The 140,201-nt window shown below is 43.4% G+C and overlaps 1 protein-coding gene and 1 pseudogene across 1 annotated transcript; one reads left to right on the top strand and one right to left on the bottom strand.

Moving 5' to 3' along the window:
- The window catches only part of LOC129331996 (atrial natriuretic peptide receptor 3-like), a 5,929-nt pseudogene extending 5,491 nt beyond the window's left edge, over positions 1-438 (top strand).
- Positions 439-20,477: 20,039 nt separating this feature from the next.
- Positions 20,478-86,858, bottom strand: LOC129332206 (cytochrome P450 2J2-like). The gene is made up of 9 exons (XM_054983143.1): positions 86,688-86,858; positions 66,528-66,690; positions 60,423-60,572; positions 55,018-55,178; positions 32,119-32,295; positions 29,585-29,726; positions 23,644-23,831; positions 22,130-22,271; positions 20,478-20,934 (listed from the first exon to the last, which is right to left on the bottom strand). Exons 1-9 carry the CDS (start codon positions 86,856-86,858, stop codon positions 20,744-20,746), a joined length of 1,485 nt encoding a protein of 494 aa, XP_054839118.1. The 3' UTR covers positions 20,478-20,743.
- Positions 86,859-140,201: the final 53,343 nt, after the last annotated feature.

Genomic DNA, 140,201 nt, shown 5'->3' with positions numbered 1-140,201 from the left:
TTCTAGCCATGGTGTGGCTCTGGGCTGCAGCGGCTGCGTCCTCTCTGCTTGGGCTCTGCTTGGGCTGCTGCTGCTGCTGCTGCTGGAACCACCTTCCCCCTGCTGTGGCCCTTTCCCTCCGGCCTGCTTAGCCCCCTCTCCTCCCCCTGGGAGGTGGGGCTGGCTGGTCTCTCCTTGCCCCCTCCACCCCTCTGAGGTCCTGGCCCTTTTGCCCCTTCCCCTTGGAGTAGGTAGGTTCTGGCCCTGGTTGCCGGCTTGGGGGGTGGAGTTGCTGCCACCCTTTTGTCCCCTGATGTTCCCTCTTGTCAAGTCTGGGGGCTGGGTCTCAGACCCCGGACAATAACTATTGAGGGGCGAAGTCAACTGGAAGAATACAATATCGGCAAGCACCAGCAATTACGAGAAGACTCTATCAGATCTCACTTTTCTGCTGTATGAACTGGCAAGAAAGAAATTGTGGGGAAAATCTGTCGAAAAATGGATCCTACCAAAGATGGCAACAGAAAAGAAGAGGCTCATTAAGGACTCGAATTTTTCAAAGTAGAGTAATTTTGTCTTAATTTCTTTCAGAAACTCAGGAATTGTTTACTAGCCACGTTATGTCGCATGGCCTTTTTCTCTTGTGGAAAGGAGAATTACAAAAACAAAGTGCAGGTTTTTTCACTGTGCATGATACTCTCTTTGTATATTCCAAATCAGGTTGCTTTGGCCAGCCATTTGTTTCTTGGAGACATGAATGGTTCTTCCTGACGCCTTTTTTTGAACTTCAGGTGGTCCTCCTTTAGCTGTATCTCACACCAGAGTAATTGTAAAAGAAATGGGATCTCGGAGATAAAACTGCTACTTTCATAGAAGGAGCAGAAATATGTTTAGTTATTGGTGGCAGCGGTGTAAGGAAGGGAATGTATTAGTAGTACAATACACACACTGTAATTTATGGAAAGAAAATAGACAAAGATTGGTTTTGAAGATCCTTGAAGATTTTGTTTTATTAGTGTTGATAAGACAACTGTATGCCAGTGTTTCTGGAGAAGAAGAAAAAATTGGGTTTAAGCAAATTACCATTTATTTCTAGAAAGTTCTCACATGTGCAACATATCCATAATATAAATAGGGATTATATTTTAAAGATCCCTGCAAAATACCAAACTGACTGGCACTGCTTTCCTATTTTATAACCGTTTTTTTTGCAAATGGTTGCCAAAAAAAAAAAACCCCAGCAGAGAGGGTGGAAATACAAACTCCCTGAAAGTAAACCATTAAAACATTGGAGGAAAAGGTTCTAGGGAGTCCTGTCATTGCTAGGCTTCCAATTGAAGTAGTAGATAGGGTAGTACCACAGTCTATTCTGTCACCTCAAGACCTTATTCCCATCTCAATCTGTTGCATGTGGCCTAACTGCCACCAGTTACTGTAATTAAGGTTCCTGAGGGTGAAGCTACAAGTGACGAATGACTCTTGAACGGCAAGTGTATTTCTCCTTGTTCACTTGTGCTCCACTCAATCCACTTGCCGTTCAAGTGTCATTCGTCACTTGTAGCTTGGCCCTGACATTGCCAAAGTTTTTTATGGTAATTTCTCTACAGAGGCACATGCACAAACAGCTGGACATTCAGTTCTGATTCTTCATCTGTTCTTCTCCTTACCTACCAGCTTACCCATCTCCTTCTGCCCTTGGTTGCCAGCACAGGCTTTAAATACAATAAAGGAGGTGAGAATGTTGATCTGTACAGGAAAACTATGGCAATGGGGGAATCTGTGTTCCTGCATAATGCATCTGTTTTTGAAAACCAGGCTGTTACTCAGCAGTATGTTCCATTGAAACCTGTGGTACTTACTTCCGAGTAAATGAATATTGTATTAGGATGTGATATAGCAATCCCACTCTGGAATGCTTCAGTAGGAAGCCAAAGCCCCACTTGTCACCTTTGAGACCCGAGTGTGGCCCAAACTATGTAAATATTACTTATTTGAATTTTGTATAGTAAAGATAAGACAAACAAGTGATAGTACAAAGATTGAAAAAAATAATACCAAATTACATCAATATAGACCAAACTGGGATTATTCCAAAGAAAAATATGACTGACAACGTCAGACATGTTCTAAATGTGATAAATTATGGTAGACACCAGCCAGACCCCTCAATGCTGCTTTCAATTTATATAGAAAAGGCTTTGGTTCCATAGAAATTCCATATTAAAAAGCCTTGCTGAATAAAATGGGGTTTGGGGAAAGATTCCTTAGGCAGATATCAAGTATATATGAAGCTCCAACAGCAAAGGTGCTGGCAGATCAGCTTTCAGCCTATTTGCTGTGCATCGTAAGTATTTTGCTTCAGTGCCTCTGAGTACATGCAGAGTATATCTATAGTTGTATGGGCTTGTTATCTTCCAGGCAAGGTGTTTTGGTTATGAGTTCCTGCAGAAGCCTGTGAATGTGATCCTGGACTTATTATGAAGACTGGATTGAACTCCTCTCCCGGCTTCCTCATTCCCATGCGATGCACGTCAAAATCCTAAATGACTTTCCTTTCCAAACAGGGGGGAGCAGACACTGGCCTATAATTAATCCTGCTTTACTTCGATGGCTGTTGTGGGTTTTCCGGGCTGTATTGCCATGGTCTTGGCATTGTAGTTCCTGATGTTTCGCCAGCAGCTGTGACTGGCATCTTCAGAGGTGTAGCACTAAAAGACAGAGATCTCTCAGTGTCACAGTGTGGAAAAGATGTTGGCAGGTAATTTATATCTACTCAGGAAGGTGGGGGTGAGTTTCCACGGCTATACAGCCCAGAAAATCCACAACAACCATTGTTCTCTGGCGTGAAAGCCTTCGACAATACATCTGCTTTACTTCCTTTAGGCATTCCAGTCAATTCCCTCGTTGCAGCATCTTGATGCTGGTATTTACTCTAATGAACATTTTTTAACTCATACACTGTAGTGATGCAGTAAAGTGTTTGGGAGAAGTACCTGGCAAGACCTGACAGCTGTGAGCAAATGGATTAATGTCAAATTCTTTTCCTACCGCTAGAGGGACACAGCAAGGCTACCCTCTGTCCCCCGCTGCTCTGGGGACAGAGCCCCTAGCTGAAGCAATACGAGCCAATAAAAAGATCAAAGGGATACATGTAGGAGGCCAAGAACATCAAATAAGCTTGTTTGCTGATAATCTGGTGCTCTATATATCACATCCAATACAATCGTTACCAGAAATGAGCAAAACACTAGCAGGTTTCAGCAGAGTTTCTGGTCTTAGTGTGAATCAAGAAAAATCAGAACTCTTCCCTATAAAACTTTTTGAGGAGGAAAAAAAGATTTTAAAAACGACTTTTACATTCAGCTGGGATACCTCTAGCTGGAGACATTTTGGTATACAAATCGATCTAGAACTAAAACACCTTTTCAAATTCAATTATACTAAATTAACTACTGATATTGCAAACCAGCTGAGAAAACGGCATAAACAAACCCTAACCTGGCCTGACAGAATAGATCTAATAAAGAGTTTTGTGTTCCCGAGATTCTTATTTCTTTTTTGCTCCATCCCAATAGAGGTATCTGATACACAACTAAACAAATGGCAAACAACGTTAAATAATTTCCTCTGGTCTTATAAAAGACAAAGAGTCAACTTTAAAGTATTACGTAATCATTCCAAGAAGGGAGGGTTAAGGATACCAGATCTGAAACTATATTACCATGCAGCTAAATTGGTCAATGTAGTTCAAATGCTAAACAAACAAGCAATGGAGGGCTGGATACATGTAGAAGGAACTTATATTCATCCCAGAACCTTAAATGAAGTATTTTGGAATTGTCCCTCCATCTGTCCCATTCAGGCACTGAAAAATGAATTCCTACATAAAGACTTGGGATAGGTGGAGAAAGAAATTATCCCTATTTCTCTCCATTGCAGGCATTTACTAACCAACGCTGGTTTCCTCCAGGTAAGGAATTCCAGCCTCATTGGAAACAAGCAGGCACGTTAACACTAGCTGACATTACTCACAAAGGTACTCTCAGAGGAAAGGCAGATTTAGAACAATTTTTAGATATGAATATACCATGGTACAGCTATCTCCAGTTACAACATTTAATGAGAGACCTAAATATACAGAAGGCACTAAAGAGACCTAAAACTGACTTTGAAAAAATACTTAATACAAATGAGGGTGCTACGAGAGGTTTACTCTCAATTATATATAAAATTTTACTTGGAGAGGATGCAGTTAAGGCTCCAAAATATCAAAAGACCTAGCAGACTATGTGTTCAATAGATTTGACAGAGGAACATTGGAATCACATCTGGAAATCATTTTAAATGAGAGCCTTCCCTATTCAATTGCAAGCATTCAAAATTTTGATGAACTGGTATCTTACTCCCCCAAAATTACACTATATGGATAGCTCTAGATCTCCCTTATGCTGGAAGAATTGTAGGAATCCTGGCACTTATGCTCATTGCTGGTGGGCTTGCCGAAAAGTGAACAAATTTTGGAAGGACATCATAAAAAATATTCATGAAATAATTCACCAGAATCATTGCTGTTAAATGTTTGGGAAAACAGGTCTGAATTGTCATCAAGGAGAGAAATAGCCATTCTAGTAGGAGCAGCAAAAATGGCTATTGCAGCCAAATGGAAAGACAACCACTCTCCCACCATTCAAGCATGGTATAAAAAACTATGGGAGTTTTTCGTTTACGAGAAAATACCACATTGTCTAAAACAATCTGATACTGAAGATTCCCAAGACAAATTCACACAAACCTGGTTTCCGCTGCTGACTTACCTCAGTAAACATGGTATTCTACCACCCTCCTTTGTCCCCCAGGTGCTCACTTCCTTTTGAAATATGTTGGAATTTTACATGTAAATGGTAAGCTAAACTCTCTTGATGTCATTCTAATATATTCTATATTCAGTTTTTTAAAAAAGGAAAGAGAGAGAATGCGAGCACCTCATGAGGGACACAAAAATGTGGATAGCATATGGGAGAGAAAGGTATGGAAAAGAAAGAAGGTGTCCCCTGCTAGGCCAAGGAGGGTGGGGAGACTGCGAGGATCGGAAGGATGGGAGGGCCAGCTGGCCAAATGTAGGATGTCATAATTAAGGACACGTGCTGTAAGATAGAACACAACAGGTACATTTAAAGAGGAGGAGTAGAAGGGAGAAGACAGCTCTTACTCTGCCTGTCCTGAAGAAGTCCTTTTGTCTTGGGTTGAAATCCCAGGTTATTGTCCAGCAAACAGCAGTTATTAATCATGGCCTGATTACAAGGGAGACTGGAGGGTCACAGAAATGGGTGTTGATTAATGTGTGCCAGAGTTCTCATGGAAAACAAGCTACTCCCTTTTGAAATCATCCTTGACTGTACGCAACCTGTTTTTGATTCTTTGATATGATATAATATCAAACATGTATTCTCTTTGTGTCTCTAGCTGCACAAGGCCTGAAGATCTGGAAGAGCTCCAAAGAACAGTCCTTGGTGTAGCAGATAACAAATGATAACTTAATTTATGCTCTTGTGTTGGTGTGGAACATCAAATTGTTAGAGCAATTTGTTGTCTTCTCCTCCCATGTAGAAAAACCCAGTATGGAAGTCAAATAGAAAACAACCTATTGCTCACTTACAGATATTTGAGATGGCAATGAGACAGTGACGGCTCATTTTGTCCCTCATCAATTGCAGCAGCTGATCTAGCCCAACTTTTCAAGATCATTTGGGGGCTGCTTACACGTTTACCTGACCCCTGGATGTAGAATAAAGATTATTCATTAGAACACTGTAACACTTTTGCAAGTGAATGATGTATCTGCTCTTGGCCTGTTTATAATTTGTCTCTTGGTCTCACTTGGGGATGTCAAGGGGATTATCTCCATTTACAGATGGAGAAGGGAAAGGCATCTGTGTTGTTCCTTCATGACCAATCCAAGGCCCTCAAACCATTGATCATTTCAGTGCATTAGAATATTTGGAAAAGAGATAATGGAGTTATTGCTCTCTGGTGGCGTCATATTCTGAGTGGATTCAGAGAGTTTTCATTGAGCACGCTGACTTACTTGTAAGCGTCCTGAATTAGGGAATCCCTCAAGGCTGTGTTTTCTCAGCTATGGTCATTCATATCTAACCGAGACCATTAAATGAACCCATCAGTAAGCTTCAGGTTAGTTGACATCAATACGCTGATGATACTATCTTGCAATAATCAGCAGTTCATTCCTATGCACAGTCACTCCAGTCTAAGCAACTGAAAACAATGAGCTCAGGCTATAGTGGAATTGCACAGGATTTCATCACAACATGTTGTTCTGTCCTGACTAGACATGGGCACAAATGGGAAAAAAAGAAGAACAAGCTGTTTGTTGTTCGTTGCCATCCATGAACAATGAACAACAAACAGTAACGGATATGACCCTGTTCACAAACATGTTTGTTGTTCATGGCCCCTTAAAGATCTCTTTAAACTATCAGCTGGCAGGTAGCAGGGGAATTCCCCCCTGCCGCCTGCCAGCTGATAGTTTAAAGGGCCCTTTCCTGCCACATGCAAGTGGCAGGGCCCTTTAAACACCCCACAAACTGACCTTGCCAATGTCCAATACCCACCAAATTTGCAGGGGACATGGTCCTCACTGTCCTCTGAAGACCCCCAAGTTTCAGAGAGATTGCACCCCGGGAAAGGGAAGATCCATAGGGCCTTCGCTTTGTTGTCATTTTCTGTTCACAGTGGCAAAAACGGGACTCTCTGGTGGAAGCTACTTTAAGGGGTTACAAACTGACCTTCCCAATGTCCAATGCCCACCAAATTTGCAGGGGACATAGTCCTCACTGTCCTCCGAAGACCCCCCAAATGGAGTGGATGGGACACATTTTTGGGGAGCCATATAGTGCCCTTTGGGGTATAATCTCCCTAAAACATGGGGGATCTTCATAGGACAGCGAGGAGTAGATCACCTCCAAATATGGTGCATTTTGCTTTCAAAATGCCAATCCACAGCTCCCTCAATAGCTCCCATAGCTTTGCCATTATTTGGGAATAATGAAGATTGGAGGTGGCTGGGGCACTTTACCTGGTGGGGCACAAAATGCCCCCCCAGGGTCCAATCTCCCTGGAATCGGGGGGGGGGAGTCTTGAGAGGACAGGTAGAAGTAGGACCCCTAAGGAAAATAGAGTCCCCTCTACAAAATTAACCAATCAACCAAAAAATATTCAATTTCAAAGTGCATGCAATGCATAAATCACATCTGGTTTACATAAATTCATAAATATATTATTCATAAATAAGTATGCAATATTCATACTGCCTCTGACAGATACAGTAACCAACCACTTTTATCTGCAAGTGTATACAGTCAATGAACAGTCAATAAAGTGCAGAAAGTGCAAAATAGATGGCAGGTGGTGTTGTGTCCTTCATCCGGTGTCTGATCCCAGACGTCCTTGCCCTACGGTCAATCGGCCGTTTCCATTTCACACGTGCTATTTTCACACTGTGCTTCCTCAGGGGCACACAATTTACTAAACGCAGAAGAACATACTTATATGTAACACAATTCTCACAAAACATAGAACTCCAAATATTTCCAAATTAGGCCAATTCAGGTTAAAAACCCAAATCGGAAACCCAAAGTGCATACCCCTAATAGGGAAGCTTATGAATATGGCTTCCAAAAACCAGTGGGAGAACACTTCACTCTACCAGGACATTCCATCAAAGACTTAAAGGTCGCTGTGGTTCAACAGAAACCTTTCAAAAACAAAATCCAACGGGAGGCTGCTGAATTGGAATTCATATGCAAATTTGACTCTGTCAAGCTGGGACTGAATAAAGACTATGAATGGTTATCACATTATCACATGTAACAGATTTCCTTTACAGCAGCGTGGTCTGGGGGAGCCCAGTGGCGCCTGGTATGGGCTTTTGGAGACCACAGTTCTCTTTGTCAGATGCATCTGGCAGGGAGAGCTGTGGTTATTGAAGGCTTATACTACATAGGAATTGGATGCTTATACTGCTACAAACTAACACGGCAAACTGACTCCACACCAAAAGGAGATGTTTACATTTACTAGCAAAGGAATGTTTTGATTGCCTCCCCGCTAATTGCATCTTGTCCCCTTCTGATATATGCCCTTTTCTCTCCCCTCTCCCTCCTCCTCTTCTGTATTTGCCCAGTTTGTATCATGCATCTGACGAAGAGAACTTGATTCTCGAAAGCTTATGCTACAATAAAATTGGTTAGTCTTAAAGGTGCTATTGGACTCTTTTTGATTTTGCTACTAGACTAACATGGCTAACTCCTCTGGATCTTTGACTATGAATATGGCTGTACCATAAGCCTGCCTTCTCATGTGTTTTAAACACAGAAATGCTGCCTGGCGAGGCAGAAAATGCTATGTGTGTTTGTGTGTGTGTGTGGGTGCTTTGGTTGAGCTTCTGGGTGAGTGTGTGGGGACTTTAGTTTGAAGTTGTCTTAGTTATTGTGCATTTTCCTGCTTATTCTGCTGGAGTTTCACCCCGGGATGAACCCAGTGCCTGGCAGCTTTGAATAATACTGGTTCAGTTGGGCTCAGTTGCAAGAGTGTCCTTTGCTTCAGTTTGGCTTGGGGGGAATGGATGAAAGTTGGTCCTCTTACATCAGTTTTGTTATGGGGGTTCCCTTCCCTTGCTTGGGTGTGCCTCCAGTTGTGAGATTGCCTCTCATTGCCTCAGTTTGGTTTGGATCATTCTCTGGTGTGAAGTTGTTCCCCTTGCTCCAGTTAGGTTCTGGGTGGGTTCATTCCCTAGCTTCTAGTTGCAAGACCATGACTTGCTTCATTTGGTTTGGGTGAGGACAGTCAAATCAGCTCTCACATTAACAGGGAAGCTTATGAATATGGCTATATCATGAGCCTGCCTCCTCATGTGTTTTAAACACAGAAATGCTGCCTGGCAAGGCAGGAAATGACTGCCAACCCCCAGCTGCGAGTTGGAAAGTTACTAGCATGTTAGTTACGAGGCGAGACAAGCTTTCAGCCCCACACCCGGAGGATGTGCGACAATCCTAGGACAATAGAAATTCCTGAATTAATCACCTCCACACCCTGCTGATCTTCCCTTATCCATTCTCCCAATCTGGACTATTTAGGAATCTGATAAGACCCACCTGGCCTACCCATCGCAAGTCATCAAGCACTTTTTTACTTGTAGCAACACCAAGGAAGGTTTAATTAAATCTTTTATATTTTATTATCTTAGCCCGGAGAAAGGCATTAAGTTATTGCTTTGAGGCAGAAGATGCCCTTCTGCCCCAGGTACATTCCACAGTATAATTTCCTAATCTCCACCACAGTTGTGTATGGGGGTCCTGGAAACCAACATCCACTTCTGAGCCTCTCTTCATGCTACAAAGCGCTGGTTGCCTCAAAGCCACTTTCCTATCAACACTCTCTGCCTTCTAGATTGGTAAATATCACCCAGCCTCATGGACTTTTATTTCCCACTTTCCTCCCAGTCTTCCAGTTATCTCTGAGTGTGTGCTATGTGTATTTTGGTGCAATTGGTTTCTATTATTTTATAAATAAAATCTCTTTGGTTGAACATATGCTTGCTTTCATTAAAAAGTAGAGATATGATCCCCATATACACAGGTAGAGAATCTCACTCGTTACCCTCTCTCTCTGCCTATCCTTGCATGCTAATTCTCCCAACTTGCAAGGAGACCATCCATTTGAGTAACAGTATGATTTGAATCTATCAATGAGGGAGCTTATCATAACTTTAGTCAGATCATTATCTTGTGAATAACGTAATACTGAGTATTCACAGCTTCTGCATTAAAAAAGGATTGGTTTGGATGATCTGCCACAAAGGCTAAAGGGGCCAGTCAGTTGCCAGAACTTTCCAGAGCTTGCTTGCTTGGTTGCTTGCTTTCCTTCCTGTGGCTAACAATGCAGTCACAAGTTGCAAGAACAGAAAAGATAAGTCTCATTTACTAATTAAAAAGAATGCAGGTTTGGATCCAGGGCTGTCACAAACATTGTGTATGGTCATTCCACCAGAATATAATGATTGACTATATCAAATGCTGCTGATGTATTTATCAATATCAGCAATTATTCTCCTCTGGTCAGAAATCATCCACAACGCTAGAAATGCTGATTCAGTCCTGAATCCTGGCATGAAGTTAGACTGAAATGGATGGAGGGCAGATGTTTCAAACAAAAATGTATGAAGGTGCTATGCTACAATGTTGCCCCAAAAGGAAGGTTGAACCGTGATTGATAACTAACAGCGTCGCTGTGATGGACAGGATTGGATCCTGCTCCATTTCTCCTGAGACACAGCCAATGGGAGTGGGTGGAATGTTGGGCCAATAATAGTTAGCATCCATTGGAGGGAAGGGAGGCTCTTGGGAGCTGCTGAGGGAGAAAAGTTCGAGATACTGCTAAAAGAGGCAGCAGAATGATAGCTAGCTGTTATTCTGTTCTGTTACTATGAAACATTCTCTGTTTATTAGTTAAAATCCATTCATTCTTATGTTCCATTATGTAAAGAAAAATTGTGTTTGTTTTTTGTTTAACCCTGACTTGTTACTGGAATTGATCTACTTGCAAGTTGAGAGAATTAGCAGTGAGGAGAGGGCTATGCAAGAGGGGTAACAAATAAGATCCTCCACCAATTTTTAGAGGGTCCCCTCCCCAAGGAAACTGAGGAGACGGGTGTTCTTCAAAATAAAGAGTAGTTTTTATTTAAAGGGGAAAACTCACACACATGAAAGAGGCAAATAAATGGTTTACACAAGCACACTAGAGTCCTGGGAAATTAGCCAGAGGTTGGAATACAGTGTGGGATTAGAAAGATCATTATCATCAGAGGAGTAGCGTAGTCCATGGAGAAAGAGGGCTTCGAACGCCCTGTGTCTTCGGCTGGTGAGTAAGGCTCAGAGAGATAACTGAGGTAGCAGTGCTAAGATCAAAGTAGGCACCCACCACACTGTTCATTTTGATTGGGACAGAGCCAGGATTCTTTTAAGGCTGAATGTGCCCTGAGGCTGGAGGGTGACTTCAGCTGGTAAGACAAAAACATTAATGGTTGTCTCCTGGGACAGACAAAAGGCTTGAGTACCTTGATTGTTGCTCCCAGGGTGTGACAAAAGAATTAGATTGGTTGCATTCGGACAGCAGTTAATTAAATGTTCCTGGAGCTGGCTGATGAATTTAAAGTTTTAATTAAATGTTCCCAGGAAGCGTTTTAAACTTATCAGAGGTGATTGCCAGGCAAGATCTAATCAATGAGAAGAGACTGGAATGTTCAGGGGGAGATGATGCACGAGTGCCTTTATTGTCAAAGATAGCATATCCACAGTGTGGGGAGAGAGGAGCCAATCACGTCCAGTCACTCGGTGTGTATTTGCATTTAATTTATGTCTCATTCTCCCAGGTGAGAGCTGGCAATGTTTTGCTCAGCTGGGTGGCTTGCTAATGTGACTTGAAGCACATTAGATTCAGTGGCTTATGATTTTATATCATAAGCAGGTATTAAAACAGCAGAGGCTGGACGGACTGCTCACAAGCTGGCTTGAGATCGTTAGCTGAGGGGAAATATCTGACACACACACAAGCACACAAACACACCTGCTCTGATCACATTAAATGGGCCAAGTTATAATGCATATATATAGGAAAAGTAACTTCTGAGTTCTCTTTTCCCCAAGAGCCCTGGGTTGTAGCTGAGTAAGGGGAGGTATATATAGGGAATGAGCTGCCTATCTGGGGGAGCCTCTGGAAGAGGAGAGAGGAAACCCTGTGAAATTTGGGTCAGGGGTCTCTGCCTGCTATAATGGAGGCTAGACTGGTGGTGTGTGGCCTTTACTTGCCTGGGTTGCAAGGAGTGTGAAAGGCTTGTGTGTGAGGGGATCTCACCATCATTATAATTCCTTTTATCAAGGTTGGGATGCTAAAATACCTGCCAATTTGGCCCACATCTTCTTCATTGGTCATCATGAACCAGGAGCTGATTTTCTAATGATTAGGTTGACTGTCCATCACCCCATTTGTGACTGCTCAGAGACTGGTCCATTGTATTCCTTCCTAACTCTGCAATACACCACAGTTAGCTCGAGTTCATCTATTCACTGTCCTTGCTGCATAACTGTTTCTCTCAGCAAGAATTGCTTCAATAGACCATTACATCAGTCACAAATCAGATAACTCAATAGTAAACGGCTGGGTTTTTCTTTGGGATCCTTAAAAGTACTGTCGGCTGATCATCAGATTGAATTGGTGCAACTTTGTGCATGTACCATCCAGCAAAATCCCCAGCCTGTCTGACAACATTCATAGGTATTTGGCATGGACAGAAGTGGTTGGGTGATCAACTCATGTCTGACCTACACCTTACATAATAGGTTTGTTGCCAAACACATTCTTGTAAAATTCAGCAGAGGTTTTATCACAGGGTTCTTTTTCCTGCTGAAAAGGAAATAACCCTGGTATGAGGCAGAAATTAATAATTTGTCACCAAACAAGTATCACTTTATGTTGGCATATTTTTCTTTTTTCCTGGCTGAAATTACATACACATAAAGTAGAAAATGTTGCAAAGAGCTGCATTGGCCTATGCTACATCCAAAACAGGTTACAACATCCATGCAATACCTTTTATTGGGGCCAACTGAAAGGACGCAGCCAGCTTTCTGCACCTATAAAATCTGATTTTCTTTTCTTCCTCCATTTTTTAGTTTTTGTAACATCTGGACTGATGAAAGGTTCTGATGAGCTTGAACGCTTGTGTGTCATTTTGCTTTACACCAATAACAACAACAACAACATTTGATTTATATACCACCCTTCAGGACAACTTAATGCCCACTCAGAGTGGTTTACAAAGTATGCCATTATTATCCCCACAACAAAACACCTGTGAGGTGGGTGGGGCTGAGAGAGCTCCAGAGAGCTGTGACTAGCCCAAGGTCACCCAGCTGGCTTCAAGTGGAGGAGTGGGGAATCAAACCCGGCTCTCCAGATTAGAGTCCCGCGCTCTTAACCACTACACCAAACTGGCTCCCACTACACCAAATTGGCAATGAAAATTCCAAGCCATAAAAATCACAGAAAAAATATTTTTGATCCTTACTTGCAACTCTGGAAAGAAAATGCCGATCTGGGCTGCTTGGTAATCACTGAAAACCCTCTCTCGAACATACTATGATATTTTTTTTATTTTGAGTGCTTTCATCTGTGCCAGTTCATCACAGCAGTGCACAGACAGTTGTCAGTTATTACATTTTTCCTCCTTATTTTGCTCCCCAGGAAACTGATGGCTTTTATTCTTTCTGATCTGAGAAATCAGCACAAAAGCTGTGCCAGCTAATCACCACAGCCTTAGGTGAACATGGGTGGTAAGGCACACCTTATTTTTCTGTTCTGATTTTCTGGGCCGCCAGCCACATTTCCACATTGGATATTGCAGCTCATCACACAAAAGAACTGCCCATAGGAAGTTTTGTTTCTTCCCTCTTAAATGAATCTCAACAACAAGATACTAATGTTTAATTATAAGTTATAATAATATAAATGTTGAGACTTACTGATGTCACAATTACTTAATTCAAACTTAGTATTCACAATTTACAGATTTCCATTGTTTTGTTTAATATAAAAGTAAGGCACAATTATAGAAGTCTAATGTTCCTCCAAAGTTTTTTTTTTAAATTTTAGCTATCACAAAAATAAGCTTTTTAAAATATGTCTGTCTCAAAGAGCCAAGCTACAAGTGACACAGGTTGGACACTTGTCAGCTTCCCTCAAGTTTTGATGGGAAATGTAGGCATCCTGGTCTTGCAGCTTACAGAAGTTTACAGAGCGGCAGTCTATGGGAGGGAGAACATGCAGTCGGGAGGGGAGTGCAGGCGTCAGGCTCTTGCTGGGTGCCCCCCTTCCCCTCCGCTGGGTGTGTGGGGGGGATTCTGTAAATTTTAATTAAATGGAGAGCCAAGCTGCAAGACCAGGATGCCTACATTTCCCATCAAAACTTGAGGGATGCTGACAAGGTTCCAATCTGTGTCAGGCATCACTTGTAGCTTGGCTCTTAGAAGAACAAGTTCTGATAATTTTGATAATTTCGCAATAGCCCAGACTATCTGAATCCAAAATTTAATTCTGAGATGTTTACTAGTTTTCCAGTTTTTTGCTAGTAGCACTTTTTTCAGTTTTTCCAGTTTTTTGCTAGCAGCTGTAAACATGTTGAGGATCATCCTTATACAGACTTTTGTACTGTATGCATTAACTAGTCCAAATAATATTATCTGGGTATCTAAATGGATAATGATCCCTGGAATGTAATAAATTTCTAAGAGTCTTAGAGAAAAATATTTATACCACTGGACACCAGATTCTTCTTCTGTGTCTTTAGGAGAAATTTAATTAAGGGGAAGCCTGAACAGAGCCTCTAACACCCCCCCCCTCATCCACCCCAGTTGTGCCTATGTGCTCTGTTTGCTGCCCCTCCTTAGCAACTGATTGGCTACCGTGAGTGATGGGATGCTGGACTAGGTGGAACACTGGTCTGATGCAGCAGGGTTCTTCTTATGTCCTCTCCACCAAAGAGCTTAATTCCTGGAACAATGGAGAGCAGTACTGAAAATCATGCGCTTGTGCCCTCTTGTAGTGAGCCACAACTGCAAGAGCATGTGCCAGCATGTGGTCTCATACCACTGCAGCCCATGAGAGTCAGCCTGGGGCATAACATTGAAGGTGCTGGCCCTCCTTCCCAGAGTGTCCATGAGCTGGTTGCCCTATGGGGCAAATAGGATTTTTTTTTAAAAAAACCCTTTCCAATTAGATGTTGCTTGTGCTGGGTTTGTTTTCTGCCTACTCCATTCCAAAGTCCTTGAGAAGTGCTATGCCTTGTCCTTAGGAACAGACCTATTGCAGGTAAAGTTGTAAATATGAGGTTTAGTAAGCACTTTGAGGCCTCAGCTGAAGGGTGAATGGGACATTACAGAGAACAGAATCACAAGGCTAATGTGGCTTCAGAGGACTGCCATTATTTACTATTAATATCTGTCATGTACAGGTGTGTTTTGGCCCCATGCACACCTGTCTACCATGTTGTCACTCATAGAACCACCGCCATGACCCTGCCTTTGTCTTCAGAGTCACCTGTTTGGCCCTCATGAGGGATGCATCCCTGTCGTTGGAAGGCTCCCCCTTTTTAAGGCCTCGGACTTGGGGGTCAAAGTGCTGGGGCGAACCACCATTTAATTAGCCTTCCGCCCCCTGAGGAGGCTGCCCTTGACAGCATGAACAGACTTCCACATTCCTCCCTGGCTCGGGTCAGGAGCCTTAGTTACATACCCTCCCCCCGACTACCAACTCCACCCTGGTTCCCACCTCCCAACACTCAGAGTGAAGCCAAGCACCTGGGCCAGTGGTGGCCACAATCCTCTGACTCCACCCTCTCTCTATCCCCCTTGGGACTGGTTGGCCACTCCCTCTAGTGGTCCTGCCCTGCTGAGGAGTGGGGTGTGCTGCCTGGCTGAGGGCTGGCCTGCTGGTCTCGAGGCAAGCTGAGGCTTTGGTCATCTCCTGTGGGTATGGCTGGACTGGCCCACAGCCTCAACTGGGCTGTGCATCTGCAGGCCATCGCCCTGCCCTTGATGGGGCTCAGTGCAGCTGTGCTGGCCCGTGGCTCCTGCGAAGTGTGCATCTTCAGGCTGCTGCCCCACCCCACCCACAGTTGTTCCTGGCCACATCACTGTGCTTGTCATCTATCCGCCAGGGCCATGGTGCCTCTCAGCTGGCTGTTGGGGTTACTGCTGCTGCTCCAGCCGCTGCCATCCCTCCATGGCTCCCGGCAGGTACTATTGGGGCAGGGAGGTGGGGATGATGCCGGTGAGGCAGCGTCAGCTGACTCCAGACATTATTATATTTATTGGTATTGGTATTGCTATGGTTAAGCAAGTTTTCCTTAAACTGAAGAAAAATTGCAAAAAAAGAGACCATCTGAAAGGATATATTTCTGTGTTTGTTGTGGAGTCTCAAAACTCAAATCATGTGTCCATTTATTTAGAAAAACAATATTCAACCAATTCAGCCTGTGAATTATATAATATAACTGAGATTGTTTCTCCCATTTCAATAATAGCTGCTCAAACTCAGTATAATCCCTTCAGTTTGATCCTTTTAAAATATTATTATTGGACAAAGAACTCTTTAAGTTGTAGACACTAATATATACCAACTTGAACATTACTTATTTCTCTTATGCTCTCAAACGGTATCATATCATTATTGACAGCAATCTAAAGGTGTCTAATCCTGTTTTCTCCCATTTAGAAAGAACTCAAAATTGGAAACCCTGAAGTCTATCTAAATCCCTGTGGAAACTGTGGAAAGTTTTTCACGGTATATATCCCAGCACGTTAAGAGATAAGTTACTACAATCTTATCAAAATTATACATTTTTTTCCTTTCTGATATTTTAAGCCATAAGAATGATTTAAAAAGCATCCTTACACATGCCTGCTCAATAGCAATTTCAAATGAATAATTGCTGTTAAAAAACCATCTAATTATTCACATTCACTTTGCTGTATCATGATAAAATTGAATGTGAGGTAACCCTAAACATTCATTTTGCTATTTATTTCGGGCAATTGCCCATCTAACCCCTGGTTTCTTTCCTTCACAGATAAACCAGTTGATCAGATTTTACTGATCTTTCATAATAGCCTCAGGAATTACTGCTGGAAGATTACTTAACCATACGTACGTTTGGGATAATCATTTTTATCAAATTGGTTTGCCCTAATAGAAAAAATTTAAATGTTTTCCACAGCATCAGCTTGCTTTTAATGTATCTCATTAATGTATCAGACATTGTAGAGTTCTCTTGTCCAATTACTACTCCTAAATAAGTGATTAAAAAAAAAGTTAAGCTGATTTTAGCTATTCAACTCTGACAGGAGAGATCTGCTTAATTGACGTTTAATAGAAACACTTCAGTTTTTTAAACATTTATCTTATAGCCTACTATGGTTCAGTATAGATCAATAACAACTTTTAATTCAGCATTATACTACAATGGACCACATCTGTTAGAAATAATACAATATCATCTTCATACATTGAGATTTTATACTGATAATGAGAGATCATCTGAAAAACTTTGATCTTCTTAGTTTCTTTCATCATGGTTGCTAAGGATTCAAGGGAAAATTAAAGAGCAGAACTGAGAGAGGTTGCCCTTGTTTGACTCCTCTGATAAATAAGGTTGGCAAAGGTGGATGGGAATGAATACTTGATTTTTATTTTCTAACAAGAATATATTATAAAAAGAACGGTCTCGCCTCATATTACCTCTCTTGTCTAAATTTAACCCTTTGCAATCCTATTTGGAATTTAGACCAGAAATCTTGCGCAAATTTCTTCTAAAAGATTCTCAGAGCTCAGTAACCTATGCTGTGGCCAAATTCTGCTCTTTAGCTATTAGAAAACGTAAACTTCTTTTAGTGGAAAACACAATATAACTTTTTATTCCCATTACTGTTACTCTATTTTAACTTGTATCTCTTCTATATCCTTGAGCTTTTTGTAATGATAGTATTCGTTTATTATATGGAACTGTATTGCTTTACACTGCTGGCTTTTGCTGTAATAAATAGAATAGAATTGAATATATTATAAAATGCTAATAGATTATTAGATGCTAATCAAGCTACTTTGTATTTTACATCTCCCCCACCCCACCTTTTGGCTGGGATTTAAAGACTCAGAGATCTCCACTCCTACCTGTATCTGAAGAAGGAAGCTCTGACTTTTGAAAACTCATACCCTGAAAATATTGTTGGTCTCTAAGGCACCACTGGAACCAAATCCTGCTGTGCTAATGCAGACCAACACAGTTACTTACCTGAAACTTTATTCATCCAGTTGTGACAGCTCTCTATGTTCTATGTTCATCTGCAACTCCTTCTGCCTAAATGTATGACTTCACAACCAAGACAGAGTTGAGGAATATACTATAAGGAGATAAAATTGCTAAGGGACAAAAGAAATGGATTCCTAATGAAGAACACAAGTCCGCTCCAAGATTGGCAGTCCCCCTGAAGGAGCGGAATGGTTATCATTTCACTCACCCCAATGACAGGTGTGCAATTTGACATGTGACTTATATATACATCGAATGTTATTATACTTATTTTTATTGTTAAAATCTATTTCCTATTTGCCTGATAAAGTGGGAAGTAGCACTGTGTTTCTAATGTGACTCTCATGACATCTAGAATATAAATTTCATTAAAGGCTAGGACATTTGAATTTCCCACAATTATGGCAACTGTGTCATAATTGGTTGTCTTTTGTACCTTTGTGAGCTTCCAGTCTGCTTTCAACGGGGCTTGCTGGAAAATGAAGACGCCTGCTCAAGGGTCCTCAATATTTGAGGAGTCACCTCAGGCAAAAACTTCATAGTATATTTATTGGACGCCTTATTGGATTTCATTTTGCTTCCTTATTTATGGTCTTTGGAAAAAAAGATTGAAGGATGTGGGCAATTTTATGTTAATATTATTAGAATTAGGTGGGAAGCCATGTCCGTCTGTAGAGAAGAGAAAGATTCAGGTCCAGTAGCACTTTAGAGATCAACTAGATTTCCAGGGTATGAGCTTTCAGCAGCTATTTTCCTGATTTTTGTTTAATAAGTGCTATGTAAATGTGATGAGATTATTACACATGGTCTGAGTTTTACAGTTGTTATCTAAAGCATGGAATGAAACATAAATCCCTTTAGACTCAGAGGAGTTAGCCGTGTTAGTCTGTAGTAGCAAAATCAAAAAGAGTCTGGTAGCACCTTTAAGACTAACCAATTTTATTGTAGCATAAGCTTTCGAGAATCACAGTTCTCTTCGTCAGATGCATGGAGGGCCAAAAGAAACTGGTCAGATATAGAGGAGGAGAGGGGAGGGCGGAGTAGATGCAAACAACTCCTTCTGATATGGAGATGCAAACAGCTCCTTCTGATATGGAGATCAGTTTGCTTCTGTAAAGGTTCAGAGGAGTTAGCTGTGTTAGTCTGTAGTAGCAAAATCAAAAAGAGTCCAGTAGCACCTCCAAGACCAACCAATTCCACTGCAGCACAAGCCTTCAAGAATCACAGCTCTCCCCGCCAGATGTTTCTGATGAAGTGAACTGTGATCCTCGAAAGCCCACGCCAGGTGCCACTGGACTCCCCTTGATCCTGCTTCTGTAAAGGAAATCAGTTACCTGTGATAATGAGATAACCATTCATAGTCACTATTCAGTCCCAGCTTGACAGAGTCAAATTTACATATGAATTCCAATTCAGCAGCTTCCCTTTTGTTTTTGAAAGGTTTCTGTTGAACTACAGTGACCTTTAAGTCTTTGATGGAATGTCCTGGTAGATTGAAGTGTTCTCCCACTGGTTTCTGGATGTTGCTATTTCTAATGTCAGATTTGTGTCCATTCATTCTTTTGTGTAGAGGTTGGCTGGTTTGTCCAATGTACAGAGCAGAAGGACATTGTTGGCACATGAGGGCATATATCACATTGGAGGAAGAGCAGCTGTAAGAGCCAGAGACAGTGTAGTTGATGCCATTGGGTCATGCAATTGTATTCCCTGGGTAGATATAAGGGCAGAGCTGGCATCTGGGTCTGTTGCAGGGCCTGGGGTACTGTCTTGCTCTGAAAAACCTGCAGAGCACAGGAAATATAAACTCCTTATTTAGAACGAAAAAATCACAGCATTGCTAAGGGCATCTTTGGGGCAGATTCTGTAATCTGGGAAAGGTGAGCAGTCTATGACCCTCAAGAATGAAATGCAATTATCTAATATTGAAACACTTTGACTTGTTTCTTCTATTTGCTACCTGTGCATTGTGGATCTTTTAGCAAAAATAAGTGAAAAAATAAGTGATATTTATTGCTAGATGTTCCTCTTGCAATGTCTAAAATGCTTGGAAGCTTAGCTCTACCTCAGTGCATGACAGAATAACTGTGTCATCTGGATATAAAAGTATAGGAATAGGCCTATTCACAATGGTTGAGGGAGTAGAAATGCAGATTACATAGGGACTGTATCATGGCATTTTTGTAGAAATTAAATAATAAAGGAGCAAGTATGCAGCCTTGTTTCACACCCTTCCAATACACACTCTTCTAAGACTCTTTTCATGCATGAGATTTAAATATCTCTTTCCTTCATTTGCTTTCTAAAAAAAATGCAGGACCACAATTGTTCAGAGTGCTCATACACAGTAGAAATGCCTCCCCTGTAATCCCCTTATCAGTTAACAATTAAAATATCAGCATGTGTAAAGACCACAGTAAATATAAGGCTTGAATGTAATTTTTTTTCATGTATAAACTTGCTCTTTAACTCAGTTCTTACACATCTCTTTTACACAAAACATGACTTCTTTGAAAAGTATTTGAAAAGAATGAGAAGTGTCGGGTTTTACATACCACCAGAATTCTGCGTTGAGCATTTATTTGAAGACATCAAACTAAAAATAAGATAATTTGTGAAGCAATAGAACAAGTTTAGCAATCAACAGCATTGCAGATCTGCCAGAATTCCTTTTGAGGCGGCATCAGTCAAAATGCCTCCTCAAGGAAAGATCCTCAAGGAAAAATCAAGGAAAGAATGAACTGAGGAGGTCAGAGCAGGATTAGGATGACGTGAATGAAATGAAGAAGAAATTGACAGTAACAAGTGGATCATTCCAATTGGTATACTTTATGAAGTGCCGCAGCGGGGAACAGCACGGAGCTTATAAGGTTGGGGAGGCAATGATGCTCCAACTACAGGTTCTTCGCTGAGCTGTTTTACTCCTTCTGGCAGCTGGAAAGTGAACGACCTCAGTAGGTTGATGAAGAAGATGAAGAGCTCAATCTTTGCCAGTTGTTCTCCCAGGCACTCACGGGCCCCTACAAAGAAAATACGGGAAAGCAGCAAGTGAGTACGTAGTACCTTTCTATGTGTTCCCCAGGATGTACCTCACTCCCCAGATATGCATCTAGTTTGGACTTTGTTAAGGTCACTTGAGTGGATGGGCCAACATTTCCCTCCACCTCCTAAAGTAGCTCAATGGCAAGTTCAGTTGTGACTTTTGTCTTCCTCATCTCCCTCGCTTGCATACACGCTCTCTCTCCATATTGTCACCACGGAGCACTCAGGGCTCAGTCCCTCCATCCACAGGCATCCTTGCTTAAATAAATGAAACGAGATTCTGACTGTCTTCTTTTCTGCCCTGAGTGGAGTTCCTAAATAAAATGACTTTTATTTTCCTTACTAAAGGAAGCAGACTCTGTGTGAGTTTCTTGTCTCATCACTATGCATGGAGACACCTGGTTCCACTCACTAAACTGCTCTGCTTTACTAATCCTGTATTTATTTTATGACAAAATCTTCCAAGTCACTATTTCCCCTGCCACCAAACTGTAATGTTTGCAATGCTCTACTGCCATAGAAAGAGGCTAAAATGGAGGAGTCATCGCTCCATGGAAAACTACATTTTGTGAGCAGAAATGCCCACATTCTATTTCTGCTTGCATTACATAAGAAGCTCAAGGTTGGGCTTCTGTCTCAGATTCTCCTGGATGCTATGTATTGTGATGGAATCATAGCAGGAACTACAGGTAGGGTTGTCAACTCCAGGATGGGGAATTCCTGGAGATTTGGGACTGCAACCTGAGCAAGGGAGATACCTCAGTCTGGTATAATGCCATAAAGTTCACTGTCCAAAGCTTCCATTTCCTCCAGTGGAACTGTTTCCTACAGTACGGAGATAAGTTAAGATTCTGGGAGAACTCTAGGCCCCAACAGGAGCTTGGCAACCATAACTACATGGCCAAAATTCTTGCTGAATATAAGAGCTAAAATGTTATTTTTAAAAGGAAATAAGTTACTCATTATGTCCAAGCTGCATTTAATAGAATTTTACCTTTCATTACTTTCCTTTACAAAATCATATCTAAAGATTACATAATATTCGATATAAGGATTTTACAAAGTGATTTGTAAGAATGTTCTTTATAAGGAGCAAATATTCCTGAGTTTAGTGCTTCAGATAGCCCTATGTACAACTATCAACCACAAATTAATTCAAAAATTTGCATGTACCTGCACCAAATATAAGAAATGCTTCTCTTTCCACAAAATTTCCATCCTTGTCCAAAAAATGATTTGGGTTGAATGCCTCAGGTGTCTCCCAGTGTTCAGGATCCAGAAGAACGGAACGAAGGTCCGGAACAACAATGACCCCCTGCAAAGAAGAAACTGTTGGCTCAGGATGCATTCAGACAAGGACATTAAATTTTTCAGTCACTTACTTAATGCTAATTTTTGTTGTTTCCGAAAGGTGACAGCCAGTGGCCAGCACCCAGAAGAAGACTGGGGGACAGGGACATTGCATTGACAGCATGACATAATTTCTGGATTGAATGTGGAAGTGGTCACTCCATTCTAGGATTCAATGGAAACTCTATGGTTTTACCGTAGTGCTTCTGATGAAGTCATATGACATCACTTCTGGGTTCACTACAGAAATGATGTCACACCATCAACGTGGCAGTGGTTTTCTCCTTAATTTGTCCCTGTCAGCCTAGTAAGTGGCAGCAGGAATCAGGGGGCTGCTGACAGGAGCTTTCCCACTATAGTTCAAGAATGGCAATTCTTCTGTTTTCAGACCCCCTCAAAGGTCCAGAAAGTCCCAGGCCACTTCTATCTTTTGAGATCTAAAGCTCTTATAATAAAACGATGAAGAATGAAGACAAAATAAGGTACCAACAAGACAGTGATCCATAATGTGAATCTTTTTGTATACTTTGGAGGTTCCATTTGAGCTCCAGGCCCAGGCCAAATGACCCTCCTGGATCCCCAGGTTGGCCCTGGTGTTCTCCCAAATATACATGCTTCATTCTCTTGGAACTCAGGAATGTAGGCTGGATTTGTGAGCATGGGGTTAGGGGGCAAAATTGAGATGAAACTAGAGCAGTTATATGTACTCCTGGATAATTGGTTGGCTACAGTAAACTAAAAACACATTACACCCTGTTTTACTTCTAAAATTTGCTCGAGTTTGATAGGTAACTTCTGCTCAGTTAGGAAACTAGAAGGTCTCAGTGTGAGAAGAGCTTTCCAAAGTGCTACTACTATTTGAGTACTTCAGCATTTATGCTGGAAAAGCTTCATAAGAAACAAATGTTGAATACATGAACACTTTGGGTACTGATATGGATGGGGAGAGTTATATTGAGGGTTGACACAATAATCCTTGTATTATTTGATAGCATTTCTGGAAAAAAGGTCTCGTTTTTAGCCTTCAGAATTTAACTATAGAACTACATAATCCTAGGAAGCTCCTATACATATGAAGTGCAAACTCTTATAGAGCCAGTTTGGTGTAGTGGTTAAGAGCGGCTGGGTGACCTTGGGTTAGTCACAGCTCTCTCAGAGCCCTCAGCCCCACCCACCCCACAGGGTGATTGTCGTTAGAATAATAATAACAAACTTTGTAAACCGCTTTGAGTGGGTGTTAAGTTGTCCCGAAGGGCAGTATATAAGCCAAATGTTGTTGTTGTTGTTGTTATATTGCTTTTAGGATCCAGGAGTGCAACTGTAAGAATTTCCTGTACCTTTGGAATGACAAAACCCAGCATGTTCACTTCATTTGCAGTTTCTCTGGGGACCCCAAATATTAAGATATATTTAAAACGCTGGATTTCATGAATCACAGCATTGGTATAGGGCAACTTCTTCCGATCTTGATAGTTGAATGATTGAGAGGAACCCAAAACCTCTTCCATCTCCTTGTAGACTTTCTCTGAGGAAAACAGTAATAAAAATGAATCTTTATTCTGGACACTGCATTTGCTTCTACTAAGTTAGTGAATCCATGAAACTGTTCTGTCTCCTATATTCAAGAAAATGGAATAAACATTGAGCTAAAGGCTTGCTTAACCTGAGCCTGCTTGCAGGGAGGGCAGAATATAAATACGATAAAATAAAAAATAAAAAATTGGGTCAGCATCCTAAAATATTAAGAGGGACTTACCTGGTCCATACCACAGCATGTATTAAATATGAAAAGAAATAAAGAAATAAAGGAAGTGGAGCCCTTGTTATTCAAATCAGTCCCTGTGTCAGGGAAGACATATGAAGAGCATGAAGATGTGTAGAACTAGAACATGAGTTTTGGAGTACAAGTAACTTCATTACTCTATAGAAAGAGGGAGACTGAAACAGCAGTAGTCAGGACAGAGAAACAGAAACGTTCAAATGGCAGGAATACAAAGCAACTTTTTAGTGACAATCCAAGAAAACAATCATATTTGCACAATCCTAGTGCCTAATTGTAGTGGCTTGCAAAACAGAACAAATGAACCAAATGTACACACAAAAATTACCAGTTCAGTTCATTAAAGCAGTTTCTGGAACAGAAGAAGCAAACTGAGAGACAAAGTTGTAACACACTTCTCCTCCAGACATATGGAGAGCATGTAGATGTGTAGAACATGAGTTCAGGAGTAAAGGAATCATTTGACTTTATTGAATAGATAGTTCATAGTTTGCAGAAATAATTCTCTCAGGGAAAAGTGAAAGGATGGAAGGGAGACAGATGCTTAACCAAGAAGTAACTTCATTACCCTCTCCACAATAGAAAGAAGTGAAACAGTAGTAGTCAAGACAGTGAAACAGAACAATTCAAATGGAAACAAGAAAGAGCAATTCAATAATAACTGGACCTAATACCTGATTCAAATTACTTTCACCCTGAACTGTGTTCCTCTGACATGCCTTGTCCAGAGAACTCAACCCAGAGAGAAAAGATAGGCGAGGGAGAAAAAAAGTGGGGAGGACCCAGTAGGGAAGGATTGTCAGGACAGAAGAGCAGGAGTCTCTAGTCAGGAGTAGACATGGGCATGAACAGAAAAAAACCTGGACATGGTGTTTGTTGTTCGTTGCCATCCACTAACAACAAACATTGACGAACATGACCTGTTCACGAACATGTTTGTTGTTCGTTGTTCATGGGGGCCAGCAGGCTGTCCTCCAGCCATCAAAATACCTACCGCACCACTCCCAGAAACCCTACCTGAGCAGGCAGCAGGATATGTACCATTAATAAATAATAGCTTGGCCCCAGAGCCTGGCAGCAGCTGCGAACCTGAAGGGGTAGATCCCTACCGCACCATTCCCAGAAACATTACCTGAGCAGGCAGCAGGAAAGGTACCAGTAATAAATAATAGCTTGGCCCACAGCCTGGCAGCAGCCCTGGAACTTGAAGAGGTAGATCCCTATCCCACCACGCACAAAGAAAATTCAAGCTCCAATGCACTCTCCCTGTCTCTCTCTCAAAGTGCCAACAGCAACTGTCTCTCCTTCACTGTCTGCAAAACCAGAGCTGGGAGTCCCCCTCCCTCCTGCTCTTTGCTCCCTTGTAACAAATTTGGAGCTCCACACTTGAAAGGAAGACCTGCCTATCAAGCTAAATTGGGCTTAGATTAGGGTTTCCAGGGCAACAGCAGGAGTTCAGACAGGGTTCAGGCAGTCCCTGCCTCCAGTTGCCAAGGGAATTGATTGCAGATGCCAGACTGTTTGGCTTGATGAACAGCAACAAAGGAGGCTTGCAACGACCACCTGTTCATTTAGAATGGGGCCTCATGAACAGCTTGTTGCGAACAGCTGATTGAGCTGTTCATGGCTTTTTAAAGTTCGTATTGCTGTTCATGCCCATCTCTAGTCAGGAGGTGAGGAAGCTTTGATGGAAGAACTGCAAGGCTGTCCAGCCAAGACTGTGGAATAGAGAACCTAAGAGATGGGGTAGCAAACAGGAAGCTGTGGAGGGTCTTCACAGTGGGGAGGCAGGTGGAATCTTTGTCCAAAGTTCCCTGGAAGCTGCCGAGAGCTTCCAGGGACCTTTGGACAAAGATTCCACCTGCCTCCCTTTCATATGATTCTGATCCAAGCCAAATATCATAACAAAAGAAGTCACTTGATTCAGTCAACTTCGACTGCTTCTGACCTTCCAGGCTCAGCTTCAATTACAGATTTTTCAGTTACTGATTATCTGATACGTGTGTCCGGCGGCCAGGCCGGACTTGGGAACCCTCCCAGAGCCACATCCCAAACCCAGACTGGCAGCCCCACCATCCACCCTTGCCACTCACCTGACAAGGAGGAAACAAGCAGCAGCAAGGAGGAGACAGGCAGCAAAGGCACCAACAGAGAACTGGAACACCAAAGAAGGCCCAGGTATTGACAAGCCCTCATCAGCAGGAGACAGGCTAGATGGCCCAGGTGCTGACAAGCTCTCGTCGGCAGGAAGCAGGCTAGATGGCAGCTCCCGGGTCCTAGCCACTGCCCGCTTCCCAGCCAGGCCCTTAGAGCAGCCCAGCCTAGCTGGAGGACGAGGGCACAGGGGGCAGAGACAGTCAGCCCATGCCACCACAGGCAGCAGATCATAGGCAGCACCAGTGACACAGGGCTGCACCCCAACCCAGTGGCAGGCACAGGAAGAACTACAGCCCAACAGCCCAGCAAACAGGCTAGAGGTGATGGAAAGGGGCCAGGAGAAGCTGGGGGCAAAACAGGCACAGCTGTGGCTACCTAAGGCAGCCAGGGCAGCAGCTAAGCTGTTGGGGGTGGGGCTAGGAGGTGGTTCCTGGGAATGATGAGGGGATAAAAGGGACAAGTGGAGGAGTGCAGAAGGTTTGTTTGCTTGTTCCTGGAGTGGAGGTCAGTCTACTCAGGGTTGTAGAGGGGCCCCTGGGAAGTACCCAGGGCCCAATCACCCTGCTTCTGAGACCTTCAGGAGACAATATCCCTGCAGCTAAGAGGGGCTAGTGGGCCAACAGTGGTGGAGTAGACCCAAAGGCCAAGAAGTAGAAGTCAGGCAGGCGGTGAGTGAGCACCACCATGGCAGAAAGAGACATGTGAGGGGTGGGGCGCACCTGAGCCTGACCATGTGCAGTAGCATATGTGTTTATTTATTGGACAGGTTCACATCCTTGTGTATGGTCTCTGGGTAGCAGCTTGTTGCCACAGATAAAAATCAGCCCTGCATGTCTCCACTGTTTCTGGTTATGTATTTGGAGGGAATCTAATCTGCTCATTTTGCTATCACAGAATAGTTTGCTAATGAAACAGGTCTCCTCAGAATGGTATACTGGAACAACATTGATTTCTTTCCAACAGACTACATATATTTATGGAGAATATGAGTTTATTATTGAAGTTTTAGAAAGAGTAAATGAAGTAGAAGTAAAAAGATGTTTAATTTTCATCTGAGAAAACTAGTTTGATAGAATGATTAGACTGCTGAACTAGAATCTGGAATCTAGAATTAAACCCACGTGCAAATCTTTACTACTCGGGTGACTTTAGGGAATATTCTTGGGAATATTCTTGGGAATATTCTAGGGAATATTCCCTAGAATATTCCCTAGAATATTCCCTAGAATATTCCCTAGAATATTCTTCAGAGAGCGCTCCAGCAATGTATCTTAAGAAGGAAGCTTGACTCTCGGAAGCTTATACCCTGAAAATTTTGTTGGTCTCTTAAGGTGCCACTGGAATCAAACCTACTTCCTTCCCCCACAACTCTGATTTATAGTACTCCTGCCTCCCTCTGCCTGGATAATAAACGCCTCCTTTTTTCCACTCCTCATATCTGACAAAGGGACCTTGACTCTAAAAAGCTCATACCTTTGAAACCCAGTCAGTCTTTGTTGGACCCTGACCTTGCTTTTTGACTACAGACCAACACAACTACCTGTAAGGATCGTACCAAGTCACGTTTCCAAAGTATTTGTAAAACTGTATTGAACTAGTCTAGTATCATAATCCTACGATGGTCATCCTAAGATGTTCTTTGTCCAGAATAAGGCACTACAACAGCATAGACACACGAATCCCTCCCAGGCTAGGGGAGGATGTAGCCGCCAAGGCCACAGAGACTTCTTTTCCGGCTCTAGGAGCAGTTTAGTGAAAACAGTCAGTTCATGGGAACTGCCATCCCTCTCCCTCTCTTCATGGTTATGGCAGATGCTAGCATCCTGACACTACCCACACAAAATGATCCCCAACAATGTAGGCCCCTTTGAAGTATCCATTACTTGAATATCATGTTTTCCTCTTCTCCATACAAATACTTGATAAATTTCAATTCTACAAAGCTGGAAACCTTGATGATTCCTTTTGAGGATAATTTACATAAATTAGTGGTTAAGCCTTAGGGCATCTTTTATTTGTTTATTCATTTAGTACAGATTTACTCTGCCTATGTTCAGATATCTCACCTCAGTACACTTCATCTGTTTTATCATCCATCACAGAGAATGACTGGCCGAAGACCATCCAGTGAGATCTATGGTCACCCGGGGAGTGAGGATTTGAACGTGGGTCTAATTCTAGATTCCAGATTCTAGTTCAGCACTCTAATCATTCTATCAAACTTGTTTTCTCAAACGGAAATTAAACATCTTTTTACTACTTCTTCATTTACTCTTTCTAAAACTTCAATAATAAAGTCATTATTTAACCCATTTTACAATGCAATTTGCTTAAAATTCTTGGGAACTTTCCCCCAAAGGCATGTATTTCACACAGCACTGCCCTCTGCGGGTGAAAAGAACGTGCCACTTTATTCATGGGTCCTTTTGTCCCCCTTCCCACCCATGATGGAATACAGAGGCAGACAAGTTATTTGGGAACTAAAAGGTCATTTATTTGGCAACGACATTAACTTTCAACTTTACTGCAAAAACAGCAAGGACCTAACTAGTGATACAGGTCAGCCCCGGGGGTCACCCCTGGACCTCCACCCTGACCTGTCTGGACGAGCCTTACTGCCCCAGGTGCAAGCCATCCATACGCATGGCTGGGACCCTGCCAGCCAGGCAAATGGAACCCCCACCAAGCCTATAGCACCCTAGCCATCAAACATGAGGGCCTTACATGTGCCAGGGGTCCCACATGGCAGTCTGCCCTCTCAGCTGGCAGTCATCAAACATGCCAGTGATCTTGACAGACTCCAGTTCCCCCTAGTGGGGTTTTGCCAAGGGTGCTTACCAGCCAACCTATATTCTATTCTGCCAGTGACAACCTATTTAAGGCACCACCATAAGCCAATTACCACAATGATTGTCAGTAGTGCAAGGTAGGCAGCCAATTTGGGAGAAGAGAAAAAATTCCTATCTGGCCCTAATAATCAGTGACCAGCTGAACCTACACTACTGTAGGGCGGGCAGGTGAGCTGAGCATGAGGCAAACTTCAAAGGATGAGGGGCAGAGCCACCTTTTAAGGCGTCTGTGTCCATTCTCAGTGAGAAGATCCAGATGGCTGGGAAAAGGCTCTCTGTCTCTCTCTCCGTCGAGGAGGCAAGGAACGGACCCCTGCCTAAGTGGCTGAAACTGCAGGCAAGGAGTGGCTGCAATTTCCAGTTAAGGATTAGTAGCTACATAATATGAAAATTTATAAGGATTGTAACCTGTTTACTAAAAATAAGAAGAAAAATCTGCCCTGAGGGCATAAGGTTGACTTTTCCTTTAACCAAGGCAGAAGTACCTCTTACCTTGGATGTCTGGTCGATTTGCCATGAGGAGCAATGCCCACTGCAATGTCAAGGATGTTGTTTCTGTTCCTGCGATGAAGAGGTCAAAAATACACTGAGTCAGATTGTCTTCATTGTATGTCGAGTTAGGGTCATTCTTGCTCTGTCATTGAAAATAAAAAGTGAAACTGCATTTTCAACAAATTCCAAGCATTTGGAGTCAGCAGCCAGGGATATAAGGCTCTACAAAATGTAGAGAGGAAGTGTCAGACCAGTTACAACCACACCCAAAGGCACGTTCTACTAGAAACTTATTGGGGCTATGAATTTGAACTATGGGTCCAGGCAAGTTTTGTTGTCCGAAATACGCGACAATTAAAAGCTTGAGGAACAAAGAGATCAGCACAAATCACATATATTCTTCACAACAAATAAAATCTGAACAAATTAGATATCTATCCATCCATGAACAAAATATTTACAACCTATGGGACATTGCATTTATTAACCATGCAAGATCCACTGTGTTTTGACGTTTTGTTGTATAGAAAACCAAGAATTTGTTAAAAATTAAAACAGTCAAGGGATAAATATATTGTCAGTGGCCAACACCCCACCAGCCAGCCATTCTACACAGGATTTTTCTAAAAACTCTAGTATAATCATACCACTGAGTGTCAGTGAGTAAAATCTCTTAGAAAGAAAAAAAAACTTAGTTTGTAATTTTAATTTCATACTAACTCAGTCACGTTACTGGTACTCTGCACTGCAATTTTTCAGGGATTGTGTTCAGTTTTACTTGGCTCAGATCAACCTGTTTTTCTTTTAGCAATATGCAGACTTTTTTTGATGCACGTATATTCTTACAATTAAGAATTTGAAGAAGAGATGTACAAAGTGCAGAATACTACAAAATATAAGTACATAAAGATAACAAACTGAATAAAGCACACGAAAGTTAAACAAATTGTAATAACAAATGTAATAAGAAATAAATTATTACAACAATTTATATTATTGTTGCTGTTTTGTTGTCCTGTTGTTGTTTTGTTGTCATTATTAAGCCCTTCTCTCTGAGATCCAAGGCAGATTACAATGCCATTAATTGCCAATGATGTGACAGTACTTCAAAATGTGTTATATGACATAAATAGTATTACATCATTGGAAATTGCACTCTTCTGTACTTGGCACTTTGGTTCTGTAAGTAGTCAGTCCCAGCCTCTGCCATGTGTAAAATATGGGCCTGTGATATAAAGATCACAGGGTCTCTGGATTAATGCAAGCCTGATCTGCATCAGGGGAATTGCAAGCAGGCTGGGCAGAGCAATGCTGAGTCCTGCCTAGAAGTTTGAGGCATTAATGGAATATTCATGCTAATGCACAGAGACAGAGATGATTGATTTTACTGCCTCCCCAGCAGCAGGTGTGAGATTGTGACAAGAAAGGGTCTCATTAAGTCACCCACTTAGCACATTCCGATAGCCTCCTTCTGTGATTCCATTCCCGCCCTAAGACTGAGAGCAATCAATTAGCACTGATAAGTTTTTAATTTGTCTCTGGGGACATGTAATCAAGATCTAAATTTATCAGCCCAGCTCCGAGGACATAAATTAGCAAAATGCTTCTTTGTAAAGCTCCAGGAGAAACTACATTTCCTTTATCACACCCTGGAAGCAGTAATTGAAGGCAATCAAACTTTAGTCATTCCCTGGAGATGGCTTTCATGGTCTTTGTTCCAATGGCTGAGGGGGCTCCCCAGCCTCAGGACACATTTTGCTCTATAAGAACCAGGTCTTTACCCCATTAAAACTGTGCACGCTTTCCTGCATTCAAGTGCTGTACCCATGGGGTTACCTTCCCTGAGCCTCTCTCTCCTGGCCGAGAATGTGTGATGTTTGAAGCCCTCTTCCTCCATGGACTGCTCTACCTTGTGGATAGGTAATTATTGCCCTGAAATCCTTCAAATCTATTCCATTTGCTTTTCCTAGGCATCTTGTACGCTTCTGAATTACTTCTTTTGTGTGTGTGTGTGTGTGTGTGTGCGTACTTTCTTCTGTTAATAAAGATCCATTCAAGGACATAAGGCTCATCTTCTTCCTTGGGGATGGGACCCTGTAAATATTGGTAGAGTTTCCTGCTTTGTTACCCCTCTTGCATAGCCTTGCAGCTAATTCTCCCTACTCCACGGAGTCCCATCCAGGGTTTGAAGGGTTTCCTCCTTTTTGCTTTGGGTTGCTCATGAACCTGAAGACTTGGAAACTGCCCCCTCTCCAGCTGAATCAGTTCCCTTTCCACCAACGCTACACAGCACCATGAAATCCCGTGTGCTAAAAAAAGGTGTTAAAATTTCTGAACAGCTTACATGTTTGTAAGCAATGCATAATGCCTCAGCAACTGAGCCAGTGATCAGAGAGATTTCCTTTCAATCTTCTGAACCCAGAGCTCATGCAGCAAATAGGTATACAGGTTTCAAAGAATCCAGTTTGCTTTTGCCTTCATTATTTTCACATTTATTGAACATTTCTTATTTCACATACAAGATGGATACTTACTTTCTTCATTTGAAACAGATAGAGTTCAACAAAATCTTGTGGCTCATGTATAGCTTCATGCTCCTTACGTTTTTCTATCTCCTTCCTTGAAAATGAAAGTATAGTCTCTGTGTGTGAAAGCACCTTTTTCTGAGGCCCCGGGAGGCGTTCCATGAGCCATGGGAAAATTTCATACAGCTATGGAAACAGGAGAGCAGAATCCTATCAGTACCATAAGATGGCTAAGTCCATAAAATAACTGTTTCAAATCTCATTTCAGCATCAAGGCCTGGATTATCCCAAATAACTTTGCCATCTGTGTGTATAAGGTGGGACAAATGGCAGAACTAGCTAGAAAAGAAATGCTGAAGTAGCCCTGCTGCCAATTTTCCTCTTGTGATTGCAGTCTTCAAAGGTACTTTTCTGTAATAAAATTAATGATCAGATTATTGTCAAACGTCTGCTATGAATTGCCTTGCATAGCCATCACCAGGCTCTTTTGATTGCTTAGTGCTCAATCATTATAGATATACAAATAGTTCTACTGATTGCAGAGAGCTAGCTATGTTAGCCAGTAGCTGTAAAATCATATAGATGCTTAGTTCCAGAGGAGTTAACCGTGTTAGTCTGTAGTAGAAAAATAGAAAAGAATCCAGTAGCACCTTTAAGACTAACCAACTTTACTGTAGCATAAGCTTTCGAGAATCACAGTTCTCTTCGTCAGATGCATGCCTTGCCAGTAATATGCAGTAATATGCATGCTTTGTCTCGCTCCTGAGAGTAAACAGCTTGTAGCATTTTGCACCATCTGGAGCCTCCAAGTTGACTTTAAGGGGAGAACTACATTGAGTGCATTACAGTAGTCAAGTCTCAACTACCATGGCTTGAATCCAGGTGGCAAGATCAGCTGTGTCGAAGTTAGGGGGACACCTTTCAGGCTATCCTGAGTTGGGAGAAGACCTTTTCTGCTGCTGCATTTTCTTCTCTGGATGCAAAATAAGCCAGAAGCGGCAAGGGACACCAACAGAAAATATTTCTCACTCTTATACCATACACTGAAACCAAAATCAAGTGTATATACTTATCAAAAATAAAGTGTATTCAAAAACAGTGTATATATAACAATAATCAACAAGAGTTCATTGTCATCCAGATCCCCGGAACTCCAGTGCCACAAGTTTGGCGGAGCCACAGTGTATGAGTTGAGAGAATTAGTCATCTGACAGCGTTTAAACAGGAAAAAGGACTTTTTGTTACACTGCGACTCACCGGGGGATGGTGCTCATATTTATTGTGTTTTCAATTGCTTTGATTGTTGTTGATAATTGTTATATATACACTGTTTTTGAATACACTTTATTTTTGATAAGTATATACACTTGATTTTGGTTTCAGTGTATGGTATAAGAGTGAGAAATATTTTCTGTTGGTGTCCCTTGCCGCTTCTGGCTTATTTTGCATCCATTTATTGTTGGGAACCGCCTCTGTTTTTACACATGAATTTTCTTCTCTAGCAGCAGTACTGGATCCAGTATAACTCCCAGGCTCTTAATTGAGTCAGCTAGGATCAACTGAACCGCATCAAAGCTTGGAAGCACAATATCCTTAAAGATCTTGTTTTAAGTCTTAAGTTGGGTTGCTTGAGATTCTGACATGATGTACAATATGAATCCTGTTGAAAGCCTTACTGAGAAGCCAATAAGCATTCCATTACACTGTTCAATGGGAAAATTCTTTCTGTGTGGAACCTTCCAAAAGTATTATGAAAGCAGTCAAGAACTATATTTGGAAACTTAACTGGTAAAATAGATGAAGTTGGCAGTACACTTATGACAGAGCTGTAACAAAGCTGGAGATCTAAGAAAAGTAGTTACCAGGAGGAGGGTCTCCTTGTGAGTAGGGGGACTAGCATTCATGGAGACATGGTCTACACCAATGTATACCAGGATTGTTCCCTTAGAAGATTCTCAAATAAACAGGCAAATGTTCTACAGGAAATGTGTCTTTTATTAACAGAGAAGGAAAATCCACAGAGAGCCAAACACAACATACACACAGACATAGCTAAGAAAACAGTGATGAAATGGGAAAGTCTTTTCAGGGAGGGCTATACTTACCAGTCTTAAAGAAGGAGAAGAGGTCTGTGGAGGAGCAGCAAAACAACCAACGATTCATGGAAGAGAAAGGAGGGCTCAGACATAATCTGGGGGTGCAGGGATGGGTCCCAGAACACACATACTGCACATGGCTGAGGGCAGCCCAATTATAGAGCAAAACATACCCTGGGACAGACTAACATCTTGCCTCAAAGACACAGGGTTGATGGTTTGTCTGGGGGTTTGAACAATGTTAGGTGAGGCTTAATGACTCTACTTGAGATAGACAAAAGGTCTAATTTGGGCTTGATGACCCAGCAATTGCTGGATGGTGAGAGCTATCAGGTTTTCTGAATAGAGCTGATTGGGAATATGAGCGAGGGAAGGTATGGAATGACATTGATAAGATAAAGCAAGAACTTCTAGAAGGGCTCTTTGTTTCACTTGAGTGCTTCTCCGGGGCATGGAAGGGCAGGTAGTCAACCTGACACTCCTTCTGATAATTTTCCAACTCCAGCCAGGACTGGCATCTGTTCTACCTTGCTAGGCAGTATTTTGTGCTTATGGCATAAGAGGAAGGGGTTGATGATATTCCATATTATTAAACTGCCCTTTCCGTGAGGGGCGAGTTCTGACTGCTAATGAAGTGATGAAGAGGGTACTCATTTATAGGAATGTGGAAGATGTTATTAAAACACGGGCCATATTGGTCTCCAGTGAATAAATGAGATGGAATTAGACAGAAAAGTTTGGGACGTGCCCTATGTTATCATCTTTTGTATGTTTTTAGGTATCTCTGCTGAACATATGTTTTATCTCAATAAAATGCTGTTTTGGTTCATTTGTGTTAAACTACTGAGTCCTATGTTCCTCACTGGTTTAGCATGGTCAGGGCAGCAAAACAGGAAACAGATTTACTCAAGATACATCAACTAGTCAATCTGGGAGATCAACATAACAAAGGAATGATCAACCAGCAGAGGTACAGTGTGAAAAATGATGCTTATATCCAACCCCTTGAATAAGGAGCCTCCTGTCTCTATTTCTTTTTTTTTTTGAAAAAATTTTATTGGGTTAGGATCAATTATTTTCACATTACAATCAATTCTCCCATTTTCCAGTTTCTAACCCCCTCCCTTTCCCCCCCCCTTTTTGTTGACTTCCAACAGTTTTCCAACCCTTTGTCCCTTTTCCCTTACTCCTTTTAAATTCCTCTATCTAACAAATGTATATTCTCCCTTTATTCTAAGCAATACTTCTTTAACTATTTTTAATACTCTGTACCCTAACTATGAGTCCTTATTTCCATATTGGATAGACAATTTATCCCATTTTTCATAATTCCAATTTCAAATATTTCTATAGATCATAAACCATATAAACCATACATTCATATAAATCAAGCAATTTAACTTATACTCTGTGTTACTCATTCTATCTTCTTCTTTCTGTTTTAGTTATATTTGATTACATTAGTATTTCTATTCCCCTTCAATAGTAAATCTATATAACTGTCATCATATGATGTCAATCAATTTGACTCATATATATCTTCAGATAAACATATTCAGTTTGGTACATTATACAAATCTTACCAGAAAGAAAATATTATTAGTTAGTCAATCCTTATAGTTAACCCTTATGGTTAGTTATTTTCTATCAATATTCTATTTGTTATTCTATATATATCAATCTAATAACATAACTGCTTAGAGATTCACGTTTACCTCTTCTCCCCCCCGGTAAAGTCACCCCCCTCTGCATTTTATTGTACTTCAATAGTTCTCAAACTGCCACAGTTCTCCTCCCACCTCCCATTTCTTCACCAGATATTGTTTCAGCTTCTCCCAGTCTGTGTTAAACTGTCCTGGGTCAAGGTTTCTCAGTTTTCTTGTCATTTTGTCCATTTCTGCCATATACAGCAATTTGTAGATCCAGTCTTCAATAGTTGGCACTAGGGATGTGCGTTTCGGCATTCAGAATGCCGAAAGAATGCCGAAACAAAAGTGTTTCGGCATTCTTCAAGAATCCCGAAACGTTTCGGGGAATGCCGAAACGTTTCGGGATTGCCGAAAGAAAAACCCGAAACGTTTCGGGATTCTTTCGGCATTCTTTCGGCATTCGAGAATCGCCATTTTGATTTTGCTAGCCGTTTGCCTTAGCAAGCGGCTAGCAAAATCCTGCTGGAAGCAAAGGCTTCCTGCAGGCTCTTAGAAGAGGGGAGGGGGGGAGAAGGAGTGAATCACTCACTCCTTCTGTCACCCCCCACCCCTCTTGCAAAGGAGGATAGGGAATCCTGCTTTGCCTTGCAAATGCAAGGTGCAAGCATTGCATTGCACTTTGCATTTGCAAAGCAGCAGAGATTCCCGCCAAAACTAACAGGTAGGGGAGGGGGAGCAGGAGGAGGGTGGCTCTTGGAGTGTGGGTGGGGAAAGGCAGGGGACTGGGGACTTTAGGAGTCACCAATCCCACTGCTGCATTCTCATGCCAGCCAATAGATTTAAATCTTTGGCTGAGGCTGCAGCAGGGGATTTAAATTTGGAGCAAGACTGTCTGGAACACTTCTGTTGCTGCTGCTGCTGAGCTGTGACCGAGAGAGGAGAAGAAGAGAGACTGCACCTGGAGCCTGGAGGACATCTGCCTGGAGGATCAACTGTGCTGGACATCCTGAGAGGACACCTGGTAGGCCTTTTTAAAATTTTTGTAATTTTTTTTGATGCCGGGCAATGTGCTGCTGTGGCCTGCCTCTGCAAAAAGGTGTTGCAGTTTATTCTTGGCATGGCCTGGGGGACAGGTTGGGCAGACAATCTTTGATGGTGGGGGGGGGGGGTTCAGCATTGGTTGTTGTGCTTGCCTTCTTTAAGCTTGATCCACTGTTTTAAGATTAAAACCAGAGTGTGCCAGCTTTGGGCCTACACAGGCCAGAAGCCTTTCTTCTGGCTGGCTCTCACAGTTGTGCTTCACAATCTGGAATGGTGTGGCTTGCCTTTCTGTGTCTGGTCCCCTGCTAGCAAGGATTCCCAACAGGCTCCGTCCTGATCAACTGTGCCAGCCTGTGGGCCACACACAGGTATGGCCTGGGGGACAGGTTGGGCAGACAATGTTTGATGGTGGGGGGGGGGGTTTCAGCATTGGTTGTTGTGCTTGCCTTCTTTAAGCTTGATCCACTGTTTTAAGATTAAAACAAGAGTGTGCCAGCTTCGGGCCTACACAGGCCAGAAGCCTTTCTTCTGGCTGGCTCTCACAGTTGTGCTTCACAATCTGGAATGGTGTGGCTTGCCTTTCTGTGTCTGGTCCCCTGCTAGCAAGGATTCCCAACAGGCTCCGTCCTGATCAACTGTGCCAGCCTGTGGGCCACACACAGGTATGGCCTGGGGGACAGGTTGGGCAGACAATGTTTGATGGTGGGGGGGGGGGTTCAGCATTGGTTGTTGTGCTTGCCTTCTTTAAGCTTGATCCACTGTTTTAAGATTAAAACCAGAGTGTGCCAGCTTTGGGCCTACACAGGCCAGAAGCCTTTCTTCTGGCTGGCTCTCACAGTTGTGCTTCACAATCTGGAATGGTGTGGCTTGCCTTTCTGTGTCTGGTCCCCTGCTTGCAAGGATTCCCAACAGGCTCCGTCCTGATCAACTGTGCCAGCCTGTGGGCCACACACACAGGTATGGCCTGGGGGACAGGTTGGGCAGACAATCTTTGATGGTGGGGGGGGGGGTTCAGCATTGGTTGTTGTGCATGCCTTCTTTAAGCTTGATCCACTGTTTTAAGATTAAAACCAGAGTGTGCCAGCTTCGGGCCTACACAGGCCAGAAGCCTTTCTTCTGGCTGGCTCTCACAGTTGTGCTTCACAATCTGGAATGGTGTGGCTTGCTTTTCTGTGTCTGGTCCCCTGCTAGCAAGGATTCCCAACAGGCTCCGTCCTGATCAACTGTGCCAGCCTGTGGGCCACACACAGGTATGGCCTGGGGGACAGGTTGGGCAGACAATGTTTGATGGTGGGGGGGGGGTTTCAGCATTGGTTGTTGTGCTTGCCTTCTTTAAGCTTGATCCACTGTTTTAAGATTAAAACAAGAGTGTGCCAGCTTCGGGCCTACACAGGCCAGAAGCCTTTCTTCTGGCTGGCTCTCACAGTTGTGCTTCACAATCTGGAATGGTGTGGCTTGCTTTTCTGTGTCTGGTCCCCTGCTAGCAAGGATTCCCAACAGGCTCCGTCCTGATCAACTGTGCCAGCCTGTGGGCCACACACACAGGTATGGCCTGGGGGACAGGTTGGGCAGACAATCTTTGATGGTGGGGGGGGGGGGGTTCAGCATTGGTTGTTGTGCATGCCTTCTTTAAGCTTGATCCACTGTTTTAAGATTAACACCAGAGTGTGCCAGCTTCGGGCCTACACAGGCCAGAAGCCTTTCTTCTGGCTGGCTCTCACAGTTGTGCTTCACAATCTGGAATGGTGTGGCTTGCTTTTCTGTGTCTGGTCCCCTGCTAGCAAGGATTCCCAACAGGCTCCGTCCTGATCAACTGTGCCAGCCTGTGGGCCACACACAGGTATGGCCTGGGGGACAGGTTGGGCAGACAATGTTTGATGGTGGGGGGGGGGGGTTTCAGCATTGGTTGTTGTGCTTGCCTTCTTTAAGCTTGATCCACTGTTTTAAGATTAAAACCAGAGTGTGCCAGCTTCGGGCCTACACAGGCCAGAAGCCTTTCTTCTGGCTGGCTCTCACAGTTGTGCTTCACAATCTGGAATGGTGTGGCTTGCTTTTCTGTGTCTGGTCCCCTGCTAGCAAGGATTCCCAACAGGCTCCGTCCTGATCAACTGTGCCAGCCTGTGGGCCACACACAGGTATGGCCTGGGGGACAGGTTGGGCAGACAATCTTTGATGGTGGGGGGGGGGGTTCAGCATTGGTTGTTGTGCTTGCCTTCTTTAAGCTTGATCCACTGTTTTAAGATTAAAACAAGAGTGTGCCAGCTTCGGGCCTACACAGGCCAGAAGCCTTTCTTCTGGCTGGCTCTCACAGTTGTGCTTCACAATCTGGAATGGTGTGGCTTGCCTTTCTGTGTCTGGTCCCCTGCTAGCAAGGATTCCCAACAGGCTCCGTCCTGATCAACTGTGCCAGCCTGTGGGCCACACACAGGTATGGCCTGGGGGACAGGTTGGGCAGACAATGTTTGATGGTGGGGGGGGGGGGTTTCAGCATTGGTTGTTGTGCTTGCCTTCTTTAAGCTTGATCCACTGTTTTAAGATTAAAACCAGAGTGTGCCAGCTTCGGGCCTACACAGGCCAGAAGCCTTTCTTCTGGCTGGCTCTCACAGTTGTGCTTCACAATCTGGAATGGTGTGGCTTGCTTTTCTGTGTCTGGTCCCCTGCTAGCAAGGATTCCCAACAGGCTCCGTCCTGATCAACTGTGCCAGCCTGTGGGCCACACACAGGTATGCTGCTTTGGCCAAGGTAACCCTTTTTGGTTGCTGGCCTGGCACTCACAGTTGTGCTCCACAATCTGGAATGGTGTGGCTTGCGTTTCTGTGTCTGGTCCCCTGCTTGCAAGGATTCCCAACAGGCTCCTTCCTGATCAACTGTGCCAGCCTTCGGCCCACACACAGGCCTGCTGCTCCGGCTTTGGTAACCCTTCCCGTTTGCTGGCCTGGCACTCACTGTTTTGCTTCACATTCAGGTTGTTTATCGTTGGTGGACCTCTTCTGGACTGGACTGCACTTGGTGGACATCGGCCTGCAGATCTCTGCGTGGAGGATCAACATTGCTGGACATCTGCACTGGTGGACTGGTAGGGTTGTTGTTAAATTTGGTTTTTGAGCTTATGTCTGCTGCTGTGCCTACCTGCGAGCATATGCTTTGGCTCTGTCTTTATGGCTTGGGCCGGGGGGGGGGCATTTTCTGGTTGGGCAAGAGGATATTGTTTGGGGGTTAGGGGGGCCAGCATTGATCGCAGTGCCTGCTTTCTTTCATGTTTCATTTTTCAAGTTTGAGTGTGGGGTGGGCATGAACTGCTGTTTCACAGGACTAAAAAATGAGTGTGCCAGCTTCTGGCCTGCACAGGCCAGAAGCTCTGCTGGGTGGATGTGTTTTGTTTTGCTGCTGGTTGGCCCTAGCCTTTAAGGGGGGGGGGCTGACTTGGCTTGTGCAACGGGGCCTTGAATTTTGGGGTTGCGTGTGCGGCGTGTGGTGTTGACTCTGCTAACATTCCCAATTTTCTTGACAGCATCGTGGAGGAGAGGAGGACCAGCTGCAAGACCACCTGAACATCGCTGGACTGCAGGACTGGTGTTACTGTGAGCGAGTCCGGGTTCACATTTGGGTGGCCTTGGGGGTGGGTTCTTGCTAGCTTGGGAGGGGGGAGGCTCATCTTCAAAACACCACATCCACACCCCACACCGACATACCACAGATACATCGGTCCCGCTAAATAGTGTCTCTTAGGTAGGTAGGCCAGTTGGTAGGTGATCAGTGGATAATTGCCCTCAACATAATTATTAGGGAAACCGAGCCTAGTTTTTTTTAAAAAACTAAATAGGGACTCAGCAGGGAAAGCATTAGTGAGTGAGTGTTAGGTTTGAATTCTATATACATATATATATATATATAAAAATTTGTAATAGCTGTCAATAGGCTTCCCATTAGTGCCCCCATAACTAGGGTTCCACTGCCCATCTCTGGCACCCGTGGTGGTGCCAGGCCGGCCCGGGCATACTAGTGTGTGAGTGTTTAAGGCTTTGTCACCTGTTATTGGGGTTTAGGGCCAGCTCAATTCCAGAGGAATTCAGCTGATTGGCAGGCTCAGGTTCCCTGACATAAATAGGGTTGCTTAAAAAGGCACTTGATTGTTCATCTCCAAGTCACAGAGCCACTAGAAACACAGATTTATAGCAGGTTAGTTAGGTCTTGAAAACAAAGTTGACCTTTGTTTTCTAAATCTTTTCTGATTAGTTAGGGTTGAATTTGGGAGGGGAAAGTATGTCAGAGAGGAAAGCAGAGAGGGGACCCGGGGGAAAGGCTAGGGAGAAATCTAGAGGGGAGGAGGGGAGGGGGAGGGGGACTGCTGCGGCAGCCCCTCCATCTGAGCGGAGGAGGCCCTCCCCTGCGCTGCTGCCGTTCACCAGCCTGGCTTCTGGTGACAGGAAGAGGGTTCGCAAGACTCTCTTTCCTGAGGCAGCTGCTGGAGGGCCACCCCCAACCCGGGTGCGTGAGGCAGGGGCTGGCACTGGGCAGGGGCCTGCTGCTGAGGCTCCTCCTCCTCCAGTGGTTGCGAGCCAGCTGCTGGAGGAGGGGCAGCATGTGGTGTCTCCTGGGATGGGCGCGGAGCACATGACTTTCCCTGCGCTCCCGCTCACCCCAGGAACCCGGAGGATGTTGGAGGAACTGCCCGTGAGACCCCCCCTGGGGCGGTCCACCCCAGTTTCCTCTGAGGCCAGCAGCAGGCCTCTCGCGGCTGTGCAGGAGGAGAGGACGCGGGAGGAAGAGGCAGAGACTGTGGTGGAAGAGCCCACATCTCTGCCCCTTCAGCCTCGTCCATCCCCACCTGCCCGGCCGAGAGTGGGACACGGTGTGTCCGGCCAGAGCACCTCACAGGAGGTGCCGCAGGGTGGTCCCGAACACGCTTCTCCTGGGAAGCGTGGGATGCCCTTTTCCTCCGAAATCTGGAAGCACTTCCAGACAACGGAGGATCCCCGAGCAGCCCTGTGCCTGCATTGTAGGCAGCGCGTCAGCCGTGGCAAAGATGTGTGGCATCTCTCCACGTCTGGGATGAGGTACCATATGAAGAGGCACCACCAGGCGGTGCTTCTTCGGGAGGAGGGTTCGAGTGGCGCCGCACGGCCGCCAGCTAGCCAGAAGGAGGCAGGCTCCTCTGGTGCTCTCCCCCCAAGTGTACCTGCAGGAAAGGGACGCCAAGCCTCTCTCCCGGAGATGCTTGGTATGCAGGGCGCTAGTGTGCCCAGAGAGGGGATCCGGAGGGCGAGCAGGCGCATCACGCGCCACATCGTCAACATGATAGCAGTGGATGGGCAACCGTATTCCGTAGTTGAAGACTTCGGCTTCTCAGGGCTGCTCCAAGATTGCTTTCCCTGGTACGCCGTCCCTGCTCGCACGTCGTTGAGCAGATCGGTGGTGCCCTCGTTTTACAGGGCTGCCAGGGATCATGTGAAGGCACAGCTGTCCCGGGTTGCCGGGAGAACTGTGCACTTCACATCGGACATCTGGACCTGCCCAAGTGTGCAGCAAGCGTACCTCTCGCTTACTGCTCACTGGTGGGAACCCGAGTCGGTTCTGGGTGGGGGCCGGGGGGAGGTGCCTAGCACAGCTAGACAGGGAAGGATGCGAGACCGCCAGGCCGGCTACTGCAAGGCCTTGCTTCACGCCGAGGTGCTCGACGTGTCCCACACGGCGGAGAACATCGCTGCCACCTTAAGGAGACAGTTGGACGAGTGGATAGGCCAGGGACCCGCCACCGTGGGATGCATGGTGACGGACGGTGGCAAGAACATGAGGGCAGCGGCGCATCTAGTGAGCCGAGAGAGCGTCTACTGTGCCGCTCACAAGCTTCACCTAGTGGTGAGAGATGCGCTGGGGTTGGGCTCCTCGAAGGAACCCGTGGATACCCGGACCCGTGAACTCCAGTTACTTGTCCAGAAATGTCGGAGGCTCACGGGTCACTTCTCACGCAGCGTGAAGGCCACGCACGAACTGCGCCAGACACAGGTCAGGACAGGTGTGCCAGAGCACGCTCTGATCACTGACGTCAGCACTCGCTGGAACTCCACCTGCGCCATGCTTGAGCGCTTGGTGGAGCAGCAGGCCGCACTCCACGCGTGGCTCTCCGAGCACCGCGGTGCGAGTCAGGTGGGTGAGTTCAACCGGGAGGATTGGCTCACCATCACCCAGACAGTGGAGGTCCTGAAGCCCTTCAAGGACTTCACTGTGGCGGTCTCGTCAGACACGGCGACCCTCGGTCTGGTCATTCCCCTGGTGCACACGCTCCAGAGGAATCTGGCCACCCTTGCAGACCGGGTCGCGCCCCGTGCTGACCTTGTTCCAGCGGTGCGCGCATTAGTGAGAAGGCTGCAGCAGGGCATAGCTGCCAGGCTAACTCCTCTCACTAAGGAAGAGTCATACATGTTGGCGACCATGTGTGACCCGCGCATAAAGGGCACTTTCGCCGAGCGGGACGGGAACCTCACCCAAGCCAGAGACGGGCTCTGCTCTTGGGTGAGGCGCAGGCAGGCCAAGAGGGGACGCCTGTCGACAGGGGGGACGCAAGAGGGGCCCTGCCGTGCGGGTCCCTCTGACGCCCCCTCTGCGCAGGCCCCCCCCGAGGCCACCACCGGAGTGCCGATGGAGATGGAGATGCTCCGGTGGGCCCTCGTCCCCTCTGGGGTCGTGAGGACCGTGAGAGAGGATCCGGCGGAGGCGATGGTCAGGGACTACCTCGCGGAGCCCTGCGAGTCGCTCTCCACCGATCCGCTCAGCTACTGGGCCAGGAAGGAGTCGGTCTGGCCGGACCTCTCCCTCGAGGCGCAGCGGCTGCTCTCATGCCCTCCGACGAGCGTGGAGAGCGAGCGCGTCTTTTCACATGCGGGCGACATTGTCGGCCCACATCGCACTCGCCTTCTCCCATGGAGAGTCGAGCAGTTGACCTTCCTGAAGGTCAACTCTCGCCTCTTCGATTTCTCAGGACTGGACTTCCAGAGTGACTGAGGTGAGCCCAACTTGTGGCCTGCATCCTCTATGAGTCCAATCCTTTGGAATCGCGCTCTCCCCTGTATAAAACCCTGTATATACAGTTAAAACCGGCCAGTAGAGGGAGGGTGGTTAGGAACCAGTGGCAAAGGGAAAACACCCAGCAATTTGAAAGCCCCCCCCCCAGGGTATTCAAAACATCTCCCATCACTGAGACATACCCTGTGGGACCAAATTTATTCTGAGAAATAATGCCCCAGAAACATGGATTGCTACTGGAGGGAGAAACAGGTTAGATAGGGATTGCTTAGGTGTTTTTATCAGATGAACTCCTTGTAAAAAAAAATTGTAGAAGAATTGTTGTACTGTTTTTTGCAAGTTGATGTTCCGTTCATGTAAAAAAAAGGAAAAAAAACCAAAAAAAAATGTTGTGATTATGTTTTTTAAAAGTTGATTGAATGTTCATGTAAAAAAAAAAACCCAAAAAAATGTTGTTATTATGTTTTTTAAAAGTTGATGTTCCGTTCATGTAAAAAAAAGGAAAAAAAACCAAAAAAAAATGTTGTGATTATGTTTTTTAAAAGTTGATTGAATGTTCATGTTTAAAAAAAAAAAAATTTGATGTTAATGTTGGGTTTGCATGGTTGGGGGATGCGGGTAGAGTGGTGGATGGGCACCGGCCAATGATGATCTCTCACAGATGTTCCCAGGTAAATTCTGAGGCTGGTGTGGGGGTGGGGGGAGACCTCTGCAGAACTGCTCCAGAAATACCATTGTCCAGTGCCTTGGAAGTGCCCAGTTCAGCTTTGTGTGTCTGAACTGAAAGCACAGCCACAGGAAATGACATAGGTTCTGCTGGACCCTGTTGCAGTGGTTCCCCCCCCCCCCCCATTTAGTCATGTTATGGAGGGAGAGTTGTATTAGGCTGGTAGTTATGATCATCTTCTGTTTCCATGCCCTGTTGTGCCCGCTCACTATGTAACCTGCTGTAATGTTCAAAACTTTACTGTTTGTCCATTTCAAAAGAAAAATTGTGTTTAAGATTCTCTGATGTGTAGTTAATTGTGTTGTGTTGTGCTATGAGGGACAATAAGTGTAATATGTTGTGATTTGTTGACCACTTGTAATTTGAAAATGAGAAAATAAAGGTTTTTAAAACTTAATGATTGTGTGTCTGTGTTCCCTTCTTTGATGGGAGGTTGGTTCCCAGCATAGGGAACAATGGGGCAGGCTGGCCAGCCTGTTCCTGGGGTACTGGGTGTGGGGCAGCTGAGGGTGGTTTTGGTTCTGAGACGGGCTGAGTGGAGGATTTGGGTCTGTGTGTGGCAGCTGGGGTGGGGGAACTGGGTTTGTGTGGGGCTGTAAGGAGTGGACTATGGGGGATGAGAGCACTGGTTGTCCCTTGTGCCCAAGTAGGCCCCTGCTACTGTCCTGGTGTGGGCTTCCATGCCTCCATCAGTTGCTGGCCCTCCTTTGCCATCTTTTTCTGAAATTTTCCTAGGGCTGCCAAACTCCTGGTTGGGCTTGAGTTCAGGTTAGAGAGAGTAGTTCCCTACAGAGAAACTGGCTGCTTCCAAGGGCAATCTCTTTAGAGGGCAAATGCGGACCATGGATTCTGGGGGAGATCCCTACTCAGATTTTCCTTTCCACAAGTCCCACCCCCAAATTGCCAGCAACTTCCAAGGCCAGAGTTCGCCACCCCAGAGAGATCCCGTTCCCACCCTCTTAGCCTTGGCATGAAAGTTGTAGCCCCCATGGAACGCTTCCAGGTTCCTGATTCCAAGCCCAATGACACCAATGTAAGACAATCCAGACCTCCATCAAAAATGGATTTTAAGTAGCAGTGGGATTGGGCTGCATTTCAGTCATTCACATATCTGGTTGTGTTCCCAAACATTTAGCTTATGTTTTTTTAAATCAGCGTATGGCACTTAAGGACACTTTTAAATGGTTCTAAAAACATTTTTTTATTATGAAGTATTTAATGTGGCATTGATCAAGGGCAGGCCTTTTGGCCAAATGAGCAGTATCAGTACATTAAATTTTAGACAAAGCTCATAGGAGGAAAAAGCATTCACACTGTGAAGTGGGAAGAAAGTTTCAATTTACATGTACCATGGACTCCGAAAAAGACATGTAAGTGGGATCCAGACCAAATCAGGCCTGCTTTCTCCCTTGAAGATATCAATTGATGATAGTGCTTATGTCACATCATGAGAAGACAAGGTTCACTAGAAAAGACAATAATGCTAAGAAAAATTGAAGGCAGTAGGGAAAAGAAGAATACCCTAGATGTGGTAGATTGACTTCGGTTTGCAATACATGGACAAGGTTTTTGGGATACTGTGGAGCTCAATATAATTCTAAAGTACACCACAAGTGATTTGAATGCATAAAACATACAGACACATACACATAAAATGTATATACCCCCTCCCCACCAAATTAAAGGTTTATCTTATGCCCCGGTTTTCTCCCCCATGGGAACCTAGAGTGGTTTACACATTGCTGTTCTCCCTTGATTTTTTTCACCCTCATCACAACCAGGCTAACAATAGACAGCTGCTCCATGCCTCACATTGGAGTGACTCCACCGATGGCCTTCCTAGTTGTTGGAGGGGGTGGAGGGGGGGGAGGAAGGAAACAACGCACTCCTGCCCACTCTATCTGGGGCCTAGGTGACCAAATTGCTTGGCCTTGGCAAGGAGCCAGTGGTGGGGCGGCACTGGTTCTGGGGCCCCGTCCAGAACATTTGTCCAGGGCCCCAAAATCACGTAGACTGCCTCTGGAAAACACAACACAATTGTTTACTTAGACTGAGCCAAGAACATCCATCAAGCCTACAAGGCACAGAATCAGAGTCTGCCAGATTCTAGACCAACTCTCTAGCCATTGCACTACAGTGGATATCTAAAAACTGTTCATACCCCCACCAGCAACTTGAACATTTTTCTACAAAAGGCACAACTTGGCTGGGTCTCAAAAAGGACTATGATGCATGGGCCTGTCAATGCATACTGGTACTAAGGCTCTGGCCGGGGGGAGGGGGGCATTGTGCCAATGCCACCCTGGCTTTGGAAGGGGACAGTAAAATAGAAGAAATAATGTAGCTTCAGTGCCTCCCCCCCTTCTCTGTCTCTCTCTCTCTCTCTATAATGTGAGTGAAAACATTACTATACCATCACTGAAGCCTACAGGATACTTAGGGTCTGTTCACACACGCATGATCATTTCATGGCAATGCTCTGGCATGATGATGTCTGTTCTAGGAGGTGATGTGATCATCACACAAGGCTGGGGAGCACGCACAATTCACAGCAGGCTGATTTGGGCCACAAGGGATCCTGCTTTGGCCTGTAGGGCCCAAATCAGCCCACTGCAAAGCACAGGCATACTCTCAGGGCAGCCAGATGACATCAGTGACATCACGGCAGCAGCCCCTGGAGCGTACCTTGAAGGCTCATTCACTGACTTTCCCCCCTCGGGGTGATAGGTGAGAGTGGGGGATCCCCCACCAAGGGGAAACGGATCCCTAATTGTGTCTGAGGTTGTGGAAATCAAATGGGTCATTACCTCCATATTTCTTCTGTCTTTGAGGGACTTACATGCACATTATATTTAACTCCAGATTTCTTGATTGTCAAGGAATGCATGTGGTGGGGGGTGGGGGGAAGGGTGGGAGAAGGGCACCTGAGGGTGAGGGTGGCATTTGGCATGCAAAATGCCACCCCTGGCAAGACAAGCCTCTCCCAGCTGTCGGTGGTAGAGATGAGAGCAGAGCACCCACTTGGGGAGGCCATGAAATGGCCCCCCCAAGTGGGAGCAGGCTGAGCCTTGGTGGGGGGATGGGAGGAAGGGTGGGAGAAGGGCCCCAGAGGGTTGGGGGGGGATTTTGTTGCTGTGGTTCCCCCCCATTAAGTCATGTTATGGAGGGAGAGTTGTATTAGGCTGGTAGTTATTATGATCATCTTCTGTTTCCATGCCCTGTTGTACCCGCTTACTATGTGACCTGTGGAAATGTTCAAAACTTTACTGTTTGTCCATTTCAAAAAAAAAATTGTGTTTAAGATTCTCTGATGTGTAGTTAATTGTGTTGTGTTGTGCTGTGAGGGACAATAAGTGTAATATGTTGTGATTTGTTGACCACTTGTAATTTGAAAATGAGAAAATAAAGGTTTTTTAAACTTAATGATTGTGTGTCTGTGTTCCCTTCTTTGATGGGAGGTTGGTTCCCAGCATAGGGAACAATGGAGCAGGCTGGCCAGCCTTCTCTGCGGGTGGTGGGGGGGTCAGGGGGGTGGTTGTCTGTGTGCCAGGGCAGGTGCTCTTTCCCAGGGACGATTTGGCACTGCCACCATTGTGGCACCCCTTGTCTGTGCAGAACTGCCCTGGGAAAGAGAGTTTAGGGGTTCCCAAAAGGGGAGGGCAGGCCAGCCTGTTCCTGGGGTTATGGTGGGTGTGGGGCAGGTGGGGGTGGATTTGGGTCTGTGAGGGGCTACTGGGGGGATTTGGGTCTGTGTGTGGCAGCTGGGGTGGGGGAACTGGGTTTGTGTGGGGCTGTAAGGGGTGGACTTTAGGGGCTGAGAGCACCTACTTGGGGAGGCCATGAAATGGCCCCCCCAAGTGGGAGCAGGCTGAGCCTTGGTGGGGGGTGGGAGGAGGGGTGGGAGAAGGGCCCCAGAGGGTTGGGGGGCATTTTGCATGCAAAATGCCACCCCTGGCAACACAAGCCTCCCCCAGCTGTCAGTGGTAGAGATTAGAGCACCTACTTGGGGAGGCCATGAAATGCCCCCCCCCAAGTGGGAGCAGGCTGAGCCTTGGTGGGGGGTGGGAGGAGGGGTGGGAGAAGGGCCCCAGAGGGTTGGGGGGCATTTTGCATGCAAAATGCCACCCCTGGCAACACAAGCCTCCCCCAGCTGTCAGTGGTAGAGATTAGAGCACCTACTTGGGGAGGCCATGAAATGCCCCCCCCAAGTGGGAGCAGGCTGAGCCTTGGTGGGGGGTGGGAGGAGGGGTGGGAGAAGGGCCCCAGAGGGTTGGGGGGCATTTTGCATGCAAAATGCCACCCCTGGCAACACAAGCCTCCCCCAGCTGTCAGTGGTAGAGATTAGAGCACCTACTTGGGGAGGCCATGAAATGGCCCCCCCAAGTGGGAGCAGGCTGAGCCTTGGTGGGGGGTGGGAGGAGGGGTGGGAGAAGGGCCCCTGAGGGCTGGGGGGCATTTTGCATGCAAAATGCCACCCCTGGCAAAGGAAGGAAATAATGAAGAAAGATCAGCAGCAGCATGCTAACAATATGCTGCTCCTTTGCTTTCTTATGGGGAGGATGGGGGGACCTGCTTTGGGGGGCCATAACATGGCCCCCCAAAGTCCAATCTGTCTGAAACTTGGGTAGTTGTTAGAGAAGGGTTAGAGGAAGGTCCCCACCAATTTTGGGCTTATTTGGTGGGAAAATGCCTCCTCCAGGCGTCCTGAAAGACGGAGGCATTTTCCCAGCAAAAAAACCCGAAAGAATCCCGAAAGAATGCCGAAATAATGCCGAATCCCGAATCCCGAAAGAGATTCTTGTTTCGGCTTTCGGCTAATGCCGGTAGAGAATCTTGTTTCGGGTAATCCCGAAACAAGAAAGCCGAAAGTTTTTTCCTTGCACACCCCTAGTTGGCACTTCTTGTACTTTCCATTTTTGCGCATACAAAAGTCTAGCTGCTGCTGTCATATAAAATAACAATGTCCTGTGATAAGCTGGAATGCCCTCCATTCCCAAGTTTAGTAGCAGGAGTTCTGTGTTCTTATTGATTTGAAATTGTAAAATCTCACTTATTACTCTTATTATTTCCCCCCAGTACTGCCTAGCTACCTCACACGTCCACCACATATGATAGAGGGAACCCTCATGTTTTTTACATTTCCAGCATTTGTTAGAAGCATTCAAATTCCCTAGCGCAATCTTCTTTGGTGTCATGTACCAACGGTAAATCATTTTGTAAATGTTCTCTTTGATACTAGTGCACGTCGTAATCTTCATTGTGGTCTTCCACAAGTATTCCCATGCCTCCATTGTTATTTCTTTGTTAAAATTTATGGCCCACTTCACCATTTGTACTTTAACTGTTTCATCTTCAGTATACCATTTCAACAATACTTGGTATACCTTAGATATTCCCTTCTTGTCATCTTTTAAAAGCGTCTGCTCTAGTTCCGAATTCTCTGTTCGTATACCTCCCTTTACAGAGTCCAAGTTATAGAGATCTTTGATCTGTCTATACTGAAACCAGTCGTAATTAGGTGATAGCTCTTCCTGAGTCTTTATTTTAAGTTTAGCTGATTCTATTCGGGTTATCTCCTTGTAAGTTAAACATTGTTGCTCAGTATCGACAGCTCTCGGATCTATCACCTCATATGGAACCACCCACAAGGGGATTCCTTCTTGTAGATAGGCTCTGTACTTCTTCCAAGTTGCATATAGACTTCTCCGTATATAATGGTGCAGGAACATCGAGTTCGCTTTTACTTTGTCATGCCATAGGTATGCGTGCCATCCAAATATCTTTTTATATCCCTCTAGGGCCAATAGTTTCTTATTTTTCAGCATCATCCAGTCTTTCAGCCACACTAGGCAGATTGCATCATGATAAAGTCTTAGATTGGGCAGTTGCATTCCGCCTCTTTCTTTTGCATCTTGTAAGACTTTCATTTTCACTCGAGGCTTCTTGCCTGCCCATACAAAGTCTGATATTTTCCTCTGCCATTTTTCAAACTGCTTGGTGTCCCTGATGATTGGTATTGTCTGTAGCAAAAACATTACTCTTGGTAACATATTCATCTTAACTGCTGCAATCCTTCCCAACCATGACAAGTTCAATCTATTCCATTTAATCAGATCTCGCTCTATCTGAGTCCATAATTTTTCATAGTTATTTTTAAATAAGTCTATGTTCTTTGCAGTCAGTTCAATTCCCAAGTATTTCACCTTACTTGTTACTTCACAATCCGTTATTTCCATTAGCAATTGTTGTTTTTGCTTAGTCATGTTTTTGCATAATATCTTTGACTTCTTTTTGTTAATAAAAAAACCTGCCAAATCTCCAAACTCCTTGATCTTATCTATCACTTTTGGCATGTTCTCCATTGGGTCCTCTACAATTAACATTATATCGTCCGCAAATGCTCTGACCTTATAAGAATAGTCCTTTATTTTTATTCCACGAATTTCTTCATCTTGTCGTATTTGTATCATCAGGATCTCCAATACCAAAATGAACAACAGCGGAGACAACGGGCAACCTTGTCTTGTTCCTTTGCTTATTATCAATTTCTTAGTAACCTCATCATTCACCACAATTGCTGCATTCTGGTCTCTGTAAATTTCCTTAATTGCTCTAATGAATCTTTCTCCCATTTGTAGCTTTTCCATGGTGGCAAACATAAAGTCCCAGTTTAAATTGTCAAACGCTTTTTCAGCATCAACAAAGAAGAAACCAACCTCTTTATCACAACGCTTATCATAATATTCAATAGCATTGATCACTGTCCTTAAATTGTCTCTAATTTGTCTGTCTGGCAAAAAGCCTGCTTGTTCCTCCTCAATAACTTCCGAAAGCCACCCCTTCAGTCTCTCCGCCAGTATCTTCGCAAAAATTTTGTAGTCATTGTTAAGTAACGATATAGGTCTGTAGTTTTTCACATTAGTCAAGTCTTGGCCCTCTTTGGGGATCAATGATATATTCGCTTCATTCCAGGTATCTGGAATCCGTTGATCCTTTAAAACTCCATTGATCACCTCTTTTAGGAATGGTGCCAGTTCGTTGGCCATTACCTTATAAAATTTAGCTGTAAGTCCGTCTGGCCCTGGCGCCTTTCCCAGATTTGCAGATTGTATTGCCTTGCTTAATTCCTCATCCGTTACTTCATTGTTCAGTCTATTTCTCCAAGCTTCCGAAATTACTGGGAGTTTCACTTTCTCCAAATATGTCGCTATTGATTCTTTGTTTACCTCTTTCTTGTTATACAACTTAGCGTAAAATTTGTAAAAGGCTCTACTAATGGTAGTCTGTTCCAAATACGTTTTATTATCTTCACAAATTTTATTTATTATTTTCCTTTCCCTTCTCTTTTTCAATTGCCATGCCAAATACTTCCCAGGTTTATTTGCACCTTCAAACATTTTCTGATTGAGTCTTTTAAGGTTCCACTCCAATTCTTTATTATTCATTGCTGTCAGCTGTTCTTGAAGTATTTTGATATCCTGATATAGTTTCTTTTTCCCTGGTCTCTTTTTTAACTGTATTTCTTTGGCTTTTATTTTCTCCTCGATCTCTTGTCTCTTCTCTTCTTTCTTTTTCCTGGCTCTACCATTTAAGTCCATTAGTATGCCCCTTATTACCGCCTTGTAAGTATCCCAAACTTTATTAGTTGGTACTTCTTTGTTCAAGTTGTATTGTATGAAGAACTTTGTCTCTCTTCTCAGCATCTCCATATTCTCTCCTTCCTGTAACAAGTCCTCATTTATTCTCCATGCTTTCCTTTTTCTCCTTCTCCCTAATTTCCACATGATTGGATTGTGATCTGAGCCTACCATCGGCATTATTTCTACCTCCTTAGTCCATAACGCTAAGTCCTTTGAGGCCCAGATCATATCAATTCTCGATAGTGTAGAATGCCTTGCAGAATAAAAAGTAAATTATCTGCTTTTTGGATTTTCTCTTCTCCATACATCTTCTAAAGTCTCCTGTTGTATCAGCTCAAAAAAGAGCTTTGGTAATAGTCCTCTTTTCTTTTGTGCCGTTGATGTCTTTTTATCTAATTCCAAGTTTGTCACTCCATTGAAGTCTCCAGCAAGAATTATCTGGTCGTATGAAAGGTCATCTAATTGCTTCCTCAAATCCTCAAAGAAGCTTTCTTTTGCCCCATTAGGTGCATAAAGTCCGACTACCAATACTCTCTTTAAATTCCACGTACATTCCACTACTATAAATCTAGCTTCCACATCCTTCATTACAAATTTTGGCTGTAGCTCCTCTTTTATATACAACACCACTCCTCTTTTTTTCTTATTAGAGGCCGCTGCAAATTCATTGCCCAATTTTTCCAATTTTAGATATTTTACATCCTGCTTTCGAATATGGGTCTCTTGTAAACACACAATATCACATTTTTGTTTTAATAGCCAGTGGAAAATACTTTTTCTCTTGTTCGGTGAATTTAGTCCATTTACATTCCAAGATAGGACTTTACACTCCATATTCATGGTCTTATTGCTGGTAAGTCCTTTTCATAGTCCCTTAAAAATCTCTCCATCTCCCGCTCAGATCTAATCCGCTTTTTGGCCCCTCCAAATTCGAAGGACACACCTTCTGGTAATTCCCATCTGTACCTGATTTTCATGTCCTTCAAAATCTGAATTAGCACTTTATATTTTTTCCAATCTAGTAACACTGATCTGGGTAGTTCCTTCATTATAATAATCGTCTTGCCATCAATCTCCAATGGATCTTGAAACTGTTTAGTCACAATCTTCTATTTCATATTTCGAGTCGTAAACTGCACAATCACGTCTCTTGGTAATTTCCTCTGGGTTGCAATTCTCGAGTTTACACGATATACCACGTCTAGGATAGCCACAACTTCCTCCTCCTCCTTCCCCAGGTATTCAGCTAACACCTCAGTCATCTGTTCTTGCGCTGTCTTTCCTTCCACTTCCGGCAAGCCGCGAAACCTCAGCTGCTTCTCCATGTGTTTACTTTCCGCAACCGCCATTCTTCCCCTCATCAGTCTCATCTCTGTTTGTTGCGTGTCTGCTAAATTCTCCATCGCGCCTTCTACTGCTTTAACTCTCTGCTGCGTTCCTTGTAATTCATTTTGTATTGTTTCCATACCTTTCTTCACTTCTGACAGCTCCGATTTTACTGTCTGTTTAACCTCTTTAATCAGCTCCAATTTCGTGTCTTTAAGTTCTTTAATCACTTCTAAAAGTTTTTTATCCAGGTTTTCTATTGCCGATTGCCACTCTTTTTTCGACATCGTGGGGCTTGCTTTAGCTCGCTCCCACGAGTCCGCTCTCTTCCTTAACTCCGTGGCGTAAAATTTAATGTCTTTTTTAGTCAAATATCCCGGTCTTCTTGCAAAAACTAATTTTTAAAGAGTCCAAAATGTCGGGCGTCTTTTCTCTATGGTTCCTCTATGATTTTTGTAATCCAAAATGGCTTGCTTCCTCTTCCGCTGAAGCCGCGACCCTTCCCCTTTCAAAGATGGCGATTCCCTTCTTCCTGCCCTCCGGCAAGGGCCGCTTCTCTCCAGCAACTCTATTGTTATTACGTACTTCCTGTCTCCCGACTTCCCACAGTAGGTCTCGCGATGGTATCTTTTTCTCACAGCTCCATAACCGCAAGTATTCAAAACAATAGTCCAATTTCTTTAATAACTTCTTTAAACTTAGTCTCTTTTCTAATACAACTCTTGCCGAGTCTTCCCCTCCTTGTTATTAGCCTGTTGCAGTTTGAAAATCTACTTTTATTCTTCTTTACTTTTAACAATCTGTCCCGTATCAGAAGATAGTGATCTTTACCTTCTCATTCACTTTTCTTGGGTTGTAGTCGCTGTTTCGATTTTAAATTCTCCTCTCCACTTTTTCCCCAAATCGAAGCTTGGGTATGTAGGTCTTATGCCAACCAGGTTGGCCCCAGAACTGCCGCAGAGATCGTAGCCGACCTGTCGCAGGGTTGGACCTCAAGGATCGGGAGGGGACCCGTTGCGTAGAGCCCCCCCCTCGTCCGAGATCAAACACACCCTAGGGTCTTGAGCATTCTTTGCCTGCTCTCCGCCTGAGAGCAGTCAGCCGCGGGCTATATTTCCCCCGCCGGCCGCTTAAAAACGGCAGTCCGGTCAGCTCCGCAAGTGGAGCTGCTTCAGACCTCCATGAATCCCGAACCGGAAGTCCCTCCTGTCTCTATTTCTGTTGTTCATCATCAATATGAATGTTTTCTTATCCTGACAGAATCCATAAAGACAATAAATGTTTGAGTGAACCAATTAATATATGAAATTATTTTACATCCATAATCAACTGTTCATGTTAAGGCTGGAAGAAAAGGAAAGCTATGGATACCTGTCTGGTCCAAAAAGAAAAAGAAAATGACTTACAGCATGACTGATGCTACCTATAAATTTTAAAATGTAGTCAATGGCTTCCATCAGCTTGAGAAATTCTTTATCTTCAAGAGAAAACCGGTGTCCAAAAGCCACAGCACAGATCACATTGGAGATGCAAGTAGTGATGGGCAGTGAAGGGTCAAATGGCTGCCCTGCAAATAAAGTTGTTTGCAAAATATTAATATTTCCTCCCTTCTGTGAATACTCAGAGTGGATTTCCAGTATTTCCAGTGTCTGGAGTGATGAACCAAGATCTAGGTGATCCAGGTTCAATTCCCTGCTCTGCCATGAAATCTTGCTGGGTGACCTTGGGCCAGTCACACACTCTCAGCCTATCCTACCTTAAAGGATGTTGTGAGGAAAAAATGGAGAAGAGGATGATATAATCCAGTCTGGGTCCCCATTGGGGAGAATGGCAGGGTACAAATGAAGGGAGAAAATAAAATGAGTTTTGTAGTGCAGTTAACAGCTAGACAACAGGTCTTCACAATAGCAGACCATTAGTGGGAGGACAGTGTTTGGGGCTGCGTAAGTGTGTAGAGCCTGCTGTAAAGGTGGTACCAGTTGGACTAAGTGTTTCTGTTTCTTTTTTGCCTGAGTTGGAGCTGATTGCAGAGGGGGATTGTTACTAATTGGAGAGTTTCTGTTTTGCCTGGGGCTGCTGGCCCCACCTTCTACTGAGTGAGCCGTGATTGAGTTAGACTTCCCCTCACCAGAGGCACATCACAGCCATCTGGGCTCTGAGAAGGAGAAGAAAAGGGACCTGCAGCTAGAAGAGTAGTCTTGGAATATACTTGGAAGGCGATGATGTCGACAGAAGGCCCCTCTCCAGTCACCTGCATGGAGTGTGCCACATTTGTTTTCCTCCCGGAAGAGAAGACAGATTTCACTTGTCAGAAGTGTAAGCTGGTCAGGCTTTTGGAAGGAGGAGAGGATCACCACCCTTCAGGAAATCAAGGAAGGGGAGGATTTTATTGAGAAGAGCCTGGGGGGTCTGCACAAGCATGAAGAAATAAGTCCAAGAGAAGAAGGAAGAGTCGATCTCCCTTCTGAGTCAGAGTCTGAGTCTCCTCTCAGTTCTGCAGTACAAACCAGAAGATATGGACTAAGGCGATGCTCTGGTCCACTGGAGCTCAAGAATCATTTTGAGGTGCTTCCTATGGTGATGGAGATGAGAATGGAAAGAGAACCACAAAAACCTGGAGGAGGGAGTGAAGAGGGCATGGGGCCACATGGAAGTGGAAGAAAACAGAAGGTGGTGGTCATTGGGGACTCTCTGCTCAGGAATATGGAACATCATGTGTCCAGGCCAGATCCTCTACTCTGAGAGATGTGTTGCTTGCCAGGAGCCAGAATTCAGGATATTACAGATCGACTGCCAAAACGAATCTGGCTAATTAATCAGTACCCATTTGTGCTGGTTCACGTGGGAACGAATGACATGGCCGCAAAAACCATTGCAAGAATTAAGGAGGACTATGAAGCTCTTGGAAGGCAGTTGAAGACAGTGAGGGCACATGTGGTATTCTCTTCTATCCTTCCTGTCAAAGGAAGAGAAATGTAAAGGGAGCAAACCATACTCGAGGTGAATCATTGGCTGTGGTGGTGGTGCCAGCAGGAGCGCGTTGGGTTCTGGGACCACGGGATAAGTTTTCTTAGAGAAGGCTTTCTAGCACATGATGGGCTTCACCTCTCAAGATCAGGGAAGAAAATGTTTGGAAATAACCTGGAGAGCTTCATCTGGAGAGTTTTAAACTGATCCAGCAAAGGGAAGGGGAAGATCAACATGGGGATTTCAATGAAAAAGTGATAACAGAGGGAGCCCATCTGGGTAGGATGGATCAAACAAAGGTACAAGGCTACAAGTGCCTGAAGTATGGGTAATAAGAAGGAAGAGCTTGAGCTTCTCTTGCAAACAGAGGGCTACGATATAGTAGAAATTACTGAGACTTGGTGGGATGATTCCCACAACTGGAATGTGGTAGTGGATGGGTACGAGTTGTTCAAGAAAAACAGGAAGGGTAGAAGAGGAGGCGGAGTGGCATTGTATGTGATGAGAGAGCTTGATTGTCAGCAAGTGCTGGTGGACAGTCCAGTGGAAAGTATATGGGTGGAAAAAAGGGGACAACAAAGGGTATTGTTGTTGGAGTCTGCTACAGACTGCCTGACCAGGGAGAGGAAATGGATGCTGCCCTCCTTGAACAGATTGGGAGAGTATCCAGACATCAGAAACTTATAATTGTGAGAGACTTCAGCTTCCTTGATGTGTCCTGGGAGACAAGCTCAGCAAAGTGACAAGACTCATGCAACTTCCTGACATGCCTCGCCAATAACTTCCTGTTTCAAATGGTGGAGGAAGCTCCACGGGGCTCGGCCATACTAGACTTGATATTAACCAACAGGGAAGAATTGGTAGATGAGATGAAGGTGGTGGGGACCTTAGGGGGAAGTGGCCATGTCCTCCTTGAATTCTAGTTGCTATGGGGGGCCAAGGAAGTTCGTAGCCAGACTCGTAGGTTAGATTTTCGTAGGGCCGACTTCAATGAACTCAGAGACTTGATGAGAGTCATTCCATGGGGGAATGTGCTGCAAAGGAAAGGAGCAAGTGAAGGGTGGCCTCTTCTCAAACATGAGCTTTTGCAAGCTCAAGCCCTGACTATTCCAGCAAGACAGAAACATGGTGAGGGCTCCAAAAAACCAATGTGGATAAACAGAGAGCTCCAGAATAAGCTAAGGGAGAAATAGAAAATGTTCAGGAAATGAAGACATGGACAGATCTCTAAAGAGGAATATGTGAGGGTTACTAGGTACTGCAGATCAGCCATCAGAGAGGCCAAAGCTCAGTACGAGCTGGGTCTGGCCAGGAGGACTTGCTACAATAAGAAAAACTTCTACAGATATGTGAGAAGCAAACACAAGGTATAAGAGGCAATTGGACCACTGTTGGGAGTTGAAGGAGAAACTCTGATGGAGGACAGAGAGAAAAAGCAGACAGGCTTAATGACTTTTTTGCCTCTGTTTTTTCCCTGAAGAACTCGAGCCTATCTAGAGATGGTAATAGACATGACAGGACTAGTTGACATTGACAGAGAGGTTGTGGAGAGACACCTGGCTGCAATGGACAAATACAAATCCCCTGGGCTGGATGGGTGCACCCGAGAGTGCTCAAAGAACTTTCTAGAGAACTTGCAGAGCCTCTGTCCATCATCTTCAAGGCCTTCTAGAGGACTGGGGATGTGCCACAAGATTAGAGAAGAGCAAATGTTATCTCAATCTTTAAGAAAGAGAAGAATGATGACCCAGGAAACTACAGGCCAATCAGTCTGATTTCTGCTGCTGGGAAGATATTAGAGCAGGTTTTAAAGGGATTGATTGGTAAGCATCTGAAGGACCACTTAGTGATCCGAGGAAGTCAACATGATTTCCCCAACAGATCTTGTCAGACCAACCTGGTTTCCTTCTTTGATCGAGTGACAAGCTTACTGGATCGAGGGAACTCTGTTGACGTGATTTACCTGGATTTCAGTAAAGATTTTGATAAGGCTCTCCATGACATTCTAATGGGTAAACTGGAAGACTGCAGACTGGACTATAGGACAGTTCAGTGAATAGGGAACTGGTTAGAGGACCGCTCCCAAAGAGTGGTGGTCAATGGCATTTCATCAGATTGGAGGGAGGTGTCCAGTGGGGTGTCACAGGGCTCAGTTTGGGGTCTTGTCCTTTTCAATATTTTTATCAGTGATCTGGATGAAGGGGTAAACAGGCTACTCATTAAATTTGCCGATGATACCAAATTGGGAGGAGTGGCAAACACCCAAGAAGATAGAGTTAACATTCAACAAGACCTGGATACTCTGGAGAAGTGGGTGGTTGTGAACAGGATGCAATTCAACATAGATAAGTGCACAATACTACATCTGGGCCACAAAAATGTGAAGCACAAATACAGGATGGGAGATACACTTCTGGGTAGTAGTGTATGTGAAAGAGATCTTGGGGTAAGAGCTGACTGTAAACTAAAGTCAGTGTGATGCGATGGCAAAAAAGGTAAACTCAGTTTGGGTTGCATCGAAATTGCAGGAGGTCATAGTCCCTCTCTATAGTACCTTGGTCAGGCCACACCTGGAGTATTGTGTGCAGTTCTAGAGGCCTCACTTCAAAAAGGATGTGGACAAAATTGAGAGGGTGAAGAGGAGAGCAACAAGAATGATCAGAGGCCTGGAGACTGAGCCCTACAAGGAAAGGCTGAGGGCCTTGGGAATGTTTAGTTTGGAGAAGAGGAGATTGAGTGGGGACATGATTGCTCTCTTTAAGTATCTGAAAGACTGTCATTTGGAGGAGGGCAAGGAGCTGTTCCAGTTGGCAGCAGAGGATAGGACTCAAAGCAATGGGCTTAAATTACATGCAGAAAGGTACCAGCTGGATGTCAGGAAGAACTTTTTCATGGTCAGAGTAGTTCAAAGTTGGAATAAGCTGCCTAGGGAGGTGGTGAGCTCTCCCTCACTGGCAGTTTTCAAGAAGTAGATACTTGTTTCGGAGAGCTTTTGTTGTTTTCTAGTTTTCAAGAAGTGACTGGATGAATATTTGTCAGGGATGCTTTAGGCTTATCCTGTATTGGGCAGGGGGGGTTGGACTAGAAGGTCTGTATGGCCACTTCCAACTCTGTGATTCTTTGATTAGCATTGATCTGAAAATAGAGATCCAATTTCCCTCTCCTCAGCTTTTCTGAGCCAAAGTTATTTATGGAATTGGGCTTGGGCAAGACAGTTTATGTAGAGGCAGAATCTAGAATTTACTTCCCTTTCCTCCAACTACTAGCCCGTAGTCCCCTAGTCTCTTGTATCCTGTGTTGAACTTAGGCCTTGGAGGAAGATGAAGTTGTTTCTTCACAGTCCCTCTCTCTCTCTCAGGCCCAACTCCATTTACATTTCTTACCTGAGTAAGCCTGGAGATAGTTTCATCTTCCTCCAACAGCTGAAACTCTAAGCCCAGAAGAACTTATTTCCAGTAGATCCCAGCATGTAATAAATATGGCAATGTCTAAGCCACTTGTTAATTACAGTCCTATGTATCTAGGATTGCCAATTCCAGGGTATGAAATTCCTGGAGATTTGGGGAAAGAGCTTGGGGAGGGTAAGTTTTGCAGAGGGGAAGAACCTCACTGCGGTGTAATAATGTAAAGTCCACCTTCCAAAGCACCCATTTTCTTTAGGGGAACTTATGCCTGTAGTCTGGAGATCAGTTGTAATTCTGGGAGATCTCCAGGCCTACCTTAAAGCTGTGGCAACCGTATTTGTACAATTAAATTAATCCAAACATCCAGTGAGTAATGAAAAAAAACAACCCAGGTATACCATAGTAACCATGGGCAAGCTCAGTTTCCTAATATCACATACCTTTTGCAGATGCAAAAGTCTCAACAAGCTGTTGGGCCTCCTGTTGTATTTGGTGCTCGAGGCCTTTCTTCCCCAGTCCCAGCTTCCGCATGGCAACTATGCCAAACTTCCTCTGTTGCTTCCAGGTGTGACCATTTGACAGTATAATACCTAAGATCAAGAAGAATCAATGAAAAATTAGTACTCTAAAATTTGCTGTTAAGTTTCTTTTTTAGGTTGTCAGCCTAGAAAACAAACTGTGTGTTGAAAAGCTACTCCTTTCTAAAAAAAACCCCATAGAACTGCAATGTCATTGTAGAATCATTCTTGTTACCCAAACAGGAGGTCTCCTCATTAGTTGGGGGAATTAGCATTAAAGGAGACAAGAGGGGGTAACTGGGTTTCTCCACCAATGTATACCAGGATTATTCCCTTACACAACTCTCAAATAAATCAGGTAGATATTCAACAGAGAAGGATTCTTTATTTAAACGACAATCAAATGAGTTCAGAAAACACGCCGTGCACATAGAAGACTAGCTAGGAAAACAAGGAGGAAAAGGGGAAAGAGTAATTGGGGCTGGGTGATAATTTCCAGTTTTGAAGAAGGGGAAGGTCTGCAGAGGAGTAGCAAAACAACCAGTGTTTCATGGAAGAGAAGAAGAGGCTCAAGTGTGAACTCGAGTGTGGGTGTATGGATCCAGGAGACAGACAGACAGACAGACAGACACACACACACACACACACACACACACACACACACACACACACACACACAGACTAGTGTCTGGGGAGTTTAATTATAGGGCAAAAGCATACACAGAGGAACACGGATGTCTTTGCCTCAAAGGAAATGGGTTGATGGCTTGTCTGGAGGTTTGGACAGTAAGTCTGGAGAGGCTTAATGACTGTACCTGTGGTAGACTAAAGGTGTGACTGGTGCTTGGTGACCCAGCCTTTTTTCTTGGGGTCACCTTGGGTACAACTTGGGTCCTTGATCCATTCCAACTTGACCTCCTTTTTTGTTCTGTTTGACATACACTCAGTCACAGTTATTGGCCCTCCTCCCTGTTTTTGATGCTGTGTGTTTATGTTTATATGTTTTTATCGAATTATGTTTTAAATTTTTTATGTTTGCCACCTTAGGAACCTTATAGGGTAGAAAGTTGGCATTAAAATGTTTAAAATAAATGGAATAAATAATTTGATGAACATCAGACTTGAGGATTTTTAGAAACTGTTGCATTTATTTATGACTGATAGATAATCATTTGAGATTGATTTGACTGTCTATGAGCTTGCGTACATGGAGGGTTGTTGCCACATAGCCTCCTGCGGAGGCATTGACAGTGACAATACAGCCTTTGTGTAGTTATTTCCCCTGTGCTTTTCCTGCTTCACCATCTGCAGTCACCATTATTTTGTGCAGATCTCACATGCTTTCTCAGGTTTGTTCAAATATCAGCAATTGGTATTATGCTAATATGCAATAGTGGTAAAATGATCTTTGCAACAATCTCCTATCTTTAAAAAAAGAATTTCCATAGGTAAAATAGTATCTAGCCCTCCTCTTTACAGCACACAATGGCAAGGGCTAGACTCTTCCAATGATGGAAGGAAGGAAGGAAGGAATTCTGAGATCATGGCGTAAACAGTTATAATGTTACTGTGAGTTATTTGTTTATAGCTATAAAATATTTATACCCTATCTTTCCCATAACTGGAGACAGTGTACAAGTTCAAATTTCAAGGCATACCAATTACAATAAGCCCCCACGTAACTCCTCCCCCTAAATTCCTACAGCATATATTCCATTAAATGTCCTGCCAAACAGAGAAGACTCAAAGTGCTTCATAAAAATGTTTCCGTGTAGCACGTTCCCTCGCCTTCTCAGGAAGCCCGTTCCACAGGGCAAGAGCTATGATGGGAAAAGCACAGGTTGTGTGCCAGAAAGGCTGCCCTAAGTGGAGTCTGCTTTTCCAGCAGGAACACTTTGTGTCCAATTGGACGGAAAATCCTGGCGGTCTTTAATGGGCCACTGGACTCCAATCCTGCTTCTGTGCTGCAGACCAACATGGCCACCTGCCTGAAACTGTCTCCATGGTAGATTCAACAATATTAACAAGGATGTCTTTCTCCCATCCACCTTAAAACAAATATGCTCCACCAGTCAGTGAGGCATTCATTACTGATTTTAACCAAAGGCTCTGATAACTTTTCCCAGTATTATTTTAAAAGCCAGAATTGGCATGGGTCAAGTAGTGGCTCTCACATTCCCAAGGAGCCTGTTCAGTATCCATTGGCAAGATACGCTGGCATCTATTCATAACTAAAAGATAAGCAGGTGCTTCTGACAACTTGCGCACTGGCTGTGCTCTGTACTTGTCTTCCAAGTTGGAGCAGGTAAGAGTGATTTTATCACCAAAGAATGTCAATTCAGTCATGGAGGCCAAATAATCATCATTAACATCATTAACCCTGTTAATCAAGCGTTATCAAGTCTCAAAGTTTCAGCTGATGCAAAGGTGACAGAGAACTTTTTTTCAACAGCATCACTGCCACCTTGTAGGCCTGAAAATGGGTTGTATGGCATTCTCTGACTAATTCATGCTAAGTCTTCCACCAACAGCATTCTAGTCATCTCCCAGACTACTTCATCTCTTATGACGGTCCATTATTCCGTGCTGTGATAGTCATCAAGGAGGCTTTCAAAATCCCTCAGAGTCACCTGAACATCTTTAGTGTCCATTAATCTCCAAGTGCATCTGAAATGGCCCTCCACCCCCACAGAGCAGAGACAGCAAGGTCAACCGTGCCTTCAGTAGTTATCGATTTCAGCAGGGTAAGGGCTGAACCTCCAAGCCCGTAATTAGATCACCAGCAAGCTGCTTGGTACAGAAAATAAGGTCCAACTTATTTTTTAAAAAGGAACATGTTGGGCCCACCACAACTTACAACAGATTCATCATTCTCATAGGAGCCATGAAGTTCTGAGCTTGACCTCTCAAATTGGCCTCTATGTATATTAAAATCCCTGAAGATAATCATTCCTGGAGTCCTCAATACCACATCCAAATCATTCAAAAATAGATTGAATACATAGAGAGCCCAAACGCAGCCTTGTTTAATGCCCCGATTTATGGGGATCTTAGATGTTAACTGACCTGAGCCTCTGTGTTTGACTTGGCAGCTGTTGGAAGAACATAATTTCCAGACAAGAAATAATAGTCGTTTTCCTTTATCCAGGGCTTTTTTTCTGGGAAAAGAGGTGGTGGAACTCAGTGGGTTGCCCTCGGAGAAAACGGTCACATGGCTGGTGGCCCCACCCCCTGATCTCCAGACAGAGGGGAGTTTAGATTGCCCTCTGTGTCGCTTGTCTGGAGATCAGGGGGCGGGGCCACCAGCCATGTGACCATTTTCAAGAGGTTCCGGAACTCCGTTCCACCGCATTCCAGCTGAATAAAAGCCCTGCCTTTACCCAACATATATCACTTATCCCACAGTAGGCTCTTAGGAATCGCTGTGCTTTTATGTTAGCAAGATTCAATGACTTCCCATCTGCAGTTCTTTACAGAAGATTTATGAAATTGCCCTGCCACGAAACAACTTACCCATGCAACAACAGGGAACCAGAGTCAATTGCTCACATATTGCTCCAATGTGAGTTTTACATCCATAAAGGAAGTCCTAAATAACCCTATTTTGTATAGATGCAGAGGAGTTAGCCGTGTTAGTCTGTGGTAGCAAAATCAAAAAGAGTCCAGTAGCACCTTTAAGACTAACCAATTTTATTGTAGCATAAGCTTTCGAGAATCAAGTTCTCTTCATCAGATGCATGGTACAGAAACTGGTCAAATTGACCAGTTTCTGTACCATGCATCTGACGAAGAGAACTTGATTCTCGAAAGCTTATGCTACAATAAAATTGGTTAGTCTTAAAGATGCTACTGGACTCTTTTTGATTTTCCTATTTTGTATAACAGGTATAGCCTCCCAGAAGTAAGGCTTGTTTCTCTCCTTTTATCAGATCCGTGTCCCCACGTTATCATCTCAGTAGCAAGATTTCTCTAGATTGCTACGCCACACAACAATGATGTTGTGTGGCGCTCAGCAGTAGTAGTTGGAGGTTGGTTGTAGATGGTCGCAGGTGAATGTGGGGACGTTGTGTAATTGCTTTCTCTTTGTCACAACTATGTGGAGAAACTTTGGGCATGGGGCACCGATCTGTTTGGGGGGAAACAAGGCCTTGGAGCACCATTTGCCTATTATGGAATCCCCTTAAAGGATTTGGAGAGTGAAGTTTGGCAGGTGCATGCCCAGTTTGGGGACTGTTGTGTCTGCCTCACTCCCAGATGGCAGGGGATCCACACAGAGGAGTCCATCCTCATGTTATTCCTCTGTCATCCCATGGTTCCCCTCCCTTGGCAAGGATCTGAAGGGGCATGGGGGTCCTCAGCTGTCAGGTGGGTCAGCTGATGCTGGGATCCATGTCCCATGAAGTGACAATGCTCCTTTGTGGCCTCCAGCACTGTTGTCAGTTGTGTTTTTTCCCTGGGTCCCTCACCCATCCTTCCCCACATCAACCTAGCCTGCAATTAGTATTATCTCAATTCCCTCGGCATCGAAAATTACTGCTTGCAAGAATGGGTCTCCAAGCATTATAAAGGTCAGCAAATGGCTGGCTGAAGAACATGCTGTGTCAGGAGCTATCCCCCAAGGGCAGGGAATCAAACGACCCATCATCCTTCTCTTCCCTTGCACTCACACTATTTTCAGCAGGACTCTCCTCAATGCCTAGAGGCAAGCAGAATGCAACAAGAGGATGGGAGGACTAAATGGCTCAATCTCCCCTACTTTATCCTTGGTGTCAGGGCAATCTGCAAGCACTCACTGGCTAGGCAAGAGGGCAGCATTATAAAGACCAGAAACAGCAATTTCCCAACAATTGCCGTTTTTTTTTAAAAAAAGAAATCCTGTGGAAACCCTGTGGTGTTGGGAAGAGGGATAATCTAATTTAAAAATTGCCTGCGGAGCAGAACCCTGGCACAGTAAGGGGGACAGTAGAACTCAAACAGGCTGCATGAAGATGCATTTGTGAAAAGCGAATCATGCTGTTCTGTATGGTTATGAAGGAATACAGGAAAGCAACCTACCAAACAAAGGGGTTGATGGGGAACAGTCCACCTAAAAACTCGCTCTCTTTTAGCGACCAGGAAGCAGAATATGGGCTGACCTGATGGGTGATCGAGTATTCGTAAATGTGATACATGAAATGTTATTTAAAATATTTCTGTGACTACAGTGTTTGCAAGTGCCAGCATAGAGGAGTTCCTCACATTACATCTCCTGCAGTAAACATTTGGTGTTGCAAATGTTTACATTAGCTAAGGGGAAATCGTCAGCAGAGGAGCCAGCACTGCCGGCATCCCCTGAGCGAGACAGGCAGCATGAGCAGAAGGCAATCTAGGAGCGACGGAGGAGTGCCTGTGTCCGTGTTCAACACTGGGTGGTGCAACTCTCTGAGACCAAGGCGCCATAATCAGAGGAAGAAGGAACATGTGTAACTCGGTCTCTTAACTTGAGCAGAGGATAAAAGGAGGAAGCCAAGCAGGGCTTGGTGTGGAAGCAACCTTGTTCTCCACTCCCTGCGACCTGCATTCCCGTGCCTGGAAGCTCTTGACCCTACCTTGCATCCTGCTCCCCACAGACAGAACTCTTGGCTTACGATCTGGGTTCGACCCCTGGACTTGCTTCTGGACTGACTTGTCTGTGGATTGACTTGGACTGTTTGGACTATTCTTGGACTGTCCTGCTCATGTACGAAGTTGGACTGCCTGACCTGCTGGGGAGGTACCTTGTTGACCAGGCACTCTCAACGCCGCCCATGGAGGGCAACCTAGCCCCTGAGCACAACAACTGCCTAATCTGTGTAAAACAAAATCAATCATAACCAGTTATGTGGGAGTACCAAAGGAAAAGACTACTAAATGTGGAGCAATTTTGGTTTCTGGTTTTCACCAGCTGGATAAATCTAAAAGTGAGTGCAACATTCAACGGCTTCCTTTGCTGCCTCTTGTATCTTGTACCTGTAGGAGACGTACAATCCTGTCTTTCCAGGAACTTACCCCGTTCTTTTCCTACAGCTTTCAGGAGAGGCGTCACTGGCCGGTCAGCAAAGTCTTTGGAGTGGTTGATCAGCCCTTCTTTCATGGCCTCAAATCCAGAGAGTACAATGACAGGTTTAGATCCCAGCCATGCAGTGAAAATATTTCCATATCTCTTTGCCAGCTGCCATACACATCAAAAGAGACAAGAGAAAAGTTACGTTATTTCAGCTAGGTTTTTTGGTGGCATGTGCAGTTCACTCTCCTTTACCCCTTCAGCTTCCGGCCATGTGCTGCTCTCTTCTCTGCCTGTTCTTCCTTATTGATTTCCTTTTCCTTAGGTTCCCACCTCTACTTCCTTGTCCTAGGGGCACGCTCACTTCTTCTTCTTTTTTTTTAAAGAAATTTTTATTGGGTGAGTAAAAGTTAATATTACAGATTTTCAATTGAAACCCTCATTTCCATATTCTCCCACCCTTTCCCCCCTTGATCTAAGACTTCCAACAGTTTTCCAACCCGCTGTCTAGACCTACTACTTACATCTTTTTTTCTATTCTTAACTGTCTTAATACGCTACTAAGATAGATAATATATATTAAATTAAGCAAAACCTAACATTGAACTATCAATTAGATTATATTTCTAACTTATTTCCTCTCTTCTCTTGTAAAGATCAATATCTCTTCCTTTCTGTAAGCTTAATAGTTATCTAACAACCATAATTCTCCCTTTACATCCCACTTCTTTTCCAAATGCTGTTTTAACTTCCCCCAGTCATTAAAAAGTTCTTCTGGATTCTGTTCTCTCAACTTTGGGGCACGCTCACTTCTAAGCTTCCCTTCATAGGCTTCTCTTACCTGTCCACCCTCCTGGCAAGTCCGAGATAAATCTGTATTCCAGAGAATGGTTTATTGCCACCCCAGTCGGAATGAAGAGGCAGACACAGGAGTTGGAACTAAAGGGCCACTTTATTAATATAACATCAACCATTAAATACGGCAAGGGCAAACTAGCGGTACAGGTCAAGCCACGGGGTCACCCCTGGACCACTGCCTTGACCTGTCTGGGCCAGCCCCACAGCCCCGGGTAGGAGCCATCCATGTAATGGCTTTCCCCCGGCCAGCCAGGCAAAATGGTTCCCCCCTTCAAGCTCCTAAAGCCTCAGCCATACAGCATGAGGGAAGGACTTACACATGGGGTTCACTGCAGGCAGTCTCCAGGTGGTGGTAGCCGTCACAAGCATACCATCCGCTCCTGGTAGACCCCATTTCCCCACCAATGGGGAATTGCCAAGGGGTGCTCACCGGCCCGCTCCCTATCCCCAAACTCTCTCCTGCCAGTGACTTACAACGATGCACCACCACTGCCAATTACCTCAAACCTCTGCCTGCAGTGCAAGGTAGGCAAAAAACCACCTCTCCCACCTTGCCAATATGGGGAGAGGAGAAAAAATTCCTACCTGGCTCTGGGAACAGCAGCCGGCTAATCCTGCACTACTACAGGGTGAGGTGGGTGGGCCAAGCATGCAGAGCAACTGCCAGCAGGGAGGGCGGAGCCGTCTTCTGAAGGCTTTGTCTCCGCCCCCCCAGCTATATCCCCATATGCCTGGGAGATGTCTCTGCCTGCTTCTCCTTCCGAAGTGGCAAAGTACGGTCCCCAGCTCAAGCCACTGTGTGGCAGCCGGGAGTACCGCATTTATTTAGTACATTTTATCCTCCTCATCGTCCAAAGATTTTTGGGTGTCATACACTATTTTCTCCCTCCTTCATCTGCCCTATAAGGTAGTCTAGGCTAAGAGAGATTGACTGGGCCAAGGTCACCCGGTGAACTTCCTGCCACATTGGGGACTGGAACCTTTTGTTTCCATGACTTGTTTATCCGAAGCTGCCATAGAGAATCAGAGCAGACTGACAGCAGAGTGTGACAGTTTATCCCACCTTTTGTTTCCTTTTCTTTCCCCCTTCCAATGGTTAGAAGAATGGTTAGGAGAATTCCCAAAGTTCTTGAGGATTTTGATTCGAGGTTTTTAATCTTTTTAAAAATGTTGCTGTAAAGAAGAAGGATCAGTTTTATTTGGGAAGCTGCTATTTGTTCCATTGTTCTATTTGGAAAGTCTGGCCCATGATAGAATCTGTAGCTGGGAAAATTAGACTCGCCTTGTGCTGAGAGAAAAAACAGGAAGAGAGAAGGAAGGAAGAGAGAGGGGACAAAGAATGGCAGAGTCTGTAGAAAGGAAAGAAGGATAAATTGTCTTCATTATGTTTTAAATCCTTGCCTGCCTCAAGATGAAATAATCTGGACATCTAATAAATACAGGTGCCAATTCTATCCCCATATCTACTCAAGCAATACAACTACATCATCTTACTATATAAAAGAGTAAGCATGTTCTAGACAACTCACTTCCTACACTGGTGCACCACCAGAGAGCACCGCTGAGGAGAGAGACCCAGGCCAGGATCAGGAAGAAAGCAGGAGGCAATGCCTACCCCCTGCCTTCACCTGCTGGGATCAGGAGCAGAGCAGGTGCGATGCCTGCTTCCCCTTCACTTGGCCAGGATCAGGTACAGAGCAGCTGGAAATGTGCACCACCCCATCAAGTGGCCGGGATCAGGTGTGGAGCAAGTTGCAATGCCCACCCCCCACTGTCATCTGGCCAGGATCAGGTGCAGAGATGGTGGCAATTCACTCCACCAGTCTTCACCCATCTGGGATCAGGAGTGGAGAAGGTGGCAATGCTTGCCTGCTCCCTTCACCTGGCTGGGACCAGGAGCAGAACAGGTGGCAATGCTCACCCCCCTGCCTTTACCCTGCAGAAATCAGGTACAGAACAGGTGGCAATGCCTGCCCCAGCTAAGATCATGAGCAGAACAGGTGGCAATGTCCACCATCCCACCTTCAACTGTTCAGAATCAAGTGCAGAGCAGGAGGCAAGGCCCATTCCCCCTTCATCCAGCCAAGATAAGGAGTGGAGCATGTTGGAATGCCCGCCCCCCTCCCCACAACCCACTGGAATCAGACATGGAGTAGGTAGGAATGCCCTCCCCCAATTCAGCCAGCTGGATCAGGTGCAGAGTAAGCAGCAAAGCCTGCCCTCTTCAACCTGCCATAATCAGGCACACAGCAAGTGGTAATGCCCACCCCCTTTCACTCAGTTGGGATGATGAGCAGAGCAGGTGGTAAAGCCTACCCTCTATATTCACCCAGCTGGGATCACGTGCGGAGCAGCAGGAAATGCCTCCTATCACCCAGTTGGGATCAGGCATGGAGAAGGCAGCAATGCCCGCCCAGATGGGATCAGGAGCAGAGCAGGTGGCAAAGCCCTCCCCCCCTTATCTGACCTGACTCAGGCACAAAGTAGGTGGCAATGCCCACTACCTCTTCAAGTGGCTGGTATGGCAATGCCCACCCCCACCTTCACCCAGCTGGGATCAGGATGGAGCAGGTGGCAATGCTGGGACCCTTCACCCAGCTGGGATCAGGAGTGGAGGAGGTAGCAATGGCGGCCTTCCCCCTTTACCTGACTGGGATGAGGCCCGGAGCAGGAGGCAATTCCTGCTCCCCGCTTTGACCAGCCGGGATAAAGAGTGGAGCTGGTTGTAATGCCCATCCCCCCTCAACCTGCTGGAATCAGGCTCAGAGTAGGCAGCAATGACTGCCCCCTTCACCCAGCCAGGATCAGGTGTGAAGCACCTCCCTCCTTCACCCTACCAGGATCAGGTGCATAGCAGGTGGCAATGCCCGCCCCCCTGACTTCACCCCGCAATTATCAGGTGCGGTGGAAGCGACAATGACCACCCCCCTGCCTTCACCCATCTGGGATCAGACATGGAGCAGGCGGCAATGCCCACCCCCTCTGCACCCAGCTGGGATCAGTCATGGAGGAGGCAGCAATGCCCACATGCCCACCCGCCCCTTTCAACGAGCTTTGTTGCTAGTCAGTTAATATCATCTGATAATACCTGACAACACTGCTGATTCTATTACTCGGTATGAATTTAGATTGTGAAAGGGATGTCAAGAAGGGAGAAGCTGTTGCTAGGCTCTTGTGGCTCTTTCTTACATCCCAGAGTAATGCCAATCAACACTTTCATGTCAGTTAGGAATTTTCCTCCAGGCCAGATTGGCTTGGTATCCTGGAGGCTCTTTTGCCTTCATCTGGACATTGAGCAGGGTTCACTGTGGGGCTTCTGGTGAGTAGGAAACGGAGGGCTGACATCCCCCACCAGAGTGGAGAGAAATTATAGCTCATTACTGGCAAGGGTGGAGAGACTCCTGCTGGCCAGTCTACCTGGATTAAAGGACAGGTCATGAGTTTTCCCATATGTATTCTTAAGACTGCTTTAGGGTGGTGGTGATTTACTGCAGAAGCAGAGACCACTGCATTTTATTTCCTGAGATGAGCAGGACCCCCTCCTCCTCTCTCCCCTCAGCTGAAAAAAGTGCCTGGTGTTTGAAAGCAGCAACACTTTTCTTGCCACACCAGAAAGTTTTGCTGCTTTCAAACACTGGCAGCTTTTTTCAGCTGATGGGGAACCCCTCTCCCATCAGCTGAAAAGTGGCCACTGTTTGAAAGCAACACTTCTCTTGCCATTTGCACACAGTAAGAAAATTGCTGCTTTGAGGTTCGGTAAACCCAAAGCGGGAAACCCGAGGGGGAGCACACCTCTAGTTTATTTTATAAGAAGAAAGGTGAAGGAGTGGTTCTTGCAACGGCATTACAATATAAAATTAAAAACTGGTATAACAGAAATAACTGTTCTGAAAGAAATCCCTATTATAATCCTCCATAAGAGAATGGAATATAATTTTTTTGGTTGAAAAATGAAGACAGAAAAAGATTGCTTTTCGATCGGATACTCTGGAAGGTATGGTATTTTCATTTTTTAATTTTTTACTTTTGATTCTAATGTGGAGTACAAAGGTTTAACAGGGAACATCAGTGGAGCAAACTCCCCACAGGAGAGGAAGGAAGTACTTCATTATTTGAAAAAATTTAAAACACAACATTATTTGTTTGCAAGAAACCCATACTAGAAAAGAGGGTATAAAATATTTGGTTTATAAAGCATTGGGGGAAGAATTTATATCAGCAGACAATAAAATGAAGAATGGATTCATTTTTTATATATTAAACTGTCCGGGGTCTGGGCCTCAGCCCCCAGACTTGCCGGGAGGGAGACAACTGGGAGACATCAGCCCTGCCGCCCCAGCCATCAACCAGGGTCAGAACCCACCTACACCCGGGGAAAGGGGCCAAGGGCCAGGGCCTCAGACAGCTAGAGGAGGCAGAGAGGCACCAGCTAGAGCCACCCTCCAGGGGGGCAATAGGGGGCTCAGCAGAGCAGAGGGAGAGGGCAAAATCAGGGGGAATAGGGACCCAGCAGCTGCTCAAACAGAGCTCTTACCTGGCAGAGGGGAGAAGCAGCCACAGCAGCTCAGAGCCACGCCCCAGCCTCCACCTCAGCTTGAAGACAACGACCTGGCTCAGGAGATGCTCAGAACCAAGCCCCTCCAGGTGAAGCTGCTGAAGGCATTCTGTGGGAAGAGCTGGGAAGCCAGCCAAGGGGCCACAGCTGGGCCTACCTTCAGTAATCAGCTCAGCCAGAGAGGCCTGGCAGCTAGCCTACATGATGCAGCTGTTGCTGATCCAGGCAGAACAGCCAGCTACCCCAACTGCAGCAGCTTGAGACAGCCCAGGCCAACGCTGGAAGGCCAGGGAGGGATGTGGCCTGGCAGGCAGGACCTGCAAGGAGGGCGGGGCGGTGAGAGAAGGCCCTATAAAGGCTGGCTAGGGAGAGCTCTGGGTGATGGGTGTGAGTAAGGAGTGATGGTGTCGAGTGGGAGCAGAGCAGTGCGAGAGTGGAGGCTTGGAGGAGAGTTCTGGGAGGAGATGATGGAGGATGCAGGGGGTGAGCATGCCAGGTTGAGCAGGCCAGCAAGTGGACTGAGAGGGAGTCTGGGTGATGTATACCGCCCCTCCTTCCACAGAGCAGGGTCCTGCAGTATCCCTGGCACCCCTCTGACGTCAGGACCAGCCCAGCCGGCGCCCTGCCTAGGGGCAGCAGCGACAAGCCCTGACATTAAACCACATTTAAAACCTAATTTGGTATTGAGTGATGATTAGAGGTGGGCACGATCCAAAAAAAATTAACGATCCATACCGATCATCTCCTGTTCCCGATTTGTGGATCGTGGAGGCCAAAGCTGGGCGCGCTGCTATTCCCAGCTATGTGAGAAGGTGGGTGGTAGCGGTGGCCACTGCCGGGCCCGGTGGGCCTGGGGAGATGGAGACGAGCCGCCTCCCCTCAGGGGGTGGGGGGGGTCTGGCCGCTCGATGGCAGCCCCCCCCATGTGCCTGCCTGCCAGGCCAAAGAGGAGCGAGCTGGCGAGAAAAGAAGGGTGGGTGATGCTGGCAGCATCTGTGTTTGTGTTTGGCCGTCTGTGTTTGGCTGTCAGAGCTGCCTATCAGGGTTTGCAGGGATGAGATTGGAGTGCCCATGGCTACAGAACACCTGCTTCCCCCTCCCTCCCCTGGGTGTCTTCTCCCAACTGGTGACTGCTTTGCTGCTTCGTGGTTGGAAGGAAGCCCTGCTGATCAAGAAAAGCTGGGCTTCCATTCGGGTTTCCAGGGCAACAGAAGGAGGGCAAACACAGCTCAGGCATTCCCCTGGCTCCGTTGCCAGGGGAATAGATTGCTGGCGCCTGAGCGTCTGGATCCCCGACCCAAGCCTGATCGCCCCAATCCGGGCCCCTCCTGATCACTGGATCATTGGCCGTGGACTATCACGATCCGCCGGGTCGCGATCGCGCGATCGCCATTATCATGGGTTTTTTTCGATTGTAATGCAGGTAGTGCCCATCTCTAGTGATGACCATGGAAGATATGTCACTGTAGAGGCAGTTAAAACAATGGTGATAGGAATCTATGCCTCAAATGAAGATAAATCTGGATTTCCTTTTTTTAAATTATGGAGTATTTAACAGATCTACCCTATGAAAGTTAGTGTTTGATGGGGGACTGGAATGGAGTGATTAATCCAAAAATAGATAAGAGTTCAAAGAAATATATTTAAATGTTCCAGGGGAAATTACCAAAAATATTTTTTGATCTGATGGATAATTTAGGTTTGACTGATCTGTGGAGACAGAAAAATGGCAATGCAAGAGAGTATACCTTTTTCCAGAAAGGCGTAGATCCTTCTCAAGAGTAGATATGATTTTGACATCAAGATAGAGACTTAGCCACCAAGGTTTCTAAAGTAGAGATTCTACCCAAGACTGTTTCAGATCATAATCCTGAGTCTATGGTTTATAAGAGGAAAGTGGGTACTTTTAGATATTAAATGAAGGTTTGTTACAAAATGAAATAACTGTTAAAGATTGTAAAGCCTGTAAAAGTAAATTAAAATAATTTTTTGAAATTAAACTGACAGTGGAATCCTAAGCTGTAAAGTGGAAAGCACATAGGGAGAGAACTAATGCTTGTGCGGGTGTAAATGGCACTTATGTGGATGTAATTCCCCATCCACCAGCGCCCACCTGAGGCACACTACCGCCGATAGGTTGCCATTGGTGGGCATGCTTGGCAGCTGGGCAGCTGGCGGGCCACGAGTTAGTCAGCTTCCAAAGCTACTCTAGGCCTGGGAATGCCTCCTGAAGTGGCAGAAAGTTACATCACAAAAAAAGGAGGCACGGCTCATAGGCGCCCATTGATTGGGAAAACTCATCCCCCGCTCCTTACGCCCAGGCCTGCCCCCACAGCCCAAAGGAGCATAGGATGGGAACCCACCCCAGAAGCACATGTGAATTGTCCCACACGGTAGTTCCCATCTAGTGTTACCTCTACTGCCCCTCCGTGGCAGGGAGGCCTTCTCCCTAATGAAGATAATGAGGAGGTTGGTGGTGGGCAGTGGGGATCACATTGGTTGCACTGCCACCTGCCCCTCACCCGCCTGTCAGAGGAGTGGTGCAGCCATTGGCTGCTGTGGGTTGTCAGGGGAACGTCAGGCGGGTGCTCTTGTCAGTGGCCACACCTCACCTTGCTGAGCTCTGGATTTCTTGGTGCAAGGGGTGGGAGAAGGATTCAGAGTATCCATAGACTGACACACAGCTTACAAGTTTAAAATATACTAATAATAAGTATAGGACGATTAAAGTAAAATAGAAATCAGTGCTGAAACACACATTTCTCACATGTGAAACAGCAATTTGTGAGCCTCAAAATCATGTTGTAAACTGCCCTGAGCGGTGGAAGGGGGCCGCATTTACGTTGCTGCATAGGCAGCAGCACAGACTCACGGCTTAGGATTGAGCTGCCCATAATGGTACAGACATGAGAGCAGTTTGGGATGCAAATACGGGTTTCACCAGAGGTTATTTAATACAACATAATGTTCAATTGAATAGAATGAACCAGGAGAAAAAGAAAAATATTTTGGATGAGATTAAAAAAAAGAAGAATTAAAGAATGCTCCACAGAATATAAACATTTTGCAAATTTTGGAAATGTTTAAACTAGACTAGAGCCATTTGACTTTGATAAATATAAGACTGAATTTGAGATAGCTCTTCATACAAATGGCAAACATGTTATTTCTAAAATGTGTAAACACTTCTTGAAATTCCAGACAGAGGAAGGGCAAGTGAAAGAATGCATGATTATATGGGCATTTTTTCTGGATATGATATAATAGTGGATCGATGGGAAAATAGGTGTTTAAAAGAGTTGAAATTTACATTAAACTCAAGTCTTGAGAATTTTTGCAAGATGATGTATTGTTGGTACATGACTCCTGAAAAATTAGCCAGAATATATAAGGGTTCCTTGAACCTATGCTGGAAATATGCTCAGTATGAATGGTCATTAGGGATGTGCGTTTCGGCATTCAGAATGCCGAAAGAATGCTGAAACAAAAGTGTTTCGGCTTCTTTCGGGGAATGCCGAAACGTTTCGGGGAATGCCGAAACGTTTCGGGTAGCCGAAAGAAAAAAGCCGAAACGTTTCGGGATTCTTTCGGCTTTCTTTCGGCTTTTCAATGAGAAAATGCCTCCGTCTTCCCGGACGTCTGGGGGAGGCATTTTCCCACCGAATAAGCCCAAAATTGGTGGGGACCTTCCTCTAACCCTTCTCTAACAACCACCGAAGATTCAGACAGATTGGACTTTGGGGGGCCATGTTATGGCCCCCCAAAGCAGGTCCCCCCATCCTCCCATAAGAAAGCGAAGGAGCAGCATATTGTTAGCATGCTGCTACTCATCTTCTTCATTATTTCCTATGGGGAAAAAATGAAGAGGCAGGCTTCCTTTGCCAGGGGTGGCATTTTGCATGCAAAATGCCCCCTCACCCTCAGGGGCCCTTCTCCCACCCCTCCTCTCACCCCCCACCAAGGCTCAGCCTGCTCCCACTTGGGGGGGCCATTTCATGGCCTCCCCAAGTAGGTGCTCTTTTCTCTACCACTGACAGCTGGGGAAGGCTTGTCTTGCCAGGGGTGGCATTTTGCATGCAAAATGCCCCCCAGCCCTCTGGGGCCCTTCTCCCACCCTTCCTCCCACCCCCCACCAAGGCTCAGACTGCTCCCACTTGGGGGGCATTTCATGGCCTCCCCAAATAGGTCCTCTCAGCCCCTAAAGTCCACCCCTTACAGCCCCACACAAACCCAATTCCCCCCCAGCTGCCACACACAGACCCAAATCCCCACATTAGCCCCTCACAGACCCAAATCCACCCCCACCTGCCCCACACCCATAACCCCAGGAACAGGCTGGCAAAGGCCAGCCCTCTCCCTTTGTTCCCTATGCTGGGAACTTCTAAACTCTCTTTCCCTGGGCAATTCTGCACAGCCCAGGGGTGCCACAATGGTGGGCACACTTCTGAGTGCCAGCTGGTCCCTGTGAAAGAGCACCTGAACCACAGACACCCTCCCTCAAATTCCCCCACCACCTACAGAGATGGCTGGCCAGCCAGCCCCATTGTTCCCTATGATGGGAACCAACTGCACAACAAAGAATAAAACAAGAACAACACAAAATAAAGTTTTAAATTTTTTTTCTCCCTTCCAAAGTACAAGTAGGCAAAGCATTATGACACATTACACCAGCAGTCCCCCCACACAGAAAAATAACACAACTCACTTAACATCAGAAAATCACAAAGCATGATTCCTGTCAAAAACACTTTATTTCTTGAACAGCTTTAGGTTACACAGCAGGGGGGAACACCAAAGGGCATGGCAGCACTATCTTACACAAAAATAACACAACTCACTTAACATCAGAGAATCACAAAGCACGATTCCTGTCAAAAACACTTTATTTCTTGAACAGCTTTAGGTTACACAGTAGGAGGGCACAACAGGGCATGATAGCAATGTACTACAAAAAATAATACAACCCACTTCACCATTTTTGACAGCAATTGTGTTTGTGTGATTCTCTGATGTGAAGTGAGTTGTGTTATTTTTGTGTAGTACACTGCTTTCCTGCTCTGTGGTGCCTTCCTACTGTGTAACCTAAAGCAGTTACAGAAATAAAGTGCTTTTGACAGCAATTTTTTGGGGTGATTCTTTAATGTGAAGTGAGTTGTGTTATTTTTGTGTAAGATACTGCTTCCATGCCCTTTGGTGTTCCAAATGAAATGCCCCCCCAAGTGGGAGCAGTCTGAGCCTTGGTGGGGGGTGGGAGGAAGGGTGGGAGAAGGGCCCCTGAGGGCTGGGGGGCATTTTGCATGCAAAATGCCACCCCTGGCAAGACAAGCCTCCCCCAGCTGTCAGTGGTAGAGATGAGAGCAGAGCACCTACTTGGGGAGGCCATGAAATGGCCCCCCCAAGTGGGAGCAGGCTGAGCCTTGGTGGGGGGTGGGAGGAGGGGTGGGAGAAGGGCCCCTGAGGGTAAGGGGGCATTTTGCATGCAAAATGCCACCCCTGGCAAAGGAAGCCTGCCTCTTCATTTTTTCCCCATAGGAAATAATGAAGAAAGATGAGCAGCAGCATGCTAACAATATGCTGCTCCTTCGCTTTCTTATGGGAGGATGGGGGGACCTGCTTTGGGGGGCCATAACATGGTCCCCCAAAGTCCAATCTGTCTGAAACTTGGGTGGTTGTTAGAGAAGGGTTAGAGGAAGGTCCCCACCAATTTTGGGCTTATTCGGTGGGAAAATGCCTCCTCCAGGCGTCCTGGAAGACGGAGGCATTTTCCCATAGAAAAAAGCCGAAAGAATGCCGAAAGAATCCCGAAAGCCGAAAGCCGAAAGAGATTCTTGTTTCGGCTTTCGGCTTTAACGATAGAGAATCTTCTTTCGGCTTTCTACTTTCGGCTATAGCCGAAAATTTTTGGCTTGCACACCCCTAATGGTCATTTTACCATATGTGGTGAACATGTAAGAAAAGCAAAAAAAAAAAAAAAAAAGGTCACAAATACAATTATTAATTCATGAGATTTTAAAGACTAAAATACAATTGAAACCAGAGACCTTCCTGTTGGGAATGTTGGACATTCAGTTGGAAAGAAGTTTTAGAACTTTGTTAGTTTTGTCTGTTAGCTAAATTTTTTTTTAAATAAATTTTATTTTTAATTACTAACACTACTAAAAGGGAAAAATGGGAACAGGGGGAAAGGGAAAAAACAACATATAAAAACACACACACTACATCTACAGGTATTGCTTTCCCTTCATACTACAATTGTTTAAAGTTAAAACTTTATAATATGCTATTAGATTGGTAGATCTTATAAAATACAAACTACAATCAGGATCAGGTCTTCTCCCCCCCCCCCTGCGTCTCAGTCGCAGCTCTCTCTGAACAGCTACAGTAGCTGTGCTCGCTCCCTCCTCCCCCCCTTCAGCTTCTAAGTCCTCTTCTTGTTGGAACTCTTGATGATTAGACACAAAGTCCCTTAGCTGTGCTTCCGATATTATCTTGTAGGCTTGGTCTTTATAACTAAACCAGATACCTTCCGGAAATAACCATTTGTATTTTATTTCACGCTTCCTCAGAAGAGCTGCAAACCTTTTATATTTAAATCTTCTTTTCCGAGCTAAAAATGGAACGTCCTTCAATATCTTAACCTTGTTACCCAGAAAGTCCAAATCCACATTGTACGAATTATATAAGATGGTGTCCCGAGTCTTCTTAGATGAAAAGTCGATAATGATCTCATGAGGCAGCTGACGCTTCGTTGCATATTTTGAAGATGTCCGACGGACTTCCAAAATGTCGCTTTTTAACTCTTCTTTAGTTGCCTTTGCGGATGTCGCCAAAAGTTCCGACACCAAGTCCTTTAAATTTTCACTTTCCTCCTCCTTCACATTCTGGAGATGCAATACCGTCTGAGCACGATCCACTTGTAGCCCTATCAGTTGATTCTCCAAAAGCTTTACTTCTTTGTTTGTTGCCTTCATGAGTTCTGCGTTTTCCCGAGCAGACTGCTCTGCCCCCGAGGCTGCTTCCTTAATGGTTTTCACTTCACTCTCAATTGAGCCAACCCTTTGACCGATTTCATTCAGCTTATCAACAAAGGGCTTTATAGCTTTGACAACCGACCGCTTAACCAGCTCTTCAAGAGACTCTCCTTTCCCCTTCAAGGCAGCCGAAACAGATTTGCCCATAGCAGGGCTCTACTTTTTCGTCGCCATCTTAGGGGGGTGGGGAATCCGCCAACTAAGTTCCGAGACTCAATGAAGGGGGAGATATCCGAACCTTCTTAGCTTCAACTCCCACCAATCCTTCACATACGCTTGAAATGACAGAAGGGATTCGCTACTTACAGGTTTTCACCTTAAATCTGCTTTTTGCCATTCTCCATGGCCCGGCAGCACGCAATGTGCTCCACAAGTCTGCCGGCCTCCGTAGGAGCAAACGGGCAATTTACCCCCTGCATCGACTTCAGGGGGCTCTTCCTGACGCGCTCCAGACCCTGACCCCCTCACTGGGAGTCCTGGGGGTTAACCCTCGCAGGTCAACTGCCCAGTCAGGCTGCTCGGGCGCTTCCTCCCGGACCTGCGGAGAGGAGCGTCCGACATGGCCGGGAAAATGAAACCGAATCTGTTAGCTAAATTTTTTGTTGACATTGAGTGGGTCTTTGTGTAACTGTATTTTTATGTTTTGTTTATTTCTTAAATAAATAAAACTTTAAAAAGAAAAAGAAAAAAGAGCAGGGGTCACTGGGGGAAGAAAGGGGGAGATAGCTGTGAATATCCTGCATTGTGCAGGGAGTAGACTAGATGACTCTGGGGTATCCTTCCAGCTCTATGTTTCTAAGGCATCCCAACAAGCTCTCAGTATTTCAGACTGCTTGGAATTAATCACCTGTGAATCCACTCCAGGACTTTTTTTGTACTTGAAGATTAAAGGAAAATTCTAGAAGGGAACAGTCCTGTCCTTATAGCTGCAAGCAAGGATGGGACTGAAACATTAAGCTCTGTATCTTCTAACGAACTGTCATTACAAGGAGTCTAACTCAGGGCACCTTCCCCCGGCTGCTCAAACAGGCAGTTATCCATCTGCTAATTAAAAAGCCATCTCTAGATAAAAATGATGTGGCCAATTATCGTCCAGTCTCTAATTTGACCTTTCTGGGCAAAGTGATTGAGAGAGCAGTAGCTGACCAACTCCAGATCTTCTTGGAAAGCTCCAGCGCTATAGACCCTTTCCAATCCGGATTCAGATCAGGGCATGGGACAGAGACAGCACTAGTAGTATTAGTGGATGATCTCTGTCTAAATATAGACAAAAGCCACGCCTCCTTATTGTTCCTCCTGGATCTGTCTGCAGCCTTTGACACAGTAGACCATGCCATCCTGTTGAGGTGTTTAGAAACAGAAGTGGGCATCAAAGGATGTGCCTTGGACTGGTTTAAATAATTTCTCGTGAAACAAAGGGTTGCTGGAGATCAGCTATCTCCAGAATGGGAATTATGTTGTGGGGTCCCGCAGGGCACAATCTTATCTCCCATGTTATTCAACCTCTACGTAAAGCCTTTAAGAGAAGTCATTTGTGGCTATGGAGTTGGATGTTATCAATATGCAGATGATACCCAATTCTGTATCTCACTATCCAGATCTGCACAGGATGCAGTAGAAATCTTAGATCGCTGACTAACAGCTGTAGAAAAATGGCTGAAAAATAAATTAAAATTGAACCTAGACAAGACTGAAGTGATGCTTGCTGGGAGATCTTATCAGAGATCTTGAAAAACATTGTACTCCCCACCTTCGATGGAGTTCGTTTGACCCTTGCAGACTTGGTTAAGAGCCTAGGGGTTATACTGGATCCAGAGCTACTACTAGAAAAACAAATTAAGGCAGCTGCAAAAAAACGCTTACTACAACCTCACTCTAGCCTGGAAGATGGCTTCTTATCTCGACATGATCGACTTGGCCACCTGGATCCATGCTATGGTAACATCAAAACTTGACTATTGTAGTGCACTATACATTGGTCTCCCATCTAAGGGCCAAGCTACACATGACGAAAGACACTTGCCTGGCAAGTGGATTGAGTGGAGGGCAAGTGAACAGGGAGAAATACACTTGCCATTCAAGTGTCATTTGTCACTTGTAGCTTGGCCCTAAGTTAACTAGGAGGCTCCACTTGGTGCAAAATACTGCGGCTCGACTGTTATCAGGAATGGGCAGGAGCTTGAACATCACTCCCATCCTACAGTCACTCCATTGGCTACCTATCAGTTAGTATGCTCAGTTCAAGGTATTGGTTATTACATACAAAGCCCTTCACAGCCTTGGTCCAGCATACCTAAGTGACCGCCTCTTTCCCTATGTCCCTCCACAGCAGCTTCACTCATCTGAACAGGGTCTCTTGCAGGTGCCGGCCTGCATATGGGCAAAATCAACAGCAGCCCATACACAAGCTTTCTCTGCGGTGGCCCCTACCCTATGGAATGGCCTGCCTGAGGAGGTCAGAAGAGCCCCCACCCTCCTGGCTTTCCGCAAAGAGAGTGGTATTATAGGAAAGGGACCCCAAATGTTTCGCTAATGAGTTAGAAACTATAGATTTCACCATTCTGTTGCCTTACATATTATCTGTTGCTTTAAATATCCTACCTGTGCTTTATGTCGTTGAATGTAAGTCCTAGAATTATCTTCTGTTTCAGCAATTCCTCAACCCCATACTGGATCCTTGCTAATGCTATATCTTTGTAAACTTATATTCTTTTACCCCATGACATTGTTTATGGAAATGTTCTTGACTCTGTATGGAAATGCCTGCCCTTGTCCTTGCCACTGATTGTACTAATCTCACACTATGTAATCCACCTTGAGCCTCAGTGAGAAAGGAAGAATATAAATAACATAAATAAATAAATATATGAATAAATTTTCTTTCTCACAATATTTTCACATTGCTGCCAAGTACAGACAAGAGTTCCTACATATGATGAAGTCCATCCCAGGAAAGGTGAGGCTACCATATTTCTGTTAGTCTTTAAAATACCACAACGTTCCTGTTGTTTTCACTTCAACAAAGTGAAACCACTAGAATCTGTCACATGTAACAGAAGTTAGGCTAATGGGTAAAAGTCCTCTTTTAAAAATTGGCCTTTGCTGAGACATGACATCCAAAGCAAGTAATTTCACAAGCTGCTCCATCATTCTACCTGGAACTAATTGTTGGAGGTAGAAGAGATATCAGCACAAGACTGAGTAGTAGGGATTAACTCAGTCCCAAATGTGAGCATTTTGGAGGGGGGCATGTCTTTGAGGTCGCTGTATGTAAGCAGCCCCGATGCAGACATCACAGCACAGAGGGGGAGAAGGAGATTTATTACCAGAATCCCAAACCACTAATGGTGGAAGTCTCTGGGCCAAGCTACAAGTGACAAATGACACAGGTTGATGGGAAATGTAGGCATCCTGGTCTTGCAGCTTGGCTCTCTGACTGCTGTCCAATGGACTTTTCAACTGTCACTTGTCCAACATTCCGCCAAGCAGTCTACATTTCCCATCAAAATCTGAGGGAAGCTGACAAGTGTCCAACCTGTGTCATTCGTCACTTGTAGTTTGGCCCTCAGATGCTATCTTGAAGGAATTTTCTTTTAATGACGCTGGGGTTTTAATACTATGTTTTTTTTAATTATTATTATTTTAATTTAATTTTATTTTTAACTTTTTCAATAACAACAAAAGGGAAGATATTCAACAGCAAAATAAGATATTGTACAAAGATTTTTAGCGTTACATTATCACAAGGATTCTACATCTAAAAGCAATTATAGTTAGAGCTATGACAAATAATAATTTGGAAAATTTTACCAACATGCCTTAACATTTACGTAAACAGTTGTCTACCCTCCCTCCTGCTGAAATTGCCCACCCCTCCCTCCATCCTTAACAAACCTTCCCTCCCTAACCTCCCCCTCCCCCTACAAAGATAGATACAAATTGCTAGATTCGCTAATCAAGCGTTATGCACTAAACAAAAAAAGAGAAGAATTACAGTTAAACTTAAATCACTTGATCATGTTATTTAAACAGCTCTCTATACCTCGTGGGTATATACCCCACTCAGGTACTTGGTATAATACTATAGTTTTAATAGTAGAAAACTTGTAAGTTATATGATGTTTTTATTATATTTTATGTTAGAAGCCTCCTCAAGCAATTTTCATGAGAGGTGGCATAGGAATTTGCTAAATAAACAGGTAACAAAATCCCCTTGTTTATTCTGTTTTTTTCCCCCCTTTTTGGCCAGCTGGGGCCGCTGCAGGCTCAATACCACAACCACCAACCTGGCTCCATCCCAGTCGATATTCTGATAAAAGACGTGTGAGCTCATTGAGACAAATCTGCTACAATTCGGCTGATTAACACACAAGTGGAGGCAGGCTTTCATGAATTCCTTCCTAAGATTTGCATTGTGTTGCTATTTTTTGTTGTTATTCTTGCTCTCTTACTATATAAGTCCATGTTTTGCTTTGTAAAGGTGTAAGTAAGCCCAGGTTTGCTAAATAGCTGACTCTCCCTTGTATGTCATCAGTGTGTGTGTGTGTGTGTGTGTGTGATCAGTATGCATTAATAAAGAACTGTTTGCTATGCCAGTAGGAATAAAAATAATGAATCCGGTATTGTTTCTCCCTTTTAAATTCCAGCTATCTCAACAGTAGCTGGGTTTTTCAGGGAAAGTTACCTTGTATCTTGTTTGGAAGAGCTTGTGATCTAAAACTGACTGAGAAATGCACTCATTGCCTGAGGATGATTTATTTATCTAAATAAGCATTCCCCACTCCACCATTCGTCATAGTTCAAGACTGCTGGTGATTGCTGAGCCTACACCCACATTGTATTGCTCCATATAGCTTATGCTGCAAGCAGTCAGATGTGGGTCCTGTGCTATTTGCTTCTTGCTTGCTCCACCTCTCTTTCCTGCCAGCAAAGTTTCCCTCTTCTTTGGAAGAGATTGTGATCTACATGTGCCTGTTTCCTATCAGAGGATCTGCTGAACGGAGAGAGGATAGGCAGAATCAATGTTATGATGCAGTGACATTTTCTAGGCCATTAGACGAGGCTGCAAAGATGCCAGTATTGTTTGCCTCTTACGGTCCAGCCAGATGTGCATTTTTTAAAAAACCCAATGATCAAGTTTTTATGGGGATGACAGTGATAGAAGAAGGGGGATTAAGCTTTATAACAGCAACAACAACAACATTTGATTAATATACCACCCTTCACTTCCCCTCATCACCGTCCCTGTTTGAATTGGCTCCTGGGAATGCTGCTAAGGACATTTGTTTGTACTAATAAGGTGGTGGTGGTGGTGAGTGCCTCAAGCCATAGTTGACTTATGGTGGCTGCTGGTGGCGTTTTCATGGCAAGAGACTAACAGAGGTGGTTTGCCATTGCCTGCCTCTGCAACTCTGGTCTTCACTGGAGGTCTCCCATCCAATTATTAACCAAGGCTGGCCCTGCTTAGCTTATGAGATCTGACAAGATCACGCTTTCCTGGGCTATCCAGGTCAGGGTGTACTAATAAGGGTAAATGTAATATTCCCCAATAAGGCAAATAGCAGTCCCAAAGTTTATTTCAGATTAATGAAGTGACATGGAGATATCTCCTATTCTCTTGCACTGTGGTCAATTTTCAAAAAAATGCTGGGACATGTGTAAACGTGTGTATTTGTTAGACGCTTATTTGCTTTAGTTGCCTGTGTTTACATCTACTAGGCTAGTGTGAGATGTGTGTGGTTGATAACTTGCTATTATAGGCTATATGCTTTTTAAAAGTTAGCCTTTAGAGCAGAGTTTCTCAATATGGTGCCCATGGGCACCAGAGCACCCCCTGACATCTTTCTCGGTGTGTGTCATGTTTTTAGTTGAGGCTTTTGTCCAGCGGAATTTCTGATTGACCATTGGAGATCTGATTGGCTGTGAATTTTTTTTGTTGTTGCTTTAGCAACAGTTGCCATCCCATCATAAGGATCTTCACTGCATGGCTAAAGGTAAGCTGTATGTATACAAGAAAATATTTTTGAACAATATGTTCATTTAAAAGGCACTCTGTTAATCAGAGTGTCTATCTGAAATGTTAAGGAGTTACTATTAGAATTATTCATTAATTCACTACGTGGCATTTTGTGTTTGGCTTCACCTCTTGGGACAGCCATTTTGTGGTTGCACCCTCTCCCCTATCTCAGAATGCAGGCTCAAAAAGGTTGAGGATCCCTGCTGTAGAGACTGTTTAGGAGATACTGGAGCAGCATTCCAATGAGATTAAGGGAGGGAATGACTCTGGAATGAGATTAATGCAGCACTTAACAATAATGTATGCTTATTTATAAAATCGCACCACTGGAGTTCCTAGGTGGAAACATGCTGAATGATCATTAGTACCTTTAGCCCAACTGGATCTTTTACTCTGGAGGACTTTTACTCTGGAGTTTTCAAGAGACAAAACTCCCTTTGTCAAAGGGAAGGGAGCTCTGACTCTTCCATACCCTAGAAATCTACTTGTTCTAGATGTTCCAATAGCACCTGAATCATCTTCTTCTACTAGAGACTAACATGGCTACCCATCTGAAACTCCTTAACGTCCTCAGGATACAGTGAAGCCTCCCGCCATTAGCATTCCACACCCTGGGAAACTCTTACAGGATGACTCAGCTCAACCCCACCCCTCCTGAGTAGATACAAATGACCTACATCTTTTCCACACTGTGACACTGAGAGATCTCTGTCTTTTGGTGCTACACCTCTGAAGATGCCAGCCACAGCTGCTGGCGAAACGTCAGGAACTACAATGCCAAGACCACGGCAATACAGCCCGGAAAACCCACAACAACCATCGTTCTCCGGCCGTGAAAGCCTTCGACAATACTCCTTAACATAGTTATTGATTTTCCCTTTGGGTAAGGATGTGTTTTCCCCTCCTCTTTTCCTGAATGGAAGGATATCAGAGGATTGCATACTGGACTAGCATTTTACCTCCAATGTGTCTGTACTTCAGAAAAGACTTCAGGAATCTTGTTCTTTCCTACTCCAGTCCTGTAAATAAATGTGTCCTTCAAGTGCTGAAAATATGTCTTTCATTAAAATTTGACATAAACTTATCAAGCAGTTAGTAGTGCAAGGAGTATTGGGGTGGCTGATTTTGCCACTTTCTCCTCAATTGCTTCTATTACATAGCAGTTCAAAGCTGCTGTTAAATCAATACCTTCAGCCTTTGAGAAGTTCCTAGTGATGTATGGGCTAAACTGAAGGTGCTTCTGAAAGAGCAGTTCTTCCGTGCTCATTTTCCTTAGACAACCTGCACTTGCAATTGGATGCGCAGCTCATGGGCCACTGGATTTGTTGGACTGTTCAGAAATGACAAACAAAGCAAATAAGTTGCTTAAGTGAAACTGCTGATCTTTCATTGTTCATTGGTATGGTCAGTGAAGCCGCCATTCTCCTTTGCTGGTGCCCTTCCTTAGATCTGGGCATTCACATGGTGGTCATGAAGTGACTGTCTAGAAAATATGTGTAGAGAACCTCTTGAGAAGACAGTTCAGACTGTCTCTCTTTGCCAAGATCTCCAAAAATTTCTTTAAGTGAGCTCTGTATAGGCGCAGTGCTCCTATGAGACATTGTATGCATGACTACCAAAGACTGTCAAGCAACCCGTGTAAGTGCTTGCCTGAAAATGTTCTCACTTATTTCAGTATGTGGATTTGCTATATGGAATGACATACCTTAATGAGAAGATCTTTGGAAAGCCCGAAGCCTAACATCCAAATGCTTCCAATGATTGGTAACCCGAGAGGCCCAGGAGGGTAGGTCCTCTGTGAAGCCAACGGTTTCCGAAAGAACAGAATTAGGAGGCATGCCAGCAGGGCTATCAGAATTCCCTGTAGTCCCAACATTGTCCTTGCTTCTATTTCTCTGACTTTCTATCTTTCACCTGGATAGGCTGAATGTTCTTCCTCTAGTGGCTTTTCTTTCCTTCCCGATGGTTGCCACTTATCTCAGTTTTATACAGGCATCCTTTTTATACACCAGAGACACAGCAAAATGCACAGGAAGTCAATGGGCACGATTTCAAACTAGTTTTGGAATGTGGTCATCCTGGCATGTATTGTTGTAGTATGTGTAATTATCAATAAGTTTAATCCTGATATGGTTACTCAATTAATTATAGGGGAGAGTTTAATATTTAAGTTCTATATAACCCGACCTTGGGCTGTAAAGCATCAATGTTGTTCCATGTATTTTCTGAAAGATTAGATTGCTATTTGCTTATGAAATATACATGCCTGTGGAGTTGTACAGTATGCCCTTTTATTTATGCCTTCTATCCTCACACTCTCAGATCTGTGGAAAGTCTGAACAATTTCTGTCATTCTTGTTTTCTACAAATTCTTCAACTTCTACAAGAACCGGGTCTTTGTTTTTTCCTGATAAAACAATGTTGCAAATTGATGCACAATACCGTGGTGGCAATATACGTATGTTGACATTTTTAGTGAACAAATGGATGTGCAAGGTTGGAGATTTCCCTTTCATTTCAATTCCATTTTACTGTCTACCCTGGAGTTTGTGTCCATGTATAATTGTAGAGAAGGAGAAGAGCAAAATTCTGTCAGCAAATATGTGCTCAGACATTTTCCTGGAAATGGACAGCTACATAGTGGCCGAGGCTTTCCTCTGTTGTTGCCTCCTATAGACAAGACTGAGTTTCTGCAGATTGTGAGAATTCCTGAATATACAGAAAAATATTAATTTTTAATTCATTAATTACAAAAGATAAGAATCCTTCCCCAAGCACCCAATTAATTGTTGTATGGTGTCTGCCATTTGAGAGTTAACTAATAGTCTGGCCTAGTCAGGAGTTAAGACCTATAGTATCTGAGTTTTGTTCCCCCCCCCTTCACACACACACACCGTATTCCCCTTGCCCCACTATTAGAGGTGTGCACTTAAAAAAATTCCATTTCAGTTTTGTATCTGGGGGTCTGTACTACTGACTATTTGCTATAATTGTTTTTTTTCTGGCTGATGTGTTGCCAGCTCAGATCTGATGTGTTTGCATTTTATTGCTATCATGAGTTTTGGACCATTTCTTTGCAATGAGGTCTTCCAAGCTCTTTCGGGCAGCGGTTTCAGCATATAGCAGTACGAAAATCACACAGAACACAGTCCTCCCTCTAAATCTGAGAGCCAGTTTGGTGTAGTGGTTCATCAAAAGCCACAAATAAATTCTACAATGAAATATACAATACATATGTTGGTTACATCACAAACTGAAACAAAACAATGTACATTTTATTTTAAACAGTGTAACAAAATTTCAATAAAGATTGCAACAAAACATTACCTTGGTGTAAAGCGCATTTCCTTTACTGCAAAATAACCTGCTGGACAAGAATCAAGTTTCTTCTTAGTTTTAGTTAAACAAAATTTCCTCTCTTGTCGGCAGTTGTGTGGGCGGGCAGCAATTAAGTAGCCTGCCAAACATCCAATTTGTAACTCAAGGAATCAGGTTTAAAGGGAAAACCAGACCAATTTTGCATTAGAGAGCTACCCCAAAAATGGGGTGAAATCTATCTCCTGGTTAAGACCATTAGGGGCCATTGTCCTGAGGTTAAAAGTCCATTTAGCTTCCAACCGAAGAAGTGCTTTTCGATCTGCCAATATATAGGAGGTTGCAAGTATATATACCCCTGTGGTGGCAAACAAGCCTATGGGCCACTTTTCTTGTGGCCATTGCAATATCTGTTCCATGGCTGCTAATGTAGATAAATTCTCACATCCCGTGACCAAAGAGAAGTTGCAAACACGGGATTTCTCTACTTGCAGCACACCAGGGGTAATTTATGGTATCAAGTGTACTTGCAACCTCCTATATATTGGCAGTACAACTAGGACAGTGAGGCTCCGTATACAGGAGCATATGTCTAAAATTAGAAGTACTGTTACAGATGCACCTTTGACACAGCACTTTATTCAGCATCACAGAAATGAGTGGGAATTTGTCTACACAGTCCTTCAGGTACTAAAACCAAATGGTGGGAAAATAGATCGAAAAGCACTTCTTCGGTTGGAAGCTAAATGGATTTTTAACCTCAGGACAATGGCCCCTAATGGTCTTAACCAGGAGATAGATTTCACCCCATTTTTGGGGTAGCTTTCTAATGCAAAATTGGTCTGGTTTTCCCTTTAAACCTGATTCCTTGAGTTACAAATTGGATGTTTGGCAGGCTACTTAATTGCTGCCCGCCCACACAACTGCCGACAAGAGAGGAAATTTTGTTTAACTAAAACTAAGAAGAAACTTGATTCTTGTCCAGCAGGTTATTTTGCAGTAAAGGAAATACACTTTACACCAAGGTAATGTTTTGTTGCAATCTTTATTGAAATTTTGTTACACTGTTTAAAATAAAATGTACATTGTTTTGTTTCAGTTTGTGATGTAACCAACATATGTATTGTATATTTCATTGTAGAATTTATTTGTTGCTTTTGATGAAGCTGTGAGCCTTGCAAAACGGGACAATTTAGCCAGGCAAACCCGTTGCCAATCTCCTGCCGGGAGCAGCCGGAGAGAGTGGGTGCTCCCCTGTCCTTTTGATTTGACCCTCGGCATTTATGAATAAAGTTTTGGATTGCAGCAGCGGTCTTTTGGCGTGTCCTTAGTGTGCCTTTGTCTTGGAGTTTGGGACCGTTCCCCCTGTCTTTTTGCCTAGGACTTTAAAGCACCATACCATCACCTTGAATACAACAAATTGGGAGTTGGTGTAGATGGAACAAAACTGGAGTGATATGATCCTTACAACTCACTCCAGTAAACGTTCCGGCTGCACAATTCTGTACCACCAATAGTTTACAGACAGTCTTCAAGGACAGCCTCACATACCGCACATTGCAGAAATCTAACCTAGATGTTACCAGGGCATGCACTACAGTGGCAAGACCTTTCCCACCCGGGAAGGACCACAGCTGGTTCACCAGTGCAAGCTGGTGAAAGGCATCCCTGGCCACTGCAGCCAGTTGTTCATCCAACAGAAGGCCTAAGTCCAGCAGCACCCTCAAGCTATGAACCTGCTCCTTAACAGAGAGTGCGACCCCTTCCAGAACAGGAGATATCTCACTTCCTAGTTTAAACCTTCTTCCCATCGGTAGTAGAAAGTTGGTAAACAGGAAAGTGGACATGTCTCTTTCTGTATATCAACTGTGACCTGACATTTAGAAATAATTGCTTTGTAATTAGAGCTACATCTTCATATCAGCTGGCTTGTATCTATGATGAACTCTCATTAACTTATGTAGACTATAGTTCTTAGGAACCTAGAGGGGTTCTTTGGTTTTGTTGTGTGTTGCTTTCTTCAGCAGCTGACTAATGCACTACAATTATATTTCGACAGTAAGATCTGATTGCTGACAGAATACCTTTCTTTCATAAATATGGATGAACACCCATTGCCATTGTGGTGGTACACAAAACAAGCCAGCCAAATCAGTGCTCTCATGCAGTCGTTATTTCTGGGAATAAAAAAAGAGTACAAAATCTACATATTGTTCCTGATCCAAGATTCTACAGCAGTAGAATACTCAAATAGAGCTCATGAAGAAGTGAACTTCCCAATTCTTTTCAAAGAATAAACTATCCTTTTTAGAAGTCTCCACGAGTATTACCAAATGGAGACAGATTATGAACATATGTATGCCCCCACAATGTGGATCGAGATGCTTGCCCACAGGGAATCATGAAGTCTTTCTATACACGGACTTAACAAGCCTTGATGAGCCTCTGAAGAATGAAAGGGACACATTTTTATCTGAATGGTAGAGGTCCGCATGGACCAGGAAAATGTCACAGACTGCCAGCCCGTGGCCCATTGATTTTCACGGACCACAGACCACGAACTTTTCATGGAGCCACCCCGTTCACAGACCAGTTTGTCATTCCATGGTCCATCACTTCTGGGGGCCCTAGGACCACCCCCTTCACACTCAGAGATGCCAAACTCACAGCAAGGCTTCAGCAGGCTCCCCTCCAGCCACCCTCCAAGTTTGGCCAAGATTGCATTTTGGAGGTCCGAGTTACAGACTCCCAAATCTGCAGATAGCAGTGTCCACGCCTGCCTTCACCCATCCAGAATCAGATGTGGAGCAGGTGGCAATGCCCACCCCCCAAGATCACCCATCTGGCATCAGTCATGGAGGAGGAGTCAATGCCTGCCTGCCACCTCCCCTTTCTAGAGCCAGTTGTATTTTTTCCCACAACGGGCTTTGTTGTTAGTAATAAATAATATTACTTAATTTAGAAAAATGAAGATATGAACCTTCAAGATATGAACCTGATCCTTAACAGGGAGTGCAACCCCTTCCAGAACAGGAGTTAGCCCTTGTCCCGGGTTAAACCTTCTTCCCATCGGTAGTAGAAAGCTGGTAAACAGGAAAACAGACATCTATGATCCTGGAAAATGATGCCTCTCTCTCAGAAGCCCTGGGTGGAAGACCTCTCCTTGCCTACAGACAGCTCCCCAACCTGAAACGACTTCTCACTTACAATCATGAATCGGCCAGCAGAGTCACCAGAACAGGTACCAGGCCCTGCAACAGACCCAGATGCCAGCTCTGCCCTTATATCTACCCAGGAAATACAATTACAGGACCCAATGGCGTCAACTACGCTGTCTCTGGCTCTTACAACTGCTCATCCTCCAATGTGATATATGCCCTCATGTGCCAACAATGTCCATCTGCTCTGTACATTGGACAAACCAGCCAACCTCTGCACAAAAATATAAATGGACACAAATCTGACATTAAAAGTGGCAACATCCAGAAACCAGTGGGAGAACACTTCAATCTATCAGGACATTCCATCAAGGACTTAAAGGTCACTGTAGTTCAACAGAAACCTTTCAAAAACAAAATCCAATGGGAAGCTGCTGAACTGGAATTCATATGTAAATTTGATTCTGTCAAGATAGGATTGAATAGAGACTATGAATGGTTATCTCATTATCAGAAGTAACTGACTTCCTTAACAGAAGAAAACTGATCTCAATATCAGAAGCAGCTGTTTGTATCTACTCCACCCTCCCCTCTCTCCCTCTCCATCTGACCAGTTTCTTCTTGCCCTCCATGCATCTGACGAAGAGAACTGTGATTCTCGAAAGCTTAAGCTACAATAAAGTTGGTTAGTCTTAAAGGTGCTACTGGACTTTTTTTGATTTTGCTACTACAGACTAACACGGCTAACTCCTCCAGGTCTTACTTGTGACTCTCCAGAATGGAAACACTACTCCTGGCTGCTTGGTAGTCATCATGAAACCCCTCCCTTGTGATATTCATGGGTTTCCCCCCACACACACACCTTCTGGAATTTACCTACAGCAGCATGAGTTCTCATTTCGCTTGAATCTGTACTGAATTTCTTCCTTCCAATTAGATTGTTGCAAGACAGGAGCTAAGAGCACAGACAGCCAATTCCAAAGAGAGCTACCATTCTTGCCTCCAGCTGAACAGGGACGAAATGGGAACCTGGCAGGTGAGGGAGCACGCCATGCTGTCTTTCCCCTCACCCACCCCACCCCCGCTGTGCACCCTGCACCTCACAGCCTCCTCCTGCCAGTCTTTTCCTTCCCTGAATTTTCCTCTCCCCCCCCAACATGTGCCCTGCCTGCCAGCCCACTCCTGTCTGACTTCTGCCTGCCTGTCTTTCCCTTCCCTGCATTCTCCCCTTGCCCTCCCATCTCCACCACGTGCTACTCTTGCCTGACTTCTGCCTGCCTGTCTTCTCTCCCACCCCCACCCATGGTAGCTCTCCCTGCCCATCAGCTCCCTGATTAGGCTGAATCGGGGCGCACAAGAGCCATCGCTCCTGCCGGTCCAGCTCCCCTTACTGGGCTGGTAGACCTGGCCTCTGTGCCTTCAGAGACCAGGTCTACCTCCCCTTCCTTGGTTGCTTCAGTAGATCTGACCTCTGGACCCACAGAGGCCAGCTCTATCTCCCATTCCTTTACAGGGCCAGTAGACCTGGCTTCTGTTATATGGGGGGGGGGGGCAGAACAGGCTGCTGTTGAGCACAGGGCACCTGCCAGGGTACCTGGTGCCACCCCCCCAGCAGCACACCCTGTCTGCAGCGGCCTGGGCAGTAGCCCATTCCAACCTCAATAGGGCCAGAATGGGCCGCTGCCAGGAGCAGGAGCTCGCTAGTCACCACTCCCTGGCGGTGCCTCCCTGGCAGAGCTACCTGCCTGTAGCAGCCTGATCCAGTGCAAACAGGGCTGGAAAAGGCTGCTGCTAGGCACAGGAGCCCACCACGTTGCCTGGCACCGCTGTGTCCCCACCCCATAGCGCTCCCTGCCTGTGGTGGCATCAATGGAGCCAGAATGGGCCGCTGCCGGTTGCAGGCATTGCGGCGCTGGGGAGGGGGCAATGCCTGACCCACTGGCCCTGCCCTTTCTAGAGCCCGTTGTATTCCCTCCCCCCCAAAAAACAGGCTAATTTTCTAGTAGTTAATAATATTAAACTTATGCTCACCCCAGCATCAAGATATTCATCTCCAAGTGAGGATTTGTCCGGTGGACCAGTGCCATGAACTGTTACTTCCCATTACAGCATTTAAAACAGTTTCTGCAGCCAGAGAGTTCAAATTTAAAGATACAGTGTTGCTTTGTAAATAACAAGAATACTCAGTCTCATTATTTAAACCATGGTGGGCCAATGTACTAAGTTTGAATATCCAGTCTGATTCCTTTCTCAATAATCTCTGTTGCACATCATAGTTCAAAGAAGGTTTGATAACTGTGAGAACCTACACTTTAAAATCTCTTTCACTGTGATTGTTCTCCATAAAATGAGTCACCAATGGGGCATCTGCAATTTTGTTTTTAATTCTAGATATGTGTTCCTGTACTCTAATCTTCAGGGGCAAGTTGTTTTCCCTATATATAATTTTTTGCGTGTGGATTGAATAACATAGATGTTTTACAGTTAGAGACATCCTTATTGTATTTTTTTTTATAAAAATTTTTATTGGATTAGAAACATATCATATCGTATCATTTGCAATCACATTCCCTTAAATTTTCCAATTCTAACCCCCTCCCTTCCCCCCCTTTTTATTGACTTCCAACAGTTTTCCAACCCCTTATCTATTATCCCTTTACTCATATCAACCTTAATATATTTATTATAATATACTTTCAAATTCTTCTAAGCTTATCTGTTATAATTATACTATTTCTGATTTCTTTCCCATACAAATGAATAAAACTCTCTTAACCTATCTTCTTCAGTAATACTAATAATAATCATTTTAATAGCCTGTACTCTGTCTTGCTCTTTCTACTCTCTTCAATATGGGACAAGCAATTTGCCCCTCCTTGTACATAAGTACTAGTACTTCTATAAACATTGCATACATTCATTATAAATCAATCAATTTGACTTATATTCTATATATTGCTCTTTACTTCCTTTTGCATATCTTAACCATTATAACTATCTGATTTCTCCATTGTAAAGCTATCTAACAAAAGTAAACAATTCATATGCCCATTTAGCATAAGTCAATCAATTAGGTCCACATTCCGTATGCTAATATATATTCATTCTCCCTTGTACAATCATTTCCCATCAGAAAGATATTTAATTTCTATCCTTATATTTCTTATAATAATAACACTACTAATACCCTACATAATAATCAAATATAATATTTGCTTAGAATTTTTCAATTAACTCTCCGCCCCCCGGTATAGTCACTTCCCTCTTCTTATATTGTGTTTCAGTAATTTTCAAACTGCCACAGTTCTCCTCCCACCTCCCATTTTTTCACCAGATATTGTTTCAGCTTCTCCCAGTCCTTGTTGAACTGCCCTGGGTCAAGGTCTCTCAATTTTCTTGTCATTTTATCCATCTCCGCCATGTACAGCAATTTGTAAATCCAGTCCTCAATAGTTGGCACCTCTTGTACTTTCCACTTCTGCACATACAAAAGTCTTGCTGCTGCCGTCATATAAAATAGCAATGTCCTATATTGTGCTGGGATATCCTCCATTCCCAAGTTCAGTAGCAGGAGTTCTGGGTTCTTATTAACTTGAAATTGTAAAATCTCGCTCATTACTTTTATTATTTCTCCCCAGTACTGCCTAGCTACCTCACAAGTCCACCACATGATACAAAGATCCCTCATGCTTTCTACACTTCCAGCATTTATTAGACATATTCAAATTCCCTAGCGCAATTTTCTTTGGTGTCAGATACCAACGGAGACATCCTTATTGTAAAGGGGGTTCCCACTTAAAAAGATTCTTGATCTCTGTAAGTTTTACTGACAAACTGCAAATAGTACAATTTCTACAAGGGAAATGTCCACCATTATGCTATTGATGGTTGACAGTCCTCAAATCCAGAATATATAAGTATATCCTTCAAGCTCCTAGTTTTCCGGTAACCTATCAATGGTCTTTCTTCACACCCCTCTATGTCTCCTAGGATGTGCTAGTGTTTATAAATAATCTTAGCTATTTTCATTGAAAGAAGAGTATAATCACAGAATCACAGAGTTGGAAGGGGCCATGCAGACCTTCTAGTCCAACCCCCTGCCCAATGCAGGATCAGCCTAAAGCATCTCTGGCAAATATTCATCCAGCCTCTTCTTGAAAACTGCCAGTGAAGGGGAGTTCACCACCTCCCTAGGCAGCTGATTCCACCTTTGAACTACCCTGACTGTCAAAAAGTTTTTCCTAATATCTAGCCCGTAATTTAATGTAATTACAGACCATTGCTTTGGGTCCTATTGTTTGCTGCCAACTGGAACAGCTCCTTGCCCTCCTCCAAATGACAGCCTTTCAAATATTTAAAGAGAGAAATCATGTCCTCCCTCAACCTCCTCTTCTCCAAACTAAACATTCCCAAGGCCCTCAGCCTTTCCTCGTAGGGCTCAGTCTCCAGACCCCTGATCATCCTCATCACTCTCCTCTGCACCTTCTCGATTTTGTCCACATCCTTTTTGAAGTGAGGCCTCCAGAACTGCACATAGTACTCCAGGTACAGCCTGACCAAGGCAGTATAGAGAGGGACTATGACCTCCTGTGATTTCAATGCAATGGCCCTTTTGATACAATCTAATGCCCATCTTATTTTGTTTCTTGTAATTCATTGTCTAGGGGTGAATAAACTGTTTCTAGTTGCCTATCCAGCTTTCCTCTGTGCTCTCCTTATTACTCCGTCTGGAGTGCATTACTCTGTCTGCACTCCTTTGGCCTTTGCTCACAATCCTTTGGTTTTTGCTCACACTACACGAATGCTCAGCTCTAGAACCCTTAGCAATCTGTGCACCACTGCCAGTTTCTTCCCGGGAGTGAAACTAGAGAAAAGGGCTGGTGTCCAGGGACGGGGAGGCTCTTCCTGGCCTAAGAACCTTGTTCCTACTATCCGGTAGAGTGCACAAAGGGGGAAACAAACTTGGTGGAACTTACAGCTGTGTCTCGGCTGGGGTTAAGCGGAGCACAGGGGGAGAGGGCTTTTAGGAACCAAGCTGGACAACTGGTCAAGTATATTAAACTGGCTAATTTTCAGAAGGGAGGGCGCCTAATTGCTAACCCTTATTTTAAACAATACTCTATAGCTCAATGGCTGACTTTTCAAGTTCAGCATCTTGGCGGCCAAAATTCAAAGTCACGTGGTTCAGTTTTAAATCTTTCTCCGTGGATTTTTAGAGAGGCCCATCCTGACCTCTGTGCAACTGGGAGGAATCTATCCCGATCCCTAACTGCTGTGACTAAGTTTTATGAAGGAGGGGGCTGGGGAAATCATGTCCTAACTTTTCCCACCCAACAAAAAGCCCGAAAGAACGCATGGGAACAATTCCCAGGGAATGAAAGGCAGAAAATCGGGTAAAGGTTCCCTTCCCAAATCAGGGGCAACTAAAGAGGCACACACACGATTCTCAATCACTCACCAGACTCAAACGCTTTGTTATTTTTGTTGGCTTTATGGGAAAGATTCCCTATGTCTGGAGATCTATACCTCGGGATTGCATGGTCCTGATTATAGAAGTACAGGGTGATGCCCGCGTAGCTCCGCCAATTAATCTGTTACCTGAAATGGTCTCCTTGCATAAATATGATTTATGGGGGAATTAGCTAGCAAGGAAGACGGCTATGCAAGAGGCCAGTAACAGCAGGGATCTATCACCAATTTCTACCAGGTCCCTTCCCAAAATAGCAAATGAGGCTGGTTCTTAAAGTCCACCAATAACTTTTATCAAGAACAAAATGACATGCACATACACTTGCAATATGTGTAAAAATAATTGCACGCACACACAGAGTTCTAGGAAGCTTAGCCAGAAATTGGGAACAGAGAGAGAGGGATCAAATATATCTACCTATCCTGAAGAGGGGTCCAGTCTGCAGGAGAAGAGAGTTGCTTCGAACGTCCAGCATCCTCGGCCAAGATAGCGAGAGGCTCAGGGCAAACCTCAAAGGAACAGCACTTGTGGATCTGGAAGCATGTACGAAAAAAGAGAGGCTTAGGGAAGTGACCCTAAGGGAACAGCCAGGAAGCGTGCACCATTTGAATGAGGCCAGGGCCCTACCTTTATAGGTAAAATGTGCCCTGAGGTAGAAGAGCCCACCAAGCCATTAGAACAAAGGCTCCAATGGTAAGTTCCTGGGTTTGACAAAAGGGTTGATCACCTTGATCGGTAGCTGCCACGTGTCAGTCCTTGGCAAATAAATCCCCAAGTTCTCCCCATCAATCACACAGGTGATTTGGTTGAAGTAAACTTTATTAGAGATCCATCAGGTTCAAGGTACTCAGACAGTGAAATTGGCAGAAGTGACGTGTAGAGGAAATGCATGGTTAGTTATACAGTCCCACCCCCAGGTTAGTAGCCTGTTGAAATTCTGGTGCGAACGCCACAGACAAAAACGATCACAGTTTAGACTACATCTACCGAGTAAGCATGAAATTATCCCTGTTCCCAGGGGAAGCCTCATTTGTGTTGGGTGCAGCAGGGCTCAAGGCGGCTTGCCTTTAAGCGAAAGTATTTTGCTTCCCCGGAGAGTGTTTTACTTCAAAGCAAAGATAACACAGTGAGCTTCTAAACAACAGACATCGAAAGGCACTCGTTCTATACATGCTGTTGTTCTCCCGGGTGGGATTCAGCAACTGTTGGAGGTTCTCTGGTGGCAGTACAGCTGCCATTTTAAATTCAGAGGCTTGGTGATTTTTAATATCACAAGCAGCCATATTGAAAATGGCTATTAAAATGGTGGAGGCCAGGCCGACCACTTACAAAGATTGGGGGGCAGGCATTGCCACCTGCTCCATTCCTGATTTCTGCCTGGGCTTCCCACCATGGTGTGCTCTCTGGAGGGATGGGCTGCTTTGTCTGGGTTTCCCTCTACAGCAACTCCATCTAGAGGCACACCAGGGTAGGAGGGGAGTTGTCAGGAACATGCTTTGCCTTTTATATAGTAGGATACCTCAGTTTAAAATTACACAGAGAATATGTTGGAAAACATCCAGCATCTTTCAATGAGTCAGTAAACCTGGAATTCCATCATCCCAGAGCAGGGTACTGCAAATGTTAAAAAGTTCACAAGCTGTTTCAGAAGTTGCAACATGCCTCCAGTCTCCTCTTCCCCCACCCCCACCTTTGAGTAAGAGAGCTTCTTCTGTTACTGACCAGGCCCAATTGATTCTGGTGTTTAATACTGTAAGTAGACTGAGTCTAGGGTAGGTGTTGGTTCTGGGCTACCTATGGGTCTAGAAAGGACACGCACTTGATATGGAGAAAGAGACTTCTGGACTACACATGACAGAAGCTACAGCTAAGATTGCCTCTCTGAATATGAAAGACAACCACTCCTTTTGAGTTCATATATGGATGCCACAGGGAAGCATCACATGGATAAGCAGAAGTAATTTCAAGTTTACCATGTGAGTTTGATCAAGATGAGGTCATGCAATCAATTTCTGATGATTGATTGCAGGCATCCAGCAATGAGAATTCATAGTTGTAGGGTAAATCGTAGTTCTGTGGAAATGAATCTGGGACTTAATCTTGTATACTACTGACCTGGTGTGTGTCACTGAGACCTGGCTTGAGGTGTACTCTCCTGGCTTTCTACAAACAATGCAAAACTGAATTATTCAAAAGGGGTTTTGTCAGGTGCATCACCTGCGGTGCGTCACCTGTCATACGCAACAAGATCATGTGTAATATTTGTGCTCTAATAGTATGGGTGTAACTAAAGGCTGAAGCTATTTCCTGACTGTGATGTGGAAATATGCAAGAGAGGGGCTGTCTCTACTGTTATCCGTATGCTCTCCTAGACTCCTCTCTCCGTACCCTGGGAAGAGATGCTTGTATGGACACTCATGACCTTGAGACTTCACATACATTAACTCTGCTTTTTCCTGCCTAGATGCTTCCTTTTGAGCTTAGCTGACCATTACCTAAAGGGGTGAAGATTTGGGAATTCACCCATGCTTAGAATCCTATATGTGTCCTGTGCTTGTAGAGAAACGTTATTCCTGTCAAAAATGGAGTAAGAGCCTGAAACTGGTCCTATTTGCTGCTTTAAGTATGTGCTCGTATGTGCTACCTATGCTTCAAGTATGATCCTACTGGGTAGTTCTATGTTGTCTGTTGAGAAAATGCCTGTCTTTTCCATTCAAACTGTAGCCATGTTCTTAAAACTTTGGTTCAGACTTTCAGGCCTTTCTAAGAAAACTTCATGAGAAATTTGCAGACCGTTGGTACACAGTGACCTTGTGAGATAAGACAGTGAGCATTCCATTACACTGTTCAGTGAGAATTCGGCCAACCCAGCCAGCAGTGTAGCTGCTTAAAGCCAGGGGCCGCCTTTTGCCTCCCCTCAGGTAGAAGAGCTGACAGACAACTTCCCAGCCAATCAGGGGATTAGGGAGGTGTCACAGCTAAGAGCCTTATAAGGTGGCTCCGCCCCTGCTCCCCTGCAGTTGCCTTGAGCTCGGCCTGAGCAGAGCACACTTCAAGCTGAGCTCCTCTAAGGCTGCTTTTATTGAAAGCCCTCGGGTCTCGGCAACTGTAGCTGCCTTGGAGAAGTTGTGCTATTTCCCTGCTTGCTGCCTTCAAACTCCAGGATGAGAGCCAGTCCTAGTGCCAGGCTCAGTAGTTTGGCAGGGAGTTTTTCTTGTTTACATTTGGGGCCTGTTGTCTATCAGTCAGGAGGGTTGAAGCAGGGTGAGGCTAAGCCTCTGTAGGCCTCTGGCTTATCTAGGCTCCTCCCCCCCCCCATTAACACTTTTCACTTTGTTAGGAGGGAGTACTTCCAGCAGCATCAGCAAGGGCTTTGCTGTAGGCTGCAGGGGTGAATTGCAGCCATCTGAGGGAAGGATTGTTTCATACATTATTGCTACCAGCCTATAATAATAATGATAATAATAATAATAATAATAACATTCAATTTATATACCGCCCTTCAGGACAACTTAATGCCCACTCAGAGTGGTTTACAAAGTGTTATTATTACCCCACAACAATCACCCTGTTAGGTGGGTGGGGCTGAGAAAGTTCCAGAGAACTGTGACTGACCCAAGGTCACCCAGCTGGCTTCAAGTGGAGGAGTGGGGAATCAAACCCGGCTCTTCAGATTAGAGTCCTATGCTCTTAACCACTACACCAAACTGGCTCTCTAGCAGGGTGGATCCTGGTAGGCCCCCCTTTCCAATCTAGGCTTTTCCCTGCCCCCATTACACTTACTTGGGAGGGAGTATTTCCAGCAGCAATAGCTTGGCCTAAGGCCTTCAGGCAGCAGGGGCCATTTTATGAGAGGACTTGGCAGTTTATTCAGTTGGGTGTGGCCATTTTGAGAGTGGCACTCGGTGGCCTGCTTAACCTCCTGGCAGTGGTGGCCATGTTGTGAAGGCATAGATAATATGCCCAGCTCAGGGAGTGGCAATTTTGAGTGTGGGATTTGTGTAGTCTGATTTACCTCCTGCTTACTGGCAGTAGCAGCCATTTTTTTGGTGGTGGTGGGGAGGCTTTTGCAGCTTATCCTGTGCTGGGGCGGCCATTTTGAGATGGCACCCGGTGGCCTGCTTAGCCTCCTGGCACTGGCAGCCATGTTGTGAAGACATCTACAATATGCACAGCTCCAGGGGTGGTGAGCTTTAAGATTTGCCTCCTGCTTACTGGCAGTAGCAGCCATTTGTGTGTTTGTGGGGAGGGGTAGCAGCTTATCCTGTGCTGGGAGTGGCCATTTTGAGTGCGTCACATGGTGGCCTACTTAGATCCCTGGCACTGAGGCCATTTTATTGAGTGATGTGTTCCTATTGCCTATCTAGGCCTCCCCCACTGTTTTCACTTTATTTGGAGAGCGTACTTACAGCAGCAGCAGCAGCAGTGAAGGCCTGGCTGAGGCTGGGGTCGGGGGGCTTGCAGTCATCTGAAGGGTGGTTTACCGCACGCATTATCTCTACTGGCCTAGCAAGGATCTACAGTCCCAGGGTGGTGGCTGGTTAAACCCCACCCCCCTTTACCTGCTTAATTTTGCAGCCTTTGTGAGCCTAAAGAACTGTTTTTTAGGTTTTGTCACTCAGGCCACCTAATAATATGCAAAGCTGTCAGACAGGGCACAGAAGTCTAAGATGTGATCTGATCTTTCTACTAGATTAGCACAATTGAAGGGTGGTAGCGGATCTGGTCTAGGCTGCTGTAATCTGGTCCTGTGGAGGTGACAGTGGACCTGATTGACAAGGTAGGTAAGTCCACTGGCCCATAGTGCATGGCTATGGGGGTCAGACAATTAGATTCCTGGGTTATATCATCTTGGGTCTTGATTGTTGTGGGTTTTCCGGGCTGTATTGCCGTGGTCTTGGCACTGTAGTTCCTGATGTTTCGCCAGCAGCTGTGGCTGGCATCTTCAGAGGTGTAGCACCAAAAGACAGAGATCTCTCAGTGTCACAGTGTGGAAAAGATGTTGGCAGGTCATTTATATCTACTCAGGAGGGGTGGGGTTGAGCTGAGTCATCCTGTAAGAGTTTCCCAGGGTGTGGAATGCTAATGGCGGGAGGCTTCACTGTATCCTGAGGAGGTTCTTTTGCATATGGATTGGTACTTGATGTGCTAATCTTCTCCGCTATTGTCGGGTATTGTTAGCCTGGTGTTTTTCAGAACTGGAAACCATGCTCTGTTCATTCTTAAGGTTTCTTCTTTCCTGTTGAAGTTTTGCTTATGCTTGTGAATTTCAATGGCTTCCCTGTGCAGTCTGACAAAATAGTTGGAAGTGTTGTCCAGTATTTTGGTGTCCTGGAATAAGATACTGTGCCCTGTTTGAGTTAGGCTATGTTCCGCCACTGCTGATTTTTCAGGTTGTCCAAGTCTGCAGTGTCTTTCATGTTCTTTTATTCTTGTCTGGATGCTACGCTTTGTGGTCCCGATGTAAACTTGTCCACAGCTGCAGGGTATACGGTATACTCCTGCAGAGGTGAGGGGGTCTCTACTGTCATTTGCTGATTGTAGCATCTGTTGTATTTTTCGGGTGGGTCTGAATACTGCTTAAAGGTTATGCTTTTTCATAAGTTTTCCCATCTGATCAGTAATTCCTTTGATATATGGCAAAAACACTTTCCCTGTAGGAGACTGTTTTTCCTTGGTTGTTTGATTCATCCTGGGTTTTATTGCTCTTCGGATTTCATTTCTGGAGTAGCCATTTGCCTGAAGTGCGTGGTTTAGATGATTAATTTCCTCATTGAGAAAGTGCGGCTCACATATCCGTCTTGCATGATCCACCAATGTTTTCATTATGCCTCTTTTCTGTCGGGGGTGGTGATTAGAATTTTTGTGTAAGTACCGATCAGTGTGAGTTAGTTTCCTGTAGACCTTGTGACCTAACTGAAAGTTTGCTTTGCAGATGACCAAGGTATCCAGAAATGGGAGTTTTCCCTCGATTTCTTTCTCCATTGTGAATTGTATGTTCTGGTGGATGTTGTTGAGATGATTCAAGACCCAAAATCTTGGGTCTTGTCTTTGAGTTTTGCAGTTTGGCCACTGGGTTATTTCTTAACTCAGTCCATCAGGGACACAGTCATAAAGGGAGCAGCATGTTAGAGGTTAACCCTCCTCTTCAGTGGAGGAGAAGGATGAGGTGGACCTGGGGAGGGAGACAAGTAAATGAGACTTAAGAAGGTTTACCTCACCTGGGCCAGGTGGCTGCTAGCTGGCCTCCTTTATGAGAGCTACAGCAGCTGGTGGGGCACCGAGCCTTGTCTCCAGATTGTTTGAACCTAGAAGTGGAGTTTCCTTGGAGTTTCCACTGCCTTGGGCCCAATGGCTTCTGGGTTTATTTCAGGAACACTGGTGGGCTGAACAGTGGCCCATTTACCAGTCAGAATGTGGGTTTTACTATAGACCATATATATTTGGAATTTTCCAATCCTCGTGGCAGTTGGATTGCGGGGGATGGAAGTAGATAACCCTTCAGCCCTCTTCCCGTGGACGATTAGGCAGCGGTACCCATACCTAACCTTCTTTCATCCAAGTGGCATAGGATTTTGAGACGGGTCCTGGAGACTGGTCCTGGCATTTATGTTTCAAGGCAACGCCTGGTCTTACCTGAAGATGGAACAGGCAGCTTATTCCTTGGATTTCCTCTGAACTATGTTTACAGGGAGGGCTGTGGTTGCTTGGCAACCAGGCACCATTACCCCCAGCATGCAGTGAACCTATGACTCACTGGCTGGCAGTTGCTAGGCTGGGGTGCAGGTTGGGCTGTAGGAGTTATGGCTGAGCTGGTGCATCTTTTCCTTAGTTATGGGGAAGTGGAATGTGAAGGGGCTTGCCTCATATCCAGTGGTAGCCATCGGGTGGCTTAGGTGCCTTTAGGTTTGCCAGTAAACCTTAGTTTGATTTCAGGTGATTTCTAGGGTTGCACGATGTTAATGGTTGGCTTGGGAGTTAGATCCTGAGGGTTAGGGCAGCGATGGCACAAGCCCTTAAGGAAGGGTCTGGCAAGTTTGTACTTAGCCACTGGGCTGATGATGGCTGGGCTGCTACTGCTGTTTGATGGGAGATGAGGTCCTTTGCCTTACTCCTGGTCCTTCACCTGGGGGTAATGAGCTGGGCTTCTCAAGGGTACGGCCCCTTTCATTACAGGCCCCATAAACAAGCATGCATAGGCAATGTGGCCCGGTGCACCCTGTGGAGTAATGACTTTGTTTTTTTTTTTTTGAAAAATTTTTATTGGGTTAGAATCCATTATTTCCACATTTACATTCAATTTTCCCCAATTTTTTCATCTCTAACCCCCTCCCTTTCCCCCCCCTTTTTGTTGACTTCAACAGCTTTCCAACCCTTTGTCCCCTTTCCCTTACTTTTATTAGCTTCCTCTATCTAAAACAAATATATATTCTTCATTATTCTAAGCAGTACATCCTTAACTATTTTTAACATTATATGCCCAAACTGTAAGCCTTTGTTTCCATCTTAGATAAACAATTTATCCCAATTTTTCAATTTCAGGTATTTCTATATATCATAAACCATATAGATCATACATTCGTTTATATCAAACAATTTGACTTATTCTCTATATATATTACTCATTCTATCTTTTTATAATAGTTCTATATATCTCTCCTCACGTAGTCAATCAATTTGACCCATCTATATCTTCAGACATTCAGTTTGGTACAAAACTTGTCAGAAAAAAAAGAAAATATTGTTAGTTAATCGCTCCTTATATTTAGTCCTTATAATTAATTATTTTCTCTATGTTCTGTTTGTTAACCTATATATATCTATATATATGTCAATCTATTAATCTGACTGCTTATTAATTCACATTTATCTCTTCTCCCCCCGGTAAAGTCTCCCCCCTCTACTTCAATACTTCAGTAGTTCTCAAACTGCCACAGTTTTCCTCCCACCTGCCATTTCTTCTCCAGGTATTGTTTCAGCTTCTCCCAGTCTGTGTTGAACTGCCCTGAGTCCAGATCTCTCAATTTTCTTGTCATCTTGTCCATTTCAGCCATATACAGCAATTTGTAAGTCCAATCTTCAATAGTTGGCACTTCTTGTACTTTCCATTTTTGCGCATACAAAAGTCTAGCTGCTGCTGTCATATAAAATATCAACGTCCTGTGTTGGGCTGGAATTCCCTCCATTCCCAAGTTCAGTAGCAGGAGTTCTGGGTTCTTATTAATTTGAAATTGTAAAATTTCACTCATTTCTCTTATTATTTCCCCCCAGTACTGCCTGGCTACCTCACACGACCACCACATATGATAGAGGGAGCCCTCATGCTTCTTACATTTCCAGCATTTATTAGAAGTATTCAAATTCCCTAGCGCAATCTTCTTTGGTGTCATGTACCAACGATAGATCATTTTATAAATGTTCTCTTTGATATTAATACATGTCGTTGTCTTCATTGTAGTTTTCCACAAGTATTCCCATGCCTCCATTGTTATTTCTTTATTAAAGTTTATAGCCCATTTCATCATTTGTGTTTTAACTATCTCATCCTCGGTATACCACTTCAACAGTACTTGGTATACCTTGGATATTCTTTTCTTGTCTTCTTTAAGAAGGGTCTGCTCTAGTTCCGAATTCTCTATTCGTATACCTCCCTTTACAGAGTCCGAATTATATAAGTCTCTGATCTGTCTATACTGGAACCAATCGTAGTTAGGTGATAGTTCCTCTTGTGTCTTTATTCTAAGTTTGGATGCTTCAGTTTTAGTTATTTCTTTATACGTTAAACATTGTTGTTCATTATCAACAGCTCTCGGGTCTATCACCTCATATGGAACCACCCACAAAGGGGTTCCTTCTTGTAGATAAATTCTGGAGTAATGACTTTGGATGTGGGGCCTGACCCTTCCAATATAGGCTCATGCAAACTTGCACGCATGGGCAAAGTGGCCTCATGAGCTGGAAGGGAAGAGTGGCCTCCGCCTAACATTTGGGTCATTCACCTGGGTGGTATGACCTTGTCTCATAGGGCATGGCCTTATCCTTTCAGGGTCACACAGGCTTGCATCGCCCAGGCAAGCAGTGGTCTGATGGTTTGAGGGAAGGTGCGGTCCTCTGTCTCATGAGTGGTCATTTGCAGATGCACGCAGGCTCGCAGTGATAGGCAAGTGGTGGCCTGGTGGGTTGATGCAAAGGGCTAGGCATAAGGCCAATAGAGCCCTGTTTCAGGCATTAGAACATAGGCTAGAGATTTATCTGCCCAACCTGCAAATAAGGGCCAGATTTCCTGACCTCTACAAAGGGGATGGGGTTCACCTATCAGTGAGAGACAACAACATCTGCTTAGATAACCTGTGGCAAGAGCTTTGGTTGGCAGTAGGCCACCTGTGGGGTGCAAGGGCCTAAGCAGAGGCTTGGCCCTAGCGGTGGCAGGATTAGGTGGGGGAGAAATGAGTGGGCTGCAGAGCACCTCTGGAACATCCCCATTTGGGCGGGGGGAATTGGGGTCTGTCAGGATTGTTGGTACTGCTTGACGGCTGCCAGCTGAGAGGGCAGACTGCCGTACAAGTAAGGCAGTGGCTCCCCCTGTACAAGTAAGGCCCTCCTGCTTTACAGTGAGGTACTATAGGCTTGGAGGGGGGAACCATTTGCCTGACCGGCTGGGTCTCAGCCATGTGCTTGGATGGCTCATGCTTGGGGCAGCGGGGCTCACCCAGACAGGGCTCACCCAGGTCAGGGTGGAGATCCAGGGGTGACCCCAGGGCCTGACCTGGGGTAGGTTAACATGAGTATTACATATGAAATCAACTTCATTTTTTCTCTACGTCTCATTTTCCTTACAATTACAAATTGATATATGCATTCCCCACCTTCCCTCCCTCCCTCTCCCTTGACCCCCAACAGCAGTAAAACCCTTTTAATTCTTAAAATATTCCTTCTATTCTATTACTTCTCCTTATTTTCAAAGGTAAAGTTCATACATAAAGCTTACCCCATTATTCTACGCAAATCAAAAGTTATCCATTGACCTTTTACATCCCAATTGTTTTCCAAATATTCTTTAAGTTTTTCCCAATCTCTTAAAAATTCATTTGAACTTTGCTCCCTCAGTTTTCTGGTCAACTTATCTATTTCCACCATAGATAACAGTTTTTGTATCCATTCTTCAACTTCTGGTATTTCCTCTTGCTTCCAATATTGCGTGTACAGTAATCTAGCTGCTACAATCGTATACCATAGTAATGTTCTATCTCCTGCATTTACATTTTCCATATTAAGTCCTAACAAGAACATTTCGGGATTTTTTGGCAGGTTACCCTTCATAATTTTCAACATTTCTGTGTACATCTTAGACCAAAACTGTTTTGCCTTGTCACAAGTCCACCACATGTGGTAGAAAGAGCCTTCATGTTGTTTACATTTCCAACATTTGTTTGACATAGCATTGCTCATATTTGCTAGTTTTTTTGGTGTTAAATACCATCTATACATCATCTTATATCCCTTTTCTTTTAAATTAACACATGTAGATATTTTCATAGCATTTTTCCACAGATATTCCCATGCCTCCATGGTAGTCTCTTTGTTAAAATTTAAAGCCCATTTCACCATTTGAATCTTAACCACTTCATCTTCCGTATACCGTTTCAATAACAATTTATAAAATTTTGAAATTATCTTTGTTCCCTCTCCTAACAGAAGTTCTTCTAGTTCCAAATTTCTAGTTCTAAAACCAACACTTTTTTTATCTGATTCAAATAGGTCTTTAATTTGTCGATATTGTAACCATCCATATTTAAAAGGTAAATCTTCTTTCTTCATTTTAACTGTATCTCCTTCAATCAACAATAAGTCCTTATAAGTTATCCAGTCTTTGCCTTGATATTCTGTATGTAGTTTTATCACCTCTGCCGGGATAATCCATAATGGTCTTTTCTCCTCTACATAATTTTTATATTTTTGCCATACCGAAAAAACATTTTTCCTTACATAATGATGCTGAAACATTCCATCCATTTTATATTTATCATACCATAAATATGCATGCCAGCCAAAAAGATTATTATGGCCCTCCAAAGTTAACAACTTACGATTAGATAAGTTTACCCAATCTCTTAACCATGTCAAACAAACTGCTTCATGGTATAATCTCAAATTTGGTAATTGTAAGCCACCTCTTTCTTTTGCATCACACAACACTTTCATCTTAACTCTTGGCTTTTTCCCCGCCCACACAAAATTTAATAGTTTCCTTTGCCACTTATCAAATTGCTTTTTCTCTTTTACAATTGGGATTGTTTGTAGTAAAAACATCACTCTTGGCAATACATTCATTTTCACCGCCGATATACTACCCAACAGTGACAGATTCAATTTGTTCCATTTTATTAAATCTTTTTCCAACTGTATCCACAGTTTTTCATAATTATTCTTAAATAAATCTATATTTTTCATTGTCAATTCTATTCCCAGGTATTTTGTTTTCTGGACCACTTCACACTCTATAAGATTCATTAGTTTAACCTGTTTCACTTTCGTCATATTTTTACAGAGCAATTTAGATTTTAATTTGTTAATATGAAAACCCACCAAATCTCCAAATTCCTTAATCTTGTTCAACAATAGCGGTAATGTCTGGACCGGATCTTCAGTAATAAACATCACATTGTCTGCAAATGCTCTGAAGTTATAAGAGAAACCTTTAAGTCTTATACCTTTAATACTTTGATCTTCTCTTATCTGTCTTAGCAGTATTTCCAAGACCATAACGAACAGCAACGGTGAAAGTGGACATCCTTGACGTATACCTTTTCTTACCTCAAATTTTTCCATCAAATCGTTATTTATACATAATGTAGCTTGCTGGTCATGGTAAATTGCCTTTATGGCTTCTATAAATTCTTGCCCCAAACTCATCTTTTCCATTGTTAAAAACAAAGTCCCAGTTTAAATTGTCAAAGGCTTTCTCTGCATCCGCAAACAAAAAGCCTACCTCTTTTTCAGGATGTTTATCATAATATTCTATAGCATTGATAACAACTCTCAAATTATCCTTTATTTGTCTGTTAGGTAAAAACCCCGCTTGTTCTTCTCCGATAAAATCCATTAAAAATATCTTTAATCTTTCCTCTAGAACTCTTGCAAAGATCTTATAGTCACTGTTTAACAAAGAAATCGGCCTATAATTTTTAACATCTATTAAGTCTTGCGCCTCTTTTGGAATCAATGAGATATTAGATTCTTCCCATGTATTTGGTAATCCCCTTTTCTTCATTGTCTCATTCATCAAAATTTGTAGAACTTGCACCAAGTCTTTTTTCAAAATTTTATAAAATTTAGCTTAAATTCCATCTGGACCTGGCGTTTTCCCCATTTTCATTGAATCTATAGATTTAGTAATTTCCTCTTCGGTAATTGGAGAATTCAGAGTTGCCCTCATGGAATCTGAAATCTTAGGTATCTTCATCTTATCCAAATATTGATCTATTTCTTCTTTATTAACTAGCTTCTCTTGGAATAATTTGGCTTATTTGTAGAAAACTCCTTTTTTCCTTGGTGTTCCACTACTTCTTTCCCATCTTCCAAAATTTTGGTAATTATTTTTTCCCCCTCTTTTTCTTTAATTGCCAGGCTAAAAATTTCCCTGGCTTGTTTGCTCCTTCAAAGGATTTTTGCTGCAGTCTTTTTAAATTCCATTCTAATTCCTTATTCGCAAAAACCCTCAATTGTTCTTGTAAGATCCTAATTTTTTCCTAATATTTTCACTTTTTAACATTCTTTTCTTCTTATTTTTTAGTCCTGAAAATAGATAAACATCTTTACCTTGCTTTATTCTTTGTGGTTTTTTCATGCTGCTTCTTATAGTCAATGTTGATTAAATTATGTTGAAGAAGCCTGGATTCTGGTGATCTTATGCCAAGTTATGGCTCAAAAAGGGTCCTGCAGAGGTCGAAGCTCGCCCGTCTCCGAGGGGATCTCAAGGTGCTGGGAGAAATCCTTGATTCAGGGCTTCCCCCTGCACCGAGATAAGACACTCTCCAGGGCTTGTAGCATCTTAGCTCTTCTTCTCCCTGTAGAAGAGTGGCAGCAGGTATCTGGTGTACCTGACCTGCTGAAACAGGAACCCTTGATTGCTCAGCTTGCTGAACAATGTCAGGTCGCTGTCTTTCCAGACCAGAAGTCCCCGACCTGTACTGCTAATTAGACACTTGCTGTGTATATATATATTCAATGATATGTTGTTGCCAAATAAATATGGCCCATTAGTTTCCAACACTTGTGTTTGTCTCTTCTTTCTGTCTGGGGTGGGCAAATTTCCGTCTGTGTGGGACCTTCCAAAAGTACTATGAAAGCAGTCAAGAACTATATTTGGAAACTTAACTGATAAAATGGATGAAGTTGGCAGTGTGCCTATGACAGAGCTGTAACAAAGTTGAAGACCTAAGACAAGTAGTTACTGGGGGGGGGTCCTTATGAGTAGGGGGAACTAGCAATCATGGAGACACAGTGAGAAGGGGTAAGTGGGATCTACACCAATGTATACCAGGATTGTTCCCTTAGAGAACTCTCAAATAAACAGGCAGAACTTCTATGTTCTCTGTTTTTTATTAACAGAAAACATAGAAAGGCAAATCCACAGACAACCACACACAACATACACACAGAACTAGCTAAGAAAATAGTGAGGAAATGGGAAAGCAGTTTTAGGGAGGGTTCTAGTTACCAGACTTGAAGAAAGAGAAAAGGTCTGTGGAGGAGCAGCAAAACAACCAGCACTACACATAGGAGATGGGAGGGCTCAGACTTAATCTGGGTGCACGTAGATGGGTCCCAGAACACACATACTTCACATGGCTGAGGGCAGCCCAATTATAATGCAAAACGTATCCTGGGACAGAGTGACATCTTACCTCAAAGACCAAGGCTTGATGGCTTGTCTGGAGGGTTGGACAATAAGTTAGGTGAGGCTTAATGAATCTACCTGACAGTTAAAAGTTGTGAATCAGGCTTGATGACCCAGCAATTGCTGGATGGGGAGAGCTATCGGGTACACTGAATAGAGCTGATTAGGAAGGTGAGTGAGGGAAGGTATGGCAGGGCATTGATGAGATAAAGCAAGAACTCCTAGAAGGCCTCTTTGTTTCACTTAAGTGCTTCTCTGGGGCATGAAAGGGCAGGTAGTCAATCTGACACATCTTCTGGAAATTTTCCAACTCCAGCCGGGGTTGGCATCTGTTCTGCCTTGCTAGGCGGTATTTTGTGCTTATGGCAGAAGAGGAAGGGGTTTATTATATTCCATATTCATGAACTGCTCTTTCCATGTGGGGCAAGGTCTAACTGCTAACGAAGTGACGAAGAGGGTACTGGTTTATAGGAATGTGGAAGATGTGATTAAAACATGGGTCATATTGGTCTCGAGTGAATAAATGAGATGGAATTATGCAAAAAAGTCTGGGAACTTGTCTGTGTAATCATCTGTTATATGTCTTTAGAATTTCTCTGCTGAACATATGTTTTATCTCAATTTAAAAAAATGGTTCATTTCTCTTAAACTACTGAGTCAAATGTTCCTCACTGGTTTAGCATGGCCAGGGGCTCAAAACAGGAAACAGATTTACTCAAGATATGTCAACTACTCAGTCTGAGACATCAGCATTACAAAGGAATGATCAGCCAGTAGAGGTACAGCAGAGGTGTGAAAAATGATTCTTACATCCAAACATATGAACAAGGAGCCTCCCGTCTATTTGTCTGTTGTTCATTATCAAAATGAATGTGTTTTCTTATCCTGAAATAACCCGTTCAAAGCATCAACATTTGAGGGAACTGGATAACATGTGCAATTCTTTTGCATCCCTAGTCAACTGTTCATGTTAAGGCTAGAAGAAAAGGAAATCTGAGGGATAGCTGTCTGACCCAATAAGAAAAAGGAAATGACTTACAGCATGAACGATGCTACCTGTAAATTTTAACATGTAGTCAATGGCTTCCATCAGCTTGAGAAATTCTTTATCTTCAAGAGAAAACCGGTGTCCAAAAGCCACAGCACAGATCACATTGGAGACGCAATTAGTGATGGGCATTGAAGGGTCAAACGGCTGCCCTGCAAATAATATTGTTTGCAAGATATTAATATTGTCCCCCTTCCGGGAATACTCAGAGTGGATTTCCAGTGTTTCCAATATCTGAAGTGATGAAATAGGATCTGGGTGACTCAGGTTTGATTCCCTGCTCTGTTTGGAATGTTGCTGGGTTATCCTTGAGCCAGTCACATACTCTCAGTCTAACCTACCTCACAGGACTGTTGTGAGAAAAATGGAGGAGAGGATGATGTAATCCACTTTGGGTCCCCATTGTGGAGAATGGGAGAGTATAAATGGAGTAATTTTTTTTTAAAAATAAGTTTTTAGTGCAGTTAGCAGCTAGGCAACAGGTCTTCACAAAAGCTCAGGATTAGCACTAATCCTGAAACAAAGAGATAATTTCCCTCTTCTCAGCTTGTCTGAGCCAAGGCTATTTATGGAATTCAGCTTGGGCAAGACAGTCTATGACGAGGCAGAATTCTGAAGAAGCAGCTTTCCTTTCCTCCAACTATTAGACTCTAGCCCAGTGTAATCTATTGCATCCAGTGCTGCACTTAGGCCTTGGAGGAAGATGAAGCTATTTCTTCATAGTACCTATATCTCTCAGGCAGGTAATATTCTTACCTGGGTAATCTCAGAGTTAGCTTCATCTTCTTCCAATAGCTGAAACTCCAAGCCCAGAACTTATTTCCAGTAGACCCCAGCAAATAATAAATTTGGTAACATCTAAGCCACTTGTTATTTACAGTCCTATGTACATAGGGTTGCAAACTCCAGTGTGTAAAATTCCTGGAGAGGGCAAGGTTTACTGAGGGGAGGAACCTCAACGGGGCATAATAACATAAAGAACGCCTTCCAAAGCAGTCATTTTCTTCAGGGGCATTTACTCCAGTAGTCTGGATATCAGTTGTAATTCTGGAAGATCTCCAGGCCTGCTTTAGAGCTGTGACAACCCTATTTGTACAGTTAAATTAATCCAAACATCCAGTGAATAATGGGAAAAAACCCCAGGTATGCCACAGTAATCTTGGGCAAGCTCAGTTTTGTAATATCACATACCTTTTGCAGATGCAAAAGACTCAGATCAGAAGGGAGCCCGAGACTCGAGGAAGCACACAAAGAAACACTACTAGGCGTGATTTATCAACATAGGGTATATTAACATTCAGACCCCAATTGGTGTAGTAATAATGACAACTGTAGGACACGTATAGTCCCCACAATAAACAGTTCCAAACAATCAGGAACAATTCAAAAACAGTTTGGTGTAGACGGAAAGCCGCCCTATATTCAGGCTGGCGTCTGCAAACAGGCTGTCAAATTCGAGTTGCGAGACTTCAAGAGGGAAGGCTGCAACCCCGTAAGGAAAAGGCGACGAGCCTTGCCGGCTTCTTTGCACTCGTTTCAGACTTGTCTCTTTCCTCAGGCCATTACACAAATCTCCCGTAGTATTCACTTGCATACTCTATGATGAAACAATATCGGTTGCATTGGGATGCAAAAGTCTCAACAAGTTGTTGGGCCTCTTGTTGTATTTGATCCTTCAGGCCATTCTTCCCCAGTCCCAGCCTTCTCATGGCAACTACGCCAAACTTCCTCTGTTGCTTCCAGGTGTGGCCATTTGACAGTGCAATACCTAAGGTCAGGATAATCAATGAGAAATTAGCAGTAAAAATTTTACTATTAAAATATGTTTAGGTTGTCAGCCTAGAAAACAAATTGTGTGTTGAAAAGCTACCCTCTTTCTAATAAAAAAAAAAAGAACTGGAATGCCATTGTTGAATTATTCTTGTTACTCAAATAGGAGGTCTCTTTAATTAGATGGGGGAATTAGCAGTAATGGAGAGAAGCAAGAGGGGGTTACGGGGATTCTCAACCTATGTATATAGGGATTATTCCCTTACAGAACTCTCAAATGAATCAGGCAGATATTCAACAGCAAAGGTTTATTTAAAGGGAAGGAAAAGGTAATCAAATGGGGTCAAAAATACATGGCACACATACTAGACTAGCTAGGAAAACTGGGTTGAAAATGGTAGAGAATAATTGGGATAGGGTGATAATGTTCAGACCTGAACAAGGAGAATGTCTATGAAGGAGTAGAAAAACAACCAGCATTTCTACGGATCTAGGACACACAAAAACACAAGCTGGTGTCTGGGGAATCTAGTTATAGGGCAAAATGTACCCAGAGGTGATGGCTTGATGGCTTGTCTGGAGGTTTGGACAACAAGTCTGGAGAGGTTTAACATCTCTCCCTGTGGTAGACTAAAGGTGTGAACAGTGCTTGATGACCCAGTAAGTACCTGATAGGAAGGCTATCAGGTGTGCTGAATTAGGATTAGCTTTGAATTAGGATAGGTGGCTTGTGGAAGAGAAGCAAGACTTTGATGGGATTAGCCAGGAGTTCTTGGGCAACCTCATTATTCTAGGTATGTATTATGATATTGCATCCATCCAGCATGAGAGGGGTCTGTCTGCTAATAGTCCCATCTGTTTTAGTGATATGTCTCTGATATTGGCCAGCTATATGTTTCAGAGAAGCAAAGCCCTCATTTACTCTCATCTTCCAGCACTGAAAAATTCAGGGCTACTACAGAATCCATTTCCCTCTATCTGACTGTTGAATTACCCCATTTTTATGCTATTTTAATTAGGGATGCCATGAAGTTTATGGGGAACATATCTGATAATCGAGGACACTTTGTTCAATTTTAATGAGCAGTCGTGGCTCAATCAACAAAGGACTACTTGATTTATCAACAAAAGAATTGAACGTAAGAATAAGAATCTTGAATACAGATATATAAAGAAGAAGAACTTGAGCAGAAATATCCTTTATTTTCTTATCATGAGATATATAATAGATTTTAATGTTGTATTCAGATATGTTATCTATTTGCTAAAAATAATAGCAGGTATGTAGAAGTGCTGAAAGTACATAATATTCAATATATAGTAATGATGAAACAAACATTACAATTGTAAAACAGATTCGTTATGAAATTTAAAACTTAAATGTTGAATAGAAGTGTACTCAATATAAGTAAGTATCATTGTATTTTGTAGATAGTGTCTCAAAACAATTAATGAAGGATTGCACTGTAAGAATTGCCTTCTTCCATATGAATCTGCCTGTCGTGTCATCTTTGGAGACCCTGTTTCAGGTGCCCCTGTCATCTGAGGCTGCTTGAGAAAGGGCCTTCTGGAACACATTGATGAAACTTTGGAACCCTGTCCTTAGAGAGTTGTCTATCGCCCTCAGTTGTGGGCTCCTGCAAGCAGGTGAAGACTTTTTTTCTTGGGGACACCTTGGGTATAACTCATTTATTTATCTTATTTATTTATTTGACTTATACCCCACCCTTCCTGCAAGCAGGCTCAGGGCGGCTTCCAACAATATATCAATAAATACAATAAAAACATTACAGCCACTTAATCCAGATTAAAAAATTCAGGCACCACTGATCAAACCAGGTTACTAAAAAATCACTACAAGCCATGGGCACCAGGCACCAGTATAAATCCAGGGTGGCTGCAAAAGGATGGAAAAGCGGCCAGAAAGGGGGGGGGGATACAAAACTGGCCCCTAATCAAAGGCTCTGCAGAACATCTCCATCTTGCAGGCCCTGCTGAATTGTATTGACTTGACTTGTATTAGGTCCCACAGGGCCCAGATCTCCAGTGGGAAAGCATTCCACCAGGCCGGGGCCAGGGCAGAAAAGGCCCTGGGCCTAGTCGTGGCCCTGCGGGGGACATACTGAGAGAGGCGCTCCCACAGGTATGCAGGTCCCAGTCTGCAAAGGGCTTTGAATACTAGAACCGATACCTTAAACTGGATCAGGAACTCAACTGGGAGCCAGTGCAGCCAGCATTGCACAGGGTAGATGACTTGGGTTCTTGATCCACTCCAACGTGGCCTCCTCAATCACTCTTACTGGCCATTCTCTCTGGTTTTGGTGCTGTGTGTTTATGTGTTTACTTGTTTTGATTGAATTATGTTTTAATATTTTTATGTTTGCCACCTTAGGGACTCCATAGGGTAAAAAGACGGCATTAACATGTTTAAAATAAATTGAATAAATAATTTGATGAACATCAGACTTGAGGATTTTTAGAAACCATTGCATTTATTTATGACTGATACATAATAATTTCAGATTGATTTGACTGTCTATGAACTCGCGTACATGGAAAGCTGTTGCCACATAGCCTCCTGCAGAGACATTTGCAGTGACAATAGAGCATCCACACAGTAATTTCCCCTATGCCTTTCCTGCTTGAACCATCTGCAGCCACCATTTTCTCCTGCAGCAGTCTTGTACAAATAGTAGCAATTGCTATTATGCTAATATGCAATAATGCTAAAACGATTTTGCCATGATCTCCTAGCCTTTTTAGTTGACAACTTCCATAATTAAAAATATCTCAAGGAAGGAAGGAAGGAATTCAGAGGTCACTGCATTAAACAGTTATAATGTTACTGTGAGTTATTTTTATATGTATTATAATGTTTATATCCCATCTTTCCCATAACTCAAGACAGCTTACAAGTTCCATGTCACCCCTTCCCCCAAATTCCTGCACCCTATACTCCATTAAGAGTCCTCCCAAATACAGTAGAGTCATAGTGCTTCATAAAACCCTTTCCAGGTAGCTAACAACAACAACAACAACAACATATACCGTCCTTCAGGACAATTTAACTCCCACTCATAGTGGTTTACAAAGTATGTCATATTATCCCCACAACAATCATCACCCTGTAAGGGTGGGGCTGAGAGAGTCCTAGAAGCCGTGACTGACTCAAGGTCACCCAGCTGGCTTCAAGTGGAGGAGTGGGGAATCAAACCCAGTTCTCCAGATTAGAGTCCTATGCTATTAACGGCTACACCAAACTGGCTCTCGTGTTCCCTCACCTTCTCAGGAAGTCCATTCTATAGGGTAAGTGCTATGATGGAAAAAGCACAGACTGTGTGTCGGAAAGGCTATCCTAAACAGAGTCTGCTTTTCCAATGAAAATGCTTCATGTTCAATTGGACAGAAAATCCTGCCAGAATATAAGGTGCCACAGGACTCCAATTCTGCTGCTGTAGTGCAGACCAACATGGCTACCTGTCTGAAATGATCTTCATGGTAGATTTAACAATAGTAACAAGGATGTCTTTCTCCCGTCCACCTTTAAACAAATATGCTCCACCAGTGCAACTATAACAACCTTGGTTCTGAACCCATACCTGAAGCTAGATTGAAATCATACACAAGAATAAAGGGCAGATGTGTCATTCAAGAACCCAAGTTTATTGCCTTTGCAGAAAAGGTAAATTGGAGACTCACCTGTAACTGGCCACCTCATCTTGAACCAACAAAGATCTCTAAAGCAAATTTCTAACACCTCTCCCTTCACCCAGTCAGTGAGGCGTTCATTACTGATTTTAACCAAAGGCTCTGATAATTTTTCCCAGCATGATTTTAAAAGCTAGGACTGGCATGGGTCAAGTGGTGGCTCTCACATTCCTAAGGAGCCTGTTCAGTATTCATTGGCAAGATACACTGCCATCTATTCATAACTAAAGGATAAACAGGTACTTCTGACAACTTGGGTTCTGGCTGTACTCTCAACTTGGCTTCCAAGTTGGAACAGGTAAGAGTGATGTTATCATCAAAGAATGTTAATTCAGTCATAGGGGCCAAATTAACATTATTAACAGGGTTGAACTTAGGTGTTATCAAGTCTTCAAGTTCAGCTGATGCAAGAGTGGCAGAGAATATTCTCTTTGCCAGCAATACTGCCACCTCGTAGGCCTGAAAATGGGTTGTATGGCATGCTATGACTAATTCAAGCTAAGTCTTCCACCAACAACATTCTAGTCACCTCCCAGACCACTTTCTATCTTATGACAACCCATTATCCCATGCTGAGACAGTCATCAGGGAAGCTTTCAAAATCCCTCAGAGTCACCTGGAATTCCTTAGGGTCCAAAAATATCCAAGTGAATCTGAAACGGCCCTCCACCCCCAGAGAGACAGCAAGGTCAACCATGCCTCCATTAGTTAATGATCTCATCAGAGTAAGAGCAGAACCTCCAAGCCCTTAATTAGATCACCAGCAAGCTGCTTGGTACAGAAAATAAGGTCCAGCTTATTTTTTAAAAAAGAACATGTTGGGCCCATCACAACTTACAACAGATTCATCATTGTCATAGGAGCCATGAAGTTCTGAGCTTGACCTCACAAATTGTCCTCAGTATGTATATTGAAATCCCTGAAGATAATCATCCTAGGAGTCCTCAATGCTACATCCAAATCAGCTGAGGACCACTAGAAAGTCAGGTGGATAGTAAATCAGTAGGATCGTTAACCTGTCCCTGATTAGGAACATACCATCGGAGCTTTCTGTTGAACGCACTGGGTATCTCCTGATAAAGAAAGTCTTGTGGGAAAGAAATACTACCCTCCGTTCCATTTCAGGATTGGTGAAGGACTTTCTATATAGCTGTTGGCAAATGTGCTCAGCTAACAACATCAGATTCATCTAGTTAAGGTTTCCACCAAGCAGTCAAGGCTGCCTGTTCCTCATACAACAAATTTGATATTACTGGGATCTTATTTTTCATCAACCTGGCCTTACAAAGGCTGGAGTTCCATAAGAACCTCAACACATGTATCTCTTTTAGATGGAACAGAGAGTGGACATGCAAGGTGCACCACCATGTCTCCTTGGATGTCTTCATGCACCAACACTTACTGCTGCCATAATTTCCCACTCTGTGCGCCATTTAGATCAGAGATGAGCCAAAATGCATGGTGTAGCAAACCATTAGTATTATTTCACCTCCCTTGTCATCCAATACTACCACTCGCAGGAATGGGACTCCAAGCATTATAAAGGTCAGCAGATGGCTGACAGAAGAACATGCTCTGTCAAGAGCTATCGCTCCGGGGCAGTAAATCAACCCAACATCCTACTCTTCCCATGCACTCACACTATTTTCAGCAGATCTCTCCTCAATGATTAGAGGCAAACAGAAAACAAGAGGGTGGGAGGAATAGATGGCTCAATCTCCCCTTCTTTCTCCTTGGTGGCAGGACAGTCTGAGAGCACTCACTGGCCAGGCAAGATGGCAGTATTATAAAGAACAGCAGTAGTAATTTTGCGCCACCAATTGCTTTAAAAAAAAAAAAACCTAGGAAAATTCTGTGGAGCTGGAGAGCAGGATAACCTAATTTAAAAATTGCCTGCTGTGCAGAACCCTGGCACAGCTAAGGAGGCAGTAAAACTCAAATGGGCTGCATGAAGATGTATTTGTGAGTATCCAAATGTGCTGTTCTGCATGGTTATGAAGGAATATGGAGAAGCAACCTGCCAAACAAATGCGTCGATGAGGAACTGTCTACTGAAAAACTGGCTCCTTGTTAGTGACCAGGAAGCGGAATATGAGCTGACCTGATGGGTGATAGAGCATCCCTAAATGTGATGCATGAGAAGATAGTTACAGTACTTCAGTGACTAGTGTTTACCAGACGTGCCAGCTCAGAGCAGTTCCACACACCTCCTGCAGTAAACATTGGTGTGTTACACTGCTCTTTCTCACTGTAAACATACACAAGCCCACTCATATCTTAAACTAACTGGGCAGGAGGAAGGGAGACTTCAAAGCAAGACTTTCCAGCCGAGGGGGTACTTTGGAGAGGTATCTTGCTCCAGCATTAAAACTGTGAGGCTAAAACTGCGCATTAGTTCAATAAGTGAGGGTTTAGTTGATCAAGTTTATCAGATGAATAAATGCCCATAGGTATCTGCAGCATGGGAGAGAGAACCAAACCAGGTCCACTGACCATGGAGGGTACTTGCCTAGTACCATTATCTCCATATGTCAGGGGATGGGGCTGATGGTCAAAGTCATTTGGCACAATTTCGTGCAAAGTCTCTGATAACTGTGGAATGGCCAAGCTACTGCTCTGATATCAGAGCCAGGGTGGGATTGCCCAAATGTTGGCATATTTTTTTAACAGCCTCTTGAGATCATCCATTAAATTGGGGAGGCTGAAGTCATTAGTTGTACCTCAGTGGTTTAAGAAGTCTATATATCCTAGTTTAACCCATTGTCATGTATGCCTGCCTACATACCTGTCATTAATTTGTTTTGGGTTTTGTTGACCATGCCTGCTTGCTAAAGTTGTATTCTGTATTGTTCATCTGAGAGTGTGTAAACTGCTAACAAACTGCTAACCGTATTCTACCATTGGGGGATGTCTGTTATCTGCTGAAGGTATTTCCTTTCATTTTTCAGTGCGTATCCTTGAATGCATGCTGTGGGCAGCACAAACTGTATCTTTTCTCAGAGACTGTGATGATTTCATTCTGTACAATGTCTAGTCTAAACTAATCAGTTCCCATGTAACTGATTTGGGGGTTTCACGCCAGAATGTCAATGAACCCAAAGAGCGGGAAGTTTCCCTATAATTAGAAGTACCCATTTTGAATACTCACTTCTGCCAATTTCTATTTTTGTGTAAACACCTTGAACTATATGGATCTCTAATAAAAGTTACTTCAATCAATGCACCTATCTTTTCCACATTGTGACACTGAGAGATCTGTCTTTTGGTGCTACACCTCTGAAGATGCCAGCCACAGCTGCTGGCGAAACGTCAGGAACTACAATGCCAAGACCATGGCAATACAGCCCGGAAAACCCACAACAACCAATGCACCTGAGTGCTTGTTGTGAGGGACTTGGTGATCTACCTGCCAAGGACTGCCACCTATACTTGGTGTCTGATTTTCCTTTTGGAGCCTGGAGGAAATGGGGGGAAAAATACGCTGATATTCAGGTTCTCTCCCATCCTATTCACTTCCATTCTCATAGTGCACCTGCTGTTCATTCTTTTTTTGTTCCTCAGCCTCACTGAGGGTTGCCGACCTCCAGCTGGGACCAGAAGCTCTCCTGGAACTACAACTAATCTTTAGACTATAGAGATCAGTTCCCTTGGAGGAAATGGAGTTTTGGAGGGCAACCTCTATGGCATCCCACCCCTGCTGAACTCCACCCCTCTCCGAACTCCACCCTCTCCAGGCTGTTCCTCCAAACCTTCAGGAATTCCCAAGCTAGAGTTGCAACCCTAGCCCCACCTCAGACACCTTGCTCCTTGTGAATAGGACAAACACTTTTGAAGCTCCCCACAAATCCCCTTCGAATTACAGCAACCTTGTGTTTTCTTTGTTGACTGCTTAGTTTATGTAAATATGAAACCAATGACAACCAGTTACATGGCAGTGCCAAAGGACAAGGCTAGTTAATGTGGAGCAATTTCAATTTCTTGTTTTCACCAGCTAGAGAAATCTAAAAGTGACAGCAGCATCCAGAGGCTTCCTTTGCTCTCTCATGTCTTGTACCTGTAGGGAGGAAAAGTACAATCTTGTCTTTCCGGGAACTTACCCCGTTCTTTTCCTACAGTTTTCAGGGCAGGGGTCACTGGCCGATCAACAAAGTCTTTGGAGTGGTTTATCAGCCCTTCTTTCACGGTGTCAAATCCAGACAGTACAATGATAGGTTTAGGTCCCAGCCATATAGTATAAATGTTTCCATATCGCTTTGTCTGCTGCCGTGCACATCAAAAGAGACACAAGAAAAGTTATGTTAAATCAGCTCGTTTGTTTGATAACAACATGCACAGTTCACTCTTCTTTATCTGTTCAGCTTCTGGCCATATGCCGCACTTATTCTCTGCCCCTTCTTCCTTACAGATTTCCTTTCTCTTAGATTCCCACCTCTACTTCCTTGTCCTAGGGGCATGCTCACTTCTAAGCTTCCCTTCATAGGCTTCTCTTACCTGTCCACTGCCCTGGCAAGTCTGAGACAAATCTTTATTCTGGAGAATGGTTTATTTATTTAGTACATGTTATCCTCCTCTTCTTCCAAGGAGTTTTGGGTGTCATGCATTATTTTCTTCCTCTTTCATCTGCTCTATAATGTAGGCTAGGCTGAGAGAGAGTGCTGGGCCAAGGGCACCTGGTGAGCTTCTTGGCCAATTGGGGGCTGGAACCTTTTCCTCCTATATCCTGTTCATTTGAAGCTGCCATAGAGAATCAGAGCAAACTGACGCTGAATCAAGACTACTGGGAGTACTAGAGTTTATCCCCATTCATTTCCTTTTCTTTCCCCCTCCCCATGGTTAGAAGAAGCACAAGTCTTAGGAGAATACCAAAAATTCTTGAGGATTTTGATTAAAAGTTTTCCATCTTTTAAAAAAAAAATTGTTTTAAAGAGGAGTGATCAGTTTTATTTAGGATGCACCAATTTGTTCCATTGTACTATTTGGAAAGTTTGGCCCTTTATGTTGCTGGGAAAATTAGCCTTGTCTTGTGCTGAAAGAAAAACCAGGAAGAGAGAAGGAAGAGAAAGAGAGAGGACAAAGAATGGCAGAGTCTGTAGGAAGGAAAGAAGCATGAATTGTCTTCGTTATGTTTTAAATCCTTGCCTGCCTCAAGATGGAAAAATCTGGACATCTAACAAATACAGGTGCCAATACTGTCCCCAAATCTACTCAGGGAATTCCATCTAATCTTGGAGGTATGTTTGAAGCCTGTTAAAGCACTTTAAACTCATCTACCCCTTATTTCTTCATGATTTATAGGAATAATTATCTTAATAATGGAGAGAGATTTTTCTGTAAGATAATGAAGCGATTCCTTTGGTGAGAGATCCTTTTTCGGGGATTACAAAAAGATGTTTGAATAAATCCTTTTTTTTTCCGATGATGATGATGATGATTTATAGACCTAAGAACTCTGGTAAAAAGTCTAAGTTCTGAGTTGGAAAAAAAAGGATAACAAGCTTTTAAAGATCTATCATTTTTTGATTTTTCTTATGATGAAAGTGCATTAAGGATAAACTTGCTGTTTATAAAGTATAGACTGCAGTGGGAATATTTTACTGCTTACTCTAAAGGACTGCATAATTAAATATAAGAGAAATTGTGAGACTGTGACCTTGGTTGCTATGGTGACAAGGAGCAAGTCAAAAGTGAAACCAATTTGAGTCTGAGTCTGTAAATTCGTAGGTGCTTTGCTGCCATCTACTGACAATGACTACTGCAAGATAGGGTAAAGCAAGAAGAGGTTTAATTGATCAACCTGTAGAGAAAATGGCATTAGTGGACCAGATTCAGATTTTTTTACATAAAAGGCAGCTGAGGGTCAATGTTAGAAAGGTACTGGATATTTTGGAATATTTGGAAAAACACAATGAAAACTAGCCACCTCAGACGACTGAGAGGTGATATGATAACCATCTTCAAGTACTTGAAGAGCTACCATATAGACAATGGCAAGGAGTTGTTTTCCACTGCTCCAGAAGCTTGGATGAGAACCAATTGCTTGAAACTAAATGAAAAGAGTTTTTGGCTAAACATTAGGAAGAATTTTCTGGCAGTTAGAGCAGTCCCTCAGTGGAACAGGCTTCCTTGAGAGGTGGTGGGCTCTCCTTCTTTAGAGGTTTTTAAGCAGTGGCTAGATGGCCATCTGACAGCAATACTGATTCTATGAACCTGGGCAGATCAAGAGGGGGAGGGCAGAATGGGTTACATCAGTGTTTAGTTCTCGTGGCCCTTCTTATATGCCCAGGGTGGTGCCAATCGCCATCTTGGGGTCAGGTGGCAATTTTCCACAGGCCAGTTGGCTAGGGATCCTGGAGGTGTTTTGCCATCTTTTGAGCATGGAACAGGGGTCACTGGGGCAGTCAGGGGGGTAGTTGTGAATTTCCTACATTGTGCTGGGGTTGGACTAGATGACCCTTGAGGTCCCTTCCAACCCTATGATTCTGATTCTATGATCTTCTTATAGACACACAGAGAAGGCTTTTGACAAACTGGAAATTTTTGTGTAAGGTCCTGGAAGCTATGGAGAAAACTTGACAAAGTGGATAAAATTGATTTATACATCCTAGACAACACAAATAATTGTAAATGATGAGCTGACTAAATCATGTGGAATACAAAGAGGTACACTGTTACCACTGCTGTTTATATTTGTTCTTGAAGTTCTGGATAGAGGCATGAGGCAAGATGAGAGAATTGGAAGCCTAAAGGTTAAAAGGGAGACTTATGTTAAGAGCCTTTGCTGATGATTTCGTGTTGATTTGGGAGGATCCACTAAAGGGAATTGAAACATTAATGATTAAATTGAAGGAATTTGATGCAGTAGTGGGTTTTAAGGTCAATAAACAGAAGACTAAAATGTTAACAAAAAATATGAAAAAACGGAATCAAATGAAACTGGAAAACAAAACAGGGTTAAAATTGAGAAAAAGATAAAATATTTGGGTATTATTTTGTCAAATATGAATGATATGTTATTCCAAAACAATTGTATTATGACTTGGAATGAAGATTTGGTAAGATGGGACAAAAATTAACATTCTACCCGGGAGTAATTGTTGGAGGCAGAAGGGATATCAGCACAAGACTGAGTGGTACAGTGAGTGTCCTAAATCTGAGCATTTGGGAGGGGAATGTCTTTGAGCTGGCTCAATCAGCCTCAATGCAAACATCACAGCATAGAGGGGGAGAAGGTTTATAACCAGAATCCCGAACCTCTAACGGTGGAAATCTCAGATACTTTCTTGAAAGATTTTTTAAAATCATGCGGAGTTTTTAATACTATGTTTTTAATTATTGAAAATGTGTAAGTTATGTAATATTTTCATTATGTTTTATGTTGGAAGCCTCCTCAAGCAATTTTTGTGAGAGGTGGCATATGAATTTGCTAAATAAACAGGTAAATAAATTTCATTGTTTACTCTTTTTTTTCCTTTTTGGCCAGATGGGGCCACTACAGAATATTACGCAGGCTCAATACCACTATTACCAACCTGGCTCCATCCCAGTAGATATTCTGATAAAAGATGCGTGAGACCATTGAGACCAATCTACTATAATTCGGCTGATTAACACACCAGAGGATGCAGGCTTTCATGAATTCTTTCCTAAGATTTGCATTGTGTTGCTTATTTTTCTTGTTATTTATTTATTTATTTATAGTCCACCTTTCTCACTGAGACTCAAGGCGGATTACACAGTATGAGATCAGTACAGTCAATATCAATGACAGTTCCATAAACAAAGCTACAGAGTAAATATACACAATTTTACAAAGACATAGCATTTGTAAGAATCCAATACAGAGTTGAAAAAATGCTGAAACAGAAGCAATTCTAGGACTAACATTAGACCACATGAAGCACAAGTAGCTCATAGGAGCATATATTTAAGACAACAACGAGTACGTAAGGCAACGTAGCAGTGAAGTCTATGGCCCTTAACTCATTAGTGAAACATCGGAGAGCCCCTTATTCTTGCCCTCCTGCAATGTAAGTCCATGCTTTGCTTTGAAATGGTGTAAGGGAGCCCAAGTCTGCTAGATATCTCACCCTCCCTTGCTTGTCATCAGGATGCATCAATAAAGAAGTTTGCAGTGCCAGTAAGGTTAAAAATAATAAATCCGGTATTGGTTCTCCCTTTTAAATTCCAGCTATCTCTTTTTTTTTTTAAAAAAAGAATTTTTATTGGATTAGAAACATATAATAACAATTATAATCACATTCTTTAATTTTTTCTAATTCTAACCCCCTCCCTTTCCCCCCCTTTTTATTGACTTCCAACAGTTTTCCAACCCCCTATCCACTTTCGCTCTACTCCTTCATATTTATTTTATTTGTTTATTATAATATACTTTCAGATTCTTCTAAGCACTATTTCCACTTCCTTTCACATATAAATTGTCATATAAATTGTCATATAAATAAAATCCTCTTAATCTATTTTCTTCATTAAAACTACTAATAATATTCATTTTGATAACCTGTGTTTTATCTTACTCCTTCTATTCTCTTCAATATGGAACAAACAATTTGCCCCCCTTTATACATCAATTCCAATACTTCTATACACATACTTATTATACACACTTATTGTCATTTGCTTAGGCTTCTGTTCTATATGTTGTTCTTTATCTATACATATACCATAAGTCTAACAATTAGACCTATCTTTGAATTTACGTATGTATGTATATATTCATTCTATGTTATACGGTTATCTTTCCAAAAAATATAGATTAGTTAATTTCTATCCCATTAATTCACATAGTATCAACGCTATTGCTACTTAATATAATACTTAAAAATCATATAAAGTTGCTTAGAATTTTTCCATTAACTCTCCACCCCCTCGGTATAGTCACTTCTCTCCTCCTGTGTACCTCAATAATTTTCAAACTGCCACAGTTCTCCTCCCACCTCCCATTTTTTCACCAAATATTGTTTCAGCTTTCCCCAGTCCGTGTTAAACTGCCCTGGATCAAGGTCTCTCAGTTTTCTTGTCATTTTGTCCATCTCCGCCATGTACAGCAATTTGTAAATCCAGTCCTCAGTAGTTGGCACTTCTTGTACTTTCCACTTCTGCGCATACAAAAGTCTGGCTGCTGCCATCATATAGAATATCAATGTCCTATGTTGTGCTGGGATGTCTTCCATTCCCAAGTTCAGTAGCAGGAGTTCTGGGTTCTTGTTAACTTGAAATTGTAAAATCTCACTCATTACTCTTATTATTTCCCCCCCAGTACTGCCTAGCTACCTCGCAAGTCCACCACATATGATACATTGATCCCTCATGTTTTTTACATTTCCAGCATTTATTAGACATATTCGAGTTCCCTAGCGCAATCTTCTTTGGCGTCAGATACCAACGGTAAATCATTTTGTAAATATTCTCTTTAATATTGGTACATGTCGTGATTTTCAATGTATGTTTCCACAAGTATTCCCACGCCTCCACTGTTATTTCTTTGTTAAAGTTTATAGCCCACTTCACCATTTGCACTTTGACTGTCTCATCTTCAGTATACCATTTTAACAACACTTTGTAGACCTTAGAAATTTCCTTTTGGTCTTCTTGTAAAATTACTTTCTCTAATTCTGAGTCTTCCATCCTTATCCCTCCCTTCGCACAGTCTGAGTAATAAAGATCTCTAACTTGTCTATATTGAAACCAGTCGTAGTTTGGAGACATCTCTTGTTGCGTTCTTATTCTTATTTTAAAGGATTCTATTTGCGTTATCTCCTTATACGTTAAACACTGTTGTTCATTATCGACCGTTCTTGGATCTATTACTTCATATGGAACCACCCAGGAGGGAATTCCTTCTTGTAGGTATTCTTTGTACTTCTTCCAAATTGTGAAGAGGCTTCTCCGAATATAGTGATGCAGGAACATAGAATCTGCTTTTACTTTATCATACCATAGGTATGCATGCCATCCAAATAATTTTTTGTATCCCTCTAAGGCCAGCAGTTTGCGATTTTTCAATGTGATCCAATCCTTCAACCATACCAGACAGATTGCATCATAATAAAGTCTCAAGTTTGGCAGTTGCATTCCCCCTCTTTCTTTTGCATCCTGTAACACTTTCATTTTCACTCGAGGCTTCCTGCCTGCCCACACAAACTCTGATATTTTCCTCTGCCATTTATCAAATTGCTTGGAGTCCCTGATGATTGGTATCGTCTGTAACAGAAACATAACTCTTGGTAACACGTTCATCTTGATTACTGCAATTCTTCCCAACCATGACAAGTTCAGCCTATTCCATTTGATCAAATCATGCTCTATTTGAGTCCATAATTTCTCATAGTTATTCTTAAATAGATCTATATTTTTTGCAGTCAATTCAATTCCCAAGTACTTCACCTTACTTGTTACCTCACAGTCTGTTATTTCCGTTAATAACTGTTGCTTTTGTTTAATTATATTCTTACATAAAATCTTTGATTTCTTTTTGTTTACATAGAAACCTGCCAAGTCTCCAAACTCTTTTATTTTTTCTATTACCTTAGGCATGTTTTCAATTGGATCTTCCACAATTAACATTATATCATCTGCAAACGCTCTGACCTTATAGGAAAAGTCTTTTATCTTTATACCACGGATTGCATTATCTTCTCTAATCTGCATCATCAAAATTTCAAGAACCAAAATAAACAACAATGGGGATAGCGGGCAACCTTGTCTTGTACCCTTTCCAATAATCAGTTTTTTAGTCAGCTCGTCATTCACCACAATTGCTGCACTCTGGTCTCTATAAATTTCTCTCACTGCTCTTATGAACCTTTCCCCCATTTGTAGCTGTTACATGGTGGCAAACATAAAGTCCCAGTTCAAATTGTCAAATGCTTTTTCAGCGTCTACAAAAAAGAAACCAACCTCCTTATCACATTGCCTGTCATAGTATTCTATAGCGTTTATGACTGTCCTTAGGTTGTCTCTGATTTGTCTATTTGGTAAAAAGCCTGCTTGTTCTTCTCCAATAACTTCGGCTAGCCACCCCTTTATTCTCTCCGCCAAGATCTTTGCGAAAATCTTGTAGTCATTATTAAGTAAAGAGATAGGTCTGTAGTTTTTAACATTGGTCAAGTCCTGTCCTTCTTTGGGGATCAATGATATATTTGCTTCACTCCAGGTATCTGGGATCCTTTGGTCCCTCATAACACCATTGATCACCTCTTTTAAAAACGGTACCAGTTCATTGGCCATTGCCTTGTAAAACTTAGCTGTGAGTCCATCAGGCCCTGGCGCTTTTCCCAAATTTGTTGACTGTATTGCCTTCCTTATCTCTTCTTCTGTTACTTCACTGTTTAGTTTAACTCTCCACTCCTCGGCCATTACTATCTCAACAGTAGCTGGGTTTTTCAAAGAAAGTTTCCTTTTAGCTTGTTTGGAAGAGCTTGTGATCTAAAACTGACAGAGAAATGCACTCATTGACTGAGGATGCTTTATTTATCTAAATAAGCATTTCCCACTCCACCATTCCTCATAGTTCAAGACTGCTGGTGATTGCTGAACCTACACCCACATTGTATTGCTCCATATAGCTTATGCTGCAAGCAGTCAGATGTGGGTCCTGTGCTATTTGCTTCTTGCTTGCTCCACCTCTCTTTCCTGCCAGCAAAGTTTCCCTCTTCTTTGGAAGAGATTGTGATCTACATGTGCCTGTTTCCTATCAGAGGATCTGCTGAATGGAGAGAGGATAGGCAGAATCAATGTTATGATGCAGTGACATTTTCTAGGCCATTAGACGAGGCTGCAAAGATGCCAGTATTGTTTGCCTCTTATGGTCCAGCCAGATGTGCATTTTTTAAAAAACCCAATAGTTTTTATGGGGATGACAGTGATAGAAGAAGGGGGATTAAGCTTTATAACAGCAACAACAACAACAACAACAACATTTGATTAATATACCACCCTTCACTTCCCCTCATCACCGTCCCTGTTTGAATTGGCTCCTGGGAATGCTGCTAAGGAAATTTGTTTGTATTAATAAGGTGGTGGTGAGTGCCCTCAAGTCATAGCTGACTTATAGGGACTGCTGGTGGAGTTTTCATATCCAAAACAAGAGTAAACCATGACTTACTTACTATACTAATTAAAGATACAATGTAACAAAATATCAGACAGTCTTTATACAAGAATCAAAGTCAATTCAAAACAAACTCTAAATGGTTATGTAGCTGGCAAGAGTCAATACATTGAAGGTGCAGTGTATGGAGCAGCTAGCAGCATCTTACAAAAACAATAAACAAGTGCAAAGGTGCTTAATTGATTCTAAATTCTAAAGTGCAAGGGCTAGCTTCAACAAATCACACCTAAACACCCAACTTAATGAGTAACAAACCAAGATACAAGATATAAGTCAGTTTTCCCATGACTCTCTCTGTATTGGGTGTGTTTTGGTGGAGTTTTCATGAAACTAATAGAGGTGGTTTGCCATTGCCTGCCTCTGCAACCCTGGTCTACACTGGAGGTCTCCCACCCAATTATTAATCAAGGCTTACCTTCTGAGATCTGACCAGATCAAGCTCTCCTGGGCTATCCAAGTCAGGGTGTACTAATAAGGGTAAATGTAATATTGTCCAATAAGGCAAATAGCAGTCCCAAGGTTTATTTCAGATTAATGAAGTGACATGGAGGTATCTCCTATTCTCTTGCATTCTGGTCACAGTCCAAATTGGCCCTATTGGGCTTAATAATTGCATTTCAAAAAATGCTGGGACATGTGTAAACTTAGTATTTGTTAGACCCTTATTTGTCTTAGATATCTGTGTTTACATCTACTAGGCTAGTGTGAATGTGGGTGGTTGATAACTTGCTATTATAGGCTATATGCTTTTTAAAAGTTAGCCTTTAGAGCAGAGTTTCCCAATATGGCGCCCATGGGCACCAGAGCACCCCTGACACCTTTCTCAGTATGTGCCATGTGTTTAGTAGGGGCTTTTCCCCCCGCGGGATTTCTGATTGACCATTGGAGATCTGATGGTTGCTTGAGCAGCAGTTGCCATCACATCAGAAGGATCTTGTCTGCATGGCTGAAAGTAAGCTGCGTGTATGCAAGAAAATACTTTTGAACAATATGTTCATTTAAAAGGCATTCTATAATCAGAGTGTCTATCTGAAATGTTAAGGAGTTACTATTAGAATTATTCTCACTATGTGGCATTTTGTGTTTGGCTTCACCTCTTGGGACAGCCATTTTGTGGTTGCACCCTCTACCCTATCTCAGAATTCCAAAGGTTCCTGCAGGCTCAAAAAGGTTGGGGATCCCTGCTGTAGAGACTGTTTAGGAGATGCTGGAGCAGCATTCCAATGAGATTAAGGGAGGAAATGACTCTGGAATGAGATTAATGTGGCACTTAACAATACCTCTTTGTAAGTTAAACATTGTTGCTCATTATCAACAGCTCTCGGATCTATCACCTCATATGGAACTACCCACAAAGGAGTTCCTTCTTGTAGATAAATTCTGTACTTCTTCCAGATTGTATATAAACTTCTCCGTATATAATGATGCAGGAACATCGAGTTCACCTTTACTTTGTCATGCCATAGGTATGCATGCCATCCAAATATTTTTTTATATCCCTCTAGGGCTAGTAATTTCTTGTTCTTTAGCGTCATCCACTCTTTCAGCCACACTAGGCAGATTGCATCGTGGTAAAGTCTCAGGTTGGGCAGTTGTATTCCGCCTCTTTCTTTTGCATCTTGTAAAACTTTCATTTTCACTCGAGGCTTCTTGCCTGCCCATACAAAATCTGATATTTTCCTCTGCCATTTTTCAAATTGTTTAGAGTCTCTGATGATTGGTATTGTCTGTAGCAAAAACATTACTCTTGGTAACACATTCATCTTAACTGCTGCAATCCTACCCAACCATGACAGATTCAACCTGTTCCATTTAATCAAGTCTCTCTCTATCTGAGTCCATAGTTTCTCATAATTGTTTTTAAATAAATCTATATTCTTTGCAGTCAGTTCAATTCCCAAATATTTCACCTTACTTGTTACTTCACAGTCCGTTATTTCCATTAACAATTGTTGTTTCTGCTTAGTCATATTTTTGCATAGTATCTTTGACTTCTTTTTATTAATATAGAAACCTGCCAAGTCTCCAAACTCCTTAATCTTATCTATCACTTTTGGCATGTTCTCCAATGGGTCCTCTACAATTAACATTATATCATCCGCAAATGCTCTGACCTTGTATGAATAGTCCTTTATTTTTATTCCTCGAATTTCTTCATCTTGTCGTATTTGTATCATCAGGATCTCCAATACTAAAATGAACAACAGTGGAGACAACGGGCAACCTTGTCTTGTTCCTTTACTTATAGTCAATTTCTTGGTCGCTTCATCATTCACCACAATTGCTGCAGTCTGGTCTCTGTAGATTTCCTTAATTGCTCTGATGAATCTTTCTCCCAATTGTAGCTTTTCCATAGTGGCAAACATAAAGTCCCAGTTTAAATTGTCAAACGCCTTTTCAGCGTCAACAAAGAAGAAACCAACCTCTTTGTCACAACGCTTATCATAATATTCAATAGCATTAATCACTGTCCTTAAATTGTCTCTTATTTGTCTGTCTGGCAAAAAACCTGCTTGTTCCTCCTCTATAACCTCCGAGAGCCACCCCTTCAGTCTCTCCGCCAATATCTTCGCAAAAATTTTATAGTCATTATTAAGTAACGATATAGGTCTGTAATTTTTCACGTTAGTCAAGTCTTGGCCCTCTTTTGGGATCAATGATATGTTCGCTTCACTCCAGGTGTCTGGAATCCTTTGATCCCTTAGAACTCCATTGATCACCTCTTTTAGGAATGGTGCCAGTTCATTGGCCATTGTCTTATAAAATTTAGCCGTAAGTCCATCTGGCCCTGGCGCCTTTCCTAGATTTGCAGATTGTATTGCCTTACTTATTTCCTCGTCCGTTACTTCACTGTTCAATTTATTTCTCCAAGCTTCCGAGATTTCTGGAAGTTTCGTTTTCTCCAAATATGACGCTATTGATTCTTTATTTACTTCTTTCTTATTGTACAGCTTAGCGTAAAATTTATAAAAGGCTCTACTAATGGTAGTCTGTTCCAAATACGTTTTGTTGTCTTCACAAATTTTATTTATTATTTTCTTTTCCCTTCTCTTCTTCAATTGCCATGCCAGGTACTTCCCAGGTTTATTTGCACCTTCAAATGCTTTCTGATTCAATCTTTTAAGGTTCCACTCCAATTCTTTATTACTCATTGCTGTTAACTGTTCTTGAAGTATTTTAATTTCCTGGTATAATTTCTTTTTCCCTGGTCTCTTTTTTAGCTGTGTTTCTTTGGCTTTTATTTTCTTCTCAATCTCTTGTCTTTTCTCCTCTTTCTTCTTTCTTGCTCTACCATTTAAGTCCATTAATATGCCCCTTATAACCGCCTTATAAGCATCCCAAACTTTGTCAGTTGGTACTTCTTTATTCTCGTTGTATTGTATGAAGAACTTTGTCTCTCTTCTCAATATCTCCATGTTCTCTCCTTCTTGTAGCAAGTCCTCATTTATTCTCCATGCTTTCCTTTTTCTCCTTTTCCCTAGTTTCCACATAATTGGGTTGTGATCTGAGCCTACCATCGGCATTATTTCTACCTCCTTAGTCCATAACGCTAAGTCTTTTGAGGCCCAGATCATGTCAATTCTTGATAATGTAGAGTGCCTTGCAGAATAAAAAGTAAACTGTCTGCTTTTGGGATATTCTCTCCTCCATACATCTTCGAGAGTCTCTTGTTGAATCAACTCAAAAAAGAGCTTTGGTAATAATCCTCTTTTCTTTTGTGCCGTTATTGTCTTTTTATCTAATTCCAAGTCTGTCACTCCATTGAAGTCTCCAGCAAGAATTATCTGGTCATATGAAAGATCGTCTAAATGCTTCCTCAAATCCTCAAAGAAGCTTTCTTTTGCACCGTTAGGTGCATAAACTCCGACTACCAACACTCTCTTTAAGTTCCAGGTACATTCCACTGCTACAAATCTGGCTTCCACATCTTTCATTACAAATTTTGGCTGTAGCTCCTCTTTTACATACAACACCACTCCTCTTTTTTTCTTGCTTGAGGCCGCTACAAATTCCTTGCCCAATTTTCCCAATTTTAAATATTTTACATCCTGCTTTCGAATATGAGTCTCTTGCAAGCAAACAATGTCACATTTTTGTTTTAATAGCCAGTGGAAGATATTTTTCCTCTTATTCGGTGAGTTTAGTCCATTTACATTCCAAGATAATACTTTACACTCCATACTCATAATCTTGTTGGTAAGTCTTTTTCATTGTCCCTTATAAATCGCTCCATCTCCCGCTCAGATCTAATGCGCTTTTTGGCACCTCCAAATTCAAAGGACAAACCTTCTGGAAGCTCCCATCTGTACCTGATTTTCATGTCCTTCAACATCTGGATTAGCGCTTTATATTTTTTCCGATCTAGTAACACTGATCTGGGTAATTCCTTCATTATGATAATTGTCTTGCCATCGATCTCCAATGGATCTTGAAACTGTTTAGTCACAATCTTCTCTTTCATGTTTCGTGTTGTAAATTGCACAATCACATCTCTTGGTACTTTCCTCTGGGTTGCAATTCTCGAATTCACGCGATATGCCACATCGAGGATAGCCACAACTTCCTCCTCCTCCTTCCCCAGGTATTCAGCTAACACCTCAGTCATCTGTTCTTGCGCTGTCTTTCCTTCTATCTCCGGCAGACCGCGAAATCTGAGCTGCTTCTCCATGTGTCTACTTTCCGCAACCGCCATCCTTCCCCTCATCAGTCTCATCTCTGTTTGTTGCGTGTCTGCTAAGTTCTCCATCGCTCCTTCTACTGTTTTAACTCTCTGCTGCGTTCCTTGTAATTCATTTTGTATTGTTTCCATACCTTTCTTCACTTCTGACAGCTCCGATTTTACTTCTGACAGCTCCGATTTTACTGTCTGTTTAACCTCTTTGATCAGCTCCAATTTCATGTCTTTAAATTCTTTAATCACCTCTAAAAGTTTTTTATCCAGGTTTTCTATTGCCGATTGCCACTCTTTTTTCGACATCGTGGGGCTTGCTTTAGCTCGCTCCCATGAGTCCGCTCTCTTCCTTAACTCCGTGGCGTTAAATTTAGTACCTTTTTTATTTCAAATGTCCCGGTCTTCTTGCATAAATTAGTTTTTAAAGAGTCCAAAATGTCGGGCGTCTTTTCTCTATGGTCTCTCTATGATTTTGTAATCCAAAATGGCCTACTTCCTTTTCCGCTGAAGCCGCGACCCTTCCCCTTTCAAAAATGGCGATTCCCTTCTTCCTGCCCTCCAGCAAGGGCCGCTTCTCTCCAGCCACTCTATTGTTGTTACGCACTTCCTGTCTCCCGTCTTCCCACAGCAGATCTCGCGATGGTGTCTTTTTCTCACAGCTCCATAGCCACAGGTATTCAAAACAATAGTCCAATTTCTTTAATAACTTCTTTAAACTTAGTCTCTTTTCAAATACAACTCTTGCCGAATCTTCCCCTCCTTTTCATTAATCTGTTGCAGTTTAAAAATCTACTTTTTTTCCTCTCTGTTTTTATCAATCTGTCCCGTATCGGAAGATAGTGATCTTTACCTTCTCCTTCACTTTTCTCGGGTTGTAATCGCTGTTTCGATTTTAACTTCTCCTCTCCACTTCTTCCTCCAATCGAAGCTTGGGTATGTAGGTCTTATGCCAGCCGAATTGGCCCCAAAACTGCCGCAGAGATTGTAGCCGACCCGTCACAGGGTGGGACCTCAAGGATCGGGAGGGGACCCATTGCGCAGAGCCCCCCCTCGTCCGAGATCTAACTCACCCTAGGGTCTTGAGCGTTCTTTGCCTGCTCTCCGCCTGAGAGCAGTCGGCCACGGGCTATTTTCACCCCGCCGGCCGCTTAAAACGGCAGTCCGGTCAGCTCCGCAACTGGAGCTGCTTCAGACCTCCATGAATCCCAAACCGGAAGTCGTGGCACTTAACAATACCGAATGCTTCTTGATAGAATCATGACATTCCTGGGTGGAAACTCGCTGGATGATCGTTACCTTTAGCCCAACTGGATCTTTTACTCTGGAGGACTTTTACTCTGGAGCTTTCAAGACACAGAACTCCCTTTGTCAAAGGGAAGGGAGCTCTGACTCTTGCATACCCTAGAAATCTAGTTGTTCTAGATGTTCCAATAGCACCTGAATCGTCTTCTACTACTACAGACTAACATGGCTACCCATCTGAAACTCTTTAACATAGTTATTGATTTTCCCTTTAGGTAAGGATGTTTTCCCTTCATTTTTTCCTGAACGGAAGGATATCAAAGGGTAGCATACTGGACTAGCATTTTACCTCCAATGTGCCATGACTTCAGGAAAGACTTCAAGAATCTTGTTCTTTACTACTCCAGTCCTGTAAATAAATGTGTCCTTCCAGTGCTGACAAGATGTTTTTCATTAAAGTTTGACATAAATGTATCAAGCAGTTACTAGTGCAAGGGGTATTGGGGTGGCTGATTTTGCCACTTTCTCCTGAAACGTTTCTATTACATATCAGTTCAAAGCTGCTGTTAGATCAATACTTTCAGCCTTTGAGAAGTTCCTAGTGATGTATGGGCTAAACTGAAAGTGCTTCTGGAAGAGCAGTTCTTCCATGCTCGTTTTCCTTAGACAACTTGCACCTGCAATTGGGTGTGCAGCTCATGGGCCACTGGATTTGTTGGACTGTTCAGAAATTACAAAGAAAACAATTTATTTATGATTCGGTTTCATTGCTATATGCAATTTATATATGATTCAGTAATCACTGCTATACGACCTAACCATGACAAATTTAATTTATTCTATTTCATCATATCTCGATCTATTTGTTGCCATAGTTTATCATAGTTATTCTTGAACAGATCAATATTCTTAGCACTGAGTTCAATCCCCAGATACTTTACTTTGTGCACCACCTCACAGTTTGTTATCTCCATTAGTTCTTGCTGCTTTTGCTTAGTCATATTTTTACATAGCAATTCAGATTTACTTCTATTGATGTAGAACCCGGTAAGATCCCCAAATTCTTTTATCTTGCTTAACAACTTTGGCATATTTTGAGTTGGATTTTCAATTATAACCATCACATCGTCACCAAATGCTCTTACTTTATATGAGAAGCCTTTAATTTTCATACCTCTTATATTTTCATCTTCCCGTATCTGCCTTAGTAAAATTTCTAGTACCATTACAAACAACAATGACGAAAGTGGGCATCCTTGTCTCATACCTTTTCTTATGTCCAATTTTTTTGTTAACTCATTGTTTACCACAATTGCTGCACGTTGGTCTTTATATATTGCTTTCGCTGCTTGGATAAATTCTTTGCCCATCTGCATCTTTTCCATAATTGCAAACATAAAGTCCCAATTCAAATTATCAAAAGCCTTCTCTGCGTCCACAAAAAAGAAGCCAGTCTCCTTCTCCGGATGTTTTTCATAGTATTCTATTGCATTTAACAGCACTCTCAAGTTGTCTTTAATTTTTCTATCTGGCAAAAAGCCTGCTTGTTCTTCTGCAATAAACTCTATCAACCAACCTTTTAATCTCTCTGCTATCTTAGCAAAAATTTTGTAATCATTATTTATTAAGGATATTGGTTGATAATTTTTCACATTGAGTAAATCTTGTTCTTCCTTTGGTATCAGTGTTATATTTGCTTCATTCCACATTTTAGGCAATCCTTTTCCCTCCAATATTCCATTCATTACCTTCTGTAGGAATGGTGCCACATCTTTAAGCATCGTCTTGTAAAATTTTGCTGATATTCCGTCAGGTCCTGGTGCTTTTCCCAATTTTGTTGCTTGTATTGCTTCGGTAATTTCCTCTTCTGTAATTTTGGTATTTAATCTCTCTTTCAGCTTTTTCAATATGACTGGTAGGTTTATGTTTTGAAGTTTTTGATCAATCAAGTTGATATCTACAGATTGTATCTACAGATACAATCAAGTTGTATCTACAGATACAATTTAGCATAGAATTTATAGAATGCCCTGCTTATTGCTGGTTGGTCAATCAAATCTTTACCATCTTCTACAATTCTACTTATTCTATTTTTCTCTCTATCTTTTTTCAATTGCCATGCTAAATATTTTCCAGGTTTGTTGGCTCCTTCAAAGGTCTTTTGTCTTAATCTTTTCAGTTCCCATTCCATCTCTTTATTTTCCATTGCTTTTATCTGTTCTTGTAAAATTTTTATCTCTTGTTGTAATTTCTTCTTACCTGGTCTTTTCCTTAATTGTTGCTCCTTTTGAACTATCTTTTCTTGTATCTCTTTTAATTTCATTTCCTTGCTTTTCTTATCTCTAGCATTTAAGTCAATCAGCACTCCCCGGATAACTGCTTTATATGCGTCCCATACCTTCTGGATTGGCACTTCTTGATCCACATTATACTGAATTAAATATTTAGTTTCTTTCTGAAGAATCTCCAAGTTACTCTGGTTTTGAAGAAGGTCTTCATCCATTCTCCATCTTAATTTCTTAGGTTTCATTCCAAATTTCCACATAATAGGATTATGGTCCAAACTTATTCTAGGCATAATTTCCACCTCCTTTGTCCATATAGCTAATTCTTTAGATGCCCAAATCATATCTATTCTTGATAGAGATTGGTGGCTTGCTGAGTAATGGGTATATTGTTTCATTTTTGGATTATACTTCCTCCAAATATCCTCCAAATTTTCCTGTTTTTCCAATTAAAAAAAGATTTAGGCAGTCTTCCCATTCTGTTTTTAATTGCCTTTGTTTTTTTATCCAATTGTAAATCCACTACACCATTAAAATCCCCAGCCACTATCACCTGATCATAAGTCACTTGTTCTAATTGTGTCACTATTTCTCTGAAAAATTGTTCTTTTGATCCATTAGGTGCATAAATTCCCATAATTAAGGTTTTTTTGGTATTCCAATTAAATTCCACCGCCACATATCTATCATCAGTGTCACTAATAACCATTTTTGGTTGCAATTCTTCTTTTATATAAATTACGACTCTCTTCTTTTGCTTTGTTGAGGCCACAAATTCCTTCCCCAATTTCTTGTTTTTTAAAATATTTAGAGTCCTGTTTTTTTATATGAGTCTCTTGTAAGCAAATTATACTACAATTTTGTTTGGCCAGCCAATGAAATAAAGCCTTATGTTTTGAAGGAGAGTTAAGTCCATTTACATTCCATGATATTAGTTTACTTTCCATGTTCAAAGTCTAGTTGATTTTGGTAAGTCCTTTTCATTATCTTCCAAAAAACCCTCCATGTTGTGATTTGATGACTCTTCTCAAAGTCTGAAATTCAAAGCTCAGACCTTCCGGTATTTCTCATCTATACCTTATGTTCATATTTTTTTAATTTCTGGGTCAAATCTCTATATTTCTTCCTCTCCAACAAAATTCTCTTTGGCAGCTCTTTCATAATTCTCACGTTTTCCCTCCATCACCAATGGGCTCTTAAAATGTGTGCTAATGATTTCTTCCTTCATTCTTTTCGTCGTTAACTGGACAATGATGTCTCTTGGCAGGTCTTTTTGCAGTGCATACCTTGAGTTAATTCTATAGACTATATCTAAATTGGCTGCAATTTCTTCTGGTTGTTTATTTAAAAATTTTGCTAATATTTCCATAATCTGTTCCTGGGCTGATTTTGACATAGATTTGGGAACACCTCTAACTCTCAGTTGTTTTTCCATAATTTTACATTCCATAACAGCCATCCTGTCATTTAGCACCGAGGTCTCCACTTTTAAACTTGTAGCTAAGCTTTCTGTTTTTTTCTCCACATCTTGAACTTTCTGTTGGGTAACTTGGAGCTCTTTTTTAATCTCATCAATATTTTTTGCCAATTCTGCCACTTCCAATTTTATTGCCTCTTTAATATCGTTTAGCAAAGTCTGTTGTGATTTTTGCAAAGACTGCTGTGATTTTTGTATAGTCTCACTAAGCTCCTTGTTACCCTCTGTTAGCTTTTTATCCAGATTTTCAATAGCCGACTGCCAGTCCTTATCTTTTTTTGACATTGTTGGGCTTGCTTTGTTACCTGCCCATAAGTCTGATCTCTTTCTCAGCTCTGTTTTTTTGTTTAACAGTCTTTGCGTTTGTGAGTGTTACTTGAAGTTAAATACAGCTGCAAAACTTTTGTTGCACCAGTCAAAATGCCGGGCTTTTTTTTCTCTATGGTAGACTCTATGGTGAAGCGTTGACCTTTCCCTTTCTCTAGATGGTGTGCTTCCATTTCCTCTTCTATTCCACCGCTCCTCCAGTACTTTACTCGCTGGTTCTCTGACGTACTTCCTGTCTCTCTTCACTCGTCTCGCTGTTCTTACAAACAAGCTGTCCTCTCGCGATATTTCTGCTGTTCCCACACTCCTTCCCTTCACATCGCTATCTCCCAAACCACAGGTATATAAACAAAAATCTTTTTTAGTTCATTTACTCTCTAACATTCTTTAAAATCCAAGACTTCCGGCTTGGATCTATGGAGGTCTGACGTGGTCCAGGGAGCTGGACCATCCAAGTTGCTGTTTTTTAGGCTAGCAGGTGCCCCAACCACCTGCAGCCCCCTGCTTTCAGGGAGAGAGCGGGCAGGAATGCTTTGTAGCCCTGAGAGTGAGTGATCTCGGCAGAGGGGGGGTTCTGAATCAAGGACTCTCCCCCTGCCTTGAGGTCCCCTCAGAGAAGGGTGGCTTCTATCTCTGCAGCAGCTCTGGAGTCAACGATTTGGCATAAGATCATCGTACCCAAGCCTCAGTAACAAATTTGAATGAAGATTAGCAAAA

Source organism: Eublepharis macularius, chromosome 6 (genome assembly GCF_028583425.1).
Source record: "Eublepharis macularius isolate TG4126 chromosome 6, MPM_Emac_v1.0, whole genome shotgun sequence".
In the NCBI taxonomy this organism is placed as follows: domain Eukaryota; kingdom Metazoa; phylum Chordata; class Lepidosauria; order Squamata; family Eublepharidae; genus Eublepharis; species Eublepharis macularius.
Note: the sequence above shows the minus strand (reverse complement) of the source record. Positions and strands in the feature narration are given on the sequence as shown.

Bases quoted from the DNA above. Each gene is read 5' to 3' on its own strand.
- LOC129332206 (XM_054983143.1), bottom strand. From the start codon at position 86,858: ATGTTGGGACTACAGGGAATTCTGATAGCCCTGCTGGCATGCCTCCTA. The intron at 32,296-55,017 runs GTAAGTCATTTT...CTGTTTCCATAG, and splicing joins TAGGTAGCATCAGTCATGCT to CTGTATGAAATTTTCCCATG. The intron at 29,727-32,118 runs GTAAGTATCCAT...TTTCAATGACAG, and splicing joins ATCTGTTTCAAATGAAGAAA to AGCAAGAATGACCCTAACTC.